Source organism: Muntiacus reevesi, chromosome 1, assembly GCF_963930625.1.
Source record: "Muntiacus reevesi chromosome 1, mMunRee1.1, whole genome shotgun sequence".
NCBI classification, from domain to species: domain Eukaryota; kingdom Metazoa; phylum Chordata; class Mammalia; order Artiodactyla; family Cervidae; genus Muntiacus; species Muntiacus reevesi.
Genome location: NC_089249.1, coordinates 224816065 through 224960243, shown reverse-complemented (window position 1 = coordinate 224960243; position 144179 = coordinate 224816065). Strand labels below are relative to the sequence as shown.

The 144179-nt window shown below is 46.3% G+C and overlaps 1 protein-coding gene and 1 non-coding gene across 5 annotated transcripts; both read left to right on the top strand.

Moving 5' to 3' along the window:
- Positions 1 to 24118: 24118 nt before the first annotated feature.
- On the top strand, positions 24119 to 24225 carry LOC136156616 (U6 spliceosomal RNA). The gene has a single exon (XR_010661109.1). It is a non-coding gene; the product is annotated as a U6 spliceosomal RNA (small nuclear RNA).
- A 12810-nt stretch (positions 24226 to 37035) lies between these two features.
- MACROH2A1 (macroH2A.1 histone) lies at positions 37036 to 119755 on the top strand. Of its 4 annotated transcripts, none has more exons than XM_065918586.1 (9): positions 37036 to 37196; positions 47056 to 47260; positions 68392 to 68498; positions 68943 to 69140; positions 93949 to 94059; positions 103157 to 103247; positions 108024 to 108113; positions 110522 to 110696; positions 118968 to 119755. In XM_065918586.1, the coding sequence occupies exons 2-9, from the start codon at positions 47089 to 47091 to the stop codon at positions 119131 to 119133; spliced, it is 1110 nt and encodes a 369-aa protein (XP_065774658.1). In that variant the 5' UTR covers positions 37036 to 37196; positions 47056 to 47088; the 3' UTR covers positions 119134 to 119755. The 4 variants fall into 4 exon arrangements, with proteins under 4 accessions (XP_065774658.1, XP_065774656.1, XP_065774659.1 ...); XM_065918584.1 differs by lacking the exon at positions 103157 to 103247 and adding an exon at positions 101315 to 101414; XM_065918587.1 differs by having other exon boundaries at positions 37038 to 37196; positions 93952 to 94059.
- Positions 119756 to 144179: the final 24424 nt, after the last annotated feature.

Below are 144179 nucleotides of genomic sequence, written 5' to 3'. Positions count from 1 at the left end.
GGAGGAGCTTCATTCTGCTCAGAGAGCCAACCTGACCTGGGTACCCACTCTTCATCCTCACATACTTGCACCAGCTTGGCACATCTCCCCCCACCAGCAGTGCCAGGGATGGGCTTATACATTTGAGCATGCTGAATGGTGTAGTCCCCTTGTTCCTACCACAGTCTCTTGGATAATGTGGTCTTTGGCCTCTTGTGAGTCTTGGATACCTCTGAAAATGCAGAGAAAGCTGTGGCTCCTCTTCAGATACAGAAACCTACATAAAGCTCCATACAGTCACAGAGGCCTATGGTCCCTGATTAAGACCCTCCATCCCCCAAGATGGTCATAGTACAAGGCATTTTATTAATATCACCAAGACCCTCAGCCCACAGGACCAAGGCCCTTCTCTAACAGAGACAGGAAGCTCTGTTCCTGAGCACCTACACGCCCAGCACCATGCAGGACCTTGGCATGCAATGGGAGAGCTGGTCAGTCTCCAACCCCCTCTGGTTTCTTGGCAACACTCACGCCTGGAGTTCAGCATTATTGGACGTGCCGCCATTCATGGCCACAAGCCAGGGCTTCTCCAGTGCTGGCTCAGGCTAAAGTGATTCCATGTGGTCCTTTGACTCACTGCACCTAAAAGGCAGTTCTCTAACTACAGCCGCTGACTACAAATGACATTTCCATGTGGTGGGGAGAGGGGCCAGAAGGCCTCTGACTCCAGCTAGTTCTGGACATTTTGGATCCTGAGACGAGGCTCTGCACACCCAAGGTTCCCCTCTAGGGATGATGTGCAAATGCCCAGAGACCCTGCTTCATGGGGAGCGGGAGGCCCTGCTGATGAGAAACAGAACCGACACTTCCTAGAATTCCACAGACAAAAGAGAAGGTTCAGTGAAGGGATTTAGAGGAAAGAAAAGCCTAGACTCTGGAGTCAGATAGCCAACCTCTGGATCTCAGCTCTACCACTTACTACCTCCCCCAGCCTCAGTTTCTTCCATCTGTAAAGCAGAAATACCTGTCTCCTAAGGTGTTTGGGAGGAGGAAATGGGTGGATGCAGCACTTAGCACTTAGCACCTACAGCAAGTGTTCAACATTTGGAAGTTACCTTTTTTTGCCTTTCTTTCCAAGATGACAAGGCTCCAATCTGATGGTGCTTGTTGGGTCTGAGGTCTGGAAGGTAGGTCAGAGCCAGGCTTACTCCCTGCAGTAACCATCCTGATAACCACAAGAGGAGCAGCAGATGCAAAGGGAGGGGTTGTGAATTACTGTTTTGTAATTCCTGTCTGTTGGGTGGGGTGGGGTGGGGAAGAAGAGGTGGGAGGGAGAGGGAGGAAAGCTGCAGAAATATTTACAAGTGGTTTTAGAAGAGGAATTGAAATTCACAAACCATTGCTGCTATTCCAACCAATATTTTGCACCCAAGGCAATTCAATAAGAATGAACTGAGGTCCATTATGAAAGCCTGGAGGGATAGGGAGGTGCAACAGAGAAAGGGTGAGGGACCCAGGACCACAGCCAGATTCTAGAAGGGCTCTGAGCTCAGACCACAAGGACCGGACTGGTCAGGTTTCTGCTAGGAGGATGAAGCTGTGACTTAAAGTATGGGAAGTCTGTTGAGGGCAAGAGACGCCCACCCTCTGTGCCTTGCAGCTCACCAGGCAGGGGCCCGAAGATAAGGCAGGGAGCTCTCAGTGTAGGCTCCCTCCACCTTCCAATCCCCTTGGTCCCACGCAGCAGCCATTCATTTATGCTTCACTCGAAACTACACGGTCCTGTCCATAGTGCTGCCCAGACTCGGAACGCTGAAAAGCAATGAAAATGCAGTTCTCCACCCTGCCGCTAGGGGCAGCCGCGCGTCGATCGGAATCTTGAGGACCAGGCCCGGGACCCTCTCCAAGCGACAGGGGCAAGGGGTGTATGTGGGGATCCCGGGCTGTGAAAGGAGACTGACTGATGAGGGCTCAGCCCCATTTCCCTCAGGACTCCCTGCCTAACCCTGGAAGCTCACGCGGGTGGCCACACACATTCTGATGAGCCTGCTTTTGTGTCCTCTATGTAGGCAAGGCCCCAGCTGCAGGCTTTTCTCCAGCCTTTGTGATCACATACTTTGTGTCCTGGATTCCTGGCCGTGGGCTCTCATACTAGAAGAAACTCGATAACGTAGACACATTCATATCCATCTCTGTTCTCATTTCATTTTCCTTTTTATTATGCATTTAAATACTGAATGACTTAAATATATTTAAATAAGCAATTACTCACATCTCCCTCCAGTCTTCTTCATACTTGTCATGCATTTTCCCACAGTCATAATTAGTGGTGTAGACTTGCTTGCTTTCTTCAGCTATTTCCTGAGCATTTGACTTGGCTTCATACTTGTCACTGATCTTATTGGCTGTTCATTAATGATATACCTCAGTGTATAACCAGTGATGGGCATTTTCATTGGTTACATTTGTGTGTGTGTGTGCTTAAAGTAATTATTGTTGTTCAGTTGCTAAAATCATGTCCAACTCTTTGCAACCCCATTAGTTACAGCAGGCCAGACTTCCCAGTCCTTCACTGTCTCCTTGAGTTTGCTCAAATTCATGTCCATTGAGTCAGTGATGCAATCCAACCATATCATCCTCTGTTGTCCTCTTCTCCTCCTGCCCTCAATCATTCCCATCATCAGGACTTTTCCAATAAGCTGCATCTTTGCATCAGGTGGCCAAAGTATTGGACCTTCAGCATCAGTCCTTCCAGTGAATAGTCAGGGTTGATTTCCTTTAGGATTGACTGGTTTGACCTCCTTGCTGTCCAAGGGATGCTCAAGAGTCTTCTCCAACACCACAATTCAAAAGCATCAGTTCTTCGGTGCTCAGTCTTCTTTATGGTCCAACTCTCACATCCATATATGACTACTGGAAAGACCACAGCTTTGACTGTATGGACCTTTGTTGGCAAAATGATATCTCTGCTTTTTAATATGCTGTCTAGGTTTGTCGTAGCTTTTCTTTCAAGGAGCAAGTGTCTTTTAATTTTGTGGCTTAAAATAATACTCTAAACTATTCATAAAATAATTTTCTTTTTGAATGATTCCCTTGGACGTGTTCCCAGGAGCTAGAGCCCAGTTGAGAGTGGTGTGAATATTCTCTGTGTGCTAGTTACCCACTGTGGGCCCAATGTTCTATGAATGGCCTCTTATTTACCTATGTGCCAACCCAACAAAAGACCCTGGGTCTAATTCTCGTTTTACAGTTGTGAAAACTGAGGTGCAGGGTGGGTGTCTCCCCGCGTCACTTCTCAGCATGTGCTTTCCTCCCTCCTGGTGCTGAGTTCAGCAGAAGCCCTGAGTGCCTTTACCCAGGGTGATGAATGAGTAATGGTGAGCGTGTCCAGATGGCAGAATGGAGATAGTTATGGGATGAGGAACCCCACTTCTTCAGCCTCTGAAAGAAGCCTGCAGATGGCTGTGTCTGACCAAACCCAAAGCCGCCCTCCTCAATCCCTCCAGGGACCCTTTAAGCAAGGGAAGGCATGTTTTCTGGATCTCTAAGCCCTTCAGAAGATGTGAAAATGGGGGCAGGTCAGCCACATGAAGTGCTGGCTACAATGTGTAAACACCACCTCAGGGCGCCGCTAATCTCCCAGGTCAGGGCCTGGTGCCACCAGCCACCCGCTGCAGGCACAGGGGCCGGGATGGCTCTCACCAAGGTGCCGATGCGATCTCATGGCAGTGGCAAACAGTCTTTGGGCTCCTAGGGCCAGTTGGGGGCCCATTTATGGATACCTCTGTCTGCCCTGTGGCCCTGACCATCCTGCCCCGCTTCTCTAGAGGCGAAGCTGCCACAGCTGCCGCACCACAGAGGCCCCCGGGCTCACACAGGCATCCCTGGCCCCCAGTCGTGCCCCTGGGTGAGGTGCATGGGGCTAACCAGAAACACCTGTGTACATGGAATTTCCTGCCCCAGTTCAGCCTTCATTTCCTCCGCCAGTAAAAACCCAAGGCGTGCAAAGGTGAAAGAAACCAGCCAGTCAATCACCCAGACGACGGCCACCAGGGCCGCAGAGACGGGACTGTCTAAATTAAATTTTAATTTCCACCCGATGGCCTGGCTGGGACAGCTATGATTCAAACTGCGTAATGGCCACCACAGTCAGGCACATCCCCACACGGGTCCTTGAGAGAATTAACCTCACCCCTGGGCCGGTGGACAAGGGGCATCTGCCATGGCCATCAGGTTGTAGAATGAGACCCTAAGAAGAGAAGCACCCCCTTTTCCCTCAACCTCATCGTGCAGCTGCAAGGCCTGTCCAGCTGATTAGCTGCTCACTGCCCCAGGCTGTTTGAATTATTAGGTGCTGGAGAGATCAGAGCCCACTGGTGACTGGGGGACATTTATTTACCAAGACAACATCAAAGCCAGGGGCGGCTGGGTCCAAAGTGTAGGGTAATGGTCAGAGCCCAAGGGTCTGTGCTCTGTCCTGGCCCAGCGGGTTTAGGTGAGGAGAGAGTCATAAAAATGCCTCCGTTTTTCCCCAGAACATTTTTCCAGAGATTCCCGCTGGTTGCAGGAGGTAGGGCTTGAAGCAAGTGGTATTGAACTACCTGTTGTATGATTAAACCCACGGAAGCATCACCAGAGATAATGGCTCACCTGACATTATGGCTGGGACCAGGCTGCCAGACTGAATCCATCACTGGAGAGACGGAGTCACGACTCCCCTCTTCCCATGTCAGCCAGTGATGAAAAAGGTAGCGGAGTGGCCTTGATGGGGCGATCCTGGGGTCCACACAGACCTGAGCTCAAAGCCCAGATTGGGCTCTTATACAAGCTAACTTCTCTCCATTTCAGGCTCATGGTGGTAGAAAGGGAACTCATGATAGCCCCACCTTTATAGGACTGGTGTGAGAAATAGAAAAGTGCCGATGGGGTGCTTGGTGCTGAGGAATGTGAAAAGCCAGGTGGCCAGATGAGGCTGCTTTTGCGGGGAAACTTCTGATTTTCTGCTGGTGGCATGTCAGCCATGGTCACTTCAGGAACAGAGATGAAGACTCTCCGTTCAGAAGGCCCTGACCCCATCCTGGACACCTACAGCCCCACTTCCTGCCATCTTCAGGCTTGTGCAAGAGACACACGCCCCCTTCCCACCCACCCTGTCTGACTGGTTTCTTCTTCAAGGAATTCAGACACCAATATGTGTCACCAGTGATGGCAAGTGAGCCAGGGCCTGCTGGGACTGGCACAGATCCATCCAAGACCTGGAGAAGCAACTGGGAGAGAGAACTTGCAGGCGAGTGGGCTGGGGGCCGGAAGACATGACCAACTTCGTAGAAGAAGCATTGTAGAACCCTCACCGGGAAGTGAAAGCTTTCAGATTTTTAACAACGTCCATCTGCCATCTTTTAACAAACAGATTTATGATTTAAAATCTCTATATGCTCATTATAACATACTATAACTACACTCCATAATGGGGGTGAATCTCACCAACAATGTTGAGCAAAAGCAGCTAGACAGGAAAACAGTTCACACTGCATGCAAAACCATCTATATATGGTTTTAAAATAGGAAATGGAATCTGTGGTATTTAAATCAGGAAGCAGGTCATCTTTGAGAACAGTGGTGACCGGAGGGGAGGACAGGGGGACTTCTGAAGGGCTGCTGACATTCTGTTTCTTGAGTTGGATGCTGGTTACATGGGTGTGTCCACTTAGTGACAATCCACCAAACCATGCACTTGTGAGTTGGGCACTTTTCTGTGTGTCTTTTGTTATATTCCATAATAAATTTCATTAAAATAAATTGCCAGGTCCATGGCAAAACTGTGTTAAAAGCTAATATAAAGTATTCGTGTTCAGGGTAGAAAATGTTTTGTTTTTTTAAAAGTGGAAACTTGGAAACAGATCTCTCATCCTACCATCCTAGGTTGCTTCCACTTATTTTTCAGTCTGTTTCCTTCCCACCTCTTGCCATGTGTGATGCATGTGTATTTTATATATTTAGTATTATTTTTGAGCTTAAAAGTACAGATGTGACTTTTGTTTTCTCAATATGATACTGTAAGGACTTGTGAACTAGTCCTTAATGACTCTTGAAAGCTATCCTTATGACTCTGTAAATGCCACCAAATTGACATACCAATTTTTTTGATTCTCAAAAAAAGCCGAGTGATTTTGCTCCCCCTTGGGGAGTATTCTGCAATGTCTATGGACATTTTTCGCTGTCACCACTTGTGGCGAGTGGTGGCTACTGGCATCTAATGGGAAAAGGCTAGGGATGCTGTTAAACATCCCACAAGGCCCAAGACAGCTCCCACAACAGAGAATTATCTAACCTCAAATGTCAATAGTGCTGAGGTTGAGAATCCATGTTAGTGATAGTAATTAATAAGTAATAATAAGTTATTAATAAGGCAACAACAAACCTCCTAGATAAATCATGTTATGCACCTCTGATTATGTCCTTTGCACCAGTTTCTGTGAGAAAAACTGCATATTATACCCACTTCGAAGAGCTGGATATGTACTGCTAGTCTGTCCTCCACAAGGCAGTTTTTATTTATCCGCACCATCCCGATCCTTCCCAGGCCTCAGCCTTTAAGAGGCTCATGGACCTCCCATCCCTAATGATATGCTTCTTTGCCAGGACTCCCTCTCTCACCGTGGCCATTTTCTGGTGCTTTCTCAGCAGTTTCCTGAAAGAGCTGTCCATATCCCTCATCCTTCTCTCCACCCAGTGCTCAGGGCACCACAAAGGGACTCCCCGCTCCCATTATTTCACTGAGACTATCCTCAGAGTTACTGCAGGCCCCTTGAACCAAATGTCAAAGTCGTCTCTTGATGCTTGGTCACCTGACCCTCAGACACCTCGGCCACAGGCACGTCTCCCCCATCTCTCTTAGAAGATTGCCTAAGAGTTCCATGCCTGTCCACTCTCAGGGCTGGTCCTTCCCAGGGCTCAGTCCCCATCCTTTCTCACCTAGGAACACAAGAGATGATCCCAGCCCAGCCTGCTCCCCTGAATTTCACATCTGTAATTTTAACCAAAACAACACAGCTTGGCCTCTCTCCCAAACCAGGACACTTGAGCCTTTCAAACTTCACCTTCTCTAGTGACCTTTCTGAAACAAAGTTACAAATGTAACATGTGGGCCTGAATGGAATCCAGAAACACACAAATCAACCTTAAAACAAAAACATTTTGGGGACCATCTTAGAAATTTGACTATGAACTTCATACTCGATATTAAGAAACTACTGTTAATTATGTGAGATGTGATAATGACAGTGTAGTTGTGTAAAAAAAGCTAAAGTTCAATTTCAGTATGGGTTCATGAGAGGTTCATTATACTCTTCTTTTCACTTCTTACAAAATTTTTCATACATTAAAAAAAACCCACTGCCAACCTGACCACATGGCTCTCTTGCTCAGAGTATTCTGTTATTCTCTACTGCTTAGAAGATACAGTCCAGACTAAGATGGCATATCAGCACCCAGAACCTTGTCTTGTAGTCTTCTCCAGCCTGTACTACTCCAGAAAGGATCTCTGCTCAGTCTGGCAAAAGCCAGGAGCAGGGGATGATTTGGGTTCCAACCACCTCCTAGAGTTGGTCATGCTGTCTTCTTTCACACCAATATTCCTAAGAATCTTTGCTGCTGGAAGTTTCACTACACAGTGAATTGGAAGATAAAATAATGAAAATAAAAGAGGACATTAAAAAAGACATAATGAAACAAGAAAATTAATAAAGATTTTTTAAAGATTTTATTGTGGAAAATGAAAATACAATAACTATTTGAATACATTTAAAATGTGTGTGTGTGTGTGTGCTAAGTCGCTTCAGTTGTGTCTGACTCTTTGCGACCCCATGTACCCATGTACTGTAGCCCTCCAGGCTTCTCTGTCCATCAGATTCTCCAGGTAGGAATACTGGAGTGGGTTGCCATGCCCTCCTCCAGGGAATCTTCCCCACCCAGGGATGGAGCACAGCATCTCTTCTCCTGCATTTCTTTACCACTAGCTCTTTACCGGAGAAGGCAATGGCATCCCACTCCAGTACTCTTGCCTGGAAAATCCCATGGATGGAGGAGCATGGTAGGCTGCGGTCCATGGGGTCACCAAGAGTCAGACACGACTGAGTGACTTTACTTTCACGTTTCACTTTCATGCATTGGAGAAGGAAATGGCAACCCACTCCAGTGTTCTCGCCAGGAGAATCCCAGGGACAGGGGAGCCTGGTGGGCTGCTGTCTATGGGGTCGCACAGAGTCGGACACAACTGAAGTAACTTAGCATCAGCAGCAGCAGCTCTTTACCACTAGCGCCACCTAGGTAGCCCAAAATGTGTGTAGCTTTATGACTACACCTGGATAGTATGTATCTGGATATATCTTAGAGATATGGATATATCTTAGAGATCTTCCTTTCTCAAACCTGATCACTAAGGGTTCAGGATCTAATGTCAGAGGTATGCAATTCTTTACAATATTAAATAATCTGTCGTAAACCTCTTCAAATTTCCCTGGAAACAAATAGATAAGGGTATCTGCAATTTCTCAATCAATATGCGTAGCCCATATAACTGGTAGTACATATTGGACTATATTTAAATGCTTCATCACATGTACAGTCTTTATGTTTCACCAAATCATCTAAGGCAAATTCTGTGCTGGTACAAAAATTCTGTCTACATCAATCATGTTGAAGTGAAAGTCCCTTAGTCGTGCCCAACTCTTTGTGACCCCATGGACTGTAGCCTGCCAGGCTCCTCTGTCCATGGAGTTCTCCAAGCAAGAATACTGGAGTGGGTAGCCCTTCCCTTCTCCAGGGGAATCGTCCCAACCCAGGTCTCCCGCATTGCAGGCAGATTCTTTACTTTCTGAGCCACCAGGGAAGTCCCTCCATCAAGTTCAGTTCAGTTCAGTCACTCAGACGTGACTGACTCTTTGCAACCCCATGAACCGCAGCACGCCAGGCCTCCCTGTCCATCACCAACTCCCGGAGTTTACTCAAACTCATGCCCATTGAGTCGGTGATGCCATCCAGCCATCTCATCCTCTGTTCTTCCCTTCTCCTCCTGCCCCCAATCCCTCCCAGCATCAGGGTCTTTTCCAATGAGTCAACTCTTCGCATGAAGTGGCCAAAGTACTGGAGTTTCAGCTTTAGCATCAATCATTCCAATGAACACCCAGGACTTATCTCCTTCAGGATGGACTGGTTGGATCTCCTTGCAGTCCAAGGGACTCTGAAGAGTCTTCTCCAATACCACAGTTCAAAAGCATCAATTTTTCGGTGCTCAGCTTTCTTTACAGTCCAACTCTCACAACCATACATGGATGTGAAAAACTGGAAAAACCATAGCCTTGACCAGACAGAACTTTGTTGGCAAAGTAATGTCTCTGCTTTTTAATATGCTATCTAGGTTGGTCATAACTTTCCTTCAAAGAGTAAGCGTCTTTTAATTTCATGGCTGCAGTCACCATCTGCAGTGATTCAAAAAAAATAAAGTCTGACACTGTTTCCACTGTCTCCCCATCTACTTCCCATGAGGTGATGGGACCAGATGCCATGATCTTATTAGTTTTCTTTCTGAATGTTAAGCTTTAAGCCAACTTTTTCACTCTCCTCTTTCACTTTCAGTTATCAAATAGCAAAATTTTCCCCACCATTTTCAAGAAACTTATACCAAATCGTGTACCCATTTATGAGGGGGCGGGGAGGTAGGAAGTGCTCCATTCTTCTTTTGGCCCCAACTTCTAATATAGCAAAAGAGGGAATGCCCTGACAGTCCAATGGTTAAGACTCGGTCCTTCCACAGCATGGGGCCTGGGGTCAATCCCTCATGGGGGTACTAAGATCCCACATGCTGGGTCCCACAACCAAAAAAAATTGCATGATAAATTTGTTAAAGATAGTATTAGGAAACAGTTAATCTAAATTAGCCAAAAGAATCAATAATCAGTGCTCTGGAAAATCATTATGAATGACTAGCGGCCTCTTATAGACTATCTTTTACGACATTGAAACCAGTCACTTACGTGACCTTACTTACTTTACGGCAGAAGTGCCAAACGGCCCACTGGTGAGGTAAAACTGCTCACGTGAAAGAATTTACCACAAAGATACCAGACGCGGGTCAGATTCTAGGAACTGAGAAGATGGTTAAAAAGACACATCTTGGGACGCAACCTGGACTTACTGACTCAAGTCCGGGAGTGGATTTCAGGAATATGCATTTCAGCAAGTTCTTCAGGTAATTCTTTAAAAAAACAAAAAACTTAGTAAAATATATGTAACATAAAATATGCATTTAAACCATTTAAAAAATAATTTTATTTATTCACTTTTGGCCATGCTCGGTCTTGTTACTGCGGGCGCGTTTCTATAGTTGTGGCGAGATGAGAGCTACTCATGGCGGTGGCTTTTCTTGTTGCAGAGCGTGGGCTCTAGGGCGCACAGAGCCTTCAGTAATTGTGGCGCGTGGACTCAGGAGTTGCAGCTCCCTTGGCTGTAGGGCATAGGCTCAATAGTTGGGGTGCACGCGCTTAGTTGCTCCTAGGCATGTGGGATCTTCCCAGGCCAGGAATGGAACCTGTGTCTCCCACATTGGCAGGTGGATTCTTCACAACTGAGCCACTAGGGAAGCCCAACATTTATACCATTTTTAAACGAATAATCCTGTGCAGGCATTAATCACATCAACACTGTTGTGTGGTCATGACATCTGTTTCCAAAACTTCTCTATCACCCCAAATGGAAGTTCTGTAGTCATTAAGCAATAACTGCAAACTTCTGGTAATCTTCTCTAATCCACTCTCTGTCTCTATGAGTTAGCCTTTTTTCTAGATAGTTCATGTAAGTGAGATCATACAATATGTGTCCTCTTGTGTCTGACTTGTTTCACTTAATGTAAGTATTTTCAGTTTCATCCACAGTGTAGCATGTTATCATAACTTCATTCCTTTGATGACTGAATAATATTCCATCTCATGGATGTGTCACATGCTATTTTCCCGTTCATTTTTCTATTGATTGACAAACACTCCACCTTTTGGATGTTGTGAATAATGCTTCTATGAACTTTAGTCTTTGAATACCTGTTCAAGTCTCTGTTTTCATTTTGTGTGTGTGTGTATATATATATACCTAGTAGTGGAACTGCTGGGTCGTAGATGATTTTATGTTTAACTTTTTGAGGAATGCCACATGTTCCATTTTACATTCCCATGCACAACAGTTCCATCCCCAGCCTCACCAACACTTGTTATTTTCCATGGTTTTTTTTTTTTAATTGTAAGCATCCTGGTAGATGTGAAGTAGTACCTCATTGTGGTTTTCTTCTGATAATTCTCATGCATACTAAAGTTGGAGAACTCTACTGTTTAAAAAGGAGACAGAACTTTCAACAGAGAGAGATAAGGGCTCAGGTAAAGGGAAGGGGATCTTTGTCAGTTTTTCAAAGAGTGAGCTTTCTTCTTTGTTGTTTTAAACAAACACTGGTTCCTAGTGCTGAGTTCAGTGTCCCATCAACTGCACCTCATAGTCCTGAAGCAGGTTTGAAGAGTTTGGGAGTTGGGAGGGAGGGCGTGAGATCTTCTAAGAAGACTGGGCAGATAGTGACTGAGCTGGGAGCAGAGGTGCAGGATTAGTGACGATGGAGCCCTGCAGTCGGGGACCCACTCTCATGAAGCTCTTACCAGTGGAAGGGACAGAATCTGATCCTCTCTCCAGAGTCTAATGATTTTGTGTGTTGTCTTTGAAGGATAACTTTACCTTTTTAGGAAGAGCTACAATAAGAATTGTCTTTGCTCATAGCTCAGTTGGTTAAGAATCTACCTGCAGTGCAGGAGATCCAAGTTCGATTCCTGGGTCAGGAAGATCCCCCGGAGAAAGAAATGGCAACCTACTCCAGTATTCTTGCCTGGAGAATCCCATGGACAGAGGAACCTGGCAGGTAACAGTACATGGGTCACAAGAGTTGGACATGACTTAGCAACTAAACCACCACCACAATGAGAATTAACAGTGGGAAGAGTGCCATCCAGCTTTTTAATAAAAAGCAAACAAACATGTGAGACAGAGATGGAGAGAATAACTCCTCTGCCTTCCCACCAGCAGTGTCTGTGGAACAGTGCTTAGTGGGCAAGATATCAGGCTCTGGATCCATTTTGAGAGATGTCCAATCAGAGAAGTTTTCTTGTATTCCAGGACTTTAGTCCAGGCTGCATGAAAATCTATCTGGAGGTAGGGGATCCTCCCCCATGACCCCTCATCACCCTCATTGAGAAGCTCCTGCCCATTAGCTATGGGGGTTCTGAGTGTCTGGGAAGCATTGGATGGGCGGCAGAGCTAACCCCTGAGTCCCCATAGAGGCTGCCTTCTCCCAAATGCCAAATCCTGCCAGAGAAAACACTCATTTTAGATGGAATTCTGCTTCTTGGGCTACACTGGGCCAATTAGCATAGCAGGACTTTGTGGGTAAGCACACTCTCAATGGGACTTGTAAGAGCCACAGTCAGGAGATCAAATAACCCCCTTGCTCTCTGTGCAGCAGGCCTGGACTCCATCAGAAGGACACGCCCAGCCAGCCAAGACGTAACTTTGGTGCAGACAGCAGGGCAATGAGGCAAGCAATAAAAAGGCCTAATCTCTTAAGGCAACATGAATTGTTGGCGAGAACATAAGGGGAAAGCAACATTGGCCAAGGATCATTTTCCTCTTGTTATAGATGCCTGCTGACTGCTTGGAAAAAAAGAGGGGGGTGCGGGGGTGGGGGGCGGGGGGTGTGTGTTAAATCCTGCTAACATCAGTGGGTGGCAAGATGCAATTTACAGAACTGGTTTCCCCCAAATTTTAACACCTACACAGTCTTATTGTAAGTATCAGTGACTACTGTTGACTGAGTACTCCTTCTGTGACAGGTATTTTATATTTAATAGCTTACCTAATCCTTGTGATCCTAAAAAATTAGCAGTATCATCATCTTATGTCAGGTTCAGTGCAAGAAACAAGTTCTAGGTATTTTGAGCAAAAGGGGATTTTTGTATTAGAAATCAAATGCCAATAAGATTATGGTAAGAGCTGCTTGTGCAAAGGGGTGATAAAAGCTGTATCTATAAGGACCCACTACATGGCTGAGACATGAGGAAGCTGCTATAGCCACCAACATGGCTACTGTCACATGACTTCTCCCAGCCTGAAGCTGATGACCCTCTTTCTTGACTGCCTCTAAACTCACAACAGCCAAGCATGCCTTGGCAGGAGGAATTGGTTCCTTCCCTGAGCCCCAAACCTCCCATGAGAACCACCAACTAGCGGGACTTACTTCCCATCCATAACTTTAGCTGCAAGGGAACCTGGGGAACTTTCCAGGCCCTCCAAGGAAGGAGGGTTGAGTTGACAATAAGTGTGCCTCACCTCCTCATTTTTCAGTTGTATTCGGAAAGGTTAAGTCACTTGTACAAGGTCACACAGCTAATGGGTAGTGGAGCCATTACTTAAGCCCAAGATTGCAAGACCTGGAAGCCTGTTTTTTCTCACTGCTTTCTGGGGAACATAGGAGAAAAAACGCTCTACATGTTCTAAGCATTCTTATTAACTATAATTACATCAGTGGCTATTATCAGATCTCAAATTAAATTGCAAGGAGATTATTATGGATAAAATGACTCTGGCAATCATGAGAAATGAATTGTTCCAGTACCAGGGGAGAGAGGGTTCAGAGGGAGTGGTAAGAGAAAATAAAGGTGACTATTCTGGACTTGGCTGCAGAACAAACCTATATCCTCCTAGGTCTCTGTTCCAGGTTATAGGTTTCTGACCCTTTGTCATGGGGGAAGAGTTACAGCACCCTTGTTGGAGGATTAGCATGGAAGGGCAGTTCTCCTAACTAACAGTTACTAGCATATAGATTCCCGGAGAAGGCAATGACACCCCACTCCAGTGTTCTTGCCTGGAGAATCCCAGGGACGGTGGAGCCTGGTGGGCTGCCGTCTGTGGGGTCGCACAGAGTCGGACACGACTGAAGCAACTTAGCAGCAGCAGCAGCATATAGATTCCAGGCATGATTCCAAGCATATTTACAGAGATTAACTCATGTCACCTGCATAAGAACTTTTTAAGATAGGTGACTATATCCTTTGAATTTCGTAGATAAGGACATTGAGTCTCAAGGAGATTAAATGCCTCATCTGAGGTCACATACCACATCTGTGGTAAAGTCAGAGTTGCACCCAAGTCTATCTAAGTCCACATTCTGAAATCCTTAGCCCCAGGCTATTCCTTGGAAAATGGCAACCCACTCCAAAATTCTTGCCTGGAAAATTTCCTGGACAGAGGAGCCTGGTGGGCCCCAGTCCTTGGGGTCACAAAGAGTTGGACACAGCTGAGCAACTGAGCACACACAGGCTATGTGTACACCTCCCTGACTCTCCAAGGTCACCCCTGACAGTACACACAGAACTGAATTAAGGCAAAAAAACCTTGAATACCAGGTGGGTGGATACCGTTTGTAACAGAGCAGTGGTGACCTGCTCCCAGGATGTCAATCTGAAGGACTCAGTGGAGGTGGCTTCCATCAGGTCTGGGGACAGCTTGGGACTTGAGCACCTCTCTACCCCAAGGATTCCTTCGTGATCTGTCATGTATTGCCCCCACCACTCCCCATCCTGTGGGGTTTGTGGCAAGTCTTAAAACCTCATTGTTTCAGCTTGAGAGACCTTCATGGCTTGTTAGTCAAGCCTTACATTGTACACATGGAGAAAGAGACAGAGAGAGGGGAAGTGACCTGCCAAAGGTAATTCTCATGGCTAGAATCAAGGGGAGGGCAGAACCCAGACTGCTTCATCTTCTTCTCAACTCTGGAGCTAATATTTAATGGAGGAGGCATCATAGCCCAAACTCAGTGCCGCTAGAATTCCCTCATCACTAAGAAGTCCTCCCCAGTCCTTACTTGTTAGCTTTTGAGATCATGGTCATGTTCATTTTTTATTTCTTGGTCTGGGTAATTGTCACATGGCTGTATTGTGACGGCTGTGAAAATTCACCGAGCTGGTTACTTATGGGTTCTTCTCTTTTTTTTAATATTATATAAATTTCAGTGAAAAAGTTTAGTTAAAAAATAATGTGGGCTGATTTGCAACAACATGGATGAACCTAGAGAGTATTATGCTTAGTAAAATAAGCCAGATGGAGAAAAAAGAATACTGTATGGTCACTTACATGTGGAATCTAAAAAACAAAACAAAACCCCAAATAAGTGAACTAACTAAACCAAATGAAAACAACACATAGATAGAGAGAATAGAGTAGTGTTTACCAGAGGAACAGGGGTGAGGGGAGGGAGAGAAATAGGCAAAGGGAATCAGCTTTATAGTGATGGATGGAAACTAAATTTTTCGAGGTAAGTACACTGCAGGGTATACAGAAGTGAAAATACGGTGCTGTACACATGAAACTTACATAATATTATAAACCATTATTATCTTAATAGAAAATAAAATAATGTTGGCTGATTAGACTTCACTCAGGAAAATATTCCATGTTTTAATTTAGAAGTATTTTCCTTCCAGTCTTAAAAGCCTGAACAAACCATTTCCAGTGCTGCTGTTAATTCAGGGCCTGAGAAAACTGAGGAGTGAAAAAGCCAAGAAGGTTTAGGGGCTCTTTGGCAAAAGCAAAGACATTGCTCTTACTTTTTCTTCAGGAGGCAGAAAAACAAACACATACACATACAAATGAGGCCTGTGGCAAGCACCTAGCCTCCCTTGCAGGCGGGGGTAGTCACGTGAATGGATTCTGGCCAGTGGAATACCCGGAGTGGGTTGAAGTGATGGATACAAATTCCTTGTTTGACCCATAAACCCTCCCATGTACAACCGTTGATTACTTTCCGTGTCTACTGGCTAATTGAAGAGTTCTCTGAAGAGGACTTACTTTTCTGTAAGACAGAAGGAGTTCAGGTCCCTGTGACATAATGTGGGGGAAAGCCGTGTAGAAAAGTCACCTGATCAGGTAAACTGATGATGGGCATTGCACAAGCAAGAAATAAACTTTATTGTGTAAAGTATTGAAATGTATAGCTTACTTGTTACAGCAGTTAGTCTACTTTAAATAATACAAGAATCATTCTGAAATTAGACAAATCCTGGGCTCTAGATCACCCCTATCTTCTCAATATAGAGCCATCCCTGGAGAATTTTCAAAAATCTGAGAAGCCAAAGTGGCCTCTTGCCTGTTACCAATTGACTTTTAATTCAGAAACAGCTGTAATAGGTACTATTTACCAGATCCCCAGATGAGTTAGGGCAAGAGAGTGGGGAGATAAGATTCGTTGTAAGATATGAGACTTGGCAGTCCTCTCTCTTTTTTTCTTTTTTTTTCATTGTTCTGCCATCTCCTTTGTTGACAAAGTTCTTAGAACAGTAGCATTCTGGATACATTTACTACAGGGCTGACAGTTCTGTACCACCAGAGGGCAATACTATATAATAGCTGATGCACGTATAGTAACCGAGTCCTTATGAAATGGAGAAATGAAGTCAGTATTTATTTAAAAAGTCAAGCTGACACGAGGATTGTGGGAGGTCCCTGGGTGATAGGGTGGGGGACAGTCAGGAAAGCTTCTGAGATACATGCCTCCACCTCCATCTCCCTTGGAGTTGTTCCAAGGACTAGCTCTGCTTCTATTTTTCCTGCATGTCTAAAAATTCTCCAACTGAAAGATCCAGCTGCATGATGTAAGGAAAAATTGTGCTAAAGCTACCTTCCACCAAATATACAAACATTCAGAGCTGTTAGAAAACAGGCACTGAGGAGAAAAAAACAGAAATAAAAGGAGAAGCACATGAGAGGCCAGAGTCCTATTTTGTTTTCTCTTGGGCCGGGGGCCTGCAAGAGTTTATAAGCAAACAGCAGTTTCTCTAGCAATACCCTGTGGTTTCCTATTAAAACCCAAGGCTGAAAAAAAAAAAAAAAAAAAAAAAAACCCAAGGCTGTGAGTTCTGCTTCCTGGAATGGGTGGTTGGGTGGGGGGGCTAGCTTTTTTCCAGACCAAGCTTCTAGCTGAAAATAACTAAAAAAGGAGACAGAAATATATATATATAATATTTTAAACTGCTTGATGGCATTAAAGAGCAACAAAAGATTTCTAGAAGCAAGATCTCAAAGAGAAGGGGAAGCCAGGAATCTGAGCCCAGTGTTTGGCATCCCTTTTCTCCTTGAGATGTTTGCCAGTTGGGACTTTTTGACTGAAGCACTGATGAGAAAGTGTAGAACTGTTGATAACCTCTCACCCGTGTGCAGGAACAAAAGTTGAACTCAGACCTGCCAGTCAGGAGAAGATACAATGTACAGCCCAGGTTTTCAGTGGGGATTTCAAAGATCTGCTACCTAGAACAAGAGGGTCTTAGCCCAGATTTTCTAGAAGACAGAGCCAGAGGCAAAAACTTGCATGCTGTCACTTTGCTAGGAAACACACTTGCAGGGGAAGCTGGAATGAGGAAGAAAGGGAGTGAGTCAGAGAAAGGAGAACATGTGTAAAGGGGGGTATACTGAACTCTACAGAACACCAGTTCTCAAAACTCTCAAAGTGGTCCAAAAAAAAGGAAAATTTGATACTGTCACAGAGTAGATAAGATGTGATGGCTAAATGTAGTATTCTGGAACAGAAAAGGAACATTAGGAAGAAACTAATGGGAACCAAATAAAGTATGAAGTGTAGTTAATAGTTACTTACCAGTGTTGGTTCTTTAGTTGTTACAGATAAACCTCAGCAATATAAATTGTTATCAATAGGGCATAGTGGGTGCAAGGTATACAGAACTGTCTGTACTATCATTGCCACGTTTCTATAAATTTAAAACTATTCTAAAATACAAATTTATTTTTAAAAAAGTAAACAGGTAGGTTAAACCAAATGAATTTTCTCTGTTGAAAACGTGAATAATAATAATGACTTGTGGGATTATAAACATACATTTAACATCACTTATAATTAAACTATATACATATTAAATACTCATAAACATATATAATTATATTACATACATAATTAAAGCACAGCAGTAGCTCAAAGGCAAAAGGATGGGGATACACAGAGTTAAGATATTTTAAAATTCTTGTATTGCCTGGAAATTTGTTAAAATATTTATGTTAGATTTTAATAAATCATTAGACATGTTGAATCTCTAGGTTTGTCACCAACAGAATAGAAACTGACTGTGTCACAACCAATAGAGAGGAAAAAATAGAATAATAAAAACAGTTAATATGAAAGAGTATGGAAAGAAATGGAATGTAAAAGAGGTAGGACAAATAGAAAATAAATAGTAAGTTGTAATGCTGAAACCTAAATATCAGTTATAAAATTAAGTATGAATGAAGAAAATGCTACAAGTAAAAGTCTAAGAGTAGATTTAGAAACAACATTAACTAAATGTTTCTTTAAATAGTATACTTTAAGGATACAGAATTATTTTTAAAATGCAGATGGAAAAAGACACTCAATTCAAACAATAACTAAAAGAAAACTGGTGTAGCTAAGTAGATTTCAAAGCAAAGCATTATAGGAAATAAAGAAGGATTATAAATTTTTAAAAAAAGGGTCAATCCACCAGAAATATATAATGATTCCAAATTTGTCTGCACTTTACAATAGAGGCTCTAAACATAGAAAGCAAAATTGGACAGAACTGAAAGGGAAAAAGACAAACCTACAACTACAATGGGAGACTTAAATACTAATAGGAGACTTCTCTCAGCCACTGTTAGAAAAAGTAGACAAAAATCAGGATTTAAAAGAATTGAGCCATATAATAAAAAATAAATTGACCTAAATAATGTATATACTATCACTTCTCAACAGTGAAAGATTGAGAACACAGTTGACCCTTAAACAACATGGTTTGAACTGTGTGGGTTCACTTATATGTAGAATTTTTTCTCACTATATACTTGTAGTATATATATATATACACATACATATATATATACTACAGTACTGTATATATACTACAGTATGAATTTAACACACACATACACACATATATATATATATATTCCCTGACAGTTCAGTTGGTAAAGAATCCTCTTGCAATTCAGGAGACCCCAGTTTGATTCCTGGGTTGGGAAGATCCCCTGGAGAAGGGGTAGGCTACCCATTCCAGTATTCTTGGGCGTCCCTTGTGGCTCAGCTAGTAAAGAATCTGCCTGCAATGCGGGAGACCTGGGTTCAATCCCTGGGTTGGGAAGATCCCCTGGAGAAGGGAAAGGCTACCTACTCCAGTATTCTGGCCTAGAGAATTCCATGGACTGTATAGCCCATGGGGTTGCAAAGAGTCTGACATGACTGAGTGACTTTCACTTCACTTCATGCTACAGTACTATACAATTTGTTGTTGGTTGAATCCAAGGATGTATGACTAGATATGGAGGACTGACTGTAAAATTATACTAGGATTTCTGCTTCTGTGCAGAGTCAGTGTTCTTAACCCTCTGGTTGTTCAGGGGTTGACTGTACATTCTTTTCAAGTATATATGAACATTTGCCAAAATTGAACATATGTTGAGCCATAAAGCAAATTTCAAAGTACTGAAATCATACAGAAGATATTTTCTAACCACAGTAGAATTAAGCTAAAAATCAATAGCAGTAAACTTACTAGAAAATACTCAAATGTTTGGAAATTAAACAATATACTTCTAAATAAATCTTGGGTCAAAAGAATGTCACAAGGGAGAGGAGAATCATAATGAAAATACAGCATACTAAAATTATGGGCTGCGGACTGAATGTGTCTCCTTAAAGTTCATGGGTTGAAGCCCTAATCCCCAGTCTGATGGTATTGGAGGCAGGGCCTTTGGGAGGTAATTAAGATTTAGATGAGGTGGCATGGAGTTCCCATGGTGAGAGTGGTACCCTTAGAAGAAGAGGAAGAGACAAGAACCCTCTCTGATTTATAGACCAAGAAAAGGGCCCTCACCAGACTTTAAATCTCTTCACACCTTGATCTTGAAATCTCAATCTCCAGAATTTGAGAAAATACAGTTTGTTGCTTAAGCCATCCAGGCTATAGGATTTTGTTATGGAATGGCTAAGATATTATGGGATATGGTAAACCTGGACCTAGAAGGAAATTTTTAACTCAGAATTCATAGAAGAGAAAAGAGGAAAAAGCATCTGTCACCAGGGAAGTTAGAATATCAACAGCATATTCAACACTAAGAGGTCCAGTTCCAGATGCATGAAGTAGTTTGTGGCAAGGCAGTGCTCCCAGTTAAAAAAAAAACAAAATAGAAACACAGACAACTTATAAAAATCATATTCAAAAGCATTAGAGAACTATAGAGGCAATAGAGGTAAAAGGATATAAGATTTAATTGAGGGGAGAAATATTTACCAAATGAGTTCAGAATCCACATTATTTTCAAGAGACATGTATGTGGTCAATTCATTTTCAGTAAAGATGCCAAATCAAACCAGTGGGGAAAGAGAAGTCTTTTCATCAAACGGTGCTAGAACAACTAAATATCCATATGAGATCAAATGAAACTTGACCTCCCTACCTCACACTATATATAAGATTTAATTTGCCATGGATCATAAACCTAAATGGAACAGCTATAACTATAAAATAGTAAGGAAAATATCTTCATGATCTGAGGCTAGGCAAAGACTTCTCAGAACTAGAAAGATATAACTATAAAAGGAATCATTGATTGAGTGTAGTTTATCAAAAGCAAAAACGTCTGTTCATTAAAAGACACCAGGAAGAAAATAAACAGGCAAGTCACAGACTGGAAGAAAATATTTACAAGATAGGTAACTTGGAAAGAACTTATATTCAGAAAACATAAAAACTCCTACAAGTTAATAATTTAAAGGAAAAATAACCCCATAAAAATAAGCGAGAGACTCAACAGGTATTTCACAAAGAAAGATATTTGAATGGCCAATAAATTTGTGAAAAAGTGCTCAACATTACAAGGCATTAAGAAAGTGGCAAGAATGTAGAGCTACCCAAGCTCTCATGTCACTAGTAGGAACATGAAGGAATACAGCCATTTTGTGAAAAACTCTTTGGCAATTTCTTAGCAAGTTAAATATGCACTTACACTTTGACCTAGTAGTTCCAATCCTAGTTATTTATCCAAGATATAAAAAAACATACGTTCATAAACCAACTTGTACAAGAATGTGCCACACGTCTTTATTCACAATAACAAAAAGTTGGGAAAAAAAAAGAAAAAAACAACCCTCAAAACCAAGTATTCATCAACAGGAGAGTGGATAAACAAACCATGATATATTTATACAATGTGGTGATAGTCAACAATAAAAACAATCAATGCACACAGCCACATGGATTGATATCCTAAGCAAAAACAATAAGACAAAAGAGACATACTCTCTAATTTCACTTTTATGAAGTTCTAAAACAGTCAAAACCAATATGAAGAAAAACATCAAAACAATGGTTGCCTCCAGAGGTAGAGATTAACTGGAAAGGGACTCAAGGGAATTTTCTAAGGTGATGAAAATGTTCTGTATCATGGTAAAGGAAGCAATTAAGTGATGTATGTACTTGTCAGAATTGCACAGTAAAATGTGCGCCTTTTATGCATGTATATTTTACCTTAAAAGAACTGTTAAAAATCACCATCAGGTTGGGGAGTTTGGGAGTATAGACAATGACAGAATTTAATTGTTGTAGATAAGTGATGAATATACTGGAGTTAATTGTATTTTCCTGCTTACTTTGTAAATGTATGGATTTTTACATAATACAATTTATTAATGAAAATGAAATAGACATTTTAAGATTTTTAAGGAGGAAAATACGAGAGAACTAGTTGCCAGCAAGTCTTTATTAAAAGAAAAAAAAACTAATGTTAGTTTTTTAAAGAAATAAAATGAAAAGGAATCTAAAAAAAAAGTATATGCATGCTGCTGCTGCTGCTAAGTCGCTTCAGTCATGACTGACTCTTTGCAACCCCATAGACCGCAGCCCACCAGGCTCCGCCATCCCTGGGATCCTCCAGGCAAGAACACTGGAGTGGGTTGCCATTGCCTTCTCCAATGCATGAAAGTGAAAAGTGAAAGTGAAGCTGCTCAGTCGTGTTCGACTCTTTGCGACCCCATGGACTGCAGCCTACCAGGCTCCTCTGCCCATGGGATTTTCCAGGCAAGAGTACTGGAGTGGGTTGCCATTGCCTTCTCCGAAATATATGTATAACTGTAGGAAAGTAGGAAGTCAAGAGATACCTGGAGTAACAGGCAAATTTGGACTTGGAGTACAAAATGAAGCAGGTCAAAGGCTAACAGAGTTTTACCAAGAGAACGCACTGGCTATAGCAAACACCCTCTTCCAACAACACAGAAGAAGACTCTACACATGGGCTTCACCAAATGTCAATACAGAAATCAGATTGATTATATTCTTTGCAGCCAAAATGGAGAAGCTCTATACCGTCAGCAAAAACAAAACCAGGAGCTGACTGTGGCTCAGATCATGAACTCCTTATTGCCAGATTCATACTTAAATTGAGGAAAGTAGGGAAAACCACTAGATCATTCAGGTATGACCTGAATCAAATCACTTATGATTATATAGTGGAAATGCAAATAGATTGAAAGGATTAGATCTGATAGACAGAGTGCCTGAAGAACTATGGACAGAGGTTCGTGATATTGTACAAGAGGCAGGGATCAAGACCATATCTAAGAAAAAGAAATGCAAAAAGGCAAAATGGTTGTCTGAGGAGGCCTTACAAATAGCTGAGAAAAGAAGAGAAGCTAAAGGCAAATGAGAAAAGGAAAGATACCCATTTGAATGAAGAGTTCCAAAGAAAAGCAACGAGAGATAAGAAAGCCTTCCTCAGTGATCAGTGCAAAGAAATGGAGGAAAACAATAGAATGGGAAAGACTTCAAGAAAATTAGACATACCAAAGGAACATTTCATGCAAAGATGGGCACAATAAAGGACAGAAATGGTATGGACCTAACAGAAGCAGAAGATATTAAGAAGAGGTGGCAAGAATACATAGAAGAGCTATACAGAAAAGATCTTCATGACCCAGATAATCACGATGGTGTGATCACTCACCTAGAGCCAGACATCCTGGAATACGAAGTCAAGTGGGCCTTAGAAAGCATCACTACAAACAAAGCTAGTGAAGGTGATAGAATTCCAGTTGAGCTCTTTCAAATCCTGAAAGAAGATGCTCTGAAAGTGCTGCACTCAATATGCCAGCAAATTTGGAAATCAGCAGTGGCCACAGGGCTGGAAAAGGTCAGTTTTCATTCCAATTCCAAAGAAAGGCAATGCCAAAGAATGCTCAAACTGCCACACAATTGCACCCATCTCACACGCTAGCAAAGTATTGCTCAAATTCTCCAAGCCAGACTTCAACAATACGTGAGCCTTGAACTTCCAGATGTTCAAGCTGGATTAGAAAAGGCAGAGGAACCAGAGGTCAAATTGCCAACATCCGTTGGATCATCGAAAAAGCAAGAGGGTTCTAAAAAAGCACCTACTGTTGTTTTATTGACTATGCCAAAGCCTTTGACTGTGTGGATCACAACAAACTGTGGAAAATTCTTCAAGAGATGGGAATACAAGACCACCTGACCTGCCTCCTGAGAAATCTGTATGGGAGTCAAGAAGCAACAGTTAGAACTGGACATGGAACAACAGACTGGTTCCAAATTGCGAAAGGAGTACGTCAAGGTTGTATATTATCACCCTGTTTATTTAACTTATATGCAGAGTACATCATGAGAAACACTGGGCCGGATGAAGCAGAAGCTGGAATCAAGATTGCCGGGAGAAATATCAATAACCTCAGATATGCAGATGATACCACCCTTATGGTAGAAAGTGAAGAAGAACTGAAGAGCCTCTTGATGAAAGTGAAAGAGGACAATGAAAAAGTAAAGCTTAAAGCTCAACATTCAGAAAACTAAGATCATGGCATCTGGTCCCATCACTTCATGGGAAATAGATGGGGAAACAGTGACAGACTTTATTTTTTTGGGCTCCAAAATCACTGCAGATGGTGACTGCAGCCATGAAATTAAAAGATGCTTGCTCCTTGGAAGAAAAGTTATGACCAACCTAGACAGCATATTAAAAAGCAGAGACAGTGCTCGCTTCGGCAGCACATATACTAAAATTGGAACGATACAGAGAAGATTAGCATGGCCCCTGCGCAAGGATGACACGCAAATTCGTGAAGCGTTCCATATTTTAAAAAAAAAAAAAAAAAGCAGAGACAATACTTTGCCAAGAAAGGTCCATCTAGTCAAAGCTATGGTTTTTCCAGTAGTCATGTATGGATGTAAGAGTTGGACTGTAAAGAAAATTAAGCACCAAAGAATTGATACTTTTGAACTGTGGTGTTGGGGAAGACTCTTGAGAGTCCCTTGGATTGCAAGGAGATCCAGCCAGTCCCTCCTAAAAGAAATCAGTCCTGAATGTTCATTGGAAGGACTGATGCTGAAGCTGAAATTCCAATACTTTGGCCACCTGATGCAAGGAATTGACCCATTTGAAAAGACCCCTATGCTGGGAAGGATTGAAGGTGGGAGGAGAAGGGGATGACAGAGGATAAGATGGTTGGATGGCATCACCAACCCAATGTACATGAGTTTGAGTAAACTCCAGGAGTTGGTGATGGATAGGGTGGCCTGGTATGCTGCAGTCCATGGGGTTGCAAAGAGTTGGACATGACTGAGTGACTGAACTGAACTGATATAAGTATATATTATTAATATATATGTTATAGGGAAAAAAGTAGAACCATTGACAAGTGTTATTTTCTTGGACTCCCAAATCATTGTGAAGGGTAACTGCAACCATGAAATGAAAAGACTCTTGTTCCTTGGAAGGAGAGCTATCACAAACCTAGACAGCATGTTAAAAAGCAAAGACATCACTTTGCTGACAAAGTTCTGACCAGTCAGAGGTATGGTTTTTCCAGTAGTCATGTACACATGTGAGAATTGGAGCATAAAGCAGCCTGAGTGCTGAAAAATTGACGCTTTGGAATTGTGGTGTTGGAGAAGACTCTTGAGCATCCCTTGGACAGCAAGGAGATCAAACCAGTCAATCCTAAAGGAAATCATCCCTGAATACTCATTGGAAGGACTGAGGCTGAAACTGAATCTCCATACTTTGGCCACCTGATGCAAAGAGCCAACTCATTAGAAAAGACCCTAATGCTGGGAAAGACTGAGGGCAGAAGAGGGTGACAGAGGATGAGATGGTTGGATGGCACCACCGACTCAATGGACACGAGTTTGAGCAAACTCAGGGAGACAGGGAGGGACAGGAAAGCATGGCATGCTGCAGTCCATGGCGTTGCAAAGAGTTGGACACTACTTAGTGACTGAACAACAATATACGCATATATGTATAAATACATATTACATATTTGTACATGCATTATCTTTTTATGATCAGTATGGGTTCACAAATCCCTCAAATTGTCCCACATTTGCCCCATGGGAGCCTCTTTCTTAAACTGGCTCTCATCGTTTTGTGAGTGTGTGTACCTGTGCATGTGTATTTCCCTACATTAAGGATAACAAGATATTCCAGTCTCATTTTATGTACTTCCTGCCCCAGCTCTTGAGTGAACCATTTCTCCAAGGAGACCTGGCTCCTTTTAGTAGGCAATGGTATTAGAATCAAGATCTGTATGATAGATATGCTAATTGTCCCAGGGGTTTCTTTTCAGCATACAGAGCTAGGTAATATATGCATGTGTAAGACACATGTATATATCTATATACAGATGTAGATATATGTGTGTGCACATATATAGGTATATACACATGAACATTTATTTATACCTATTTTAGAAATGAGCTCACCTGATACTTCCAGTTCCTGTTCATCCCTGTAGGGTTGTTTCTTGGCTTCCTGCATTCTATATTTTTATATCCCTTTTCCCTACTGCTGAGAACCCACATTTACTTTTTTTCCTAAAACCTATAAAAGATACAAAATTGTTTTAGAATTTATTTTCCTACTGCACTGCAAAATACCAAACTCAATAAAAATGGTTCAGGTTTTGTTTGTAAATCTTCCATGACTCCTTTTCTCACCACAGACACAGTGTCAAATTTGTTCTTGTTCAGTTGCTAACTTGTGTCTGACTCTTTTGCAATCCCATTGACTGTAGCCCATCAGGCTCCTCTGTCCATGGAATTTTCCGGGCAAGAATATTGGAGGGGGTTGCCATTTTCTTCTCCAGGGGATCTTCCTGACCCAGGGATCGAAGCTGCATCTCCTGCATTGGCCAGCAGATTCTTTACCACTGAGCCACCATGGAAAGTCAATTGTTTCTTTGCCATCTGCTTTCAGTACGATTACGGTATTCATTTGGAGCACAATTGAGTTCATTGGTATTAGTTTGATTTCAGTTTTAGGAATGTTCTCCTTGTTCATTCTAATAAATAATAATTTTAGCTTTTGAATATATAGAATTCTAACATACTTCCAAAAGCCAAAAGTGTGCAAAATATACTCAGAGAAATTTTATCCATCTCCCTTGCTTTCTATCCATTATCCCTTATAGGTAAATATGTTCTTTGTTTCTGGTTTATCCCTTCTGTGTTTTCTATTGTGGGCTTCCCAGGTGGCTCCATGGTAAAGAATCTTCATGCCAATGCAAGAGACATGGGTTTGATCCCTGGGTGGGGAAGATCCCCTGGAGAAGGAAAGGGCAACCCACTCCAATATTTTTGCCTGGAAAATCCCAAGGACAGAGGAGCCTGACGGGCTACAGTCAATGGGATTGCAAAAGAGTTGGACACAACTAAGTAGGCATGCATGCTCATTTCTATTTGTAGAGATATATGTATGCTTTTTTTCCCCTTTAACTATTTTACTTTACTTATGTTGGCTGTGCTGGGTCTTCATTGCTGTGTGGATTTTCTCTAGTTGCAGTGAGCAGAGTCTGAACTCCAGTTGTGGTGTGTGCGTCTCACTGCAGTGGCTTCTCGTTGCAGAGCAGGGGCTCAGCAGTTGTGATGCGGGCTTAGTTACTCTGCAGCATGTGGGATCTTCCTGGACCAGGGACTGAATCCATGTTTCCTGCATTGGCAGGTGGGTTCTTTACCACCGAGCCATGAGGGAAGCCCCTATGTATGTTTTCTTCGTTTTCCTTCTTTCTTATACAAAATGTAGCACACTATATATGCTCCTTTGCACTTTGTTTTTTCCATTTAACAATATCTCCTGGAAATCACCCCATAATCAGTTCATAGAGATCTTCATCCTTAATTTTTACAGTGTGTAGTATATACTATGTATATGTATCAGAGTTGATTCAACCAATCTTATATGCTTGGATACTTAGGTATTGGTCAATATTTTGCAATTACAAATAATGAAGCAGTGAAAAATCTCATGAGCAGGCATTTTTGTATCACTGGGGTGCATTTTCAGGGTAAATTCTAAAAGCAGAATTGCTTGGTTAAGGGTAAATGCAGAGATACTTTTATTAAATATTGTGAAATTCCCCTCCATAGATCTGTAATAGCTTGCATATCTACCAGGAATGTGTGAAAGCCTGTTTCCTACAGCTGTGCCAAAAGAGTGCAGTTTTAAGCTTTTGAACTTTTGTTAGTCTGATAAGTGAGAAATATCTAGGTGTATATTTATAGTTTTCTTATGAGTGAAGTTGAACATCTTTTCATATTTTAAGCACCATTTAAAAATTATTTATTTATTTTTGGTTGGCCTGGATCTTCATTGCTGCACACGAGCTTTCTCTAGTTGCAGTGAGCAGGGACTGCTCTAGTGGTGCGCGAGCTTCTCATTGCAGTGTCTTCTCGTCTTGCAGAGCACACGCTCTAGGGCACGTGGTCTTCAGTAGTTGTGACACATGGGCTTAGTTGCCCCACAGCGTGTGGAATCTTCCCAGACCAGGGATTGAACCCAAGACCCCTGCCTTGGCAGGTGGATTCTTAACCACTGGACTACCAGAGAAGTCTAACCACCATTTTTATTTCCGTTTGTTAATTGATTGTATCATTTGAGCATTTTTCAATAGAATTTTAAATCTTCTCCCCCAGTTTCCCGAAGATATATTTATATGACTGCTATGGACTGAATTGTGTCTTCCACCCCCACCTCCAAATTCATATTGAGGCTCTAACCCCCCATGTGACTATATTTTGAGATAAAGCCTTTAGGAGGTAATTAAGTTTAAATGAGATCATAAGGCTGGGGCTTTAATCCAACAGGATTAGTGTCCTTATAACAGGAGACACCAGAGAATAACTTCTCTCTCTCTCTCTCTCTCTCTCTCCCCCTCTCCCCCTCTCCCTGTATACGTGCACAGAGGAAAAGTCATGTGAAGACAAGTGGCCATGTGACCTGGAAGAGAGCTTTTATCAGAAACTGACCTGTACCAAAACCTTGATCTTGGACTTCCCAGTTTCCAGAACTGTGAGAAAATTATATTATTTAAGTCACCCAGTTTATGGTATTTTGCTATGGCAGCCTAAGCAGATTAAGATTAGGATAATAACTTTCACCTGTGTTATATTTTACCAGTATTTTCTTCTAGTTTGTCATTTGTCTTCTGACTTTATTATGGTGGTTTTCTTTTCCCATGCAAAGTTTTGTTTTTTTTTAATGTAGTTGAGTGATGAGTATTATATTGGGTTGGCCAAAAAGTTCATTTGGGTTTTTCCATCAGATGTTACAGAAAAACCTGAAAGACCTCTTTGGCCAACCCAGTAATAACCTTTTCAGATAATTATGGATATTGTTCTCTGATTCTACATCCAAACTCAACAAGTGGTAGTTTTTTAAAGGTAGTGATATTAAAACATATCACTGGACTTGCATACTCTGTGACATTAAACCCATTGGTTTTTCTTTCACTTTGGATGGATTTTTTTAAACCAATGCATAATGTTGTAACATCATACATTAGTCATTTGGAAAATATTAGTTCACCAAGTTGTACTATATTATATATGTCTAAGATAGTTAAGATTTTTCCCAATGTTAACAGATTTTTATTATACAATATAAGAAAATTAAATTACTTAATACCATCACCAATATTATCAGAAAGGTTCTGAAGTTTTGGGAAGCTGTCAGCTATCAAGCTCATGGTGGCAGATACAAGCTTTCAGAATTTTAAAATCAGCTCATTTAAAGACACTTTTAATTCTTAAGTGAAACTGGGTGTGTGTGTTAAGAGAATTCTATGACTGCTAACAGTTTGGGACACTGCCTTGATTTATGCTAAGACATGGTCCTACCCACCAGTGCTTTTTGTACTATCAGTGCAAATGTCAACACAGTGAAAAAGACAAATAAGGCCTTAGTATTATTATAAATGTAGTCTTGACACACAGGCCCCATTAAAGAGTCTCAGGGACCCCCTAAAGGTCTCTTTGAGCATCACTGCTCTTCGGGTAGCCTGAATTTTTCAAACCATATTTTCAATCCAGCTGTAACCTGGGGGTGGGTGGGTGGGTAAATATTTAAATCTAGAGATGCCTGTAGGTCTGGGAAAAGGTAATACAGCCCTTCCTACACCACAGGATGGTTTTCCTTGGTCGCTTTGTTAGTCACAATCAAGGGTAAATATTCACCTGTACTTCTCTTAGAGAAAGGCATTAACTGCTTAACAAAGACAGGAGAGGGTGGAGATTGTTGAGAATAGGGGTAAGAGTCAGATGTTGCTGCTAATTACAGATCAAAGCAAGACAACTTATCTCTGAAGTAATCAAGTAAGGAGGAAAGGTTCCAATGGAAGAGTTGGTGGTGCATCTGTTCCTCGGAAAAGGGTACATCTGTTTGCTTGTGGAGACAGAGGGTGGTGGAGAGCAGTTTCTTTCTTTCCTGGGATTCCTACGAGCGTGTGCACATCCACACCCACACACCCGCACCCACCCCTTGGCTTGATCAAAAGCTTGGGAACTAACTAGAGACCTCTCCCTGCCCACAAATAAGGTCAAGCTAAACCAAGGAAATGGTGATAACCCCACCATTTGACTCTCAGATCATCAAAGGTCTTGGAGAATAGTCAAGGTGGGGCTAAGAGGTGCTGGGAAAATGCAGGAATGCTCAGTCCTGCCCCTTGCCAGCCCAGTCCCAGGATCTCTGGAGGGCCACTTGGCTACCTGTGTGAAAGCTTTTAAACTGTGGATCTTTGATCCAGCAGTTCCACTTCTAAGAATTAACCTTCAGCCGTCAGATGTGCACTAAGATGTATTGCTAAGGACATGCATCAGGTTTTTCTAATAGAATGCAAAACTGTCTGAATAACAACAACAATAACCAACAATAATTGGTTAACTAAATGATGGTACAGCCCAGGATGTTTGGAATAGTAGTTCCCAAGATGAGGTCTGCTGATCGCTGAAGGTCACTGTGACTCTTTGCAGGGGTTCACAAAATCCAAACTTTTTGTGATAATGTTAAGACAATATTTAGCTTTTTCACTGTCTCAGTCTTTGCACCAGTGGTGCAAAAACAATTGTGTGTAAAACTGCTGATGACTTAGCACATATCAGCAATGACGCCAAACTGTACTAATAATCGTTTTATCCTTTATTGCCAAGCACTGCCAGAAAAAAATCCCAGTAGTTTCATTTAAGAGTGTCCTTGATAAAGCAATAGTTGCTTAGTCACTCAGTCATGTACGACTCTTTGAGATCCCATGGACTGCAGCCCTCCAGACTCCTCTGTCCCTGGGGATTCTCCAGGCAAGAATACTGGAGTGTGTTGCTGTTTCCTTTTCCACAATAAAGCAGTAAAAATTACTAATTTTATTGATCTTGACCCTTCAGGACATACTTTACATTTTAAAATGTTCTCTGTGACCACATGAGAAGTATATGTGAATTACTTCCTGGGTTGGGAAGATCCACTGGAGAAGGGATAGGCTACCCACTCCAGTATTCTTGGGCTTCCCTTGTGGCTTAGCGGGTAAAGAATCCACCTGCAATGCGGGAGACCTGGGGTTTGATCCCTGGGTTGCGAAGATCCCCTGGAGAAGGGAAAGGCTACCCACTACAATACTCTGGCCTGGAGAATTCCATGGACTGTATAGTCCATGGGGTCGCAAAGAGTCAGACAGGACTGAACCACTTTCACTTTTCATGTTCTGCTATTTAACAAACCAGGATGGTTGCCTTAAGGAAAAGCATTTGTGTGATTGAGTTGTGGGCTAAACTAGCTGCTTTTTTCACGAAACACCATTTTACTTGAAATGACGATGGACAGCAGGGCTATGTTAATACTTTCATGGGCTCCAGGCACTTTTGTCTTTGCAGGCCCCTTCCTTTATAAAAAGATATAAAGATTATATTTTACAACTGTATTGGCATAGGGACAAATATATGAATGTTATATATTAAAATATTTTATTTGATCTAAAAGAAGTGAATTTCATTTTCTTCTGATTTTAAAGAAATAGGAACACTTTCATGGTCCCATAAAGTCATGTGGGCCTTGGCTGTATTCCTTATGGAGAAGGTGAGCCTGCCTGACAGATGAACTGTGATGGTTCAGACTCTGGTGTGTACCAGACTGAATTCCCCACTAGGCATAGTTGTATATATCATGCTAATATACTTGTCTTTACACCAGTGCTGGAGGTTTTTTGTTTTTAAATGAGCCCAAGAAGCTAAGAATGCCTGAGGCCCAGAAAGTCACAACGCAGCCCTGAGAATATGGTGGACGTTTTCTTGAAAAGGAATGAAATGAACTTGTCACTTCAAGAAATGTAACTGTGATGTTATGCTGCCAATGATAAATTTGAACTTTCAACCAAAAATTACAGTATCGGAAATTTCTATCTGCCACCATGAGCTTGGAAACTTCTCAGTACTTAAAAACCTCTGCTGATATCAAGGATATCAGAAATGTGATTTTCTGATTATACCATGAAAGGAATTCACATTTGAAAGATTAGGAGATCTGTATAACTCAGTGAACCACTATTTTCCAAACAACAAATGAGTGATTATATCAAATCATGCATTGCTAAAAGGTCCATCAAAATAATGGATAAAAATTAAGATAGATTAATAAATCCATTAAAAATAATAAAAATATAGATTAATGGATATTACCAAATCAGTTGGTCTCAGATTCTATATTGCTATTAACCTTTAAGAAACTACTACCTTTGGGGTTTTGAAGTAGTATCAAAGAAGAATATCCAAAATGATCTGAAAAGGTTATTAAAATCCTCTATTTTTCCCAAATACATATCTGTATTTTTTATATAGACTGTATTTTTTCATATACTTAAAACAATAAATAGCAATGACTAAACACAGAAGACATGAGAATCTAGCTATCTTCTGTTAAAACAGACATTAAAGAAATGTGCAAAGTTGGAAGACAGTGATACTCTTCTCACTAAAATTTGGTTGTTTGGAAAATATAGTTATTTTTCATACAAATACATTGTTTTAACATGAAACTTGTTTACAGATTAACATTTTAAAAATGAGTAAGTTAATATTTAAGATTTTTGTTTTAATTTCTAGTAGACCAAATATTGACAGATACAACCCATGTAAAACAACAGCTCTTTGCAGTCCTCAATAATTTAAGAGAGTAAAGGTGTTTTCAATTAAAATAGTTTCAGAACTGCTGTTGTAGAAAACCTACAACAGGTTAAATGTTTATAAAGGACAATTAAGTTTAAAAAGCAGGTGACAAGTCCTAAATGCAATAGAAACACAAATACATTTAATATTAAGTAGATATGGATACAACGGACTGAGGAGCCTGGTAGGCTACATACAGTCTATGGGGTCGCTGAGAGTCGGACATGACTGAGCGACTTCACTTTCACTTTTCACTTTCATGCATTGGAGAAGGAAATGGCAACCCACTCCAGTATTCTTGCCTGGAGAATCCCAGGAACAGAGGATCCTGTTGGGCTGCCGTCTATGGGGTTGCACAGAGTTGGACACAACTGACGTGACTTAGCAGCAGCTTAGCAGATATGGATGCAAAGACTGAAAAGGAAGCAGTGGTTTTCTCCTAGGTATACTTAGGGTGATTTTTATGCTTTTGTGCATTTTTATTTTCCAAGTTTTACATAGTGAGCATGCATTTATTTTGCAATCTTTTTTTTTTTTTTTTTTTTTTTGCCTTTTATAAAAGCTTATTTTAAGGAAATTATGTACATCATGGCCTAAGGAAACTTAACTACATTCCTTTTTTTTTTTTTTTAATTAGTTGGAGGCTAATTACTTCACAACATTTCAGTGGGTTTTGTCATACATTGACATGAATTAGCCATGGAGTTACACGTATTATTTTGCAATCTTAAAGAAGAAAATCTGATGGAACCCTCTGAGCCTGACTGGGTGAGAGGGCATGCACCCACATGGAAGAACAGGACAGACAAATTAGAGGGGAAGAGAAAGGGAGTGTGGAGCCTTTGGGAGAGAGGAGGAGAGGGCATCTTGAACTTCTCCCAGGGACAATATTCCCAGTGAGTTCTATGTGAATGGCACACTGTGGAGGGATGAGGGGTGGGGGGATAGCACCAAGGTCAACTCTGGAGGGGTGAGGACTCTAACCCAAGGACAGTGGTGCATGACTCTGGGGACAAAAAGACTCACTGTAAACTGGGGGGTGGCGGCATGGGGAGGATGGATATTGGGTGCGGAGGAAGGGCACCTCTAGAAGGGCTTTATTCAGGACTGAGTCATGAAAACTCAGGCCCTGGATGAACCTGGACTTGAACCCCAGTGCCAGCCTACCCACTTTCTGATCCCCAGCATGTTTCTTAGCTTTCTGAATCTGTAGTGCAAATGGGGATAGAAATATCCCAGAAATAGTGTGCCTGCTGGGGCTGTTGTGAAACAGAAATGATGGGATATATCTGATTTGACATATGGTGAGTGTGCAATAGGATGGAAAGAAAAACCAGTCTTGTAGGCTTGACCCACTTCCAGGTCACCAGGGAAACCAACTTAGAGACCAAAGCTGGGGTCAAGGTGAGCGAATTACTTCTTGGTCGGCTAGGGTTGCAGATCTCTAAGACAATCTTGCTCTGTTTGGCCTTCACCGTCACTTAAAGACCTGGGAAAGAGGAAGCCTCAGGTCTGTACACGACCAGGGCACCAGCAGGCTGCAGGTATCTCCGCCTCTCCACACTGCCTGGGCTTTCCTCCAGCAGTTGTTCTCTCCTGTTAAGGTTTCCAGGAGTACTGTACTGCTTATATTTCAGACCAGAACCTAGGCAGCGTGGCAATGCACCTAGAGGGTTTTTCTCCTGGAAGGAGACTGGTCCACAGCAGGCGGTCAGCAAGTGTTTGTTGAATGACTTACTGAAGTCTGGCATCCTCCTGACTCACTGTGGCCTACAGAAGCCTCACCTGGTAGCTGGCCCTTGCAGAACTGAGGGACCTCCCCAAGGAGAAGGGAAGCACAGAGCAAGGGTGGGTGGTGGTGGTCTCTGTCCCTCTTCTGAGACCTCTCTGCAGCTTCCGTGGGGGAATCCTCACACATCCTTAATGCTTTGTTTTTAGACCCGAAGAATCATCATTTCTGCAGTTTCATCTCCTGTAATTCTCCTTCCACTCATTCCATGACAACCTCACACTTTAAAAGTTGAGATATTATTGACATTATAACATTGTGTGAGTTTAAGGTGTACAACCTATTGATTTGTTACACTTATATACTGCCATATGATTACATAGAGTTAACACCTCTATCATGTTACACATTTTCTTGTGAACACACTCATTGTACTTTGATTTCAGAGATGCTTCTGTCTGCCTCATATGCTGTTCCTGTGCTTAGAATATCACCCCCTCCATCCCCCAGATATCCTCTTGGCTTGCTCCCCCAATTCCTTGGGCTTTCCTCATAGTTCAGTTGGTAAAAATCCACTTGCAATGCAGGAGACTCCAGTTTGATTCCTGGGTTGGGAAGATCCCCTGGAGAAGGGATAGGCTACCCACTCCAGTATTCCTGGGCTTCCCTTGTGGCTCAGCTGGTAAAAGAATCTGCCCTCAATGCAGAAGACTTGGGTTCTATCCCTGGGTTGGGCAGATCCCTTTGGAGAAGGGAAAGCCTACCCACTCCAGTATTCCAGCCTGGAGAATTCCATGGACTGTATAGTCTATGGGGTCGCAAAGAGTCAGATACCACTGAGCGAATTTCACTTTCACTCAATTCCTTAAATGTCTCCTTATCAATGAGGCCTTTTCTAAAATTTGAAGCTCCATCCCAGCTTATACCCCTATCCCTCTTCCTTGCTTTGTCATTGAGCCCAAGCTCATATTGCTTGCTACATGACAGGTCAGTAAATCGAGTGATGCGTTGTTGGGAGAAAGAATGGCGACTTATTTGGAAAGCCAGAAAACCAAGAAGATGGGGAACTCTTGCCTCCAAAGAACCATCTTGCCTGAGTTAGAATTCAGGCTTCTTTTATACTAAAAGGGGAGAAAATAAAGTCAAACGTTTCCTGGTTCTGGTCAGCCTGGAAAGGGGATGTGTTAATTTCTTCTTCCAAGAAGCCATTCACAGGTGGGCCTGGTCAGGATATTTCCCGTGAGTTAAATCTTAGACAGAGTTACCATAAATGGGCCATTTTGTATAATTTAAGCTTATAGGCAATACTCCTTTAATGATTAACTTGTAATAGAATACAAAAGTTTCTCCCCCATTACAGCTTTATTTTTCCATATTGCATTTACACCATCTGATACATCATCTCTTTTGCCTAAAATCGTTTTTTCCCAGCTAGACTGCAAACTTCTGGAGTTGAGGGATTTATGCCTGTTCTAGTCACTGCTTCACCTTCATTAACCAAATTGGTGCATGGCACAAAGTCTGACCACACTGAATTAATGAATGGCATGTATTAGACACTGCTTTGCAGACTTTTGAAGTACAGCGTAAAGCATCGTGGTGAAGGGAGGAGGTTACCACCGCTGCTACCGGGGCAACCTGAGGGCAGGGAGTGGTCATTAATGACTCGTAATCTTCCACCACCAACTCAGCAGCCTCAGAACAACTCTGCAGGGTCTGTATTATCTAAATTTGGTTCAGCTGGGTGCTAATGCCTCCTCCCCCCGCTTTGATGGATGGAGGGGAGAGGAGGAGGAGCCGGAGGGCTCTTATGTTAGTACTAGGGATGGGTCACTAAGGTCTTAAGGCCAAAAACCAATTGAGAAATACAAGTTGGGTTTTGCAGCGGGCCCCTCTTTCTGCTTGTCTCAATCAAAACTAAATTAATTTTAAAAATAAAGGGAAAGGGAAAATAATTTTAAAACAAACAAACAAAAATGTGTGTAATGATAGAGAATCACTGTGTAGTAAATCTCAACTTGGGTCCAAGAGTGAACATTTGCTGAATCTAAGTAAGTAAACGGCTTCCAGGCAACAAAGCAGATCCAGACTTCTAGGGGTCACTGCGAAGAACTCCAGAGGAGCCGGATGCGCAGCAGTTGGTCGTGGAGAAGACCAGGTTTGATAAGGGCTTGGGTCCAAAGACAGCGGGAGGTTCTGAGGTGCGAGGGAGGTTTGCATTGGTTGGGGAGGGAAAAATGCTTGCTGATAACAGCAATTTTGCCTCCCTCCCTGCGTCAATGAGAAGGCTTCTAGAGATCGGCAGGGAAAGCCGCCCTCCCCCCACCCCACGCCACCCCACCCCCTCCCAGTAGGTGCTCTATAAGCGTTCCTCGAGACGCACAGGCTGGGACGCGCGCTGGAGAAGCGCCTTTGCCCAGGGTCCCGACCCTTTCCCAGCACTTAGCTCAGGGCGAGTCCCCCGCTCGGGCGGGACCCTGCGTGCGGCGTCCGGGCCGAGTGACAGAGGATCAGAGCTGGGGCCGCCGTGCGGTTGGGGAACTAACCCACCGACGTCCAGGAGGTAGAGCACGGAGGGCCCCCGCGCGCGCGGCTACAGGCTTGGGGTCAAGGCTGGGGCGCCCAGGTGGCGCGGGAGGGGTGGCCGGACGCGCGGGGACGGGATGGGATGTGACGAGCGGCGCGCTGTGCATTGTGGGAATCCCGGGGCCGCGGCGACTGGTTCCAGTTCACTCGGCAGTGGAGCCGGGCGGAGGGGGCGAGCGCGGGGCGAGCGGGCGGGAAGCGAGGAGGCGGGCGGGCGGGCCAGCGAGGAGCGCGGAGAGAAAAGGCGCGAGCGGCCGAGAGAGCACAGGCCGGACACCTTGCTGCTGCTGCTGCCGCCGCCGAGCCGCCCCGTAAGTGCCGCGCGGGCCCCCTCGCCGCGCGCCGCGTCCCCGCCGCCCGGGTCCGGCTGCCGAGCTCTTCCGGCCGAGGGTGCATGGGAGCGGTCGGGCCTGGCGGGCACCTGGCGGCGCACGGCCGACTCGGACTGCTGGGCTCAACGCGGCCCACGCCGGGGCCTCGCGCGCGCACGGCGCCCTCCCAGGCCCTGCCCGGGCCGCGCGGGATCCTCTTTGGTTTTGTTCAAAAAGCAAACCCGGAAGCCAACTTGTCTTAGAACCGCGTCCTCCTGCTGGCGCCTGGGCGCTTTTGTGGGCAGGAGACAGCCCCGGCCCGTGCCCCGGCGACCCTTCCTGCAGCGGGCGGGCTGGACTCGAGGCCGGGGAAGGCGTCGCGGCGGGAGCCGGTCGGCCTGGGCCTGGGCGCCCGGGAGCTGTTGTGCGCGGAGTTGTACTTAGTGAGGCGCCCGCCCGCTCGCGAGTTGCCGTCCCCGGGCACAATAAGTGGGGCTTGAGCCCCAGGTGGCGGTGGTGTAGGCGTCTGGCTGGTGTGCGGGGAGAGTGGGATAGGGGTTTGGGGAGTTGCAAGACTGGAACCAAGGCGGGGCGGGCAGGGGTTTGTCCAGGGACTGGTTGGAGAGGGGCCGCGGGAACCCCCGCTGCCCTCTCGTTTTCTGATCGGCCTTTTGTTTGCTTTGTGTTTGGGAGGTGTTTTGTTTTTTTTTTTTCCTTCCCTAAGGTAACTCCGGGAGGCTGTAGGCTCTTCGAGTGGAGAAGGCCAGGAGGGAAGTCTCTCGCTGGGGGGTGGGGTGGAAAGAGGAGGTGAGTGCGCAGGGTGCTGCTGGTCATGTCACCTGACAACAGGTGTGCGGGATGGTGCGTCCCACCTGCACTGCTGCAGGGACCACAGATCACTCACGAAGGATCTTGTCAGTAGATTGCTTGAAACGTTGTTTTAGACAAGAACGTTAGGGAAACATACTTTCCCGAGTGTGGAAATGAAAAACACACAACTGAGACAAGCCTTAAATTCAACAATTACAGTTACCACGAGGTCCTTGTAAGACTTTAATGATCCAATAAACAGCGTATGAGAATAGACAATTAGAGGGGCGCTCCTGTGAGCTTCTCTCTTTCTTCTACCTTTGTGGTTTGAGGTTTTATCATTAAAGAGGGGGAAAGTGCTTTGTTCCAAGATTTCCTGCTCCAAGGACTCAGGAAATTTTGAACAGTTTTAAATTTGAATGAGTGGGAGACTCTATTTGTGAATTAGATGGGATCCACCTACTCCAGGCCATCTTTAGATTACTAGTCTGCTTTCAAAGGAGTTATTAGCTCTGAAATGGACACTTCTTTGCTGCACCTGGAATTAATACCCATGTACACTGCTAACCAAAGCTGGGCAACGGGCATCTCAGTCTTGCACAAGAGGCTCCCCAGTGAGGAGAGATGTATTTTTCAACCTATTTTTCTTTCTTCCTCTTTCTAAGTCGTCAAGACTTTAAAATCTTATTTACTTTATTTTTAGGAGGAGAGTAGGAAATCTCTCCACTTTGTTACTGTTTTGATCTCTTACCATTGTTAATACTGATTCTTAAAGGTATTTAGAAGGAGGAAGGGAGTTAAATAAGTGAAAATTGTTTGAGGCAGGGCCTTTAGAATGAGGATGGGATGGCGTACGTTTTATTAAACTTTGAATCGTCTAGACCATCACACACAACATTCTATACTTTATATAAGTATAAGTCACTGGCTTGGTCTGTACCCAGTGGGCCAGGGTCAGAGAGTGGTACATCTCAGTCTGCCATTTTTTCTGGTCCTCCAGATAGCAGATCTCTGGAAGACCCTCTCATCTCTTATTTCCAAGAGAGGCTTGGACTACATACATGAATTTTGGGACCTACCTCTAATATCTTCAAAGTTACTGCTACCCCAAGCCATTTAAAGGAGGTTTACTTAAATAAAAGCCCAAACTGACAAAAGCCCAACTTGACAAAACCCAACAAGAATCTATATGTGGTATTCATCAGAATGGCAGCAGCTTCTAGTTCTCTTGGGATTGTGCCCTTGGATTTGTGTCAGCTTTTTCAGAGCCCTGTTCTTGGCACATGGGCTGGGAAAGGGCAGAGGTCAGTGGGGCCCATATCTGTCTTATGGGTTTAGAAATACGTTGGGCCCCACCTCAGCTCTTATGAGTGAGTCCAAGTGGTTAGCTCTTCATTCCATAGAATTGTATAGCTTGTTAGCTTGGATCAAGCCTGCCAGATCAGTGTCTTGCAGTCTTCAGGAAATATCTCTTGGGAATCACGTTTCTTGGGGGTCAGGCACTAGGGACAGAACCGGATCAAGAAAATGTCCAGTTTTGCCATGTCCCCCTACTTCCCAGGAGGGGAGGGGGCTGGAGCTTGAATTAGTCACCAGTGGCCAGTAATTTGGTCAGTCATGACTCCTATGTAATGGAATGTCTGTAAAACCCCCAAAGGACAAGGTTCAGAGAGCATCCAGGTTGATGAACAAGTGGAGATTTAGAGAGAATGGCACACTTGGAGAGGGCGTGGAAGCTCTATGCCCTTCCCTGGACCGCCCTATGCTTATATCTCTTCCATCTGACTGTTCCCAAGTTATATCCTTTTGTTAATAAACTGGTATGTAGTAAAAGAAAAAAGAAATGTCGAGTTCTTACCCTTGGGAAGCTGACACGAGGAGCAGAAGGCAGGCAAGTGGCCATTGCAAGGTCAGTGCAGGAAGCCACACACAGTAGTTCTCATAGCAGCTCCCAGGACAGTAACCTAGCCAGGAGCAAGCCCTCATTAGGCATGGAAAGACCAAGTAAGAGTTGGCCGGGCAAAGGAGGGCAGGTGGGGACAAGTGTTTGAGACCTGCCCCACATGTGCAAAGTCTGAGAACAATGAGAATAGAGGTCATATGGGGGAACTGCCAGAGGCTCAGAATGTCTTCATTCTAGAGGGAAACTAGTGAAGCCAGAGGGTCAAACAGACCAAATCACAGAGGGGGATCCTGATCAGAAACACACTGAGGGATTTAAACTTCTTTCTAAGAGCAGTAATAAGCCTGTGAAGGCTCTGGATAGGAGGAAGATGTCTCATTGGGAATGCTTCATCGGTTCAACAAACATTGAATAGCTTCTAGATGACAAGCCTGACCAGGGTCTTGCCCTACTGAAGCTTACGTTTTCCTCTGATGGCCTTCCACTGGGGTGACTGTCTCCTAGTTGGCACAGCCTTTAACAGGGAGAGGAGGTTTGAAGGAAAATTTCCTTGCGAGGGAGGCAGACAGTGCCATACTAACTATTGAAATGTAGTGCTGGTTCCTTTAGTGTTGCTCAGGATGCATACCACAGAGTGAATTTGCAGAGGTGAACATTTTAATCCCACACTGTCTTCCTGCTAACTGTTCCTGCTTGCAGTAAATAACACTCTTCATTTTGGCTTTTGTTTTTTCCCACCACTAAAATCCTGACACATGAGAAGGGTAAAATCTGCTGGAACAAAGTGTTTGCTTTAAGGTTTATTTATTATCTCTATTTGTCCTTTTCTTCTTGTTTCCAATCCCTTGGTTCACTGAGGATGGACCGTAAGTTCTTTAATCATCCCTTTCATTTTATGGTGTAGTGTTTTATGAATGGAGAGAGATGTTTTTCCTGATTGGCCAAAGTACCAGAGAGGTCTCTGTTCTGAGCCAATCAGAGTGCATCTTGTGAACTCCAGCTCTGCAATGATAGTTGTGTAGTATATCCACATGCCTCTGGGGACATGACAGCAGTGTCACCATTAATCATTTGGTATGATGGGAGTAAACGGAAGAGAATGCTGTAAATAGGATTAGTGTCCCGCGCTCCAGAATTAAGTGTCTCAGGCTTGCCTTCGTGATTGGAGTTGATGGGAAGGTGACAAATGCATGTGGACATGTGGGCACTTATCCAGTGGCAGGGAATGGATGGGGCAGTCCTCACTCTGTGACAGTGACCTGAGCGCTGATAGCTCAGATTCTTCTGTCCTTGGGGGCCAGAGATAGGGCTGTCTGACCAGCAGCCCCCCAGCAGTTCTAATCAATATTTTGCTCAAGATCAATATGCACACATTCATTGCTTAGATAATAAAAGACTTTACCATTGACCGTTCCAATGGTTTTGTGAGTGCCCTGATTATTTGAGAGTTTTCTAGGCGGCAGCTTTAACAGAGGTAAGCGTCTTACAGATATGAGGAGAGTAAGTCTTTTCCTCTGGTCTGTGTTACTGTGCCTGTCTTAATGGCAAGAAGGGAGATTGCTGGAGTCACAAGATGGTCACAGAAGGCCTCTGCATGCTCATACCTCAGCCATCAGGGAAATGGTGGTGGTCCCTTCTTGGGAATCCCCAAGTTAGCCCCATAAGCTTCCTGAATTTTGTGGATCTGGGCTCCCACATGAATGGTCCCAGAGAAGCTCCCGGAGTGGTGTCTCACTTGCCACATCTGAATCCTGTGGTCCTTGCAAATGCTGCCCTTGTCTTTGTCAAGAGAACCCCCAGCCACTGTAACTTATCAGTTACCACCCAGCCAGCACTTGAGGGCCTCTCAGGAGCCAGGCAGGGTGGTAGGTTCTAAGAGATACAGTCAGTGAGCAGAGTGTCCTGGACCATCCCATCAAGACAGACAAGAACATAGGCAGTGGTGATACAGTGTGACAAGTGCTAGGAGTGGGGTAGGTGGCTTTAGAATATTTATGTAAGTTGGATCTGGAGTGACAGTCAGGGATGGGCTAGACACTGCTTGTAGAGAGCCTTTTATGTGAGACAGAAAAACAACTGCACATATTTCAGTGGTGGCTGAGGGTCATTAAAAGGGATTTCTCACTGGACTTGGGGGCCACTGCAGGAATGTCTACTGAGGAAACAGTGATTTGGCCTGGTGGAGCCCTCATTTGCTGATAATAGGAAAGATGGGCCAGAGGTCATTGGATTCTGTGTACAGAGCCAGAGTCTGGGCATGGGGCTGCTCCACACTAGACTAAAACTGGGATCCACATGGCTCAGCCACTGCAGAGAGGCAGAGGAGGGAGCTCCTTGATAAATCTCCATCATCAAAGAAATGTTGGATCCACTAGGCAGAATCACATCAGACTGAGGGCAGGAGAGAATGTTCCATACCAAGTGAGCGGCATGTCCCAAAGGGTGGAAGTGGGGATGAAGGTGGTTTGTGGCCCATGGAGGAGCCAGTTATGTGCCCTGTTGGCGAGGAGAACAGCAATGTAGTAGGATGACCCTTTGCCCTGCTTGCCTCTGTTGCCCCTTCCCTGTGTTTTCATGTCTATCTTATTCACAGGATCCTCACAGCCGGGCATCTCATTTGTCCTGTGCTTTGAGGACAGATCACGTTGTCACAGTCACATCTTGATCATTGAGGGGCTTGTTGTCAAAGACCTGCTTCTCACTGAGCCTGGTTCTTCTCTGTAGAGCCCCCTCCGCCCCTGTGTCTGCGTGAACTTTGGGTTTCTGCAAACAAGGTTCATGTCTATTGTGATTGATTTATAGTTGGAGGAGTTACAGAGATAAAGACCACAGAGATCCCTTCAGGATCAACCACAAAATCTTCATTTCCTGACCTGATAACAGTCAAGCTAATGTTCAGTAATGAACAGATGCCAGGGTTGCCTGAAGACCTATCACTGTCTTCAAAGCTGCAGGGCTGAGGGCTTCTGGTTTGCTGAATGGGGTGCCCTCCTGGCTGATGAATCCAGGAAGGAAGAACACAGTTTTGTCAGTTTGGCAGGGTACTGTTGCTGTTTCTCCTGTGAACAAGGCCAGTGCCCCGGCGAGAAGCTGAATGCGTGGGAAGCCACATTCTGCGTGACAAAGGACTGTCTACCTCTGAGAAAAGGCTCGATGCAGGACATGGGTCAAAGTAGGCTTTGACTGGTCACTCAGACCCTGGCTTCAGGGTCAGTTCTCAAGTTGGTTTGTCAGGTTACAGAGGTTGGCTGTTTCCTCTTTTCTTTGTAGGAAATAGCTGGAGGACATTTTCCAACCTCTCTTGCAGTAGGTGTGGCAACGTGACCAAGTTCTACTTGGTGGGTCATGATCAGGAGTGGTGTGCTCCACTTCCAGACCTGGCCTCTCAAAGCCCCCAGGTATTTTCCTCCATGGCCCTTTACCTCCAGTGGTAACCGCAAATTGTGCACTGAAGGGTGGGAGGACTCTGGACCCATGAATCATCCTGCAGAGAAACACCAGTCATGGACTTTCCCCAGGTGAGATATAAGAAGAAGGGGCTTATTTGTTACAGCAGCTGACCAAGGATACATAGGCTGTCAGTGGTGGAGCTATGACTTAAATCGGGTTAGTCTGACTTTGGAACTTGCGTTTTTAATCACAGCGCTCATCAGCTACTTCTGTCACGGCTACTCTTCCCACCCTGCCTCCCCATGCTGGTGCTGACTGTAACCGACCTTGTACCCTAGACTTCTGAAGAGCAGGATGGACCTGCCACACTCATGGGATTATCTGGAGTTTGCACCGCCACAAGGCAATTTTCCAAATGATGTTTTAAAAATCACCACACATTATTGGATGTCATGAAGCTGCGTGGCTCTGTTAGAATTCTTTCATAGCTGTGGCTACAGCTTAGGGATTTACTGTTAGAAGTGCAGCAAGAACATGAGGAGGGGCAAAGAACAGAACTTTCTCAGGGCAGTCTTGAGGAGGGAATGAAGACTCAGGGCTGTTTTATCAGAGAAGGAGTCTGATTCCAAACGAGACCTGAAGATGGCTCTGACGTTTAAGCACTGATGTTTAAGGTCTTTTTTGGAACCTGGGGACCTGCAGATGACTGCAGCACCTGGCGTGGAGTAGCTCCCAGTTGAGTCGAGCTAGGGAGGCAGGCACACGTAAAGGTGCCAGGGTAGGTAATGTGGGAATACGGAGCAGTGAACAGTCCAGTCCGTGGTCGGGACCAAGAAGAGAGGTTGTGTGAGCATCAGTTCAGGTTTGGCAAGAGGACAAGGGGTGTTTCAGGCAGGAGAAGCAGCATGTGTAAAAGCATTCTGGATACAACTTCACAGGTCAGGAAGTCAAGGGCAACTTGGGCATCTGAGCCCAGGCAGGGGTGATGGGAAACAGTGCTGAAGAAGTAAAGGATGCTGTTTGTGGCTAGCTTGGGGAGCTGGAGAACCAGCAAAGTGGCAGAGATCCTTTGGCATCCATGGAGAGAGACTAGTGCTATGGAGAACAGGCGAGGAGTGGGAGCTGAACCAAGGCAGGGAAGGCAAAGAGAAGGGAAGAAGCTTGTGAAGTTATGCAAGTGGGTTCAGCAGAGCCTGGCTAATGACTGGGAGCTGTGGAGGTGGGCAGAGAAGCAGGGACAGACTGGCTCCTGATTGGGAGCTTGATGCATGATGTTGCCACCACTGGGGCTGAGAAACCCACAGGAGTTCACATGGGACTTAAAAGCAGGCCCTGCCGAGGGCAGTCAGAATAGAGCCCTGGGGCTCGGCAGCCAGGTGTGCGCTGGGATAGGGACCCGGGAGTCACCAACTTGTTGACTAAAGACTCTTGGCTTGAGTCAGAGGGGATCCCCAGGAACGTTACTTTTGAAGAATAGGTGTGTCAGGTCCCTGGGTGCTAATGGCTCCTGTCTGGGACAGGACATTGTCCGATTCCCACAAAGTCAGCCCCAAACATACGCAGGCAGGTCCACCCAGAGACAGAGCTGGAGTCTGCACCGGGAAGAACAGGACTGAGCTGCGTAAACCATCCCTGGTCACTGGCCTCTGCTGCTGGAAGAGGGAAGCCATTCAAATCTAAAAACTCGCAGTCCAAAGGTCTGGGGTTAGTCTGTGAAACACATTTGTATTAAAGCCAAAGACTGCTGGGAGCCCAGATACAACTTTTCCCTACCAACACATGCACACACAAGTACAAATACCATTTCCTGCTCAGAGTGAGCGTGGGCACCTGTTTGCCAGGAATGTTTTAAAACAGAGCTCATTACAGAAGAAATGGAGCCAACTATTTGTTTCAGAAAAAACAGACCCTTCTGGGACTCTCTTTAGCAATCAATGATCAATTAAGATTTGGTACCTCCCTTGACAGGGTGAAATACAGAGTTCTCATTACACAGGCCTTGAGCCCCCTTAATTCTGATGGGCCTGTCAGAGTACCCAGAAATTCTGCCTTCTGCTGTTTTGGCCACCTCTGTCAGACAGACCATCCAAGATGGTCTTGGGGGTCATACTGATGTTAGGTATGGACCATGTATATCTTGAATGTAGGATCGGGTGGCAGGAACAAGGACTCCTAACTCTGTGACTTCCATGGTCACAGAGACAGGAACTGTTAGAGCTGGAGGAGGCCACACACTGTGGAGCTTGACCTCAGTTTACCAGTAAATGGGAGACCTGACCGTTTGGTTCAGTGGTCTGAGCATCTGTGGGGAGTCTTGTCTGGTGCCCTGGAACAGGCTGAGGCCTCTCTCAGCCCCTTCCGCAGCACCCTGCTCTGGCCTTTCACAGTTCCCATTGGAATGGCTGCAGGATTATTCAGTATTTCTCCTGCCCTCCAGCTCTGGGAGAACACGGCCCCCATCTGCCTTGTGCATTGCCATCTCCATCCCAAGTGTGATTCCTGAAGTGAATGCATGAATGACTCGATGCTCTTTGTAAACATCTGCGACCTTGCTGTGTGGTACTGCTCCAGGAATACAGTCAGGGGTAGCCCTTTGAGACCTAGCAGTGTGACGAGAGAGACAGGACAGGGGAGCATGTGTGTGTGTGTATGAAACACATAGGAACCAGAGGATGGAGCACTCGGGAAGGTTGGCAGAAGGCAGAAAAGCGTGAAGGATAAAGGAGGTCCTGGCTAAAGGGCACGACTGCTGTGGAGAAGGGCATTTGGGGGTACTCCCTGTGTTTGTGTTTAGACCTCAGGAAGCACGGGTAAAGCTCGATGGGTGTGGCAGGCCTAGATTTCTGGGGCGTTCCATGACAGACCAAAGGTTCTGATTGCGTCTTGGGAATTGTGGCAGCAGGGAAAACTTAAGAACAGTACCATGGCATATTCAGATTTGTGTGCATGGAGACTGCTCAGCCAGTGGAGAGCAGGTGGGTTAGAGTGTGGCCTGTGGTGGGAAGTCCTTTTCAGGACCAAATGTGTGATCATTTGGTTAAGATAGTGCTGACCTGGATCCAGTTAGAGTCGAGTGGAGAAGAGAGGACTCCACAAGAGGTATGGGGCATTTTGGATGGTGAGTGGGTCAGGGAAGGAAGGAAGGAAGGACTCTCCTCTCTGTTCTCTGAGGACAGGCCTGACTAGCAGTCAGGAAGTGCTCAGAGGGCCTCATATTCCAACCTGGCTTCCCACTTAACTCCTGTAAGCAGTTCTTGCCTCTCACAGATAAAGGACTGCAAGGGAGAGAGGCTGCTCTCATCAAAGAACCTAAGTGTCTGACTTAACGTCTTCATTGTAGAGGCAGGTGACATAGTTTTCTTTTATCAAGTGTTCAGCAAATTTATCAGCCCTGGTCTCCAGTGTATGAAAATACAATTATTAAACAAGCGTATAGATCTCAGCCAAGAAACCTCATTTTCTTTTACATCATGTGGCATAAAGGCAAGGCACTTAAGAGCAGTCATTGTCAGAGTAACGTTTAAATGGAAGTGGCTGATAAAATTGATGTCATGGTATAAAATGTGAAAAGCTAAGCCATTCTTTTTTCCAGGGCTGAAGCACATGGGTGGAATGCAGAAACTGGGCTTGCAGGGCTCCGCAGCTGCAGGCAGTGGCATCTGCCGGCACAGCCCATTTCTTCCAGGGCCCAGAGGGTGTGGGGAAAGGGGAGATGTCACCAGTAATCCTGACCTGAACATTCTCTTGCCTCCACAGTGTACTTGCTGATCCATCTCCAGGGCCACCGCCATGTCCAGCCGGGGCGGGAAGAAGAAGTCCACCAAAACCTCCCGGTCCGCCAAGGCGGGAGTCATCTTCCCTGTGGGCCGGATGCTGCGGTACATCAAGAAAGGCCACCCCAAGTACAGGATCGGAGTGGGGGCGCCCGTGTACATGGCTGCCGTCCTGGAGTACCTGACAGGTGAGTGTGCGTGAGTCACTCTGGACACCACAACTTCCAAGGATTGGTAGGACCTTGTTCATTTATTTTGAAAATGTCAAACCTATGGAAAAGTTACAAGAACAATAAGTGAACATTTTTACCTAGATTCACCCTCTGTTAACATGTTGCCCCACTTGCTTTCTCTCTCTCCGTTCTGTGTGTGTGTGCGCGCACATGTGCATGCACATGTGTACATTTATTTTTGGCTGTTACCTATTATAATATGTTTTGAAATTTCCTCAATTGTCCCAATAACGTGCTTTATGATTTTGTTCTATTTTCTTTCCTGATCCAGGATCCATTTTAAGATCATACATTGCATTTGTCTGTCAGGTTTCTTTAGGTTTATTTTTAAAAAATTCCCTAGCTTTTCAAAAAAATCTCTGATGACATGGATGTTTTTGGAGGGCACAGGCTAGATATTTTGCAGAATGCCTTTTAGGCTTGGATTCAGGTTAAATGTTTTGGCAGGAGAATTCCATAAGCGATGTTGAGTCCTTCTCTGGTGTCATGTCAGGAGGCACCTGCTGTGGGTTTGTGCGATCACTAGTGATCTTCACTGTGGTCATTGGGTTAAGGTGGTGTCTGTGCATTTCTGCACATCCTGGATCACAGCCTTTCACCCATGGCTTTAGCATTCCTTGATGATCTTATTACCAGGATCTGTTATCACTAGGGTGGTTATAAAATAGTGGTTTTTCTATTTCTGTCCTTTCTCCTACATTTATTAGTTGGCATTCTTCTGCTAAGAAGAGCTTTCCTTCTGCCCCTCCCTTCTTTTTTTTTTTTTTTTTTTTAATATCAATGTTGGTTTCTGGATTTTTAGAATTTGACATGTTTTGTACTGTCATGCCGTTACTCATTATTTTGGTCGCATTGTCTCAAATTTGACCTTCAAGCTGGTTTTTATGCCCTTCTTCCTCCTCTCCATCACTCTGAAGGAAATGCTTTCCAACAAAATGAGAGATTCTCGTCTCCCCCTGACCTTCTTCTGTCCCAGTCTTGGAATCAGCTGTCCCTCCGGGGCGAGGTGGTTGGTCCTTTTCCCGGATAAAATGTTGTTGGTCTTATTGGTGACTCCATAGCAACTGTGTGAGGTCAGCTGGGCAGGGATTCATGCGCCTGCCCCCACCCCCGCCCCCCTGGCCGCCATTTTTAGTAATGAGGAAACCAACCTCAGGGCATGAAAAGATTTGCCACATACAACCAGGAAGTACTTGCAAAGGGACACATCCTGCTGTCCTTTTGTAATGCTTTTACCAGTTTTTTCTTCATACATCATCAGGGCAAGTGGCAGCTGGGGGCCGCCCCCTCTCTAGAGAGATAGGAGAGAAAGGAGAGACTGACTCAGCCAGACAAGGCTGGGTTGCTTCCTGCTCTCCCAGCCCTCTCGGTGAGACCAAGGCTTGCCCTAACAACCATGAGGGTTCTAGAGTTTTTGTGTTCTGTTAAAAGTGTCTAGGCATAAAAAGTGATTGGGGCCTTTGCACATATTTGGAACTTGGACCCAGTTCAAGTGGCACGCCTGGTAGCATGACACAGGCATGGTTCTTCTCACTGTGCAGATGAGGAAACAGAAGCCCAGCACATTGGTGTCACACCCAGGAAAACGACATGGAATGCTGGCAGTCAGCTCGGGAGACCAGGGGAGAGGTCACTAGGTAGGACTCAGAGGAGACATCTAAGGTCTGGCTTGTGTGCTGTGTGACCCAGAGAGAGTCACTTAACCTCTCCGCATCCCGGTCTCCTTTCAGCTCATTTGGAGACAACAGTCCTTGCTTCACCAACTCCAGGCTGCTGTGAGATCCAAAGGGACTTTGTTTGAGCACAATGGGGAAAGCTGACATGATGTGTAAATCCAGCCAACCTGTGTTTCCTGGTTCCCGAATGCTGTGATGTCCCTGGCACAGGCATGACACTGGGATGTTCACAAACACATTCATTAGGTCAAGTACCACAGCAGTTTCATTTCTTCCATCCAGCTTCCTCTTGTTAATTAGCGGGGCATTGGTGGGGGGTACCACTGCTCCATCATGTTTGAGGCAACTACTGACTGTGCCGCACAGAAAATCTGTATGTTTTCCTTGTCTGTGTCTGGTTGGCTCTGAAACTGAACACAGCGCACGTGAGGGCCAGGTCAGCAGGTTTGTTCTCACAGGGGCCAGGCACCTTGACCCTGAACCACCCCACCCGTGCCCATCTCTGACTGTCATGGGAGCAGTAGTGGTCCCAGAGTGGGGTGGGAACGATCAGGGCAGTCCAGTGCTAGAGCTGGCCATGTCACTCAAGGCAAATCCTTACTCTGGCGTTAGCCACGTTAACCCCTGTGTGTTAAAAAGTAATACATATTTTGAAATTTTGCCAAGTCCTTCCAGAAGGGCTATAGTTAGCTGAATCTGAGCCATCTTCTCTGCCTACACACAGTGTTGAGTCCTTGGAGTGACCACTGCCCAGGGCCCTGAATTGTCATCTGGTCTGTGTGATGGGGCCTTGGGGGATGTCCTGGGCCCTCAGCGCTATATTCGATCACTGCTAGTCATGTGTCTGGTTGTCTGATGGACAGGAGCTGAGTTCCAGGGCCGCATCAGTGAAGCGTTGCTGCACTCCCCCGTCCGAGCTCAACTGTGCCCTGCCCCCCATGACTGCTCTCAGGAGGTGATCCACCCTGAGCCCCTCAGGCTGGGCTGTGGGAGCCCATCTGCCTGCTCGGAACTTGGGCTTTGGTGCCTGAGAGAGGAGCAGAGGTGGGCCAGCTCTCTTTCTGCTCTGCTGTCTGCTCCTGTTTCACAGAAGACCCTTTCCCAGTCAGTTCACATGCTTCCTGAGCACCTGCTCGGTACCATGCTAGCCTCCAGAGCACAGGAGTGGCTGGGGCAGAAATAGTCTCTGCTCCGTGGAGCTCACGGTCTAGTCTGGAAGGAAGAACCAGCCAATCCAGATGGTTCCTGACTGTGCCAAGAGCTGTGGAGGCTGTAAACAGGCCAAGGAGCCCTGGAGGTGAACCGACCCAGGAGGGTTTTATTTGAGGAGGAGACATAATCAGCTGAGACCTGGAGAGGGAGATGGTGCCAACCAGCCCTGGGAAGGATAGGAAAAAGCTCTGCCACCTTCACAATGCACCCCCTGGGTGCTGGCCTCTTCCCAGAGCTGGGAAACGCTAATGTAGCTTTGGGCTCAGACACTGTGCTCTGAGCAAAGTGCCACCCATTCCACAGGCCCTCAGGAGAGCTTCACTGTGTCCAGTGCTGAGAATCAAGCCAGAACAAGACCTCTCCCCCCACCAGAAGCTTTGTCCAGAGGCAGGCACAAACCAGGAAAAGGCAGGGATGATGCAGGACCACACGTGTTGAGATTAGGCTTCAGAAAACTTTTCCTGGAGAATGTGTGTTAACCTGACCAGAGCCTCCCGGCTCGTCTAGTTGTCACCTGAAGGGTCCCCTGGAGGATTTGTTTCCTTCTCTGACAGGTGCACACAATTGCAAGCATGGTGATAGGGTGCCACCCAGTGCTCTTTAGACCAGGCCTCCTGGGAGAACACCTGGTGGAGAGTTGAGAAGGGGTCTGGATGCTCGGGGTGGCTGAGCTGCAGGGCCCACCTAGGACCAGGTAGCTCTGGAGCAGGGAGCTGCCATCTCCAGCCAGCCTGCGTCACCACTTGTGCTGTGCTGTCCAGTAGAATCTGGTAGGGGCAGCAGAACCAGGTGGCTAAGAGTATGGACCTTGGTGTCAGAGCTGCCATTTCCTCATTATGGCCTAGGCAGCTCACTCACATCCCCAAGCTGTAGTTTTATCATCTGTGAAATGGGGGTTATAGTAACTGTCATAGATTTACTATGAGGTAGGAATGAGAGGATGCCCGCAAAGTGCTTTTTTGTGTCTGCACAGTGTAGGTGCCCAGCTGTTAACCTGGTGACGTTAGGGTGACAGCAGAGAGGAAGTAATCCTGCTCCAGCTGCTGAGGTGACTGAGGGTGCCTACTTGCTTGGGGGGCAGGGACAGTGGGGCTGTCCCTGCCCACTCAGGTGTGGTGTCCATTCACCAGGCACCTGCAGAACGTCCTGGCTGTTACAAGCCTACTCCCTCTGGTTTATTTCAAGATGCCATCTGACTCCTCTTCCTAAAGCTGGCTTAGACAGTAAACAGTCTGCCTGCCAGTACAGGAGACTCAAGTTCAATCCCTGGGTCAGAAAGATCCCCCAGAGAAGGGAATGGCAACCTACTCCAGTATTCTTGCCTGGAGAATCCCATGGACAGAGGAGCCTGATGGGCTACAGTCCATGGGGTGGCAAAGAGTTGGACATAACTAACACACACACAGCTAACACACACAGCTAAAGCCGGACTCACCCTCAACACCAAGGTGCCCTATTACCAAACTCTTACTCTGTTTGGTGTCAAAAGCTACTTCTGTCTTGAGCTCTTGGCATACTCATGAAAACCTTGAGGGGTTTTCTGGTTAACTGGGAGCTGAGCATGCCCAGCCCTGGGTCTGGGTTAGGTCAGAGCTGAGGCCAGACCAGCACAAGAGCATCAGGACAGACAGCAGCCCTGCAGACCAAGGGCCGTCAGAGTCCAGATAGATGATCCCCTGTGAAGGGCATGTCTTCAGGGCTGAGGGACCACGCAGTACTCCTCCTTATGGTCTGCTCCAGGCTGGGGTGGTTGTGGGAGGAGGATGGGGCCTGCGTCTTCTCTGAAACTTGAAGCTGGCATCTGTTTCTCCTCTTGGGTGCAGAGCACAATCATCTGCCAAAGTTAAAAGGAAGAGGCAACATCTGGAACAGGCTTGAGTCTGGCGACCAGACAGCTCCTTCCCCACCTCTCTGTGTGCCTGACTCTGCAGCCCTGCTGACTCTTCCCAGAGCTCCTCCCGAGGAATGTTATGCTGTCTGCTGGGCTTCCCAGTGCCCCCGCACAGTCCATTCTCCACCCCATGGCCCTTGACCTTCCAGCCAAGTGGTGATAGTAGCCCCACCTCTCAGGTCACTATGAAGATTAGTATTGCATCTTATGAATTTAGCCAGCATTCTTAGTAAACACTCAATAAGTTATAGATAAAAAGAAGTATTATCATGGGGAAACTGAGGTAGTTTCTTTGAGTCATTGTCTTTGCTTCTGTATTACTGTGGTTCTTTTTTTCTTAAGTGATATTTAGAAGAACTTGAACTCAGTTCAGCTCAGAAGGCCTCTTTGGAGTCTCTTCCCTGTGCCCAGCTCAGCCCTGCTCAGTGCTGGGAGGTTTAGGAGATGTGAAGTAGGAACATGTGACATGGTTTTTGCCCTAGGGAAAGTTGATGCTGGGAACACACAAGTCCATAAACCAATAAGGGAATAGGGCAGGTCTAAGGGACAAGTTAAAAGCCCTGGAGTCCTACAGTGGGGGTGGTAGGGGGAATGAAAAGTATGTGAAAGAGCAGAAAGCACGCATGCTATGACTAGATGGATGCAAAGCACCCTGGGTCAACATTGCTCAAACTGTGTCCAGCAGAACCCAGGTATTTGGTGAAATGTAAGAGGTAGTCCACCAAAACATAAGGCTCTGTGGGTGAAACTGGGAGATGGCTGTATTCACATTCCCTGTTTTGAGATGGATATATGAATACCTTTTATTGAGTTCCTCAGTAAAGCAACAGGTTTTTGTTTGGGAACCACTGGAAAACAGTTTTCTATACTGCAGGACTTTTTGGAGCCTTTAACATTCGGGGGTCCTCATAAATCCCCAAGGGGAGAAACTTAGATATATAGTGGTTCCCAAACTTTTATCAGAGAGTCTTTCAAGGAACAGCTATACTTTAAACACCTTGCATGATGCAGTGTGGGGACACTTCTGGTTTAGGACGTGAAAATGGCACCACGAGGAATTCCAGCCAAAGAAGCAAAGCTTAAGGCCACCATGGAGGATGCACTGTGGTCTGGCTTGTGGCATTGAGGTGCAGAGCTTGTCTAATAGATAAGGAGATCTAGGTCTGCCGCCTCCATACAGGGCTCAACACCAGTGCTTCAGCATTTGTGCCACGAGGCTGTGGCCTGGGGAAGCTGTGCACTTATTCTGCTAAGCTGAGCCACTCATTTGCTGACTTGGGGAGGGCCCACCACTGTTCAGAGCTGTACTAGTCACTGAGGTGGCAGATGAGAGGCCTTGCCCACTGGGCTTACCCTGGAGGGACGTGCCTTTGGAGTCACTCGCCCAGCTCCTGAGAGGACAGGCCTGGTTCCTGATCACCAAATCCAAAAGGATGTGTGATGACATATTTTTTGGGCGGGGGAGTCTAGAAACTGCTACATAACCTGATCACACAGCTACCAACCTGCCTCCTAGGATGTAAACCTGTTTGCAAAAATCAAATCTATTCTCAGTTGATTTCTCGACAGTAAGGAGGATGGGAATTCCCATCTCAAGACTGAATGTCGGCAGTTTGTAATAAGTATAGACCCTCTCAAGGTGATCACCATGAGAGATCTGCTGATTTGGATACCCTGCTCTGGTCTGTTTAAAAACCTACGGTTATAGTATTATATTTCCACCTCTTATTGGGTAAGGCCATGCCTACAAATTTTTTTTTTGTCATCTTTGGCTCTGTTCTACAAAATAATGAAGACATCCAGGTTTGCATAGTCCTAACCTACCAGTCCTTTTGCTTTTCCCCACTCCCTGCCCCTCCCCACACCCTGTGTTTCAGACCTCAGTCTTCTCTCTGCTGTCTCCTGTTAGTGACCAGGAAGGACCTCCGCACACTTCTAGCAGGCGCCTGGCATCTCTCACAGCAGGTGCACCATTCTGAAGCTGGCTGTAGGTACTAGGCTAGCCACGGTGAAGTTTTCAGGGCCAGGTCCTGACCTGGGGAACAAGCGGGGTTCACCCAGGGGAGCCTTATGGCCACTCTGCAGACTGGGTATGCCCTGGCCCTTGTGCCTGACTGCATCCTGTGGTAAAACCCCAGGGAAAAGGGGTGGTGGTTAAAGACACACCGCTCCCTGGTGTTAGCCAGTAAAGTGACCATCCTCATCCCGGGTTTTCAGTTTGTGTGCTTTCCGATCTATAACTCAGGTCGGCTGTTGCATATCCCTTTGGTGTGACTCATTATCTGCACTCCATCCCTGCCCCCCTCTCACAGGTGTGACAGGGAGAGGCCTCCTCTGTCAGAAGTGTGTCCTGTTACACAGATAGTCATTTCGACAACCATCCATCACACTTGGCATTTCTGGCCTGGGAAAGAAAGGATCCGACAAGCCTGGAAGATTAGGGCAGGCAGAGCCTGCAGTTGGCTCTGTCACTTACCTGGCCTCTTTTACCACTTTCCTATCCAGAACAGCCAAGTGTGTCCTGTACTCACCAGCTAAAAATAGGGCAGGGAGAACAGGACAGGCTGGCTCTGTGATGCTCGAGGCCCTCTGAATGGCTGTGTCTCTCGCTTGTTTGCGTGGCCACCCTACCTTAGACTTACACTTCCGGCCCAGACCCAGCTAACTCTTCTTGCTAGAGACTTCATGTTTTTTCTGAGGCTCCCAGAACCCCACAGGGCTCACCGTTCTGCAAAGCCTGTCAGCAGATGAAAGCGGCGTCTTGGGGGGACTACATTTGAATAAGCCAGAGGGCTGCAACTAGAAAAAAGTCAGAAACACAGAAGTTGAAACCCCAGTGTGCTGGGTACCCGGTGTGTGCAGCCTATATTTAAATGTATGTTCCCTTTTCCGGTTATGTGAGTAATTTATGTTCAAAAATTTAAGAAGCTAAAACTCATAATCTCACTGCCCAGAGATAGCAGCTGGTACTGAATGCCTTTTGTGTGTATGTGTACATGCATGAAAGAGAGTTAGATTTTAGTCTGTTTTTATTAACATCTACTCTTGATGATCACTGTACATGATCATGTGAAGCAAATCATGCAGTCATTAAGGTGGGAGCTACGTTGGCAGTCCTCCTTAGTCCCGGGGAAATAGATGATTCCGTGGTGGATGAACCTTTAAGAAGTGCTTGGAAAAGCAGCAGTTTAGCATTTACCATTTCCCTGGTGACTTGTTGTCAGATGACCAGGCTGTTAGCAGACCCAGGTGAGTCAGACCTCAGGGCTGAGGCCAGACGTGGAAAGCAGTGAGGAGTGGGGTGCCCCAGTGCTTTGCTTCTCTGTCCGTGGTGTGGAGGTGGCGGCACAGCCTGAGGACACGCTTCTCCCAGGGCCTCTTGAATCTGGTGCAGAGGTCAAAAACTGAATTTTTATCTGGTCCTTCACCCAGTCCTCCTAAGGAGGCCATGAGGTAGTCCAGGAGACTGTAAGTGTGATCTGGGCCCCATGTCCCCTGATCTCCCAGCCCTGTGGGTTAGACCAGAGAAAGGAAAGGTCTCATTGCTTTCTTTCGCAAATATTTTCTCCTGCTCTGCGACTTATCTTATTCTCTCAACGCTGTCTTTCACAGAGCAGAAGGTTTTTTTTGTTTGTTTGTTTGGTTGTTTAATTTAAAAATAAAAACTTTCAGTTCTTTCTTTCATGCATTGTGCCTTTGGTGTTGTATCTAAAAAGTCATCACTGAACCCAAGATTATCTAGATTTTTCTCCTATGTTATCTTCTAGGAGTTATATTTATAGTTTTGCATTTTACGTTTAGGTCTCTGACCCCTTTTGTGTTAATTTTTGCAGAGGGTGTTAGGTCTGTGTCTGGATTCAGTTTTTTTGCACATGGATGTGCAATTGTTCCACCACCATTTGTTGAAAACCTCTGCTTTCTTGAAGATAAGCTGCGTGGCCTAGTAAACCTCAGTGATCAAGGAGTCTCGCTGTTACTCCATGATTTCTCTTTGAAGGGTGGTATGCAGCTTTTCATTTCTGTCATTGGGGTCTGCATGTACTTAGATGAGTTCTCAAGAGGGGTTCTGTTTTTGCCCAGGCTAGTGGGAAGGCTCAAAGCACTACAAAACTGATTCTGGATGTGAGCGAGGAAAAGTGTGTGACCCAAAATGTGCAGGCCTCTTTCACTTCAGGCCTTCTGTCTGGGTTCACTTTACATACATCCTTTAGAACTTCATTGACAAAAGTCTTCTGGTGGTAAAGTTTCTCTGATTTTGAACATGTCTTTATATCTTATCCTTAAAGTTTTTAGCTGTTACTTCTTCAGTGTCTCTAGTCTCTTCTTATGGAATGCAAATTAACGATTTGTTAGTGTTTTTTCTAAGCTCCATATCTGTTTATCTTATTCATATTTTTCATTTGTCTTTTCAGATTACTTTCTGGATAATTACTTCATGTCTGTCTTGTAAAACTGTCTCCCACGTTACTAATTCTCTCTTCAGCTGTGTCTTATCTGCTATTTAATTCAGTCACTGAATTTTTAATTTGTTTTGTTATTTTTTAGTCTAGAAGTTCTGTTTGGTTCCTTTGTGAGTATATTTGGTCATTCCTCGTGATATCTTGTTTTCTCTTCATTTTCAAATTTTTCTTTATATTTTATACATGGGTCTTATGTATTTATCTGAATAATTCTTTTTTCCCAAGCTTTATTAAGGAATAATTGGCAAATATAATTGTATATATTTAAAACATACAAAGTGATGACTTAATATGAGTGAAATGATTAGCCATTTTATCTGAATAATTTTAGTATCAGAAATTTTTATGAGCCTGTTTTTGCTGGATTTTGAGTTATTGTTCAGAGTGTCTACCTCTCTCCAAGGCTGCAAAGGAATTCCCTCATGCTCTTGCTTAGTACTTTTTATGGTTTAATTTTTTACATTTTTACTTTGACCCATTTTGAATTTGTCCTGATATAGTGTGGAAGAGGAGTCAACTTAATTTTACTTCATATGGTTACCCATTTATCTCAACACAATTGAGTATTCCAGCTTTTCCCCGATGATCTAAGAGGCTACTTTTATCATACATGAAATTTCTATATATAAATAGGGCTATTTCTGGACTTTCTTTTCTGTTTCAATGGTATATTTATCTTGTTATGTATTTTATAAGATGTTTCTCATATCTGGCAGGTTTTTCACTGTTTTTATTTTTATAGAAAGTAAATAATTTCTTTGGGCTTCCCTGGTAACTCAGTTGGTAAAGAATCCACCTGCAATGCAGGAGACCCGGTTCTATTCCTGGGTGGGGAAGATCCCTGGAGAAGGAATAGGCTACCCACTCCAGTATTCTTAGGCTTCCCTGGTGCCTCAGATGGTAAAGAACCCGCCTGCAATGCAGGAGACCTGAGTTTGATCCCTGGGTTGGGAAGATCCCCTAGGGAAAGGAACGGCTACCCACTCCAGAATTCTGGCCTAGAGAATTCCATGGACAGAGGAGGCTGGTGGGCTACGGTCCATGGGGTCACAGAGAGTCAGACATGACTGAGCAACTAAGCACGCAGCACATTATTTTCTTTAATAAGTAATATATACCAGTGGTAAAAATCGTGTTCCCAAAAGACATACAGTGAGACATGCATTTCTTCCTCACTCTTTTGCAAACCCAGTTCTCCTCCCAGGGGACAATCACTGTTACCAGTTTCTTATATATGCTATATATGTTTCTAAATATATTCCTCCCCCTTTTCATTTTAAAATAAATCTAGAAAATGTAATGCCAAAAAATAATAGGTGCATGTGAGATGCAGAGACTGACGTGTATATGTGTATCTGAGCCAAAATCTGAGGGTGTTTCATCTGCCTCTAACCTGCCTCAGCATCCCTGTTCCATCCCAACCTCGCGTCCTGACTTGAGACTGTGAAGGGCGGCCTGCCTGGACACTGGGCCATCCCGGGGCTGCTGTCCCCTGGGATGACAGCTTTGTAGCTCACACTGCAAGCCATGGATCCTAAGTGTTTGTCCTAATCCATGAAACCAGGCCAGTGCCTCGGAGAGTGTCCCTGCACTTCCATCCTGCATCACCGTCTGAATGCTGCAGTACTTGTTCAGTGGTTTAGTAATTCATCTGTAATGACCTATTTGTGAAAGAGTTACCAAGCTCTGACCAGGTACAAGATTCTAAGCTGGTTGCTGGGGGGGTCCGAAGAATCACTGTTGATTTCAACAGATGTGTATTGACTGTGTGACGGGCCAGACATTGCAGACGACATATTAGTGACCCCAGGACTGGGACTGTGCCTTTCTCACCCCTCTCTCATCATTGTGTGCTCTGCTTCTCAGCACTTGGATTGTTGTTGAAGGGGAAGAAGACCAGTTAGGGGAAGGATGCGGTTCTGGAGGGGAGGGGATGGTACTAATGGCAGATGCTACCAGGAAATTGGTAAGAATGAGAGCTGAACTAGACCCCTGGAGTTTTTAATGGTGGGTAATTAGGATTAACTTCAGGGCATCATGGCCCAGCTCAGCCTGAGGATAGGCCAGTGGCAGAGCAGCCGTTGGTGACAAACAGGAAGGCACTGGGGGTATTTCAAGAGTTGATCTCTCACTTCTGCCAGAAAAGGATGTCTCAGCTGTACCTTGCATCACAGAGGGAGCCAGGAGCTCTGGTTAAAGTAGCAGTATCCCAGGAGGGGTGCTCAAGGTATACATACCCCCGGGTCCCCCTGTGGATAAACATCAAGAATGGCTTTAAAGGAACTAACTTACTGAGAGGAGGAAGTGGGTAAGAATTCCACAAATATCTCTTCTCTCAGTATCTTCTCATTAAAATTATCAGCAACTAATAAAATGTATTTATAGCCCTCTTACTTTCTTTCCCTGTCTCAAGGCTTCTGTGTCTAGTCAATCCAGAATAAAATACCAGAGAGCAAAAAACCACTCCTCAGAGCTATAAATAAGTTCTAGCAAGAAGACAGATGCAAAGGGGTACTAACCACAGGCAGCCTCCCTCCACCTCCTGGCCTGTCTCTCCCCACACCCCTCCAGTTCTGGTTTCCAGGATGATGACACACATTCTCCTCGGGTTCGCCAGGCTCAGCCAGCCTACAGCTCTGACCGGCCTCCACCTTCCCTCCTACCCTCTCTCCCTTCATCTTCCACCCTACCTTCTTCCTTTTCAGACAAGTGCCCTCCATCTAGTGGCCAGAAAGCGTTATGTTGCCTGGCACTTGGAGAGGCCTGTGGGGTCTGCCGGGGGACCTGTAGCGATGGCCTTGGTAGAAGACATTTATGTATGTCCTCCTCAGAGAAGGAGGCTCCATCTCTGCCAGAGCCCCCATTTCTTGCCTGCAGAACTGTGAGAACCACGTGGAAATCCAGGGTCTCTGGAAAAGGTTAGCTTTTGGTTTCCCTTGCCGCCCGTGTCCTGACTGATGCTCCCTATGGTAATTGGTAACTGAGGTAGTCTTTGGCTAACAACGCTCTGTTGGCTCTGTAAATCCGGATGTTGACCGCCAAGTCAGTGTCTGCTGTTCACTCAGAAAATGCCAGTCCTTAGCTCCAGTAGCATTGTTTTCTTTGCCCTTCCACCTCTGCTCCAGGCCCTGGCAGTCTCCCTCTCAGATTAAAATTGTGGCTGTCAAGATGTGAGTTTGGGGGCACAGAGGGCAGTGCTTTGAGTGCAGGCAAAGGCAGGGCCGTGTAGGTCATAAAACACCTGCCGTACATGGAGCCTTTTCTGTGTGTCAGGCGTTGGCTAAGTGCTTTATGTCGAGTAACTCACTGAATCCTCAAACCACCTATTTTGCTTAGGAGGAAATTGAAGCTCCAGGAGTTTGAAGTACTTCTCGAAGGTCACTGAGCACAGTAACTCATCTCTAACAGAGCATTTCTGTATGCTCTCAATGGAGCTGAAATCTTAGCTGTTAAAAGGAGAGTGCTGGACTCGGGACTACTTGGTCCACTTTACTTCTCCTCTGACTTCAGCAGATGTCTCCGGAAGATGGGATATGCCCAGTCCTCTACGCTGGCTCCTGTCCTCATAGCCCAGCTGGGGAGGCAGGCATGGATCCCCAAGAGGGGCAGGCCCTTTGCAATCTCACGAGTGCCAGAGGGCACGTGGTGTGGATGTGCTGGGCGGGAGACAACCCTGTGGCCTGGCCTCGGCAGAGAGGACAGGGGTCCCACATGATGAACCTGGAAGGACAGGAGGAAAGCTGAGGGCTTGTGGGAAAGAAGTGCATGAACACAAGAGAGGTGATGGTCGTTGGAGTGACAGGTGCTGGGCTCTAGGGAAGGGGCAGTCGGATCAGTGTGGGAGGGGCTGCCTATAGCAGCAACAGGACACAGAGGTCCTCGGGGAGAAGCTTGCAGATGGCCAGAGGTGGTCTGATGGCTGCAGTGAGGAGAGCAGAGGGCAGTGCCCAGTCAGTATGGGGTGGCTACAGTGCTTAGTGTAGTGCTTATACTCTCAGCTTAGTACTTCTGAGAGCCAGAAGGTTTATTCCTGATGTCCCTTCATTGTCCTCTTAGTGAATGAGAGGTGGAATCCTGGGTGACAAAGCTTAGACAAGTCCTTAGACCAGTGGCCCTCGGCATTGGGAATACATTTGGACAGATAGAGCTGGGGCAGGTCTATAAAAGATGACCCCAGGCCCCTTCTAGGGGGCCTCCCCTACTATGACATCCTTATATGGCTCTAAAAAGTCATTTATGAAAGAACCTAAAAAGTCTTCATGTGCTCAGATTTTTTTTTTTTTAAATCCCAGAAGCATGATTAAGCAGGCTGGAACAGATGTCAAGGCAGGCACGCAGTTGCCAAGGCCAGTGGGGGTGGCATCTAGCATAGTCACTTCTTCTCATTTATGCTATGTTTTCAGTTTACTTTTTACATTTTGAAAAAATAAATTGCACACAAGATAAGCTCAGTCAGCGCCCAAGCGGGCAGAGCAAAATGTCTCCCTCAGACCTGGTCGCCAACTCCATCCCAGACAGCAAAGCCGTGCAATAGCTCCTAAATGGCGTGTGTAAGCATGGGCGACAGGCATCGCCAGTGACGGGCATGCACCTCCCCACAGGATGGCAGCCCAACGAAGCCCCGCTCTGCTCCTTGTTTCCACTTCAGAAGTCTGTCTCAGAAATGGCACCACGTCAGGGTTCTTTAAATTCGTTTCCTCTTTACATTACACTCCTCAAATCTTTTCATTTCAGCAGAGATCTCTGATTGTTCACCCCTTTCTGAGATAAATTAGGAACAAATGGCTATGATTTTTCATATCAAAACAAGTGTATATATTAACCATCTCCTTGTAAATGAATTTCAAGTCCTTGAAAGCAATGAGCCGTGCGGAGAGGGCCCTGCCCGGCTGTTGGCCAGGCCCCCAGTTAGAGCAGGTTTCTCTGGCCTTCCCCAGCCACCTTGGCCTCCCGCCTTCCTCCTGGGGCCTCAACTTGTGCTGCCTCAGCAGCTGGCTCTGCTCCTGCCCCACCACGCCACCCCCTGCAGGGTCAAACAAAAGCCCCAGACCCCATCCCTAGGCAGAGGCTGCCTGTGGGGCCGCCCTGGGTGCTGCATAATATCAAGGCAAGTCTGGCAGCACCGAGGTTAAGCAGGTTCAAGTGCATTTTTCAAACATATGTAAACTGTTAAGTGTAACAGCAAAGGGTAAACTATCAGGGGAGGAAACACCAGGTTTTCCATATTGCATCTCTCCTTCTCCTCTCGGCTCTCACGTATATCCCATCTATCCACCTAGCCAGACAGCCAGTTATATTGATAGAGGAAATCGAGAAAAAGAAAGAGTTTTCTTCGCCTAGAAATCAAGCCTGCTATACTCTATTAAGAGATAAAAGTGTGTGGTTGTGGTGTCAGTATTTGGAGTTTACTTTTACCAAGTGTTCTAGGCATGTGATTTGGTAACTCATTAATCTTCACAAGCCTAGAGGTAACCTCACCCCCCGTTTATAGAATGGGAAAGTGAGGCATGGGTGTTTCTTGGCAAACCTCACAGCTCAGGGCAGGAGCTGGGATTTGCACCCAGGTTGTCTTGACAGCATGCCCCCGCTTAACCACGGTGCTCTGTGGGGCTGCAGCCACCATTGAAGATGGACCCAGGTGGTGAACTCACACAGACCTGCCAGTGATCTGGGGAAAGAAGAGGAAGGCTTTCCTGAAAGGCAAGATATCAAGCACCAGACTGGGTTGGTGGGTTAGATGATGGTAATGGTAATGTTTGCCAAGAATCATAATCTTTTTTCTTGTTAATGCATATAATGCAAAATTACTAATTATTTATTTTAAAATGAGCAAAAGAATTAGCTTAGTTTAGAAACTTGATACTAAGCTGCATTTCTTTCTTACTGGGAGACTTTGTGGGGAAGGTGGGATACTGGACCACATGCTGCTACCTGGACTCTGAGGAGGGGGGTCTGTCATGTGGGCGTAACAGCAATGGCTGAGTTTGTGTGAGATTCAGAATATCTGCAGAAAAGTGATAGAATGGCTCATTGCTGCAAAATACCCTGTCTTCTGCCCAGAACACAACACCCCCAGTTACTGCTGTTGTTTTTATTTTCCCTGTGGAATCATTGGTTCCTTGGCAGCCCCCGGGACAAGCAGAGTGGAGAGCTCTGCTGAGGCCCACAGGCGAGGCCCTGGTACTCCAGGCTGATGGCTCAGTGGGCTTCAGCTCCTGCCACTCATAACCCTAAAAGGTGGATTCTGGGCTGCCGAGGGAATTGGAGGAAACTGGTGCAGTCAGGATGCAGGAAACACTTAGCAGTCAGTCTCCGATTGGGGTTGATTGGGTTAAGGCCTTCCAGAATAGTGTAAAACAGCTCTGAACTCAATGAACTGCTGATGGCAGCCTGATGAATGGAAGGAAATACAATAAACAGATTCCTTGTCATGTTGTTGGCTTCATAGCAAATATCTGTGTTCTCCCCGGGATTACGTGAACATTTGCTTTTCTTTGATTTCTGGTTGTTCTTTTCAATATTTCTTTTGTGAGAGGAGATGCTTCAAACAGTTCTGTAGGAGCCCCCGACTCTTTCCTTTGCGAGGGTTGTGTTTAGAGTTTGGCGCAGCCTCTATGCATCACCTGTTAGTTGTTAGGGGTCTAATTCTGCAAACCATGACTTCATCTCCCTGAAGGAAGATAGACACAATGCTTCAGTACAACAGATAGGGCTATATGCAAGATGATTGGAGAAGAAAAAAAAAGACACTAAGCCTTTGGTCTCTGGGTGAACTTGGAAAGTAGACCTGTCAGAGGCATTCACGTTCAGACAGCTGGGCTGTAGCCGAGAAGGCTGCCAAATAATGCTGTTACTCAAGGCTGTGCGGCTCTCATCAAGTGGCCCTAAAACGATCACGTTCCTCATGGCCAGGGAATGGTGGGCCCAGGGGTGCCTCTGCCTGCCTGCTGCTCGGAGGAGAGAATAAGGTCGCATCACTGGGCCAGGCTGCTGCATGTGATGGAGCCAGTGGCTCACCACTGGCCAGGAGTTGGGGCCAGAGATGCTCTGGTGTTTTACCAATTAGATCTTAAAAAAGATCTTAGGACAGAAGACTGGCACACAAGTTGGACCTGACCCCCTTGCAGTGTCTGTCATTGGGGAGCTTCGCCACACTGAGAGTCTTCTCAGAGGTGGTGCCCCGGGCTCTGAGCCCCAAACCTGTCCCAGTGTTGGTTACTGATGACAAAGTTGGACTGTCATTGGTCAGGAAGTCTTGGCTTGAAGGGGTGCAGACCCCAGTCAGGGGTCTGTTTCTTTTCCTGCTAACCACTCTTTGCTGATTTCTTACAGATTCCATTTGTTTCGGTTACAGTCTCTGCGCTGTGGCTCCTGAAACTCCCTCCGAGGCAGGATCCAAGCACGGAGCACTGCAAACTGTGGAGAAAAGAATTTTCATCTGTAAATGTGGTGCTTGTTTAGTTCTCTTTCTCAGAATCCCTTTCTCTCAAAATAGCCAGAGGCAAAAAAAAATTTTAGAGACACAAAACCATCTGAAATACAAGATTAATCAAGTGCAGGACACCCTCCCTGGTAGGAAGGCACAGGTTCCATTCAAGTCCAGGTAGAGCCGAAGCTGACTCCAGCCTGGCCCAGGAGGGGCCGTCCCCGTGGGCAGTGGGTACAGTGGTGGGAACCAGACATAGCCCTGAGTCTAGGGCTTTCACAAATGTGTCCTTGCTATCATTCGCAAAGCCGAGGATCACTTAACTAGGAAGGAAACTTAATCAGGAAATCTCCTTTAGTGGCGTGTGCCCTGCCCCAATTCCTGAGCACTCAGGGCCCTCTCTCCCGCCCTCCTGCAAACATGCCCTGGAGAGCAGATGGGAGCTGATCCATCTTGTTGAGTTGCTGGCATTTTGCACCTCTCCTCCCCCCCTGCAGCAGGCAGCCCTCTCTTAGCCAGGAAAGCCCTTTACGATTGCCGTTTCTAAAACTGGATTGAGGATGAAAGAGGGGAACGTATTACTGAATCCTTGGCAAGGGGCGAGTTTGTGCTCTGGGTTCCTGCTTCTTTCTGGTCTCTTGTCAACTGCCCCAGCCCTCTGCCTGCCGCAGTGCAGGGGTAGGGTGGAGCCGGGAACACACTTCTCATAAAAGGTGTGTCTCTGAGGTGCTCCATCTTGTGTGTCCCTTGAGGAAGGAGTTGCTATGGTAACTATCCATCTGGAAAACATGCAGGAGTAAACAGAAGATAAAGCTCTGGCTCAACCAGCCAAAATGTGAACCTCTGCCCTTCTTTGTTACCCCATTTGATGCTGCTCCCTTCCTTCTGACAGGGCTGAGGGTCCACTCTTTGAAGATAGGGAGTGGAAGGGCCAACTGTCTTGGTCTTCACAGATCAAAAGTGAGCTAGAGTTTTGCAAAAAGAAAGGGGTTTTCTGGCTCCTTGCTGAAAAGGCAGAGGAATGCACAGGAAGGACACTCCACCCCAGCTGTTTCCAAGGTGCTTGATGCTCCTCGTCCCACTCCACAACCCACCCAACCCCTCCGCCCCAGCCCCTCCATGTCCATCTCGTCACTCCCAGATGGATCCTGTCTGGCATCCCTGAGTCCAGGCTCAATTAGCAGTTGTTGTCACTGTTTAGTTGCTCAGTCGTGTCCAACTCTTTGCAACACTGTGGACTGTAACCTGCCAGGCTCCTCTGTTCATGGATTTCCCAGGCAAGAACACTGGAGTGGGTTGCCATTTCCTTCTCCAGGGGATCGTCCCAACCCAGGGATTGAACCCACATCTCCGGCATTGCAGGTGGATTCTTTACCACCGAGCTACCAGGGAAGCCTTGAATTAGCAGTCAGTGAGCACAATCCTTGAAATTTTGCAAGTGGAGAGACTTGGGCCATTGAAGATTTCCGCCATAATGTGAGAGTGTAGGGGTGTATGGGTTGTGAAATTAGTGGACGTTCAGGGGATTTCTTGGAGAATTGATCTTATATCTCAACTTAATGGTAAGTACACTGCTTCTCTTGCTTGTGTTCCGTACTGCCTGTCCCTCACCCAGATACCAGAACACATTGGGAGTTCTGGTGACCCTTCCCCACCCTCCAGGTCTTTGCACTTCATCGTTACCACCTTCCCCACAGGAAAAAAGCTTAAGTAGTGATGCCAAAAATAAAATGACCACATCCCTCTTCCCCCTACCCCCACCAACGGCCACTGTGCCTTCTCTTGGGGAGAGCCTACACCAGTACTCTGGGCAGGAAGAGGAAACAGGCCACCTCCACTTTCCCGAGAAGCCGTAATTTCAAACGATCTTCTTACCACAGGGATGGGCTTAGGGCACTACCGTGGGTTTCTGTCTCTTTCTCTGTCTCTTTTTTAATGAGGACCTTAGCACATTATGGGGACGAAGTTGTAATCCCCTAGCCTCCTTTTGTATATTCCTGCTGTAGATAGTGATGGCCCCATGTTTCCTGTGGCCTCAAAGTGGAGAAAGACTGGGGAGGTGAGGGGATGGTAGAGATCAGGAAGCCAGCCAAGTGGTCTACAGCCTAGTGGTGCCAGCAACCCCTCTCCAGCCTTCCTGCCACATGGGCTGGCTGTGGCTGGCTCTCCTTCCTGTGCCCTGACTCTGAGGGTCTGGGCTCCTGCTTGGCTTCCTCCAGGCGGTGAGTTGGACAATAGTGTTGCAGGTATACTGCCTCCTCCATGAACGGGGCAGAGTGGAGGCCAAGCTGGGCTCATTTCTGCAGCTGGACATCAGGTCACTTAGGCATCCCAAGCACTCTTTCTTGCTTGGCCATGATAGGGTCATCTCCTCTGGGCTTCAGCACACGCAGCCAACCATCAGTTACAGAGAAGCTTCAGTAAAATTGACAGGGGATCCTGGTACTCAGACTGTTTGGGGAACAGCCCTGTTGAAGCTAACGGATAAGGGTGGGAGATGTATTGATTATATCCCCTTCCTCCCTGGGCCTCACTCTAGTGACTTGCATGTGTGCCTTTCGAGCACATGCACCTAAGGATCCCTGTGACCTGGGAACATCAAGCAGGCAGAGCCTTAGGTGCCTCTGGTGTCCACTTATCATCAGTGCAGCAGTTATTGAATTCCTGCCTTGGATTGAGGGGAACCCTCCTGATCCAGCTATGGGTAGCCAAGCAGCTGTTCAGTTTGACACACAGACTCATTTTTGCATTGGGCTCAGCTGTAACAGTAGTTTAACATTGTAAACCATGTAGATTTAGTCACTAAGTTGTGTCCTACTCTTATGACCCCATGGACTGTAGCCCATTAGGCTCCTCTGTCCGTGGGATTCTCCAGGGAAGAATACCAGAGTGGGTTGCCATTTCCTTCTCCAGGGTAAACCATGTAATATTGTAAATTTTAAATATGTGATTTTAATGTAGCTAAATTTTTTCCTCGCAGTTATTTTATAATGATGCCAAGTTTTAACTTTGCTGGATAAGTCTAGTGTTTACAACATAACTTTGAATATTATAAATCCTTTACTACTAGGAAGAGGCCAGACTTGAGTTGAGCCCAGAAGGGTGGGCTAGATGGATGTTGCAGGCAGGGCTGTGGTGTGGACAGAATTGCAGAAGTGGGGATGTAAGATACATTTGGGGATAGTCTGCATTTCTCATTAAGAAAATGAGACAAAGGTAATGAGGTTGACAGTTAACAAAGAGAACTAGGCCACCAAGGAGGGAAAAAAATCTCTTACTGAAGGGCATTTCCTCATTTCTCCCATCTTTGGTGCTTTTGGAGACCTGTCGTCTTGCCTGCTGAGACCTTGTCCCAAAAGACTGGTCAGCAATCTCTAACTTAGCACCAACTATAGGTCAGGCTCATCTCCTGGGTTCTTAATTATTTTGTGGAAAATGTCAAATATACAGAATGTTGAGAGAGGAACTCTGACGTCTTACTCTCTCACGTCACAGTTGGATTTAACAACTGTTCACATTTCACCACATTTGTTTTCCTCTGTAGACTTTTTTCCAGAATTATTTGAGTAACTTGCAGACACCAGGGCCCTTCACCCCTAAATACTTCAGCATGTATCTCCTAAGGACAAGATGCTCCCTTCAGAGTGGTAATACTGTTACCACACCCAAGAAAATCAGTAATTCCTTTGTGTCTGCTATCCAGCCTACATTCAAATCTCCTCAGTTGTCTCCAGAATGACTTTGTAACTTTTTTTGCAATCAGGATCCCATTGAGTATTGACACTTTGTATCTGGCTGTTGTGTCTGTGTAGCCTCTTTTAATCTACTACATCCCACCTCTTTTCTTTAATGTTTTTATGATGTTGACTTTGTAAAGGGTGCAGTCATACCCTTCTAGTTTTGAATCTGAATGTGCAGGTGTTCCACATTGATTCTGTTAACAGAAATGTACTGAGTAACATGCCACCTCCCCCTGACTTCCCAGAAACCCCTGCATGACTCCTAGCTCAGGGGCCCCACTGCTGGCCCCGTGGGGTTGATGCTGATGATACCCGGCATGCTGACTGTGAGCAGGCTTGTTCTGGGAAGAGAATTCAAATCTGAGCTCTACCACTTACTCCTCACAGAGGGCCGTTAGCTGGTTGTCCTTTCTCCTCTCTAAACCTCAGTTTTGCATATCCACAGCAAAGGGATTGGACCAGGGGTCTCCCTTATCCCCCTCAGCTTTGCCTCTCAACACCTTTGTGACTTGCCACCAAGTGTTTCCAGGCAGACCGCCTGCAGCTTCGTGGCTCAGGGTAGGGTCAGGACACTGCTGCCTGCTCCCCTTCCCGACACCAAGAACAGGGGATTCGGGAGGGTGCACACAGCTCTCTGATGCTATAATGTGACCACATGCCCTTCCTCTCCTCTCCCCAAAGCGGAGATTCTGGAGCTGGCTGGCAACGCGGCAAGAGACAACAAGAAGGGCAGGGTCACGCCCCGGCACATCCTGCTGGCTGTGGCCAACGATGAAGAGCTGAATCAGGTATGGGGCTCTCCTCTGCCTCCCCCACCCAGACACCCCAGCAGGCAGTCTTGCGGCCGAGGAGCTGTATATCCGGAGGGAGGGTGGTGTTTGGCTGGCTGTCGAGGGTGTGGACTGCTTGTGACTATTAGCCACTCCCCTGCCCTCCCCCCACCGCCCGTGGCAGTTTGTCCCCAAGACTTTATTGGTTGGGGGTGGGGAGAATAAAGAAAGATATTTGACTCTCCTGGAAGAAAGATGGTTTGGAAACTCCACCGAAGTGAAGGAGTCTGAAGGCCTGCTCCCTGTGTAGTGAGCCAGGGTCCTGTTAGCATCCTTGTAGATGCCATAGAGGAGAGAGTTCTGCCAGCCAAGAGCAGGAGCATGGGTGGGGAGGATTGACTTCTTGAAGGTCATGGAAGGGGTGGTCTGGCTCACCATCTGCTCTTTTGGTTTTCCTGCAAGCTGCTAAAAGGAGTCACCATAGCCAGTGGGGGTGTGTTACCAAACATCCATCCAGAGTTGCTAGCGAAGAAACGAGGATCCAAAGGGAAGTTGGAAGCCATCATCACGCCACCCCCAGCCAAAAAGGCCAAGTCTCCGTCCCAGAAGAAGCCTGTGTCTAAGAAAACAGGGGGGAAGAAAGGGGCCCGGAAGTCCAAGGTGAGTTTGTGATTTGGTAGGAATGTGTGAGGTGTGGGTCCAGGCAGGTGCAGGTGGGTGGGGTCACAAGGGTGCCCCCTCCTGGTGAGGGCTCATGCCCCTCTTGGGGTGGGGGCCTATGGAAGCAAATGGAGCTGACAACAGCTAGTCCAGCTCAAGTGGACAGAGTCTGGATGCAGGTGGGAAACTAGATTTCCCTAGGCAGAGGTGATGTGGGGAGGTACTGGGGCAGATAGCCCCAGGCTGGCAGGGGCGGTGCCTGCCCTTCGAGGAGATGCCTCTGTGAGTGCAGGAGCTTCCCTGTGCGAGCAGCTGTCAAGTCCTGCCCAGAGGTGCCGGCTGCAATGCTTGCTGTTGATATGCTCAGAACTGTCATCGTGTTGCCATGGCTTCATGTCCTCTTCCAAGCCTGTTGTAGCAGGAATGGTTCAGTTAGCTCTTTGAAATGATTGCCTTGTTAAGGAGGAAAATGGATGCGTTGTCTGGGCGCCTCCTGCCAGACCCGGTTTGAACTGAGACTAGGCCATCGGTGCTGATCTTGTGGGGAGTGAAACCTTCTCGTGAGTGTGACCTAATGTTTTATGGAGTAGGGCGGGCCAACTGATCCCAAGCCAGGATCTGGCTCGTCCTCCCTCGGGAGGTCCACACATATAACTGGTTGTACTCACCTGTCTGAGACTCCAGGGTAACCGGGACACATGTTCTCTGTTCCTCCTTGCTGGGCCCTGCCTCTCAGCTGTTGTCACAGACTCCAGTACCAGCAAGCTAGGACCAGTGCCGCTCTGTGTTTAGTAAAATGGAATCTGAAGGCTGCCCTGCCCTGTGCTGTCCTCTCCGGAGTCATCCTTCCGGCCCCCAGCCAGACTAAGAGGAGATTCTTTGTGGCAGAAGGTGGCTTTCCTATTTTGTAAGTCATATCCCCTTGGAAATGCCGTGAGGGGTCTAATGCAGTGTCAGTGTCAGGACATTTTTACCAGAGCCCTCACTGGAGTGAGATGGTGAGACACCTTCCCTGGACAGGTCCAGGAGCCCTGACCCAGAGCCACACACCAGCCCACCCTCCCAGCATGTCCCCTCCTCCAAGCCCGTCCAAAGATCAGGCAGGCCTTCACCAAATGTAGGGGGCACCTTCTGAGACCTCTAACCTCCCACTCACACTGTTCATGGACTCTAGTTAAGGTATTAAGAGGCTATATTTTTTGTTCACCCTTCTGTATGTAGACAATCACTTCCCTCATTCCCTCAGTTCAGTCACTCATTCGTGTCTGACTCTTTGCAACCCTATGGACTGCAGAATGCCAGGCTTCCCTGTCCATCACCAACTCCTGGAGCTTGCTCAAACTCATGTCCGTTGAGTCAGTGATGCCATCTCATCATCTGCCATCCCCTTCTGCCTCCAGTCTTCAAACACTTCCCTGAAAACTACAAAATCTAAATTCTTCTTGCCCACAGAGCCTCCCAACCCCACCCCACCCCACCCCACCCACCAGACTCAGAATCACTCCCACCTCTTTGAGAGAGAAACCTAATACTGGAGAGTGTCCTGTAAGTTATTTCCAGACACTGCACTCCACCTAGCTCACAAGTCCTGGAGGAGGCTTGGGGCAGGTTCGGGGCAGGCAGGGGATTTCACAGAATGCTGTTACTCATTCCTGCTAACTATAAAATTAGCAGATTGAACTGTTTCTTTTTTCCCTTACAACACTTGGATTTGTGGGGAGGGGCAGGACAGGGCAAGCGAGGAAAGTGCCTGTGCATCCCTCTTTAAATGTTAAAAAGGAAAACGGAGATGCCAAGTCCATCATCTCTTGATTGTGGGCCTCAGGAAGCTGGCTGCCCACAGAGCAGGGGCCAGTAGGGGCAGAACTGCATCCCTCCACATAGCCTTCCTGCACCGTGGCCAGAGTGTGGACTTGCTCACGCCGGCCACTGCTTCTTGATGTTTGAGCACCTCTTCAACCCTAGTGTGTCTGGCAATCCTGGGTTGAACCTCACTCCCTATCACCCCCAGTCTTCTGCCATAGTTTTTGCCCCATGACTTTATGAACTTCACAACTTACCAAACATTAGGAATGCTTTTTCTTTCTTTTTGGACTCGAAATACAGAGGGCATGTGTGTGTGTATGTCTTTAGCTTCTAGTAGCTATATTTGGAACTCGGTGTTTCTAATAACCATATGCCAATAATCACTTGAACACTCAACTTCTCCCTTGATTACAAAAGCAGGAAGTCTGTTATGGTGGTCTGTTTTTCTTCTACACAATAAAACACATTGTCTGCTTACTGTACCAGTATTTGGCTAACATTAAACCCTAGGGGAAGCTGAAATTGGAACCGTGAACAGCTAATTTTCAAAACATTTGTTTAATGTAAATTGTGGTGTCAGCTCCCAGAAACAGCAGAGAACCCTGCATCTCCAGGTTTAAGTGGAATGTTCTGAAAATAACCTTTCCAGAGACATGCAGAAAAAGCCTTAGTAACATGCTAAAGCAGTTGTAGTGAAAGGGAGTTGGTATTTTTCAAGTGTCAACACTTGAATTCCAAATCATAATTTTTCCCCCAATTCTATGTAATTGGAAGGTTTTGAAAGTCTCCAGTTGTGACAGCTGAGTCAGCTATAGTGGAAACTGTTAGAGAAGGCGACACAACCCACCGGGCGCTGGGCGTCCGGGGCTCTTGCAAGTGCCTGGGGTTTCTCCTTCTAATTGCGTGGCCTCAGGCGACTCTGTGCCTCAGTTTACCCCCACCTCTGTGAAACAATGGGTTCCATTACAGCCCTACAGTTTAGTGACTTTAATGAATATTTGTGTGGGTAGTGTGTGTGAGTTTGGACGGTATGAAAGAGTATGTGGTAATAAAATCTCACTCACACCGCAGTCCTCCCACTTCTTCCCGGAGCAGAGTTTTCATGCACCCTTTGAGAAAGTCTAAGCGCATGAAAGCATACGGATGTATAAAGCCTTCCCCATCCTACTAGCTTTAGATATATATATATACATACACACAAATATATATATATACACACATACATCTATATATACATATATATATATTTATATGAATCTTATTCCCCAATGATTTGGCAGTGTGGCTTCAGTGGTTACTAGTGCCAGCTTTGTATTCCAGTTCTGATAGTTCCTGAGGCTGTGTGACTTTGGAAAGTTTATTTCTCTAGCATCTCAGTTTCCTTATCTGTAAACTGGAGGTATGTCGCAGGGTGATTGGGAAGCTTCAAAGAGAATCCATGTGGAATGCGTGCAGCAGTGTCTGGCACACGTCAGCTGTTGCTCTTACTCCCCTGGCAGTTCTTGTTCGTCTTGGCGTGTGAGCCGCTTTAGTATCTCATGGTGTGACCCCAGTTACTGATACTGTAGACAGAAGCAGTGTACCCAGTTCTCTGGTTTGTTCCTTGTGCCCATTCTGAGAAACGGTGCCATGGTGACCGTCACTGTGCCTGGGTCTCTGTGTGCGAGTGCATCTGTAGGAGAAAGTCCCCCAAGTGGACTTGCTGGAGGAGACCGTGTATTTTTAACCTTGATGGCTGTTACTCACATATACAGCATATTATCCCATTAAGAAAGTGTGAAAGTGGCCTTACTGTTCTCACGTTTGACACTTGAGTTGTTGAAGGAAGACGCATAACGTGCGACCGTGTTTTCTCGTCGGCGCGTGCTTGTTCCTCCTCTCGGTGGTGAGGGTACGGCGCCTCGGCGCTCGGTGAGGGAGGCAGAGTCACTCCAGAAGCGGGGTGGGGGCGCGAGTGGTTCTCTGACCATGGTAAGGTGGAGTGAGGGTAGGGCAGCGTCGCCTCACTTAGGTGGTCAGGGGAGGCTTCTCTGGTTAGGCAGCACTTGCAGGAGGAGGTGTCTAGGCATTCCCGTGATAGAGAAGAGAGCTCCTGGCACAGGATGGGAGCACACCGGACTCCTCCCAGAGAGAAGGGGACAGGCCTTCATGTGGGGTCCCCAGCACATCATAGAAACCTGGGGACCTTTCTCAAAATAAAAGACCGAAGATTCAAAGGAAACTGTTTATGCCTAAATCTTCTAGGTTGAGCCCCCTTGTCAGAAGACTCACCAAGATTCACAGGATAATCTTTAGGGCACCACCAAGAAGATAATTTTTGCCAAAAATTCTGATAAAAAGTTATCTCACCTCAGATTTTTCAAATATATATCCATGCTACCGCCTCAACTGAACTCCACCCTCATGTGTGAATCACTCTCCTTGATCAAGAAAATACACTTGCTCCTTTTTGCCTGGCGAAAAGCCCAAGATGATTTTGGGAGAGTGCCTCTTTCTTTTTTGGGAAATATTTTAAACTGCAAATGAGGGATGAATGTACTGGTAAGGGATGCCAAAGAAAGGGATGGGTTCTTTTGAGAAGCTGCCATCCTTGCAAAATTTTGCTGACTTTTTAATGAAATTTCCAGAGATTCAAACATCAGAGCATATGAGACTTGGCCGAGGTAATCTTGGGTTGATAATTTCACACAAGTCTTTTGGGACTACTCACATCTACAGATTCTTAAGTACACCTCCTGCTGACTCTGACCTTACAGATTTTTCTGCTGCTGAAAACAAAATTGGGTGTGTGCACAATACATGGAGCATTTGGATTTGTAAAACAATATGAATTTCCAAACTGTCAATCATTGTGGAGATTGACAAAGTATTGCTTGCTCTCTTTTGTCCCCCTTGGGCCAGGATATGAAAAGAACTTGCCACATACTATCACCATTTCTTGTAAGAAAGGGCATCTTAATACCAAAAAGTGAGAAAGAGATATAATCTCAGACTGCAGACCTTAGGAAAACTTACGGCACACTTACCATGATTGGAATGTAGTGATGTCTCCTGAGGCAGCTGTGCAGACCTGAAGCACCCTTGAAGCATGGGCTGCAAACCTTGCAAGGAAGAGGCAGGTGTTGGTTTCCAGGTGGATAGACTGTGAGAACTGGGAAGGAGTGGCCTATCTTGCACACTGTTTGCCTCTTTTTTGGCCTTGGCCACTCCTTTAGTCAGTTCTTCTGCTTTTACTGATGAGGAAGGCAAGTGTTAGGGAAGGTGAACTGTTTACTTAAGGCTTCTCAGCCAGTAGACCAGGACTCAAAAGCAGGACTTGAAGGTTCAAACATAGTGTCACTTGTGTGTCCTGTGACTGTGGACCTCTTCTCCAGGCAGAATCCCCCAGGCCTGATGGTGGAGGGCTGCAAAGCTGCGCACTGCAGGGTGAGTGGGGCAACAGCTTAAAAAAATTGTTTAATACCACATTCTGGCCTCTCGTTAAATTTGTGTGTACATTCATGATCTATATTCTTTTTATAATTTCTACCTCTTCTACAGCATTCTTTTTCTTGTATTGAATTACCATTGACATAAAGCACTGATACATGTAAGGTATACAGCATGCTTTGACTTACATATATCGTAAAATGCTTACCATAATTTTGTTGCTCAGTTGTGTCTGACTCTCTGTGACCCTGTGGACTGCAGCATGCCAGGCTTCCCTGTCCTGCACCATCTCCTGGAGTTTATTTAAACTCATGTCCCTTGCATCGGTAATGCCATCCAACCCCCTCATCTTCTGTCATCCCCTCTCCTCCTGCCTTTAATCTTTCCCAGCATCAGGGTCTTTTCCAATGAGTTGGCGCTTCTCATCAGGTGGCCAAAGTATTGGAGCTTCAGTTTTCAGCATCAGTCCTTCCCGTGAATATTCAGCATTGATTTCCTATAAGATTGACTGGTTTGATCTCCTTGCATTCAGTCCAAGGGACTCTCAAGGGTCTTCTCCAACACCGCAGTTGAAAAGCATCAATTCATCAGTGCTCAGCCTTCTTTTTGTTCCAACTCTCACATCCGTACATGACTATTGGAACAATCATAGCTTTGTCTGTACAGACCTTTGTCAGCAAAGTAATGTCTCTGCTTTTAATACGCTGTCTAGGTTTGTCATAACTTTTCTTCCAAGGAGCAAATATCTTTTAAATTCATGGCTGCAGTCACCATCTGCAGTGATTTTGGAGCCCCCCAAAATAAAGTCTGTCACTGTTTCCATTGTTTCCCCATCTCTTTGCCATGAAATGATGGGACTGGATGCCATGATCTTAGTTTTTTGAATGTTGAGTTTTAAGCCAGCTTTTTTACTCTCCTCTTTCACTTTCATCAAGAGGCTCTTTAGTTCTCTTCGCTTTCTGCCATAATGGTGGTGTCATCTGCATATCTGAGGTTATTGATATCTTTCCCGGCAATCTTGATCCCAGCTTGTGCTTCATCCAGCCTGGCATTTTGCATGATGTACTCTGTATGTAAGTTAAATAAGCAGGGTGACAATATACAGCCTTGACATACTCCTTTCCCAATTTGGAACCAATCTGTTGTTCCATGTCCAGTTCTGTTGCTTCTGGACCTGCATACAGGTTTCACAGGAAGCACATAAGGTGGTCTTGTATTTCTGTCTCTCTAAGAATTTTCCACAGTTAGTTGTGATCCACACATCAAAGGGTTCAGCATAGTCAACAAAACAGTAGATGTTTTCCTGGAATTCTTTGCTTTTTCTGTGATCCATCGGATGTTGGCAACTTGGTCTCTGGTTCCTCTGCCTTTTTCTACATCCAGCTTGTATATCTGGAAGTTCTCGGTTCACGTATTGTTGAAGCCTAGCTTGAAGGATTTTGAGCATCACCTTGCTGGCATGTGAGATGAATGCAATTGTGTGCTCTTGAAAATTCCTTGGCATTGCCCTTCTTTGGGATTGAAATGAAAACTGACCTTTTCCAGTCCTGTGGACACTGCTGAGTTTTCCAAATTTTCTGGCATATTGAGTGCAGCACTTTCACAGCATCATCTTTTAGGATTTGAAATAACTCAACTGGAATTCCATCACCTCCACTAGCTTTGTTCAAAGTGATGCTTCCTAAGGCCCACTTGACTTCATGCTCCAAGATGTCTGACTCTAGGTGAGTGATCACACCATTGTGGTTGTGCAGATCATGAAGATCTTTTCTGTACAGTTCTTCTGTGTATTCCTGCCACCTCTTCTGAATATCTTATGCTTCGGTTGGGTTCCTACCATTTCTGTCCTTTATTGTGCCCATCTTTGCATGAAATGTTCCCTTGGTATCTCTAATTTTCTTGAAGCGATCGCTAGTCTTTCCCATTCTATTGTTTTCTTCTATTTCTTTGCACTGTTCACTTAAGAATGCTTTCTCATCTCCCCTTGCTATTCTTTGGGACTCTGCATTCAGATGGGTATCTCTTTGCTTTTCTCCTTTGCCTTTCACTTTTCTCAGCTATTTGTATAGTTAGTATTCATCGTCTCATATACAAAAAAAATGTTTTTCTCCTTGTGATAACAACTCTTAGAACCTGCTCTCAACAAATTTCCTGTGTCTCATACAGCAGTGTTGACCATAGTCCTCATGTTGGATATTACATTCCTAGTACTTATCTGATAACTGGAAGTTTGTACCTTTTGACCACTTTCCTCTAATCCCTCCTCCCCTAATCCTCTGCCCCTAGTAACAGATCTTATCTTTTTTTCCTGTGAGGTTGGTTTTCCTGTTACTGTTTTTTAAGATTCCACATATAAGAGAGATTATACGGTATATATGGCATTTTAATTTCTCTGACTTATTTTACTTAGCAGTGCTGTCAAGGTCCATCCATTTTGTCACGAATGGCAGAATTTCCTTCATTTATATGACTGATTAATACTCCTTTTTGTTTATATGGGGGATGTGTGTGTATGTGTGTGTGTCATACTTTTTATCCATTTTTCCATGGATGGCCATTCTGGTTGTTTCCATAATTGTATATCTTGGCTATTACACATAATGCTGCAATGAACATGGAGTGCATATATCCTATTGCAGGCAGATTCTTTACCAGCTGAGCCACCAGAGAAGCCCAAGAATACTGGAGTGGATAGCCTATCTTCTCTAGTGGATCTTCCTGACCCAGCAATCGAACCCAGTTCTCCTGCATTGCAGGCGGATTCTTTACCAGCTGAGCTACCAAGGAAGCCCTTATATCCCTTTGAGTTAGTGTTTTTGTTTCCTTTGGATGAATACTCAGAAGTGGAATTGCTGAATCATGTGGTAGTTCTATTTTTCATTTTTTGAGGAACCTCCACAATGTATTCCATAGTGGCCGCTCCAATTTATGTTCCCATCAACAGTGTACCAGGGTTCCCGTTTCTCTACATCCTCACCAGCACTTATTTCCTGTCATTATGATAATAGCCACTCTTAACAGGTGTGAGGTGCTATATCATTATGGTTTTGATTTGCATTTTCCCTCATGATTAGTGATGTTGAGCACCTTTTCATGTACTAGTTGGCCATTTGTGTGTCTTCTTTGGAAAAGTGCTCTTGTGTTTTTAGCTCTTGAGTTGTTGGAGTTTTTATATAGGTCCATAGATTGCCTTTTCATTTTGTCGATTGTTTCTTCTGCTGTGTAGAAACTTTGTAGTTTAATATAGACCTACTTATTTATTTTTGCTTTTGTTGCCTCTTCTGGCATCAACTCCAAAATCATTGCCAATACAAATACCAAAGTGCTTACTGTCTATTTTCCTCATGGAGTTTTATGGTTTCAACTCTTACGTTCAAGTTTTTAGTCTATAGTGAGTTAATTTTGTGTATAGTATAAGATAGTGGTGCAGTTTTATTCTTTTCCATTGCTTGTTGAATTTTCCCAATAGTATTTATTGAAGACACTGTCCTTTCTTCATTGTATATTGTTGGCTCCTTTGTTGTGAATTAGTTGACCGTATATGCCTGTGTTTGTTTCTGGGCTTGTTATTCTGTTCCATTGTCTGATTTTTTGCCAGTACCATACTGTTTTCATTACTACGGCTTTCCTATGTAGTTTGAAATGAGAGGACATGATGCCTCCAGATTTGTTGTTCTTTTTCAAGACTGCTTTGGATACTTGAGGGTCTTTCACAGTTCCATACAGATTTTAAGATTGTTCTATTTCTTTTTAAAATGCCATTGAAATCTTTCTCACATGTTACTGTTTTCTTTTTTTTTAATTGAAGTATTGATTTATAATGTTAATTTCTGCTGTAAAGCACAGTGATTTGGTTACACACACACACATGTGTATATATACATTCTTTTAAAATTATTTAATAGCACGTTTTTATCTTTTAAATTTTATATTGAAGCATATTTGATTTACATTGTTGTATCAGTTTCAGGTGTACAGTGAAGTGATTTTTGTTATACACATACCTATTCTTTTATTTTTTTAAATTGGGGTATAGTTGCTCTACAATTTTGTGTTCGTTTTTCTGTACAACAAAGTGAACAAGCTGTGTATACATATATCCCTTTCCTCTTGGACCTCCATCTCTCCCCCACACCCCATCTGTCTAGGTCACCACAGAGCACTGAGCAGAGTTCCCTGCTTGGTCATTCTGACTGATGTGAAGTGATAGCTCATTGTAGTTTTGATCTGCATTTCTGTAATAATTGGTTATGTTGAGCATCTTTTCATGTGCCTTTTGACCATCTGTATGGGCTTCCTAGTGGCTCAGTGGTTAAAAAAAAAGCTTTGCCTACAATGCAGGAGTTTGCCTGCCAAGCAGGAAACATGGGTTCAGTCTCTGGGTCAGGAAGATCACATGGAAAAGGAAATGGCAACCTACTTCAGTATTCTTGCCTGGGAAATCCTATGGACAGAGGAGCCTGGCAGACTACAGTCCGTGGGGTCACAAAAGAGTTGGATATGACTCAGTGACTAAACGACAATAGTTGGCTTCTTTGGAGAAATGTCTGTTTAGGTCTTCTGCCCATTTTTTGATTGGGTTGTTTTTTTGTTATTGAGCTTCTTGAGCTGTTTGTATATTTTGGAGATTAATCTTTTGTCAATTACTTATTTCCAAATATTTTCTTCCATTTTGAAGTTGTCTTTTTGTCTCATTTATGGTTATCTTTGTGCAAAAAGCTTTTATATTTAATTAGGTCCCATTTGTTTAGTTTTGTTTTTATTTTCATTAGGAGGTGGGTAAAAAAAATATCTGCTGTGATTTATGTGAAAGAGTGTTCTGCAAATGTTTTCCTCTAATAGTTTTATAGTGCCAGGTCTCATATTTAGGTCTTTAATTCATTTGGAGTTTATTTTTGTGTATGGTGTTTCTGTTATTGTTCAGTCGCTCAGTCATGTCCGACTCTTTGTGACCCCATGGACTTCCTGCCGCACACCAGGCTTCCTTTTGCTTCATCATATCCCAGAGTTTGTTGAAACTCATGTCTGTTGAGTTGATGATGCAATCCAACTGTCTCGTCTTCCATTGTCCCCTTCTCATGCCCTCAGTCTTTCCCAGCATGAGGGTCTTTTCCAATGAGTCGACTCTTTGCATCAGGTAGCCAAAGTACTGGAGCTTCAGCATCAGTCTTTCCAGTGAATAGTTGGGGCTGATTTCCTTTAGGGTTGACTGGTTTGTTTTACTTGCTGTCCAAGGGACTCTCAAGATTCTTCTCCAGCACCACAATTTGAAAGCATCAATTCTTTGACATTCAGTGTGGTGTTAGAGAATGTTCTCATTTCATTCTTTTACATATAGCTGTCCAGTTTTCCCAGCACTGCTTATTGAAGAGACTGTCTTTTCTCCATTGTATATTCTTGCCTCCTTTGTCATAGATTAAGTGTGTGGCTTTATCTTTGAGCTTTCTAGTCTGTTCCATTGGTCTATATTTCTGTTTTTGTGCCAGCACCACACTGTCTTGATGACTTAGCTTTGTACTATCGTCAGAAGTGAAGGAGCCTGATTTCCTCCAGCTCCATTTTTCTTTCTTAAGCTTGCTTTGGCTATTTGAGATCTTTTCTGTTTCCATACAAATTATAAAATTTTTTGCTCTAATTCTGTGAAAAATGCCATTGGTAATTTGATAGGGATTGTGTTGAACATGTAGATTGCTTTGGGTAGTATAGTCATTTTTGCAGTATTGATTCTTCCAATCCAAGAACATGGACTATCTCACTATCCATTTGGGTCATTAATTTCTCTCATCAGTGTCTTATAGTTTTCTGAGTACAAGTTTTTACCTCCTTTGGTATGTTTATTCCTAGGTATTTTATTCTTTTTGTTGCAGTGATAAATGGGATTGTTTCCTTAATTTCTCTTTATGATGTTATATTGTTAGTGTATAAGAACATAACATTTCTGTGCATTGATTTTGTATTCTGCAACTTTACCAAATTCATTGATTAGCTGTAGTAGTTTCCTGGTGGCATCTTTAGGATTTTCTATGTATACTGTCAAGTCATTGGCAAACAATGACAGTTTTACTTCTTTTTCAATTTGAATTCCTCTTATTTCTTTTTCTTCTCTGATTGCTGTGGCTAGGGCTTCCAAAACTGTGTTGAAGGTTTAATTTAAAAAAAAGGTGTCCACCTTTGCCTTGTTCCTGGTCTTAAAGGAAATGGTTTCAGTTTTTCACAATTGAAATGATGTTTGCTATGAACTTGTTGTGTATGGCCTATATTATGTTGAAGTAGGTTTCCTCTATGCCCATTTTCTGGAGTTTTTTTTTTTGTTTTTGTTTTTTTAAGTCATAAATGGGTGTTGAATTTTGTCAAAAGCTTTTTCAGCACCTGTTGAGACCATATGGTTTTTATTATTCAGTTTGTTAACGTAGTATGTCACAGTGATTGATTTGCAGATATTGACAAATCCTTGCATCTCTGGGATAAATTCCACCTAATCATGGCATATGATCCTTTTGATGTATTGTTGGGTTGGTTTGCTAGTATTTTGTTGAGGGTTTTTACATCTATATTCATCAGTGATATTGGCCTGTAATTTTCTTTTCCTGTGGTATCTTTGTCTGGTTTTGATATCGGGGTGATGGTAGCCTTGTAAAGTGAGTTTGGGAGTGTTGCTTCCTCTGCAGTTTTTTGGAAGAATTTGAGAAGGATGGGTGTTACTTTTCCTCTAAATTTTTAATAAAATTCACCTGTGAAGCCATGTGGTCCTGGATTTGTGTCCGGAGTTTTTAAATCACAGTTTCAATTTCAGTACTTGTGATTGGTCTATTCATATTTTCTATTTCTTCCTGGTTCAGTCTTGGGAGATTGTACCTTTCTAAGAATTGTCCATTTCTTCTAGATTGTTTATTTTCACTGGCATATAGTTGCTTGCAATAGTCTCTTATGATTTTTTATATTTCCGTAGTGTTTATTGTAACTTCTTTTTCATTTCTAATTTTATTGATTTGAGTCTTCTCCCTTTTTTTCTTGACGAGTCTGGCTAAAGTTTGGGATTTGATAATATCACAAAAGCACCTCTCCTACCATCTTGTTGTGGCTTCTTCTTTTCTTTGAAAATATCTTTTTTCTTTGGTAGGTTCTAGTATTTTTTGTCAATGTTTGCTCAGCAGTTAGTTGTGATTTTTTTTTAATTAAAAAATTTTAACAGCAATCCGTTAAAAAGAATTCATTTGAATCAGTTCTAATGAGATGGATGAAACTGGAGCCCATTATACAGAGTGAAGTAAGCCAGAAAGATAAAGAACATTACAGCATACTAACACATATATATGGAATTTAGAAAGATGGTAATGATAACCCTATATGCAAAACAGAAAAAGAGACACAGAAGTACAGAACAGACTTTTGAACTCTGTGGGAGAAGGTGAGGGTGGGATGTTTCGAAAGAACAGCATGTATATTATCTATGGTGAAACAGATCACTAGCCCAGGTGAGATGCATGAGACAAGTGCTCGGGCCTGGTGCACTGGGAGGACCCAGAGGAGTCGGGTGGAGAGGGAGGTAGGAGGGGGGATCGGGATGGGGAATACGTGTAACTCTATGGCTGATTCATGTCAATGTATGACAAAACCCACTGAAATGTTGTGAAGTAATTAGCCTCCAACTAATAAAATAAATTAAAAAAAAATTTTAACAGCAATAACATTTTGTATTGGGGTTTAGCTGATTAACAATATTCTGGCAGTTTCAGGTGAACAGTGAAGGGACTCAGCCATACATATACATGTATCCATTCTCCCCCAAACTCCCTTCCCATTCAGGCTGACACATAACATTGAGCAGAGTTCCGTGTGCTATATAGTAGGTGTTTGTTGGTTATCCATTTTAAATATAGCAGCATGTACATGACCTTCCCAAAGTCCCTGTCGTTTCCACCTGGCAACCATAAGTTCATTTTCGAAGTCTGTGAGTCTCTTTTCTGTTTTGCAAGTAAGTTCATTTGTATCATTTCTTTTTAGATTCCACAAATAAGGGATGTCATATGATATTTCTCCTCTGTCTGACTTACTTCACTCCATATGACATTCTGGGTCCATCCATATTGCTGCAGATGGCATTATTTAATTGTTTTTAATAGCTGAGTAATATTCCACTGTATGTGTGTACCACATCTTCTTTATCCATTTCTCTGTCAGTGGACATTTAGGTTGCTTCCATGTCTTGGCTATTGTAAACCATGCTGCAGTGAACATTGGGATGCATTTATCTTTTCAGGCCATGTTTTTCTCTGGATATATGCCCTGGAGTGGGATTATGGTCATATGGTAGCTCTATTTTTCGTTTTTTAAGGAACCTCCATACTGTTCTCCATAGCGGCTATACCAATTTACATTGCCACCAACAATGCAGAGAAGGGTTCCCTCCTCTCCACACTCTATGCAACATTTGTTGTTTGTGGATTTTATGATGATAGCCATTCTGACAGGTGTGAGGTGATATCTCCTTGTAGCTTTGATTTGCATTTCTCTAATAACACAGTATTGAACCTCTTTTCATGTGCTTATTGGCCATTTGTATGTATTCTTTGAAGAAATGTCTATTCAGGTCTTCTGCCCATTTTTTGGTGCCATTAAGCTTCATAAGGTGTTTGTAAATTTTGGAGATTAATCCCTTATCAGTCACATCCTTTGCAAATATTTTTCCCTAATCTATGGGTTGTCTGTTTATTTTCTTTGCTATGCAAAAGATTTTGAGTTTAGTAGGTCCTGTTTGTTTATTTTTGTTTTTATTTCCATTATTCTGGGAGATGGATCAAGAAAGATGTTGCTGTGATTTATGTCAGAGGGTGTTTTGCCTATGTGTTCCTCTAGGTATTTTATACTGTCTGGTTGGACATTTAGGTCTTTAATTCATTTTGAGCTTATTTTTCTGTATGGAGTTAAGGAATGATCTAATTTCTTTGCATGTGGCTCTCCAGTTTTCCTAGCACCGTTTGTTGAGGAGACTTTCTTTCCAGCATTGTGTAGTCTTGCCTCCATTGTCATAGGTTAATTGACCACAGGTGCATGGGCTTATTTCTGAGTTTTCTGTCCTGTTCCATTGATCTATATTTCTATTTTTGTGTCAGTTCCATACTGTTTTGATGGCTGTGAGTTTGTAGTATAATCTGAAGTTAGGGAGCCTGATTCCTATGGCCCCATTTTTCTTTTTCAAGATTGTTCTGGCTATTCAGGGTCTTTTGTATCCCCATACAAATTTTGAGGGTTTTTTGGTTCTAGTTCTGTGGAAAATGCCATTGGTAATTTGATAGGGATTGCATTGAATCTGTAGATTGCCTTGGATAGTATAATCATTTTGATAGTATGCATTCTTCCAGTGCACAGACATGGTATATCTTTGCATCTGTTTATGTTTTCTCCAGGTTCTTTCATCAGCATCTTAGTTTTTGAAATAAAGGTCTTTTGTCTCCTTAGGTATGTTTATTCCTAGGTATTTTGTTCTTTTTGATGCAATGTTAAATGGAATTGCTTCTTGAATTTCTCTTTATGATCTTTCATTGTTAGTGTATAGGAATGCAACAGATTTCTGTGTATTAATTTTGTAACTTCCAACTTTACCACATTGATTGGTGAGTTCTAGTCATGTTCTGGTAGCATCTCTAGGGTCTTCTTTGTATAGTATTGTGTCATCTGCAAACAGTGACAGTTTAACTTCTTTCCCAATTTGGACTCCCTTTACTTCTCTTTCTTCTCTGATCGCTGTAGCGTGGACTTCCAAAACTGTGTTGGAAACAGTGGCGGCAGTGAAGATCCTTGTCTTGTTGCTGGTGTTAGAGGACATGCTTCCAGCTTGCAGCACTGACTGTGACGCTTGCTGTGGGTTTGTCGTTTGTCATGTGTGCTGTGCTTGCTTGCTTAGTTGTGTCCTGACTCTCTACAGCCCCACGGACGATAGCCTGCCAGGCTCCTCTGTCCGTGGGGATTCTCCAGGTAGCTGGCCTTTGTTATGTTGAGGTATGTACGCTCCATGCCCACTTTTCTGGAGAGTTTTTTTTTATAATAAACAGGTGATGATTTTTGTCAAAATTTTTTTTCTGTGTCTTTGAAATGATCATATGGGTTTGTTCCAATTTGTTGATATGGTGTATCCCATTGATTGATTTGTGGATGTTGAAAAATCCTTGCATCCTTGGATTGAATCCCACTTGATCATAGTGTATGATCTTTGTAATGTATTGTTGGATACAGATTGCTGGTATTTTGTTGAGGATTTTTACATCTATGTTCATCAGTGATATTGGCCTGTAATTTTCTTTTTTTGTGGTATCTTTGTATGGTTTTAGGATCAGGGTGATGGTGGCCTTATAAAATGAGTTGGGAAGTTTTCTTCCTCTGTGACTTTTTGGAATAGTTTCTGAAGGATAGGTATTACCTCTTCTCGAAATATTTGATTCACCTGTGAAGTAGTCCGGTCATGGGCTTTGATTTGTTGGGAGATTTTTAATTATGGTTTCAATTTTAGTGCTTGTGATTGGTCTGTTCATATTTACTATTTCTTCCTGGTTCAGTCTTGGGAGATTGTACCTTTCTAAGAATTGTCCATTTCTTCTAGATTGTTTATTTTCACTGGCACATAGTTGCTTGCAATAGTCTCTTACGAGTTTTTATATTTCCGTAGTGTTTGTTGTAACTTCTTTTTCATTTCTAATTTTATTGATTTGAGTCTTCTCCCCTTTTTTTCTTGATGAGTCTGGCTAAAGGTTGGGATTTGATGATATCACAAAAGCACCTCTCCTACCATCTTGTTGTGGCTTCTTCTTTTCTTTGAAAATACCTTATTGCCACTGGTTGCTCAACAGTTGGTTTTTATTCTGATGTTTTCATGAGAGTAGGTGAGCTCAGGCCCTTCTATTCTGCCATATTGCAGAGATCTCTCATCATTGGAATTTTGATAGGGATTGTAATGGATCTGTCAATTACTTTGGGTAGTATGAACATTTTAATGGCATTTTTCTAATCCTTGAGCATAGAATATCTTTCCATTTATTTGTGTGTTTAATTTCTTTCATCCATGTCTTATGGTTTTCACTGTGCAGAACTTTCACCTCCTTGTTTAAGTATAATCCTTGGTATTTTATTCCTTTTAATGTGGTCATAAATTGTTTTCTTAATTTCTGTTTATGATAACTCATTATCAGTGTATGTTTTGAAACACCACAGAAAACTGTGTATTTACTTTTTTGTCCTGCAACTTTACTGAATTCATTTATTCTAACTTCTTTTTGGCGGAGACTTTAGAGTTTTTTTGTATATAATATCATGTCATGTTCAAATAGTGACAGTTTTACTTCTTTCTTTCTGAGTTGGATTCCTTTTCTTTTTCTTGCCAGATTGCTGTGGCTAGAACTTCCAATACTACATTGAGTAAAAGTGTCAAGAGTGTGCATCCTTGCCTTGTTCCTAATCTTAGAGGAAAAGCTGTCAGCTTTTCACCATTGAATCTGATAATAGCTATGGGCTCGGCATATATGGCCTTTATTATGTTGTGGTATGCTTCTTCTATACTTACTTTGCTGAGGAATTTTCATCACAAATAGATATTGAAATTTTTCAATTGCTTTTTCTGTATCTATTGTTATGGTCATGAGTTTTATCCTTTATTTGTTGATATGGTGTATCACACTGATGGATTTGCAGATGTTGGACCATCTTTCCATCCCTGAAGTAAGCTCCACTTGATCATGATGCATTATCTTTTTAATGTATTGTTGAATTTTGTGTATCACATTGATGGATTTGCAGATGTTGGGCCATCTTTCCGTCCCTGAAGTAAGCTCCACTTGATCATGGTGCATTATTTTTTTAATGTATTGTTGAATTTTGTGTATCACATTGATGGATTTGCAGATGTTGGACCATCTTTCCATCCCTGAAATAAGTTCCACTTGATCATGATGTATTATCTTTTTAATATATTGTTGAATTCAATTTGCTAATATTTTGGTGAGCATTTCTGATCTGTGTACATTAGGGGTATTGACCTTTAATTTTATTTTGGTGTCCTTGTCTTGTTTTGGTAGGATAATGCTGGCCTCGTAAAATAAGTTTGGGAGTGTTTCCGACTCTTCTATATTTTGTAAGAGTTTGAGAAAGATATGTATTAATCCTTCTTTAAATCTTTGGTAGAATTCACCAGTGAAGCTGTCTGATCCTGGATTTTTTTATTGGGAGGTTTTTAATTACTGATTTGACTTCTTTAGTAGTAATTGGTCTGTTCAGACTATCTGTTTCTTCACAACACACTCTTGGTAGGTTGTATGTTTCTAGGAATTTATCCATTTCTAGGTTTTGGTTGTTTTTTTTTTTTTAATTTCTCTTGGTTTCCTTCTATTGGTTGTTCAGGAACATGTTGCTTAACCTTCACATATTTGTGATTTTTTTCAGTTTCCTTCCTATAATTGATTTCTGATTTTATACCATTGTGGTCAAAAAAGATATTTTATGATTTCTTACATTTATTAACACATTTATTTGTGGCCATTCATGTAGTCTATCCTGGAGAATGTTGTATGTGTACTTGAGAGGGACTGTGTATTTTGTTGCTTCGGGTGGAATATTCTATATGTATCTTTTAAATCCACCTAGTTTAATATGTTTTTTAAGGCCAGTGTTTTCTTACTGACTTTCTGTAAGGAAGATCTGTCCATTGATGAAAGTGGGGTATAAAGTCTATTGTAATTGTGTTGCTGTCTATTTCTTCCTTTAGGTCTGTTAATATTTGTTTTATATACTTAATTTGCTCCTATGTTTGGTGCATAAATATTTACATTATATCTTCCTGTTGGATTGACCTGTTTATCATTATGCAGTGTCATTCATTGTCATTGCAGTCATTTTCTTCCTGCCTTTTAAAAAAACTTATTTATTTTAACTGGAGGCTAATTACTTTACAATATTGTGGTGGTTTTTGCCATATATCAACATGAATCAGCCATGGGTGTAAATGTGCCCCACCATCCTAAATCCTCTTCCCACTCCCTTTCTACCTCATCCCTCTGGGTTGTCCCAGAGCACCAGCTTTGGGTGCCCTACTTCATGCATCGAATTTGCACTGGTCATCTTTACATATGGTAATGTACATGTTTTAGTGCTATTCTCTCTTATTATCCCACCCTCGCCTTTTCCCACATAGTCTGAAAGTCTGTCCTTCACATCTGTGTCTGTTTTGCTATCTTGAATATAAGGTCGTCGTTATCATCTTTCTAAATTCCATATATATGTGTTAATGTACTGTATTGGCGTTTCTCTTTCTGACTTACTTCACACTGTATATAAGCTCCAGTTTCATCCACCTCATTATAACTGACTAAAATCTGTTCTTTTTTTTATAGCTGAGTAATATTCCACTGTGTGTATGTACCACTGCTTCCTTATCCATTCATCTGCTGATGGATATCTAGGTTGCTTCCATGTCCTAGATATTGTAAACAGTGCTGCAATGAATATTGGAGTACATGTGTCTCTTTCAATTCTGGTTTCCTCAGTGTGTATGCCCAGCAGTGGGATTGCTGGGTCATATGGCAGTTCTGTTTACAGTTTTGTAAGAAATCGCCACACTGTTCTCCATAGTGGCCATACTAGTTTGCAATCCCACCAACAGTGTAAGATGGTTCCATTTTCTCCACACCCTCTCCAGCATTTATTGTTTGTAGACTTTTTGATGGCAGCCATTCTGACTGGCATGAGATGGTACCTTATTGTGGTTTTGAGTAGCATTTCTCTGATAGTGAGTGATGTTGAGCATCTTTTCATGTGTTTGTTAGCCATCTGTATGTCTTCTTTGGAGAAATGTCTGTTTAGTTCTTTGGCCCGTTTTTTGATTGGGTTGCTTATTTTTCTGGTATTGAACTGCATGAATTGCTTGTATATTTTGGAGATTAATTCTTTGTCAGTTGCTTCATTTGCTATTATTTTCTCCCATTCTGAAGGCTGCCTTTTCACCTTGCTTATAGTTTTCTTTGTTGTACAAAAGCTTTTAAGTTTAATTAGGTCCCATTTCTTTATTTTTGTTTTTATTTCCATTACTCTGGGAGGTGGATCATAGATGATCTTGCTGTGATTTATGTCAGAGAGTGTTCTGCCTATGTTTTCCTCTAAGAGTCTTATAGTTTCAAATCTTACATTTAGATCTTTAATCCATTTTGAGTTTATTTTTGTGTATGGTGTTAGAAAGTGTTCTAGTTTCATTCTTTTATAGATTGTTGACCAGTTTTGCCAGCACCACTTGATAAAGAGATTGTCTTTTCTTCATTGTTTATTTTTGCCTCCTTTGTCAAAGATAAGGTGTCCATAGGTATGTGGATTTATCTCTGGGCTTTCTATTTTGCTCCATTGTCTGTCTTTGTGCCAGTACCATACTGTCTTGATGACTGTAGCTTTGTAGTAGAGCCTGAAGTCAGGCAGGTTGATTCCTCCAGTTCCATTCTTCTTTCTCAAGATTGCCTGGCTATTTGAGGTTTTTTGTGTTTCCATACAAATTTTGAAATTATTTGTTTTAGTTCTGTGAAAAATAACCATTGGTAGCTTGATAGGGATTGTGTTGAATCTATAGGTTGCTTTGGGTATTATACTCATTTTCACTATATTGATTCTTCCAACCCACAAACATGGTATATTTCTCCATCTATTTGTGTCACCTTTGATTTCTTTCATCAGTGTTTTATAGTTCTCAATATTTTTGTTTCTTTGAGTAAATTTATTCCTAAGTTTTTTATTCTTTTCATTGCAGTGGTGAATGGGATTGTTTCTTTTGATTTTCTGTAAGAAAGATCTGTCCATTGATGAAAGTGGGGTATAAAATCTCCTATTATAATTCTGTTGCTGTCTGTATCTTCCTTTAGGTCTGTTAATATTTGTTTTATAAACTTATTTGCTCCTATGTTGGGTGCATAAGTATTTACAAATATTATATCCTCTTGTTGGGTTGACCTGTTTATCATTATGCAATGTCATTCATTGTCTGTTGTTGTTTTAAAGTCTATTTTGTCCGATAGAAGTATAGCTACCTCAGCTTTCTATTGGTTTTTATTTGGATGGAAAATGTTTTTCCACCCCTTTACTTTCAGTCTGTATTATTCCTACATCTGAAATGGGTCTCTTGTAGGCAGCACATCGATGGGTGTTATATATTCATCCACTCAGCTACTCCTTGTCTTTTGATTGTAGAATTGAGTACATTTACATTTAAAGTAACTATTGATAAGTATGTACTTATTCCCATTTTAATTGTTTTTGTCTGTTTTGTAGTCCCTCTGTTCCTTTATTTTCATGCTTTCTTCCTTTGTGATTGGATGATTTTCTTTAGTAGTATGCTAACATTTCTTTCTTTTTGCATATCTACTATAGGCTTATTCTTTACCTTGAGGCTTATGTATAACAACATAACAGTCTATTTAAAATTGATAACAAGTTTGATCCCATTCAGAAGCTCTACATTTTTACTCTTCCCTCCATTTTACATTTCTTCGCTCATGTGTGCTTGCATGCGTGCTAAGTGGCTCCAGTCGTGTCTGACTCTTTGCGACCCTGTGGACTTCTCTCTCCGTGGGATTCTTCAGTCAAGAATACTGGAGTGGGCTGCCATGCCCTCTTCCAGGGGATCTTCCCAACCCAGGGATCGAACCTACGTCTCTTGTGTCTCCTGTATTGGCAGGCAGGTTCTTTACCACTAGCACCATCTGGGAAGCCTCTTCTTGTGTATGTCCTTAACTGATTACTGTAGTTAGTTATTTTTAGTACTTTTATCTTTTAACTTTTATCCTAGCTTTATAAGTTATTAATCTACCTCCTTTGCTATGTATTTGTAAATCTTTACCAGTGACACATACTTTCGTAGATTTTCCTGTTGGTAAATTAGTGCCCTTTCCATTGAGCTTCAAGAAATCTTTATTATTTCTTGTAAGGGGACTTCAGTGGTGATGAAGTTCTTTAGCTTTTGCTTGTCTGGAGAACTGTTATCTGTATTCTTCACTTCTCAAGTAGAACTTTGCTGGGTAGAGTATTCTTGGTGGGAAGTTTTTTTTTTTTTTTTTTTTTTTTTAAACTTTTAGCACTTAGAAAAATCAAGGCATTTCCTTCTGGCCTGCAAAGTTTTTGCTGAAAAATCTGCTGGTAATTTTATGGGATTTTTTGGGTAACATGTTGTTTTTTCTTGCTGTTTTAAAGATTCTCTCCTTATCTTTAACTATAATGTGTCTTGGCATGGATTTCTTTGCTTCATCTTATTTGGAACTCTTTCAGGTTCCCGGCAGGATTTTCTTTTTTATGACTAAATAATATTCCATTGTATGTATGTGTTTGTGCATGTATGTGTATCACATTTTCCTTATTCATTTATTTGTTGATGGGCACTTATGTTGTTCCCATGTCTTGGCTATTGTAAATAATGCTCCAGTGAACATGGAGTGCAGATAACTCCTCATAGAATGTTTTCATTTCCTTTGAATACATTCCCAGAAGTAGAATTGCTATAGCACATGGTAGTTCTATTTTTTATTTCTTGAAGAATCTTTATATATATATATATTTTTTTTTTTTTCCATAGTGGCTGGACCAATTTACAGTATGGTGCAACAGCTTTAGTGCAAATAACTGTATGCAAATGAATGCTTGCTGAAAATTACCAGTTTTAATTATCACAGACTAACCTTTGTAACCTGGCTGCATAGGCAGCTGCTGGCTTGTATGAGGGGCACAGGGAGCCCTTCAGGCCCCTCCTCCCAGTAAAACCAGCCCCAAATCCCAGATGCCTGAAATTCTATCATTTAGGGCTTTCTGACCTCTTAAAATTCATGTATCCTTGGACAGAAGCAGTAAATCTTTGTCTGCTTATCAACTGCACTCCATTCCCAAGCATTGACTGAATCTCTCCTGTATGAATGGAGGTCACTGGGCAGAGCACTGGCTTTAGCAGTTTTTTGCTTGCATACTTCCTAAAGCAGTTTTGAAAATCTGCATATCTCATACATCTAAAATTTGACAACTAAACTTCTCATACTAATAAATTTATCTATAAAGGGCATAATTTTGATATATAATAAATATTGAAATTTAAAAAGAAAGTTCTTTCATCACTCATTTAAATGTATCCAACTAAATCTAATTACTGCGATGGTTTGATATACCATAAAATATACAAGCAGGCTCTTTTTTAACAGTTGGAAAATCTACATCATTTTTCTCCTTTGAGCCCTTGTTTCCCTTCCCTTTCCCCAGAAAATTTTATCCTAACATGATACATTTTTCTTTGCTTGTACTGTGTTAGTGATTTGCACAACAAAAATAATGAACATAAATTTAAATTCACTTTGAAAAAATTTCCTGTGATCGTAAAAGCACTAAACGTTATGGTTTACACAGGATTGGATAGTTATCATCTTTATTTATAATACACAATTGACCAAGCTGATAAATACTTGACACATTTTAACTGTTGAGAAAGTAAAAGTTTTTTGGAGCTGTATCATGTCATAGGATTCAAGGAGATAGTTTTTTCAATTAACTCAAGTACCCTGAGATGAATGTTGCTTATTGTAAAAATGAATCATCATCCTATATTTTTATACTTATAGGTACAAGTGCCTGGAAAGTCTTGCTCACAAAAATAATTAAATGGGGATGGAAAGGATTTTGTTATAGCAACATCACTCAATCCTCTGAACTCTTTCTGAGTTGCATGCCAACAATCACATAGTAATCTGTCATCAATTTATTTTAATAAATGTTTTATTTTAGAATTGTTTTAGATTTATAGAAGTTACAAAGCGTGTATAGAGAATTTTTGAATATCCCTCACCTAGTTTCACTGTTGTTAACATCTTCCATAACCCTGGTACATTCATCACAACTAAGAAACCTGCACTGGTACACCACTATTAACTAAACTCCATCAATCCTTTCTTTAATGATGAATCAGCTGCTAACTCAGTTTGGTATTTCTTCAGTTTTGTTGAAAGCACAGAATTAGAAACATCTGACTTGTGAAAGGATTTGTCATTCAGCCTTTGCCTTTCTTGTTTCCTGGAAAGTATATCAAAAAAGGCTTTACTAAGACTTACCATGTAATTGTTGATTATACCTGTTTCTCTTTTACTTGTCACATTTGATACACTCAAATTGTTAGGAGAAACAAAATAGCGATAATTTTAATAGATCTTTGCTAATACCATACTTCTTAATAAAATGCTTTCTGTCTTATCATTTATATAAACACTCGAAGCATCAAATTTAGCTCATTTTATTTATAGAAAATGTTCCAGATTAGCCATGTAACCTAAATGCCAAACCAGTCCTTATTTTTAAAAGACTTAGTAAAACTAGACCTTTTCAATGTCAGTAAAAATGTTAATATGTTAATGAATTTGAGTATTAAAAGGCAAATGGATAGGGCATGGGTCTTGCCCTGAATTTACTGTCCAGATCCTTCCTTCAGGAAGGCATAGCCACTTATATTTCTCACCCCCTACTTTCTTGATTTGCTCCCATTAGACCATCCTTCAGGAGTGATGTCCTTTTTGATAATAATTGGGGGAAGAAAAAAAGTGAAGTATCTAAACAAAAATTGTCATTGTGCTCACCTTCCTTACTCGACAATATATCTGAATGTAAAATAAATCCCCAGAGGAGCCAAAAAATCCATTTCTAATACATCCTTAACAGAAATGAAAGACTGAGAAAGGCATGTATCCCTTCTGGAAGGGTGGTGCGCCATGCAGCGTCCACTCTTGGGAACTGAGAAATGGTTGTCCAGCAAGGTCCAGCATGAAGCCTTGATTGCTGGCGTAGATCACTCTTAGGGCTGATCCATTTCAGGAAGAAGTAAATACTTTAGGAAGCTGAGGATCTGGAGAGTAATTAAACCTCTCTACACAACGTACCCTTGCATGGCTCTTGGAAACCCCAGGGTGTACATCCTTCAATGTGAATGATGCCAGAAAGAGGCCCAGGAGCCTGCCAAGATTCATGCCCACTGCTGGTGTTGGGGCATTTCAAGGGGGCAGATCGGCTCACCAACAGCCCCCATATAGAGGCTTCTCCGAGGTGGGTCTTAGTGAAAGAAAGTGGGAGAATCTTGCCTCCTGAGCTGGGGAGGCTTGGAGGGTGATGGTCCTTGGTCTGCTTTTTTGGCTTTTTGAGAACTAAGTACCCAGAGCAGTTTGTTTTTTCCTCTCAGATGTGAATACTGTACAGGCCTCTAGAAAGTGAAGACCCTGAATTAAGAGACATTTACTTGGTCTACAGTTATACAAGTGTTTCTGTTGTAAATTATCACTGTGAAGTTTTGCCTTTAAGTAGTTTTTTTTTTTTTTAAGATTCTAAAGTGATGAAAATACAATTTAGCACTCTGTATGGAATTCTTGGACTTGAAAATAAGCCTGCAGCCCCCAAATGCTGAGAACTGGTAGTGGTTTAGTTTCCTGTTTTCTCTTGAGTATTATGGGCAAGGCTTTCTTTTCGCCTGTCAGAAAAGCCCAGATTCACGTGGTCTCCACCTGTGCGGGCCTCATACTGACTCTTGTATTTGTGTAAGAAGAAGCAGGGAGAAGTCAGCAAGGCCGCCAGCGCCGACAGCACGACTGAGGGCACGCCCGCCGACGGCTTCACTGTGCTCTCCACCAAGAGCCTCTTCCTCGGCCAGAAGGTAGGCCAACGCTCGCCCCAGTCTGCTCGCGGGCCCTGGGATGGATGGGTGCCTCCACCAGCAGAAAGGCTGCCTGGGAACCACTCCTGGCCTTGTGGGCTGGCGGAGAGAGTAGGGGTGGGCGGTTTAGGAAAGAAGTCGGGGAGGGCTGGGCCAGTTGCTGAGGGGAGATTGGCAGGTGGGGAGAGGAGATATGGTGGTGAAGAAGAGGGACAGTAGCTCCTGTGGGGTTGGAGACACCCTGGGCTCGGTCTGTGGAAGGAGCTGCATACATGGGAGGACCTGGTCATCCTATAATCCTGGCCAGAAAGTTAAAACCAGGCCCTGGAAAGAGAAAGATCTAGCTGGCAGCCCAGGCATTCTGGTGGACACTGGAGGCGGAGCCTTGATCCAGGGGCCGGGATTGTTGCTAGACACACCGTGCCACCTGAGGAGTCCTCAAGCCAGGTGTTTGTTTGTTTTAACCGTGGGCAGTATGTTTTCAGCTGCCCCAGTGGTGCAGATTTGCCAGGACACTATATGGTTTTGTAACAGATGATTCACTTTTGTTGAAAATAAAAATGATGCAAAGGCTTTTAAGACCTCAGAAGGAGGGTTAATATTTCTCTGTTAACACCAAAAAAGGGGGTGGAGAGACAGTGGGAATTACTTGGCTGATTTTTTTTTTTAATCCTACATTAAAAAGTATTAAAGGCATGGATTTGAACTTCCACGTAAATTGCATTTAGTTCGAATGTGGTGAACAACTTGGTCCTGAAGCTGCATCATTTTTAAAAGCTCACCATCAGTTTTCTTTTGCATCTCAGTGACACAGTCCTCCTGCTCACTTCATTGCAAACCTTCTCCTCCCCCTCCCGCTTCCTGTCACTAATTGCACTCAGGCTCTCATGATGCAATTCCTGTGGTGGACTCTTGTGTTCCAGCAAATAACCATTACAGTGTACATTTTATAACCATTGTCTGTATTTTGTATGCATTTTTCAAAGGGAAAATATAAGCAGCACTAGTTGTCATCTTAAGGTCTGGGGCTTTGAAAGTTTTTGTGTAAAATATTTTTTATTGATAAAATTTCAGCACAGCAGTGAAGGCAACCACCTGGGTTTACTTTCACCCTTTAACCTGTCCTTTGGGTACTGTATTGAAAGTTAATGTGACCTGTCACCCAAGTTGCTTTCATTTGAACTAAAGTGTGAAAAAGCTCTGCGATTTAAGGACTAGCTCCAGTGTGCTTTAGATCCCGAATGCTGACTATTAGCTGGCACTTGGAAGCCTGTTAAACAGGTAGAACAGTTCAGCCCAGGGGCCACCCTCTCCCTCACTCCTTCCCCTGCCCCACCCTTGGGCGCCTCTCCCTTCCCTGTGTTCTTGCTCTCTCCTGCTGTTTACTCCAAAACCAGCCTCAGATCGGAACTCCTCACACCCCCTTGCAAGATCCCTACAGTGGCAGCACTTGGCCACACGGTGCCCGTGTACACACAGAGACACTCTTCTTGGCTATGGGGTCAGGGCCTCATGTGCTGCATATGAGGCCTGGGAGGGAGCCAGCAAAGGCCGCAGATTCATGGCTAGCACTGCTGCAACCAGGCAGCGCCACCTGCTCTATGATGGGTATGGGTCTGGCCTCTGACCTCAGGGTCCACACCACAGGCAGGAAAGTACCAGAAAGTACAAATTTAGTGAACACTGACTACACCTGACTTAGGTTGGAAGGGGAAGTCCAAAATGCCGCAGAGAGGCACTGATACTGTAGAGTAATTTACAGGTGTGTTATCTAATACTATATAGGAAATACAGGAAAATGGAAGCAGTGGGCTCAACAGTGACACTAACGTGGCTGTTCAGTATCTTGACTTTTGGAGGGAGAGCCTGAGAGGAGGGACTGAGCGGAGCCAGTGTTACATGTTAAGCTGTGAGAGAAGGGGCTGAGTGCAGAGCCGGAAGAAACACCCACCTTCTTTCCGTGCAGCTTTACAACCCTAGATACACACATCCAGGATGAGCTACCCCAGACCCAGTCCTGCAGGCACCATTTAGCAGAGTAAACTGTGTCTCCCCAAAATTGCTATCACAGAATAAATCCACATCTCAAGTCGGCCGGGGCACCCTCTTAGAAGATAGTGTCCTTGGATCCCCGTGGCCCTGCAGCGTGAGGAAGGCAGTAGGTGTTCATAGTTAACAGCATTACTGTGAAGCAATACTTTCTGGCCCTCTGTTAGTTTTTACTGTCAGGGGAAAGTCATGGCATTTAGTGCAAAAGGGGCCTGAGTTGTTAGACTGACACACAGGGATTTTCATACAAAGCACATTTTAAAATGTCATTAGTACAGGCATTAATTTTAAGTTGGATTTTTGGAAATGTTTCAGAAAGGATACTTCACAGTGATGACTGTATGGTACCCTATAATTCTACGAGTCTTGTTTTCCACCTGTGACAATGACACCAATGCTAGAGTAGTGCAGGCAAGCTGAGGTCAGAAAGGTGATACTGTGCTCACTACAGCCCTGAAAGGCATGGTTGCTAAGCTACTCGCAGGAGAAGCTGGCCCAGGGCTTAGGAGCCTGGGATCTAATTGTTGATGATGATGATGTATTTCACATACAGCTGTCTCAGGAGTAATCACTCTCATTATTCTTTGATTTTACCCAGTGTTCACACACATTGTTGAATTGTTTTCAAAAGGGAAATGGTGCTGCGAATCCAAGTTGATGAGATGTGTTTGCTTTGTGATTTAGTGGAGATTCTCAGCGTCTTTTCAGAGATTTAAAAAGCTTTATGTTCAAAAGGAGTACTTCCAAGGTGTATTATAAGTCTTTTGTCAGTGGTAGTAAGTGATGTAGACTTCCCTGGAAGAGTCAGTGTTACTAGAAGCGGCTGGGAAGGCGGTGTCAGGAGGGCATGCGTATGTGCCCTCCCCGCCCCCACCACACACTATCAGGATTGCAACCAGACCCCTGTAGGCCGCTCGAGGCAGGGGTAGGCACCAGGTGTTTTCTTCCTCAGACCCAGACACCCTAGTCTCGGGGCTAGGGAACAGTGAAGAGAGAGAAGGCTCTTGAAGCAGTAACGTGGAGGAGAGGCCCACCACCCCCTTCCACCCTACGGCAGACAGTTCGCTTCTGAGACAGTTTAGGACACGGGCCATCCCATGCTTTTCCTCCAGCCGTATCCTGAGTCCTTATCCTCGGGTGGCACATTCTAGCTTGAAACGCACCAGATGCCACCACCAGACCTGAGCCTCTGGGGAATTCAGACCAGGCATACGTGTGGGCTGGGCAGCATAGCATAGAGGAGGAAGCCCCTTCACCTGAGGGGCCAGGGTGGGAGTGGGTCCCGAAGCAGGCCACAGGGACACATGCTCTGTGAGGAGGTGGAGACAGTTCTGTAGAGGACCTCGCCTCTCCATTCGCCTTAGTTGAAGTGAACCCTGGGGATAGGAGAAGAGTTCCATTTTATGTGGTGGATACAGGGAAAGAAGTCTTCTTCCTTGTCCATTGTGAGGGAATGAGAGAGAGAAAGCTTGGACTATGACAGTCTATACTCAGTGAGTCACTCAGATAATCTTTAATACTGACTTTTATTCCCTAAAATTGAATTTCAGATCACATATGTTTAAAAAAAGGATTGTACTGCTTCCTTTAGCCAAGGAGGTCATGTCAAGATAGCCCAGATGTCCTTCCAGTAACCCCAAGCCACCAGCTCCTTCCTTACCACAGGCAGGCTGCCTCCCAGCCAGCTCCAGGATGGCCAGGTCATCTCTGAGCCAACCCAGGTCCCAGCCAGGACAAGGGCAGTTCCTGGACTCTGACCTCTCCATATCCCTGGTTTCAGGGAAGCGGTTTGTTCATCTCATCGCAGAGTTGTGTCTGGATGTTTGATGTTCAATCCCAGCTCTGTTTGTGGGCCTACAGAGACCTGAGCACTGTCATAGGCATTGGATGGCCTTCTCTCTGCCTTCAAGGAGCTTACACCCTAACGAGTTCACATCAGCAGTAGACAACAAGGATTCACTAGGCATAACTCCTTGAGGGAAGACTGGGGACCGTAGACATCAGAGGCTGGCTCCAGCAGAGCCCAGTGACCTGGGCATCATCAGGTCCCCATGATGGAGGAGATCCTGAAGGACCCTTGGCTCAGTCCCCTTCCCCCAGCCCCACAGCCAGGTGGGGCCCTTTTCTGCTGTATGCCTGGCGATGCACTTTGATCACTTTCTCCAGTGGCCAGTAGTCTTCACAGATACTTTAAATTCACCATTCTGGGGTTTAAAACTTAGTTTTCCATCTTTCCCAATATTAAGACAAGGAAGTAGTCACCTTACTCACATTCCGAAATCATTAACAAGCCTCCCTGCTCCCAGAAAATCAGGCTCAATTTGGGAATGTTCACAGTGCCCCAGACATCTGATTTCCCAGCCCACAAACACTGCTGCTCTGCCATGTGCTTCAGACAGCTGTGTACCCCTTTGGGTGAGAGGCCCAAGTGGATTTGATCCTGGGTGGGTCTTGGCAGGGGGCGCTGTCCTGGGACCTCCTACTACTGGACATCTTTCTGGGCCTGCCAGGCCTGTTGGCATATGTCCTCTGCACATCCAGATCCTTTCCAGGTATGTGCATGCACAGCCTCTACTTATCCTCCTGTCTAGGGGAGCATCTGTCCTTGTTTGTGATCAGATCACTGTCAGCTTCTGCACTTGGTCCAGCCTGCCCAAGCCAAGATGATTGCCCATGTACCTGTCCAGAGTACTTGAAGCAATCTGTCCTCTCCCCTCCCCCTCCCTCCAACACAAACACAGACTGGGCCTCCCCCAAGCACAAGCATTTTAAATAGCAATACTGTTTTGTGGCTCAGCCCCTCACCCTGAGGACTTCTTCTGAGCCTAGCACCTGGCAGAACAGAGTTGGGAAATCAAGGCTCGGATGTGGGTGAGAGTGAAGGTGCACTTGGTTAGCTAGGGCTTCTCCATGTTAGGGGCAGTGGCTCCCTGACAGGCAGGATTCTGAGATTCCAAGAGGGGGACTGCTTCCACTCAGAGGGAAGGTGAGCCCAGAGAGAACTGGGAATTCTGTTTGCAACCTCTCCCTCACTTCAGCAAGGCCCTGAAGCCCTATGGTTTCCCCAGAACACCCCTCCCGCTAAAGAGCAGGGGGCGGTTCTTCCGAGACAGAGACAGAATCTACCAGGGTCTCCCCGGCTAGTTGAATCAGAGCCTATGGAAATAGCTGATTTTCCGTTGAGGCTTTTCTGAATACAAATCCAGAAGCATCTATACAATTGAGGAAAAAAACAGCATGAGTTTTAAAGATTTAAACATGTATGACTTTAAAACAAACAACAAAAAAATTTTTTTAAATAAACCGAAAAAATAAAATCTCCTAGATGTCTTTAAAGCGTATTCACCCATAACACCAAGTGGAGTGTCCCCCGCCCCCTTCTCCTTTCCATTCCTCCCACTAGAACCTCCTGCTGCTTCACACAGTGTGTTTTTATTTTTGGTGGAAGGAACAGGGAATATTGGCTTAATTTGAGCTTTTATAAACAGCATTTGCTTGAAGTCATATGCAATACGTACATGATACATAATCAAACCCTTTGCCTTGTCCTGAAGCTTCACTTGCCTTACTCTGAGATCACACCCCATCCACACCCCTTCCCCTTGAGCACAACCATGAGTCCCCTCGCCCCGACGCCATCCCTTCTGTGCCTCTGTCCTGGCACCAGGGCCCACATGTGCTTCTGAGCACGTCACTGTGTGAGGTCACCTGGGTGGGCATCCTTCAGCTGCCAGAATGTCAGGGCCCCTGGTCACCCTGCAGTGCTGGGACTCGCACCCCGGAAAGTGTAAGTGCAGAGAGCTTGTGCCTCTACTCCCTTTGAGCCCTAACTGAAGATGAGGCCTCCCTTCGCTGTGGTGGGGCCTAGCCAGGGTCCTTCCCTGGCCATAAGACCAATTCATTTCCACAACTTTTAGTTTAAGCAGGTTCCTGTTTTGAGAATCTGCTTATTGCTTCTGGGAATCAGAAATGGGGGGTAATATTTCTATTGCTTATAAAATGTCAGGGTTTGGATTGTTTTAGTTTTGTCTGCAACAAAATGTCTGGCCCCAGAAATTCAGTCACTTGGAGCTCAGTGGCCAGGAGCATCCCGGCCGAGTGTCCACACATGGCCCCCTCCTGGGGGATGAACTCCTGCCCCGCTGGGCCCAGTGGGTGTGGTCAGCTCCCCTAGCCAGACTTGCAGTTTGTCTTGGTCAGCAGCTCCTCTGGGGGCCGCTTGGGCACGGCTGTCTGTGCAGCTGGTCGGAATTTCTGTCACCTAAGAACAGCCATCTTCCCTGGGAGAGAGTGAGCGCTCCACTGCAGGTGCTTGGGCCTGAGAGCAGGAAGGGGAGTCCTGGGCCAGCCCAACCCTCCTGCACCTCTGACAGCCTCTCAGAGTGAGGGTTGCTGTGGCACCAGAATAGCAGCGGGGAGGCAGGACTTGCAGTGGCGCTTTATAAGGACTCGGCTGGTGGGGTACTCATAACAGTCACTCAAGGAAAGCACTCTACCCATTGCGCCTTGGAGTAGCCTCACCAACAAGGTGAACACAGTTTAAAAGACACACTGTCTTATTGGAGAACTGCTGTGTCTGCTCCTGGGTTTGGCCAGATCTTCAGCATCATATAACTAACAGGCATGTAAAATTAGATGTTATTAAATAACAGACCATTCTCGCTCACCACCCCTGACCAGGGCATGGGAGCCACTTAGCCAGTGTTCACAGTGACAAGAAGAGCCTAAGAGACCCATGGCCACTTGGAAGAGAATGGCAGGGCTGCTAGGGGTTTGCCCAAACCAGCTAGGATTTCTGTAGCATCCCAGTGCTCAAGAAGAGGACAGTCCCATATACCCCCCCGACCCTACCCCAGCCATGATTACTTGACTCTGGGTCCTGAGAGCTGCTGTACCTTGGCACCCAGATCACAAATTCTTTTAACTGAAGGTGGATCCCCCAGTCTGACTTGGCTTAGGCTTCCCTTTGGCCCCAGGCATCACCAAACAGGTTCTGGACCCTCAGCCTAGCTTGCTTCTTCTTAGCATCCTGAGTGGCATTTGAGTCTTTTGTTTGAAATGGATTCACTTGAGCCAGTGAGTCCCTCTTCCCCTTTGTGCCCAGTGCACCTGGAGTATCCCCTGCCCTTCATCTGTATCCCAAGGCTCCCATTTCTGTGACTTCCCAGCTGTCCTGTTATTTCCCACCTCATGCTTTTCTTTTCAGCTGAACCTTATTCACAGTGAAATCAGTAATTTAGCCGGCTTTGAGGTGGAGGCCATAATCAATCCTACCAATGCTGACATTGACCTTAAAGATGACCTAGGTAATTGGGGATGGGGTTTGGCACCATCAGCTGTCAGTTGAAAAGTTATGGAACCCAGAATTTAGGCTCTTCACCTTCTCAAATTTCAGATGGTCAAACTAAATTTCCAAAACTGAGATTAATATTTGAGGGTAGACACTGAATGTCTACTTACTATAAGCCCTTCCAACTGGGAATGATGTGATTAAGTTTTGTTAAGCCCTATTGGCTGCTTTCCCCTTGATTATAAATATATTGCCATCTAAATTCTCTTCCATAATCATCACACTGACTGCTGGTTACTTTGGGGGGGATTTTTTAAAACTGTGGTTTTTTTTGTTTTTTTGTTTTTTTAAAGAATTGAAACATCTCAGGTAACTACAAAATGAGTTTCTCCATTTAAGCCTTAATTAGAAATGACAGTTAAACAAAGCATGAAAACACTTGAGAAGGAAGACAGTTAACCTGCACATCGGGATATTATTAAGTTGTCTTTCACCCACCAGCAAATTGGATTCCCCTAAATTTACCATGTACTGCCACTTCAACTTTTTCTACAACTGAAAACAGTATATGACTGGGTGCCACCTTCATGAATTCTTTGGCTTGAGTATGATATCAGAGAGAAGGCACTCACTCTCTTTCTGAGTGAGTTCCTCCAGAGGAAAGCTATGCCAGAGCTGTGGAGTCCCTGTCCAGGAGGGTGGGCGGTTCAGGACAAGCTGAGAGGTAGCTCTCAGGAGCCCCACTCTGTGGTCTTACCTTTGTAGAGAGGGCCCGTCGGCTCAGGGCACAGTGAAGGCTCCTGTCTCCTTAGCTGTGAGCCTTGTGGGGGCAGCAGGCTATCACGTGCCCACCAAGGCAGCCGTATGTCTGGTACTGACTTAGGTGTGTTTTATGTGCCTTTAGCGCTCATCTTTGGCCGCCTTTGTAAGATGGCAGAGTTCCTTATCGGGAGAGATGCCCATGCCAGAGCCCAGGCCTGACCCACACACACTGGGTGCAGTAGTGGGCTGAAGACATGAAAACTGGGACTCAAAAAGGCCCTGCTTGAACTTGTTTTCCAACTGCCTTAAACAGATCCTTTCTTTTTTTAGAAAAAAAAAAAAAAAAGCCCACAAGCTAGAAAAGGCGAGGATTCATCTATTCACAGTATACATAAAAACAATATTAGAATAAGAGGTAGGCCTAGAAAAATATTTTTACACATCTAAGGGGAAGAATAAAGGCACTCCTCTGTGCACACCTATACTGTTTTCTCCGTTTTCAAGAAATGTCCCTTGAAGGTAGACAAAATGAACTTAACAGGAATAAAAATCAAACCCTAAACGGTGACTGCTGCCGAGAAAATGGAGAAACTTGTTGTTTTGGTTGGCCTGATAGTCCACATTAAAAAAAAAAAAAAACAGATGCCATGTTTTAATAGCCTTCTCAGTGGGGTGCCAGTCTTACAGGCTTTTGCGAAGTGAAAAGGGGCATTCGTTGTTCTTTCTTTTAACCTTTGGAAATGATCTCGTGTGTGTTTCTCTTTTTTTTGGACCTATCATTCAAATGTTTAATTTAAACATGTCACATTTGATATCCCTCCCCCTCCTCCGCTCACCCCCACCCACACGTGCGCACACCTCGTGGACTGACTGCCCTTTGGCTCGTATGTTGGAATCGACCAGGTAGGCCAGCCCTGCCACTGGGGCCTTAGTAAATGTGCCTGTGCGTGGGTCTCGGTCCAACACAGTTGATATACATTTGTTTACCTGTTATAGTTGCAAGTTGTACAGGCTGACATTGCCTCGATCGACAGTGATGCTGTCGTTCACCCGACAAACACTGACTTCTACACCGGTGGTGAAGTAGGTAATGCCTAGCCGGGTGCTGCCGAGTGTGTGTGTGCATGGTCAGTCGGCCGCCGCAGACAGCTTGATCCTCTGACAGCTATGCAGGGCTGCATTCATTTCACACTTCCAGCTGTCCTGACCTTCCCCAGGTCTCCTGTCTCCGGGTCGTGAATGCGAGAAGTACAGCTAACTGTCAGTCAGGTTGCATCACGCTGCTCCCAGCTGGGCCCACTTCTGGTTTGGAAACTGGTTCAGCAACATCGTGTCCTCACTTGCTTCCTGAGGCACAGCTTTGTTGGAGACTGAGTTCACGTGTGATCTGAAGCTGCCAGGGGGATGCAGCCTGATGGGCTGCGTGGCATCCATGACCGCTTCTGTGCCCTTCTGTGGACCAGACACGCAGGAACGCCTGTGCACAGAAGCACAGGTCTGTGTCAGAAGCACGCTCGTTCCTGACAGTGGCCTTCAACCTTAAGTGCACACTGGAGGAACTTGACAACCCTCTCCCACACTCGTGTTCTCAGACCTTAAGTGCACGAAGGTCCCTTCATTCTGATGTGTTTCCAGACACTCTTGAGAAACACTCTCCTGGGTCCAGAGAGCCCCTTCCTCTCCCCAGCAGACCCACATGGTGGCATCTGGCCCTAAGTAGCTGCGGCTGGGTCAAGGCAAAATGAGCACGCAGGGTGCCAAGACTCTGTGGCTGCAGACTGGCATAGACGGTGCCCTGCTGGACGAATGTGTTGAGGGGCTTCTGTAATGTGGGTGTGATGGCAAAACAGCGCAGGTTTGGAGCTAGGTAGAAGGATCCTGAATCCTAACCTTACCATCTAGCAGATTTGGGGCCTTGGCAAGTCACCTAACTCCTCAGTGCCTTGGTTTCCCTATCCGTAAAATAGTGTTAACAATGAGAATTGTGTTGAATTTGTTAAATCATGTAAGCAAAGCACCCTGCTTCACGTCTGGCTCGTGATAGGGGCTTACTGTTGTGGTCTTGTTCTCAGGGGCATGTATGATTTTTACAGTAGGCATGCTGATCCTGAGAGCAGCATTTCTGAGTGTAGATTCCAACACTTGCTTCCAGAGAGAATGGATACATTTCTATTAAGGGCAAAAGTGAAGTCATCTTAAAGGATGAGGCTGTAGGGATCTGCCTCAGTATCCCAGACACTAGAAGCACAACAGCTTAGCGATCTGTAGCTGTCCAGCTCTGCTCAGTGTCCATCACAAAGCCCGCTACTCACAGTCTGCCCCAGCCACTGGGATTTGGGCTGATTGCTCTCCTGGGCATTTTGGATTTTGGATAAGGATGGAAAGACAAACTGGATGGAAAGTCGAGATTTGCCAAACCTGCTAGGCCCAGATGAAATCAGGCTGTAGGCAATTAAAATAAACTCCCCTTTCTCAAGATTTTGGAGGAGTTTAAGAGCTTCTAAGTCAAGCAGCTTAAGAGAAAGATACTTCCTTTCTTAACCAAGTGAAAACTTGATGGGAGGGAAGTGCTGATTTGGAGGAAAATAAATGAACAGCCAAGGGCTTATCTTTTCAGCCAGGATTGGCTAAAGCCTGGGTTCATCCTGCCATCCCGGACTTTGGGTGAAATGGAAATTATGAAACTTGCTGGGCAAAATAATCTTGCCCAGGGGAGAGAAAGGAAGGGCCAGCCTGCTGCCACTGGAGAAGTCTTTCCTTAGGATTAGCCACACCAGGAGGTGGAGCTGGAGGCTTTGAGGCTGGAAGGGGCCAGCTAGGGTAACAGGCAGAGCCAACTGTCCCCACGTCACAAGAGCCCAGTCCTTCCTAAACCATGAATGGAACTGGTCTCCTTGGAATAATGACAGTGCTAGTGCTTTTCTCTCTGACACGCGTGCCCTTAACCCACTCATGTGCACAGGGCGGGGAAGAGTAGCCTCAGTGACATGTAATTAACTCAGGTCCGAGACCTCTGCCAAGGCTGCCTGGCATGTCACTCAGAGACACTGTCAAAACAGGTCCAGACAACCTGACTGGCCAGGGAGCAAGATTGTGCCAGGACTAGAACTCAGGGCTTCCAAAGCCCACCTCTGTGCTTTTTCTCTGAACCAGTCCAAACTAGAACTGAACCCAGATCTCTTACAATACCAAAATAATGATCAACCAGATTCACACATGGTATCAATTGGTTCCAGCTCCCACTTTGATGTGTGAGAGGGGAAAAGAGGAAGCGAGGATATAATCACTCCACTTCTCATATTTGGTGTGAATTCCCGAGTCCCGAGACTGCTGGAAGAAGGAATGCGAGTGCAGGAATGCTTAGCCCCAGTGATTAACTTTTACCCATCAAAAAGTTCTTTCTAACAGTGAAATAGACCACAGGCTGAGCCTGACATTTGTCCAAGCCTAAATTTTTGCTTAGGCTGTTTTGAACACTGATACTTATGCCTGCTTTCTAAGCATGAAATAATGTTTTTGTTCTCATGGGAGTAACACATGTTTATGCTTGGGGGCAAATAAGCCAATTGCTTTATGATTAACCCTGAAGTTAAGCCTAAAAGCAAGAGTCTTACATTAAGAGTGTTGACAATACAGTTGAAATGGGCCTGTTTCTTGTTAAAAAGTACACGTGTGTCTACATGAACATGTGCATACATATGTGTGTGTAGGAGTCAAGTCCTGACCGGGTTGAATGCCTGCAATCTAGGGTTCAATTTTTAAGTTTGGGAAATGCATTAAGTGTAATTTAACGTGCAAATTTCACTTCTAATTAAAGCAAGATTTAATTATAAGTAAAAATTTTAAAGTAAACACTCTTCCTAAGATAAAACACCTTTAATTATAAATCAGCCCATTTTCCTAATGTTTTCTATTTCAGAAAGGTATCAGTAGTATTAATACAGCACTGATTTTATTTTATCTTCCAAATTTCCCATTCCTCCTAAAGAGTAGGTAGAATAGAGAATGCGTCCTGAAATAGTCCTGCCTAGAGCATGTTCGTATCCATCTCTCAGGCTGGAGGATGGATATGGAGGGAAGGCCAGACCAGGTGTAATTGGGCAGCAGTGTTTGGGATCCAGCGGATTTAGACTTCAGATTCACTTCTCTCGGTTGCATGGATATTTCGGGTGAACCTGTAACTGGGCCTCACTCACCTGGTTTGTAGCCTGAAACTCTCCACTTCCCGCTGGTTGGAGCCGAGCCATGTGGCCCAGGCCTGCTCCCCTAAGCCCACTGGCCACTGTCCCTGATGCTGAACTTTGTCACAAACATCAGAGGCCGCTACCGCTCTATCAGTGAAAGTCTCTGAAGCGGGTGGGTATGTTTTACCTCTGCACGCCTCTGCCATTTAAAGCCCACTTCACCGCTTTCCAAGACAGGTGGAGGTTTGTGGGCAGTCCAGGCTAACGAGGAGGGGCACTGGATCCCACCTCAGGGATCCCACATTAGTCTCTGTCTGAAAGCCAGGGCTTCCCCTAGCTGAGAGCTCCTCATGGGTGACGGCTTGCTGTTCACACTCATTCAGGCCCCCAGACTTCGTAGAGTGGGCGGCTTATAGGTGGTGCTTGCCAGTAGCCCTTGTGCTGACTTATTTGTGACAGTGCCCAGGCCATCTGCTTTTCCTTCTAGACACTTCCTGGAGTTACTTCACACCCCTCCACAACAACATGCTAATGAGGCAGGTTTCTCTAAGATAATCAGACCTGGTCATTCCAGGGTGAATCCAAAGAGAATCTGGGCTGGTGCATCCCAGTGCACACTGACTGACCCATACCAGAATGTGCCAGGGGCACCTGGAATTTTCCATGACAAATGGTGAATCTTAAGGGGAGTACTTTATCCTCTTGTGAGGAATATGCTTTAAAATGTGCACAGCTGAGGAGGCAGAGCTTAGGGAAGACTGGGACCCCATGCTGGCCAGGCTTCAAAGGACGACTCTGATTGGTGCTCCCTGGCGAGACGTTCAACCCACAGACCTATTACAGGCGCTGATGACTGTCTTTGGGAACTTGGCTTTCATAGCAGGCACTGATTACTTAGTAAGTACCCTAACTTAAGAAGAAGTGCTCCCAAAATCCCATTTAATTTTTAAAACCTGGTCCAGAACAGACACCCTTCTTTCCAAGCTTTGATATAAGGTCATCTTTAAGCTCTGTTTCTGATGTTGCCCTCCTCTACCTAAAACAATTCTGAATCATGAGTGTGATTAAGGAAATATTGTCTGAGGCCATTTTTTTTTTTTTTTTTAATTCACATATGACACCAAAGCTGCAAAATAGAAACTAAGCATTGGTAGTAGTGCTAGTCCAAAGGTGGCCAAATCTGAATGCTTTCTTCTGGGCCTGCTGCCAAGAGGAGAGCTAGCTGCCTGATGGAAGCCTGGTATGCTTCTTCTAAAACCTCCTTATTTGGGGGTTCTCCCCAGAGACAGAGAAGAAAATCCAGGGGGAGGCATCAGCCTTGGAAGCCAGCACCATCTGGTTTCTCACGCTGATGGAAAGCATGCGAGACAGGCGTGCTTGCAGAGAACAGGCGTCTCCTCCACATCTCTGGCACGTCCAGGATCACCCCAAGTCACCCCCACATAGAGGGGCAGCAAAGGTGGCCCGGCGACCAGCTGTGCAGAGTGGTGACGGCCGATAGTGAATCTCTTCTAAATTTCACTTTTCTGACTCAGCCACAGCTTTGTTTCTATTTTGCAGCAGCCTGGAAATTTAGCTGGTCAGATCATTTTTAGTATGTAATCATCTGACATGCTAAGTGTCTGTGTGTGCCCTGGGACCCAGGGATGGCGATCTGACCTCGCCCTGTTCTTGTCTAGGAAACACACTAGAGAAGAAAGGTGGCAAGGAGTTTGTGGAAGCTGTCCTGGAACTCCGGAAAAAGAATGGGCCCTTGGAAGTAGCTGGAGGTAAGGAGGGGCAGCACCCTGATGATCTGTAAATGGTACATGCTATATCATGGAAACCATTTTACAGTACAGATTAGAATTCAGAGGTGTATGGGTGTCTCTGAGATGAAGGCAGAAGAAAGCCTGGTAGACTTTTTATCACATGCTAATTGTCAGGGGAGTTAAAGGTTGTGAAAATTGCCTTTCTAAACTTTTTCCTTATTACTTAAAATAGCTTCTAAATGGTTGATGTCTAGCCCTCAAATTTTAAGCAGTTACAGAAGCCAAACTTGGCAAATCTGAGAGCCGAGAATTATAGTGATACTGAGCCATCTGCAAAATTGCTGATGAGAGATGCAAATGAATCATTTCCATTCAGCCATCTGTATTTTTAATGGGAGAAATATAAATACACATCCGTCATTTGCCAATTACACCTTTCCTGATAAGAGGGGTAAGAAAATGAAGTGTGAGATGAGGAGAGTTACTGCTGAGAACTCAAGGCAGGCCACTACTCACGGCTGCCAGCCTGGACCGGGGGATTTTAGGTGGATACAGGGTTTCCCGAGCACCTGAGAGTCAGGACGGGGGCAAGGCTGGCTCACCCACCAGCTGTGTGAGAACACACCATTCCCTTCCTTTCTCTCTGGGCTCGTTTCCTCTTCCTACTGATGGTTCCCCAATGCCCATTCCACATCCTATTTATGATTTTTAAAATGAATATTAATTAAATATGGGCATCAGTGGTTCCTAGGTCACACCCACACAGCCTTCTCTGAGGGTCCCCCAGGCCTCACGCTTCCTTCCCCAGTGCCTGCGCGTGACCTCTCATCCTGGGCTAGTCATGGGTCCCAGCGGGGATAAAAGGGTGGCTTTGTATTTGACCTCTGCTCAGCCAGTTCAGTTCTGTTTTGCCTACAAAGGGCAAGGCACTGCGGAGAGTTTGTGGGGGCACAGTTACCGAGCTCTTGGAGGCAGTTGCCCTTGAAACTGCCCACACTGAACAGGGAAGACACACACAGCATAAAGCACCCAGCCAGGGGCTCCTGGCCTTTCCTCAGCCCCCTCCTGGTACACCTCGGTGCCAGCCCAGCGTCCTTCCCATTGGTACTTCAGTTCAAGCCGGTTTGGTGGCCCTCAGCGGGAGGTGTGATGAGAGGGGCTAAGATGCCACATACCATCTTAGCTGGCGACAGAGGAGCCACAGCTGGTGCCAGCCCATTAGACTTAGCACAACTAAAGGTACGTTTGCTTGTTTCAAAAACAAGAACACATTTTGTTCTTTATTCTAATATTTTAGAAAATGTTTTAAAATATTTTTAAGTATGAAGGAAATAGATAATCACTGCTAGCACAGGTTTTGTCATTTCCAAGCATGGTTTAGCAGTTACTTCTCATGTGGGCAGACATGTGAATTAGGTCCCGCAGTGTCAGTCAAGCCCGCCGTTCTTGAACCAGTCAGCAGAGCCAGGACTCAAAGTCAGAGCTGTGACTTTGGGTTCAGACTGTTGCCGCTGCACCATGAGACACTTCTCACAAACCCTCTTCGGATTCTGCTAGTCACATAGCAGACCCAGTAACAACCAAGACCCCTGGATGGCACTTGGGTGTTCTTCACAAACTGGGTTTAGGGAACATTTGATCAAAAAGGTTTGGGCGTCTTAGTGGAACAGTGGGTGGAGACGTGAGTGTGCTCCAGTACAGAAATCTGGAAGGCAGCATTCATCAGACGCCTTGGTTCTAGAACCACCTTCTTTGCGCTGCAGCTTTTGGGATGGGAATCCTGGAAACGTGCTCTGGGAGCCATGGGCTGACCTGTCACATTTCCTGGTGGGAGCAGACCCAAGACCGTTGTCTTCAGATCTGACCCAGGGCAGAGTGTGAGAACACGCCTGGAAAGGCAGGTCTGCTCTAGAGATCTTTAGCTGGAAAGAGGCTTCTTCTAAGAGAGGAAAAGGGTAAGATGGAAAATAGTTCCATCCTAGAAACACCGTCCAATTAATTCTGTCAAAACTAGCAGGATGGGTTAGTCAGGGAGAAGACTAGAGCAGCAGACATGCTATTTAGATTACTTTCCCAATAGGTTTATTCTGAACTGTGTCTGAGAGATTTATAGATACATCATAATTAAATGCACATGAATCCACTTGAGGAAAAGGCAGTTGGAGACCCCAGAAGGCAGTTAATTGGAGGCTACAAACATTCTGACACATTTAGTCAAGTTAGATGGTTAAGGCTCTGCCTTGTGACCTTGGCTAAAGTTCCTGGTGGTGATGCATCCTAACGCCAACTTCCCGGGGGTGGGGGTGGGCGTCCCCCTTACCGAGGGAGGAGACTCTGGGACAGGCAGTCTGGAGGGATGTGCTGGAGCGTGGTCGTTGTGCTTTGTGTGGGAACCCCACTCACTGCTCCTCTCTCGTCCCCTGCAGCTGCTGTCAGCGCAGGCCATGGCCTGCCCGCCAAGTTTGTGATCCACTGTAACAGTCCCGTCTGGGGTGCAGACAAGTGTGAGGAACTTCTGGAAAAGACGGTGAAGAACTGCTTGGCGCTGGCAGATGACAAGAAGCTGAAGTCCATTGCCTTTCCATCCATCGGTAGCGGCAGGTAAGGGCATGTGGCTCTCTCCCAGGTGTGTGTGGGCCACGCTTGCAGAGAGCTCTGTGCACATGGTCAGCTGAGGCTGCATCCAGCGCGCTCTGGGCAAAGTCCTCTGCCCCTTGCCTGTGGATTCCCAAGCGTTCTCCACTCCCCGCCCCCCACCTGTGTCTCACTGCCCTACACATGAGGTGGATCTGAGTGGCTAGGTACGTGAAACAGGGCTGCCCCCTCTTCCCAGCCCTGACATCTCCCCAGGGAGACTCACAGAGATTGTGGGGAGCAGTACAACTGCCCCTAAGACAGACACACAACCCAGAGGGGCAGCCCTGGAAGGGTGTAGTTGTTGAACCTTTAACGGGGCAGGTAGGACTCAGCCACAAGCCCCAACCACAAACCCCCCACGTCCCGCAGTGGTACACCCCAGATGTCAGCACACAGCCCACAAGGTCCCTGCCTGTCAGCAGCACCGTGCTCAGGCTTGGGCCTGGCTAACCAGGCGAGTGATAGCAGGCAAACGAACCCCCCACTCTGGCTCTAACCCCCTACCCTGTAAAAGAAACGTGGATCGTCCCCCCTCTCCCCCCACGCAGCATCTCAGGACTGCTCAGACGTTAAGGTGCTCTCTGAAAAGAGCATGCTTTGAGAACTCTGCCATGAAGAAGGTGGGATGGCTGCCTCTGAGGCTGTGTCTCACTGCCCGTCACATCTCTAGGCTCCTTCCTCCCCAGGGTCTGAGCCTCAGGCCTCTAGAAGCCTCACCCTCTGGACAGGGCACAGTAGCACGTGGAAAGTGGCCTTCAGAGCTGCTGCAGCCCAGGGCACTGTGTCGGCAGGTAGCTGTCCCTGGGGCATCCTGCGCACATGGAGAGCCTTGCAGGGTCTCTGCCATCAATGCTTGCCAGTACCTGAGGAAGGCGGGCTGTGCAGTACCGCATGGGTCCAGCACACTGACGTCCCGTGACACGGCCAGCTACATTGTCCTCCTGGGCCAGAACCATTCCTTGTGCATACAGAAAGCTGCTCTTGTGGGTTTGAAAGGGGAGTGCTTTGAAGAGGAGGACAGAGAGTGGACTTGCTGTTTTTAACCTTGTGCAGACCTTGTAATGCTGCTTCCCTGAACAGTGCCATCACTGAGGGTCCCACAGCCCAAGTGCTGCAGCCGGTCCTGGGACTTCTGCTCGAGCAGAGCTTAGCTGCTATACCCAGAAGGCCTTGCCTATAGGCAGACAGGCACCGTGCACCAGGGGTCACGGTGGTCACACCAGAGGACCTGATACGGGAAAACTCTTCCTCTGGAGCCTCTGCCTCTCCCCGTCCCCCTCCAGCAAGGACAGAAGGAGCATCCCCCTGGTGCCCTTCCTGGAGATGAGCTATGGGTGCCAAGCCTCCTCTCTCAGGTCCTGCAGTTCTGGGCAGTGGGAGGGGGCACAAGGGCCCCACTGTGGAAGTGGGCTCTCTTCTGGGGCTTACTAGCGGAGCTGGTGCATGGTGGGGAGGGACCCTGAACAAAGGACAAGTGAAAGTGCACACCGCCCCAGCCTTGAGTTCCCATGCTCACCCTGCCCTGTGTTCTAGCTCCTTCACCTCCAAGTGCAGGTAAGTCCAGAACCAACACCATTGTTGTTTTGAATTGCCGTCTGTCTTTCTAGTTGCCATGCATCTTCTGTTTTCTGCCAGAAGCAAAACTTGACCATCATTTTAAAAGTCAATACCATGTAAATGCATATTGAGAAGAAAGCAAAGCTGATAGAGCTAGAGCATCTAAGAGCGCTTTCATTTGGTTCTAAGAGCACCTGGCAAAGACACGCACCCTTCAAAAGATAGTCAGCAAGCACCCAGCAGACCGAATTTCCCCAGGAACTGTGGAGATGTGAGTAGGGAGTGACCCTACTCGGTCCCAGAGTCAAGGTGTTTTTTTTTTTTTAATAATGTGCTCTTGGATCTGAGCATAATTAGTTTCCTGCTTCTCCCACTTTCCCATCCTCCCACAGAAATTCTATTCTTTGGCATGGCTCTGCTGTGTGACCTTTGGGAAGTGAATCACCCTCTCCGTCCCTGGCCGGCCTTATCAGCTAGTGAGGCTAAGGGACTGCCCTTCCTCACAGACGGTTCTAAGGCACAGTTAATTAGCATTTCGGATGCACTTTGATCTACTCTGATGAAAGGTGCTTCCGAGGAGAGAAGCAATAGAGGAGTCTTTATTGGAGGTAATAATTTCACGCTCTTTCATATGACTATTGGGAAATTTTTAATTGAAGCATAAAAGTCATGCCCATAAAAAGAGCATCTGTTATTACAAACTTATTTACATTTTTCACGGAGTAAAATGTTTTAAAAAATAATCAGTTGAAAGCTTTTAAGAGGGCGGAATGCCAAAGACAAGCACATGTGCATTGCCGCCCGGCCCCACATCTGTAGGGCAGACCTCGCCCCACAGAGCCGTGTAAACAGCTGCCCTCCCTTTCATGAGCAGAGAATGGGATTACACAAGAGCCGGCCATAAATCACAGTGGGGTTTAGGAGGGGAAATAAAACAGCTTGTTTGTGGCATCCAGTGTCTCCAGCATAAAAGTCATGCTGGAATTAAAACAATATAAATGCAAACATGTTGGTTAAGGGCTGTGGGATCACTTTCTCTCGGCCAAGGCCCGGTGTCACAGGCGTGTGGAGGATGACCACAGCCCTGCACTGCCTTCCTAGAGCCCACTGAAGGCAAATGAGACCCCCACAGTGTAACCCCGGACTCGGGAAACCGCCTCTGGCCCTCCTGTCCTTGGGCATCCTGCTCACAGTATTTATGGATCCCCCCACTCCCTCCCACATTAGGGGACGACCCCTCTCCGGAGGGGCAGTACTTGGGGAATAGCTAGTGTGGGGCTTTGATTAAACTCTCCTTAGATTTATGAGCCTAAAAAGGAAAGCCAGTTTGTTTTCTTCAAACTACCATTTATGGCTGTTCATTGAGTTTCAGGAGTGGTGCTAAACCTATCTGCAGTGTCCTCACAGCAATCCCACAAGGTGAGCAGCACTGTTAATTCCACTCAAAGGCAAAGAAGGGGAAGCTTAGAGAGGTTAAGTCACCCACCAGAGGTCACACAGCATAGACTTGTAGAGCCAGCATTTCATCCGAGGCCCTTAGCTCCAGTGCTCTTGATATTAGGCACATGGGACCCCTGCCTGCTGTCCCCTCTGGTCAGCCTTGCCAGAGGATCACACCACTCCTTATGCACTCTCAGTGGGAGTAGATTTTAGAGAACCTTGGAAACACTGCTCGGAATTCCCTGACCTGCCCAGGCACAGCATCAGCCTCCCTGCTCCCTGAGAAGACAAATACAAAGAACAGAGACAAACTCTATTGGGGAGAATTACTTACATGAGCCCTGGAGAGAAGGTAGGAGGCCTCTGGGGGGGTTGTGTTGCCCTGGCCTCTCTTTGACTTTGGAGGCACTGCATTGGATGCCGATGCCTTCTGAATTTTAGCTTCACCCTCTCGTAAGCCACCGCTGTCAGCTCGGACCCTGAGAGCCAGTCTTTACCTCTGGATGGAGTCGTCTCTGGTTGGAGTTATTCAAAGCCAGACAGAGCACAGGAAGGCCCAGGAGCATAGTGTGAGGGAGACCTACTCCCAGCAGACGGGGTCCACATGGGGCGACAGACACTCTGCCCGCATCACCCAAGCTACCCTGCCCTATCCATCTTCCAAACAGCTGAGACAGTTAATCTGGTGGCCTGGTCCAATATGAAAACCACAGTCCATCTAGAAGCCACTTTTGTTCTTAGGCTTGGGCCTCTAGTCTTTCTCCTTCAGAAAATCCATCTGGGTTCTCCGGGTCCCTGGTCAGCCTCCTCAGCACTGCCCCTGGCCTGCAGTCATGCAGGCCTGCCTTACCCAGCGCTGGAGGCCAAGCTCACTGGAAGCAGGGACGCCTGGCAAAGTCCTAAATGAAGAGGGGCTCAGCCCAGCTGGAGGCAGGAAACCCTCTTCTGTGCCACGTGAACCCAAATCTCTGCCGTCCAGATGGGACAGTGGACAAGAAACTGGTGTGTACAGACAGCCCCCAGCCATCACCGAGCAGGTGACCCGGGAGGGCGAGCACCACATGGAGGTAGCCCATGGGGTCCACTTGCAACAGTCAGGGAGACTGAGGCCTCAGACACAACTGGAGTGACTTCAGGGAAGCTCAGACACCTTCTTAGTCCGGTCAAGACAAGGCAATGAAAAAAGGTCAAAGTGTAAGATAAACTCTCTGAGGGGTGGGAAGCCCTTTCTCACAAAGCAACTTAAGACACAGCATAAGAACACCTGGCTGAGTCAGGGCCACAGGGGAACGTGGGGGCGCCCAGCTCTCGGGGAAGCCGCACCTGCATCCCCGTGGAGGAAGCTTGTGCTGAGAGAGGTTGGCATGATTCAGGCTGGAATCTGACAGGAGTGGGAGCCCGTGTCTGCCCTTGCTCTTGGAGGCGGCGGCGACTGGTCTCAGCCAGGAGGCAGACACAGCGCGGCGGCGTAGAACAGAGTGACTGGAGAGGAAGACCCAGCCGAGCAGAGGCAGCGGTTATTCCACCCACGAGGGAGCCCAGCCAGCCAGCCCATAAGCCAAGAGATGAGTGAGACACAGGGGTGAGCACCTCTCTCCAGACCAGGAGGGCCGACGGAGCCCCAGTCCACACCACAGCCGCAGCAGTCATCCAAGAGAACTGGACGCCACAGGCCTGGACAGCAGCCCTCTGGGGGCCTCGACAACAACAGCAGCAGTCACCCAGTCCCAGCCGTCACAGGGCCTGGGAGGCCACTTTCCACCAGGTGTACCTTTAGAAAGACCTTGTGTTCCCACTTTATAGATGACACTATTGATTGAGGGCTCTGTGTAGTATCTTGTTCAATGTGCACAGCCTCTCCAGGTAATAAATACTTGATTACCTGCCTTATTTCACCAGGTGGGGAAACAAGGCACAGAGCCAGGGCCCAGACTCAAGTCCTGTGGGGCTCCAGGCTGCTGCATGCACACAGCTGCCCCTGTCTTAAGGGTGCAGGGCTCTGCCTGTGAAAGCATCCACTTACACATTCCATTCTGTTACAAATACTTCTAAGTGTGCCTACTAGAAATCGTTTTGAGGCCCTACCTGAAGACACGAGGAAAGCTGCTGCCACCTCCATTCCTTCCTGGTGGCCTGTGTGGTCCAGAGTGGCCACAGTCCCATGGCTGGGTCTCCTCTTCAAGCTGTGACTGCCTCAGACATGGGGCTGGGTTTGTCAGCTGGAGGTTCCCTGGAAGCAGATCACATTGATAGTCACCCAACAGCAACCTTGCAGGACAAGCCAGATTAGCCTGTGCTCCCTTAACCGTGGGGCATACAGGCCTGGGCACTGCAGCTCTATGACCTTTGACCCCTCCCTTTCTCCCCACTTGTAGGTTCTTAACCTCTGGGCCTACCCTACAAGCTCAGATTAAGTCCACCCTGACTGCGTGTAGAACAGTGGCTCTCAGACTATGGTCCCTGGGCTCACCTCATCAGACTTCCTGGCTGGAGCCCAGCAGACTGCATGTTGGCCACCCCTCCGTAATCCTGATAGAAGCTAAAGTGGAGAACTGTTGACCGAGAGGAACAGGGACTAATGTCCCTTCAGTCAGAGTCGCACATCCTCTAGGGCAGAGGAGTGGGAAGCTGGGGGAGAAGGTCTGTGTCAGGAAGTGCTGGGCACAGGTGCAGTGGCTGGCCTGCTGGGGGCGCCCCGCCACGTCTCTATACCACACTATCTCCCCTGGCTCGGGCAGAGCAGCCTCAGAGTGGCACAAGGGCAGCTCACAAAGCCGTGCCCAGAGCCAGCTCCAGTGGGGCACACGCCAGAGGAGGTGAGCTGTGACCATGAGGCCCCCACCTCGGCCCAGCTCACCTGTGCTGGTGCAGGCAGGGACTCCCAGGAGGGCATCATTAGTGTGGTGTCTGGGGCTTCCAGTGCAGAGGCAACACCTCCAAGTGCTGCCCGGGCCCTATCTAGCCAGGTGGTGTGTACAGGCCGAGTTCTGCCTGGTCAGAAGCCCCTGGAGTTCCTGGCCTGAGTGCAGGCTGCCCCCAACGGTGGGTGGAGCTCTGTGGTCCTGCCACCACCCCCCTGCGACCCCACTCCTGCCTATTTGCCCAGCAACAGCTGCCTCATGCTTTTCTCATCAGGATCAGAGCAAGTGGGATCGTTTTAATTGATGAGTTCTCCGGACAGCATCTGTATTTACGGCAGGAAAATAAACATTTACTTTTTGTGAGATGCTTCAAGTGGGCCCTTATTCGGGTGACCCTAGGACCCTGTGCCTGCACACTCGCCCCCAAAGTGGGCCTGGTCCCCCTTTCAAGAGTGGGGGGTGAAGAAGGAAGGATAGCCCCTCCAGGGTGTGAGCTGGGTGCCCCACAGCACACTCACCAGAGAGAAGTACCAAAACAGAAGGTCGGCTTTATTTCAGGCAGTCTTTCCAGCCAGCGTCTTGTCCTAGACAGTATGGCCTCTCTGCTTCTTGACTCCTGTGAGGAGAGTCAGGGCAGCTGAGCCAGGCTTGTGAGAACAGCTTCATCCCAGGCTGAGCCTGCGGGTCCAGGAGTGGGGATGAGAAACTCTTCCTGCACCGTTCCCACCACCCTCCACCCCAGGCCACCTGTTAGTCAGCCCAACTCTGCGGGTGCACACAGCCGCAGGGGCCCTCAGGTGGAAGCTGCCTGTCCGGAGCACCGTCCTGGCCAGAACACCTCTGCAGCTCTCCCTCAGCTTCTGACCCTGGTCTGGTCACAGGCTGGTGTATGCTGGCTGCCTGGCAGGAATACCCTGTGCCCGGTGTGGGGGACCTGTGAGGGAGCCCCAACTCTGGGGTGTACCTACTACAGCCTGCAGGCTCCTCTGCACAGACTGGGAACAGGCCTGGGGTGATGCCCGTGTCATCTAAGAGTGAACTTCACTTCTGAAGCGTTCAGGAGTTAGTAGGGGTCCATTATCAAGCTGAGTGAAGCCCTGTTTGATCGAAAGCAAGTTGCAAGAATGGTTTTCTCCTCGGCTCTGAAAGGCCCTGAGTGCTGACAATAGAGTAAGTGTGACCCTCCAAAAGAAGCTACGGTGGTGCACATCTCACAGCGCTTAGCGAGTGATCCAGGGAGAAATCCTGTACCTGACATCTGAAAGCCTCTCGCCTGGCAGCAGGTGCACCATTCGAAGGAAAGTCCCAACTGAAACTGGCAAGTTGGCCCCACACTTCAGACTCCAAGGTCAGGTCGAATGGGAGACGGGAGACCTGCAGATGAACAAAGAAATCCCCGTGGATTCCAGCCCCTCACTCTTGCCCTCAGGATCCTGAACTGTAAACTAGGGTCAGTAAGAGCTTGAATCCAGGGCCACTGGCTCCAAAGGCCACGTTATCTCCCCTAGACTGAGCCTAGTGCCACAGTCCTGGATCCTGTGGGTCCCGCACCTGCAGTGTTGCCCAGGAACGGCCCGGGCACACACGGAGCAAACAGTGCTTATCCTGTTAGTCCTGCTTTCAGATTCTTGCCTAGTTCTGAGCCACGTGACGTTTACTTTAAATGGAATTGTATGTGAATTCACATCAGTTTGGCCTGGAGACTTGGACGCTGTCCCTTGGGATGAAGAGCCTACTTGTCCCAGAGTTGTTCCCTCACACAGCTCCCTGACACTTAGGCCTACGGGGTGTCCAAGCTGGTTGTGCTGGGAGGACGATACTCGGCACCCATGAAATCTGAAGGCCCATGGGGAGGGTGCAACCCTCTACCGTGGACAAGACGGAGGCTGGAGCTTCCTGGAGAAGCTCCAGCCTCCATTACCCCTGAGACTGAGCCCCCCGGGGAGCCTTTGGGAGCTTGGGCTGTATCTCAAGCCCCATGCTAGTCCCAGTGATGTTGGGAAGAGAACCATGAGTGTTCACACTGCCCACAAGAGACGGCACACACCCCACACGCCGCAAAACACAGACCCTGTCGCCTTGCTAACTGCCTCTCAGATAGCTTCATGGCACGCCCCCTTGTTGGAGCACACAGCGTATTCTCCTGCAGGTCACAGTTTGCCTCCTCATCCTCCCCCTGCCTGCTGGCACTGGGCTCACACCTGTGTCCGAGCAGCCAGAGGCTGAGGGCCACTCGTGAACCCTGACACAGCACTGTTCCAGCCACCTCAGCACAGGGAGCTCGAGGGGCCCCTGGAGGGAGGAGGTGGCTGGGGAGGGTGGGCCCGTGGCCGCCATGGCCCCTGTGGTTGCTGAGCCCTCGTTCTCTCTCTCACAGGAACGGTTTTCCGAAGCAGACGGCAGCTCAGCTGATCCTGAAGGCCATCTCCAGTTACTTCGTGTCCACAATGTCCTCCTCCATCAAAACGGTGTATTTTGTGCTTTTCGACAGCGAGAGTATAGGCATCTACGTGCAGGAAATGGCCAAGCTGGACGCCAACTAGGCTGAGGAACTGCAGGCCAACCCGCACCATGCCCCCGCCTCCAGTTTGAAAGAAAGAAAAGAAAAAAAAAAAAAAAATCCCCTCCACTCCTAGTGGGAGGCGGGAACCCTTTCATTTTTTTTCCCCCCCAGTTTTGCTCATCTAGGGAAAATAAGGTTTTGGTTTCCAGTTTAATTGTTTTTGACCTTCTAAAATGTCTTTACGTTAGCACTGATAGTTGACATTATTGTTGTTAAGCACTGTTCCAGACCGTGTCTGACTTTAGTGTAACCTAGGAGATTTTATAGTTTTATTTTAATGGAATCCTGCCTGACGCAGAGCAGTGGGGAGAGCAGTGTCTTCTGCGTGGGGCAGCGTGCAGGAAGCCCGTTTCGTAACCGTGTGTCGTGGTGCTTTATTGTACACCCAGTGGCGTTCTTTTTACTATAATGTTCCTTTTTCCCTCCCCTCAAGAAGAAAAATCATGAATTTGCCGCAGACTTAATTTTTGTTTACTTTTTGTCTTAATGTTGGATTTGAAAAAGGAAAGATTTAAAAGGCAGAACAGAATCTGTTGTCCTTAATTATATTTGCAATTTGGGATTTGTGTGAATTGATTTAGTAAAATGTTAAACTGTTCTGACCGGTGTGTCCCAAGTCACTGTGCCCTTGAGTCCTAAGCTGGTTCCTCTCATCACAGGAATGGGGGACCCCGGGTGGGGCAGCCCACCCCCAAGAAATACTGCAGTGGTCACTGCACCCCGGGGGTAGGGAGAGCAGCCTCAGACCCTGATGGTTTCTAGCGGGGAGTTTGTATAAAGTGTCCTTTCATCCCGTGCCACTGGGCAAGGGTGAGATCCCATTTCATGGATGAGAAAGCAGATGTTCCAGCAACCATGTGGGTGGCAGGCGGCAGGCTGGTCCTGCAGCCTGGATCTCTAGCTCAGCTTTCTCCTGCCACCTCCTCCCTCCTGACCATCTCTCTGAGTCATGGCTGAACCCAGAGCCCCTGGGCCACTTACTTGCCAGATGGAGTGACAGAAGCCTTGAGCCCTCAACTCAGGCCATGCTGGTTCCTATAGGATGGGGTCCCTGTTACTGGGAGCTTTCCAAAGGCAAGGAACGTGCTGTCACCCAGGCCCCCATCATGCTGCCAGCTTTTACACTCCTGCCTGCAACTGTGGGTGTTTAGGGATGATCCCTACCACACTGCTGCTGCTGCTAAGTCGCTTCAGTCGTGACCGACTCTGTGCGACCCCATAGATGGCAGCCCACCAGGCTCCCCCGTCGCTGGGATTCTCCAGGCAAGAACACTGGAGTGGGTTGCCATTTCCTTCTCCAATGCATGAAAGTGAAAAGTGGAAGTGAAGTCGCTTAGTCGTGTCCGACTCTTAGTGACCCCATGGACTGCAGCCTACCAGGCTCCTCCATCCATGGGATTTTCCAGGCAAGAGTACTGGAGTGGGATGCAATTGCCTTCTCCGCCCTACCACACTAGAGTAGCAAAACTCAGGCTATCTCAACTCGTTAGCAAAATGCAGACACTCTGTGCTTCAGAAGGTACATTCACCTTAATCTAAATTTGCCTAAAAGGTACAGAAGACTGCTTTCGTCACTTTAAAAAAAGAAACGTGCCTGCTTCTAAAGCAGACTTTACCCAGGAGGAAATACATAGCACACTGCATATCTTGGATGGATGTAAAGGATTGTTTTTCCTTTCCAAACTGTGCCTAAGGAAATAAAAATAGAATTCCTAAGCCATCACACAACCAGCCTTTTCAATGAAAAAGCAACTACAACATTTCTCACTCAAACCTGATTTTTTGAAATTTTCCTAAACATAAGGTGTTATTAAGACTTGTATTTTTTCCCCAAGATCTTTACTGTGTCTAGATTACATATTCCTACTTATTCATTATATTTTGGCAAAAAGAAAGTTTTTTTTTTTAAAGATGCATCTTGGGATTAACATATACACACTACCATATATAAAATAGACAATCAAGAAAGACCTACTATATAGCACAGGGAACTGTTCAGTAAGCTCTAATAACCTAAATGGGAAAATAATCTGAAAAAGAATAAATACAGGTATAACTGAATCAGTTTGCTATACGCCTGAAACTTAACATTGTTAGTTGACTATTGTCCAATATAAAAGAAAAATTTAAAAATAATAAGAAAAAAAGAAGATGCATCTTAAAATGAGCTCATTCCATCAGTAATATCTGCACACGTCTGCCTGGACAAACCATACTGAGTAGCCTTTCACCCAAGAGTAGCGCCTGTGCAGATGAAGTCTGTGATGGGGACGCTGTGGCCCCTAGGAGCTGGTTATTTACTGTGTGTCAGGCACTGTGTTGAGTCTCTTACAGGTATCATTCATTCTGTCCTTGTGACAGTCCGGTAGGGCAGGTCCTTTTGTTAGAGCCATTTTATAGCTGAGAACACAGACTGGGAGAGATTGAGTACCTTGTGATCACACTGCTAATAAGTGATAACCAGATTTAAACACAGAAATGCTGACCACCATGTCAGGGCCCAAGATGGCATGCTTATCAGCAGCAAAGAGAGGCCATTTGGCCTCGACGCAGTTTTCAGCTCAGAGACTGAAACAGATGGAACAGAGGTTTAAGTGGTTTCTAGGTAAATGGCATTTCCTTCGCCCTGGAAAAGGAACACCTTAAAAACCAGTCCTGTGTTGATCAGAGATCGTCCACTAGATGTCACTCAAAGGATGGGAAGCCAAGAGAGGAAAGCGCTGCAGGTTTCTGCTCTTCGAGTTTGCACAAAAGAATAGACTGCATTCGTCAGGATTTGTGTGAATTATTTACCATAATCACCTAAGTGTTTCTAAACTTTCGATAATCCAGAGTGTGTCTTGCCCCTGAAATGTGGGCTCACTGAAGAAATTCTTTTCAGTGACACTGAGGGAAAGCACACCAGCCCCTCGCCTGGGATCCCCATCATCTCTAAACCACCCTGTCTGTTTTCAGAACGGAGATCAAAAACTGTTCTCTGATGTTGGCCTCGTGTTTACAGGGAAAAAAGAAAACAGCTCATTACTTTAAAAAAAAAAAAATGGTATGAGTGCAAGGAACCACTTGAAACGTACACAGACCTCAAATGCAAAGACAAGTCTGCAGTTAGTAAAATTTACCAGAAGTGAGATTATTCTGGGACGGGAGAAACCTGCAGCCTCCGCAGAGGTAAGGGCTGTCCCGGCCTCCCTGGTGCTGTGAGCTGTGTTGGAGGGCTTGCAGTGAGCAGGGAGGGAGCCACTCACCCCACAGTCACACGGCCACATGGCCACCATGCCTGAGCCCCAGCCCGACCTCAGGATTGCAGCTGGCAACGCAGCCTGTGCTGGTGGCTGGGCAAATGACACCCCCTTCTGCTTATTTCTGAGGAGCAACCTTTGCCCTCGGCAGCTGGGCTCTGCCCCGAATAACCCAGGCGATTTCGTCAGAAAGCCTATGAGCTTCTTTAAATGACATCGGAGATCTAAACACAGCACCGTGGCTCCAACTGGGACCACACTGACAATAACTGTGTGTGTGTATGCATGTGCATGTGCACACATGTGTGTGCTGGTCCTCTATATCCATCATTTCATCTGCTTCTCATGGCAAGCCTAGGAGGTTGATCATACTCTCCCTATTTTACAGATGAAAAAATTACAACACAGAGAGGTGAAGTGTATCCCCCAAGCTATCAGTGGTGGAATGGGGTCTGAACTCAGCTGTCTGCGTCTATAGATAGAGTTCTTCCCATCCCCTCTGCCCTGGGGACTGGCCCCTCCTATGGTATGTGCTCCCAAATTTTGCTCCAGTGAGACATGGCTTCTTGCTTATTCAACTGCTAGGTCCTACACAGCTGGCTTGGGGGTATACCCAGGACCTGGATGATAGGCAAACAGAAACATGTATTTAAAACAATCCAGTGGCTTCCCAGTTGGCACAGTGGTAAAGAATCTGCCTGCCAATGGAGGAAGATGCGAGAGACTCAGGTTCATTCCCTGGGTCAGGAAGATCCCCTTGAGTAGGAAATGGCAACCCACTCCAGGATTCTTGCCTGGAGAGTCCCATAGAGGGACAGAGCTGGCGGGCTCCAGCCCACAGGGTCTCAGAGAGTCAGACAACTGAGCACACAGCACACATGCACAGTGGGCTTCAAGGACTCACTGGGCGCTTACTCTGACCGAGGCTCAGACCAGGGCCTCCCGCAGGGACGGGTGAGACGCTGCCTCTGCCCAGCAGCGTGGGTGACCCACAGACTTAGCCACTGTGTGGGCAGGGGCTTGGCAGGGGGAGCTGCACCCATGGGCTCACAGTGCTCAGGGAGACTTTCTTGGAGCAGATAACCTACAGCCAGGCCGTGTGGGGAAGGCTGGAATCTTCTAGGCCAAGGAGCCAGGTGATAGGGATGAGCGGCAGGACGGCACACAGGCATCTCTGTCCCAGCCGGGGAAGCTCACTGTGTCCCTGAGCTGGGAAGCCTGTGTCTGCGGCCTGCTCACAGCCAGGGAACCATGCCAGCCCTAGCTCTGCCCCCATCCCTGCCCCCTGCATGTGGAGCTGTCCATCCGTGGGTGTGTTTACCTGGGTCAGATGACTGTGTTTGGTCCTAGATACAGTTAGCCCTGGCAGAGAAAAGAAGGCAAGAGAAGAGAAAAAGGAAAGGGAAGGGATGGGAACAAGAGATGCGCAGTAATTGCCCTCTCTCATTCCATCACATCCCTCAAAACCCTGAGGCCCCACGGCTGGTCTGTTCTTGAGTCTGGCCTTCCTGGAGAGGGTGGCAGCCTGGACCAGTCAATTCAGGGGGCTGGTAGCCCCCTTGTTTGCTTCTGTGTCATGCAGGCTGTATCCTCAGTCACCCTGAGTGGTCCAGCTCTCTTCAGAGGCCACGGTGGCTGGGGGATGGCATGGCCCATTTATTCTTTAGCAACCATGGTGTTTAATTTTCACGGCCAGGCGCCACTGACCGGTGTTATCTTGGGAGCTGGCCTCGGTGCCGCCTCGGGGCGATCCACCTGAAGGCACTGGGGGCGGGAGGAGGGTCCCGGGCCAACCCTGGCCGAGAAGAAAGGGAAACGCTCAATGGCAAAGGGTGAGGCCACCTTTTCTTTGGCTTTTCTCCCATTTATAACCTGGCCCGTTGTGTTTGCTTCTGGGGGCCCCGATATCAAAATAATATCGCATGACCCTCCTGACAGGCAAGGCAATAAAACTGCTCATTAATCCCGGCCCCCATCACAGCCCTTCCATGCTCCTCAGCAAAGGTGTGTAAATAGACTGGCCTTTCCCTGACCCCTGAAAACCAACCCAGCCGGGCGCCTTTGTCAAACTCAGAGAAAGAATCTCAGAAACTCTCTCTCCATAGACGGCACTTTCCCCTCACTCCCCTACTCCCACCCAAGTGACCCACCATCACGCACATGTTCATTCACACCCACGCTCACACGTGTACGCACATACCCTCCCACACACGTGCATGTGCTCACTCTCATTCACCTAAGGCGGGAGACTCCAGGCCCTGTGTGTCAGAGGGGACAAAATCAAGGGACAAGCAGAGAAACATCCACCTTGAACAGAATCAGCCAGGACTCTCTGCTCTATAATAAGACAGCTTGCCTTCCTGCTCAGTAAAGCCCTCCCTGGCCTGTTTTACCCTTTGAATGTGCATCTTCTGCTAACACTCCCTTGAGTGTGCTTAGAAGGGGCACCCACTGCTCGCTAGAGCCCGCTGGGGCCCAGTGCCCACAGCAGAGGGGGCGCCATCACATGCCCTGGAGCACATGCTGCAGGTAATGTCATCACCGGTGAGAGGCCACCCCGAGTCCTGAGCACAGTCCTGGTATTACAAGGTAACGGTCACTGTTTGCACTGTGGGTTTATGATGACACTTTAGGGAGGCTTTCCTGGTGGCGTAAATGGTAAAGAATCTGCTGGAGACCTGGGTTTGATCCCTGGGTCCGGAAGAGTCCCTGGAGAAGGGAATTGCCACCCAGTCCAGTATTCTAGCCTGGAGAATCCCATGGACAGAGGAGCCTGGTGGGGTCGCAAAGAGTTGGACACGACTGAGTGACTAACATTTTCACTTTTCACTAGGGAGGGCAGAAAACTCAGAGTCCCAGCATGACACACTTCAAATCTTCTTGTGTCTAAATCTAGGAAACCAGAGCCATGACCCCAACACAGAAGAACATGACCCCAGGATGCAGGTGACCCAGGTGAGCCAGTCACATGTGCCTTGCTGGCAGGAGTCCCTTCCAGGCCGAGTTCTTGGGCAGCGATCTTGATCCCAATGACCTGGGATGTCACATGGCCCCCAATTTCCATATACAACCTTCCCACAGATGAGCCTGGCCTCCCAGGCAAGAACCCTGGTATCCTCCTAGCCAGGCTGATGGCACAGTCCCCACCGACCAACACAGCTGGCCCAGGTTGGGCTCCAGGCCTGATCTTCTCGACACGTTCACCTATGCACACCATGCCCAGGCTGGCTGGGAAACCTGATATTTCTGTACCTTGAAACGACAAAGCTTCCTAAGCTTAGGAGAATAAATTAGAGTTGAGTTCAAGGAGGCTCAGCTGCGGCCGATGGGCAAATTGATTTGCTTCCCATCTGGGAGATTAAATTCCACTGCCCCAAAATGGCAGCAGGGTAATGAGCTGTCAGTCAAACACTGCAGAGCCAGGGCCAGGCGCCTAATTGAACCCTGGCAGCTCCTCATTAGGGCCCCTCAGGTCCGAGCTATGGATTCCCACCTTGAGACAGCCTCCAAGCCCCCAAAGAGAAGGCACTTACTTACTTGGTCCTGCCACACAGCTTCTGTAAAGAGATGCCACCTTGGGCAAAGGCTGGACCAACTTCAGAGAACTTAGACTCAGCCAAGTGCTTATGACATGCTTGTCAACAGCCACTGATGGCCCCTCCAGGATTTAATTATGAGCAGATCCTAACACCTGGAGGATGCTGACAGCATCCATTGAGGTGCTATGCAGGGAGCCTTACTTCCCAGGGGCCCCTTAGCTGAACCTACCTCTGCCTCAAGTGTCCCCAGTAACCCCAGGGCTTCTCAGAGGGCAGCACCCCGAAACCATCACTTGGGCCTTTCCAGCATGCAAAACTTGCATATACACAGAAGGTTCAATCCTAACACACCCGGGGTAATGGTCGATGTCTCCATTTATAAAGCAGTTAAAGATATGAGACCACCCATGGAAGTTTTAAAAGCTGTCTTCGAAGTCAAAGTCCACCTCCACCCCTCTTTATACCTGACCTGACTCTGTTACAGGCCACTCATATCTTGCTTGCAAGACGTGGTCATGTGTCAGTTCCTTGGCCCAGAACACATTACTGCTGGCTTTGTGTAACCCTGCTCGACCTTTCAGGTCTCTTCTCTTGCCCTTCCACCTCCTCCAGGAAGGCCTCCCTGACCCCACCATCCAGTGGGGTGTCCTCCCTCGTGTAGCCTGCACACCCACCAGTGACAGCATGGTACCTACTGGACAGCTACAGGTGCTTACATGGCCATCTCCCCATCAGACAGCAAGTTCATTCACACACATCCCCGGAGCCCTCTGGGCCAAGCACCGCACTCAGCTCTGATGTACAGCAGTGAGCAAGCCAAGAAGACCCCACCCTCCCTGAGCACCCCGCGGCACCCTCAGTGCACCCCAGGGAAGAAGGGAAGAGGGACTCTCAGGGTTGCACAAATCACGGTCAAGCCGAGCCTGCTGGAACCTCAAAGGCCAACCAGCGGGCAGAGCACCTGACTCAGAGGGGAAGCAGGAGGAAGACCCAGGTGCATATGCCCACTCCTGGAGCTCCGGTTCTGGAGCAACACCCTACTGGGTCTCCGGCTCCGTGTATGCAGAGAGAGGCTTCAGAGTGAAGTCCGATGTTGCCACTAGACTTTGACTTGCACCAGCCAGCCACACAGCTAATGGCAGCCTGGGTCTCGTGGTATCTGCTGTTTCCACTTCCCTGGATCTTGATTTGAAAAGGGTGTGGACATGGAAACTTTCCAGCTAGATGCTAAATACACAATATCAATAGACAGGGACAGCAGCAGAAAATGCGTGCAGGAGAAACCTCTGTGTGATGGTGGCCGAGAGCCCTGGCCTGTGTGCCAGTGAGGCTGCGGTCACACCTTTCACAGGCAAGAGTGCAAGGCTATTAACCCCAGGGAAGGTGTCCTGGATGGGCCACGGGCAGCATTTCCTGATGACCCCGACATACAAGCCTGAGTCAGGAAGTATCTCACAGCCCCAGCCCTGGGATAGGACAACAGGTCCTGTGGCAGCTCAGTCCAAGGCCTGGATCCTGGTCCTGTCAGGCTCCACACCAGCAGAGAGAGGCTGTGATCACAAGCTCATGGCACTCGTTGGCCCTGGTGAGCCTTCAAATGCCCTGGACAGGACGTGGGTCCGACCCTGCACTGCTCAGACCACCCCGGCGCAGGGCAGGGTCACCTGATGCCGACCGCTCAAGACCCTATCTGCCACCTCCACGCTCGGGTGGAAACCACACCAACAACACAAGCAGGGATGCGATCATGCACGGAGAAGCTGCAGCAGTGTGGATGCTAGGAACACCAAGGAGCCTGCATGCGTCCTCTCGTCAGACCTTCCTAATGACTCTGACAATGAACAAGACTATCCCCATGCTCTAAGTGAGGAAAGTTGCATCAGAGAGGTGAAGTGACTTGGCCAGACCACACAGCAGGAACCTGGCTGAACAGGATTCAAAACCAGGAAGGAGGCCCTCTCAAGTCAACTCTTGCTCATTCTAGAATGCCTAACAATGGCCTCATAAAGTACATTACCCCATTTTACAGATGAAGAAAACTGAGGGGGATGGAGATCAGCGCTTTCCACGAGGCCATAGAGCCAGGGAGAGGCTGGCCTTGGGCGTCCTCCTGGGCAGAGAACGGGGGCTCCAGCAAGGCCTTCACTGACACAGGAAGCAGCACTGACTGCTCCTCTGCAGGCCGGGGACCTGGCCGGGGCCTTCCAGTAATTAGTGGGCTCTTGTTAAGACCCAGTCGCGCCGTGCCTGGGCCAGGACTTGTTTTTGTTCCCAGGCGAGGCCCTCGCAGGAAGGCCAGGCGCACGTGCGCAGCCCCATAAATCCAGCCGGCGTCGCTCATTACAACGTTCCGCTTCACGACTCTGCCGCCCCAGCCGCTCGGGCTTCGCGGCCGCCGGGCCTCCCTGCAGCCCAGCTCGGCCGCCCCGCGCCGCCCGCGGCCTCAGACATGAGCTCATCCAGCGCGCAGCGTGTGAGGAAGTGGCCGGGCGGCGCTCTCGGCAGTGAGGGGACAATGTGCCCATTAAGGCTGTCAGCTGTCAGCCCCCCACCGCCCCCGCAAACACCGCCCCCCTGGAGGCACGACCACCCCACTCCGGGCCCAGCCCACCCTCCAGTGCACGAGGATGCACCCCGGGGTGGGGCCTGTCCGCTCAGGGGCCGAGGGTGGCCGCAGGAAGTGGAAGCAGGGCGTGGGAGAAGTGGGCTCAGACCCCTAGCCCCTGATCTCCATCCTGCCGCCAGTGACTGTCCACCTCCCTGTGGGGTCTTGGGCAGGTCCCCTGACCCTCTGAGTCTCCATCCCCACAGCTGCTGATGGGAAATCGTGCCTTGCCTGGCCAGGAAAGCTCCACTCTGCAGCCTGCGACCTTGAGCCTCTGTACTTTGGTGTCTGTTCAGTCAGTGCCAAACCTGGCTCATTCTTTATCTCTGTGGTCTGAGGAAGTGCGAGGGGATGAAGCCCCGACAAGTCACCCTGCCTCTTCCGGGGGTGGTCTCATCTGTTAAAATGGAGTTGGCAGCCCAGTGTCAGGGACAGATGCTCCATCAAAGTGAGCTACTTCTTCCTACTGCTCTGGTTCCCATAAAGGTCAGAAGCCACGTGGCTGTCATGGGTAGAATCCAAACTCTGGCTAGGGCCAGTGTTTGACAGCAGCCAGCTCATCTCCATGCGACCAGCTTCGAGGGAACGTGGCCACGTGGTTAACAATACCATGGTCAATTCTAACCCAGCATTGTGCGTGGCTGAGGGGCTGCAGTCATTGGCAAGCCCTTCCCCATCTCCTGTTACCACAGCACAGAGAGGAGCTGGGCAATGCCCAGTCTGGAGGGAACCTTCTAGAACTGTGCCATCCAGTGTAGCTGTGCCGTTAGCTACATGTGGCTATTTAAATTTAAAATCATTAAATTTAAATTCATTAAAACACAATAAAATTAAGAATTCAGCTCCTTGTTTTCACTGGTCACCTTGTAAGTACTCAGTAGCCAGGCAGCCCTGTTCTAGAACACCAGTCCACGGAGCCCTTCCAAGCAACACCCCAAGGTTTTCATACCATTTAGTGTATGGAGCGACAATCGTGGCTGAGGCATTTCCACCAGCAAATGTTTCTATGCTGCCAATAATGACAGGGACAGGGACTGATAATCGTGTTGGTGGAAGCAGTAAAATCCATGCACTGATGCGTTCTATGTTCCAGATGCTGCTGCATGCCTCATACTTGTGTTACATTTAACCCCCACCTTCCAAATACGCTCCAGTTAGTGACATACCTCCATTTTACTCAAGACAAAATGGACTTAGAGCTCAAGCAAGGCAGAGGGACACAACCAGCTCCAACTGCACAGCTGGCCTCCCCTCAGGTGCGGATTTCCGTCTGACCCTCTGTGCTTTGACTAGATTTGCACCCAGAGGAATGCCTGCTCTTTCCCATAAGTGCCAGTTCCTTTCTGGGCTTTCACATAGATTTGAATGTTTCTTCCTCTCAGGAAAGCTCAGCCTTATCTGTAAAGACCCCTCCTGGCCAGGGGGGCTGCCCCAGCCCATCAGGCCCCCGAGTTCCTAGAGGGACCAGCTCACTGGGCCTGCCCATGGCCAGGGACCGTGGGGGCAGACGATGGATGAAGCCCCCAGCTGTGCTGCCAGCCCCCTTCAGGGAGTGCGGCCCTCTGCAGGGTCAGGTCAGCGGGGTGCAAAGGGGCAGCAGGTGTCAGGTGGACACGCCACTGTATGTACTTGTGAGCAGGAGGCACTTCTGCCCCAAGCCCTAGCTGTGGCCCATGCCAAGGCGCAGGGTGCAGGACAGGGCAAAGGTGGCCGGGCCCTTGGCATGAGCCCCAGAACTTTCATTCATTTGTGTATCAGTCACTGAACAAGGGATTGCCAGGCGTTGGGCTCAGATAGCCCACAGGCCTCAGGCAGCCCCTGAGTCGGGACCCCTCTGCCCGCTGTTATGCGTCCACTACAGCCATGCTGGCTAAACCAGGGCTTCCGGGCTTCGAGCTGAGGGGATCACACCCCCATGCTGGAGGCAGAGGGATGGACCGTGCCGTCCCCAGGGCCCGAGTCTATGTGTGTCTCGCTGAAGCCCTAGGACTCCAGTTTAAGAGCCTTTTTATAGACTTCTATAAAGGAGAAAGTGAACTTTTAACATGTTTGCACTCCACTAAGTCAATACGCATAAAAGGGACAACAGCTGAGCTTCCTCTGCCCAGATGCGGTCCAGCAGGGCTGGAGGGCAGCATGGGTACCACCCGGCTGCCGCGGGCATCTGTGGCTGCTTCTCCTCACCTCTGGGCCTGCGGCAGGGTGCCCACTCAGCAGGCCACTGCCCACCAGACCATGGGCAGGCACTAATGAAGCCGGAAAGCCCTCCCTGGCTGGGCTAATGGGTGGCTCCTGCCCTCACTCAGCCGAGACGGCCCCCCAGACGCACAGTTTTCATGGGAAGATTTAGAGGAGGGGAAATGCGGAAGCTGTAAAGTTTTACTAGGAATTCTCAACCATCCTCCCTTGGCCCCGACACTCATGCTGCCCTTCATTTTTAAGAGAGCTTCCTTTCTACTTTGAACTTGCCCCTTAAATCTAAGCACCTCCGTGCCCGCCTCCAGGATCCAGGATCTGGACTCAAACTCCAGTGATGCTCGCCCAGGAGGAGGAGGAGGATGAGACAGCTCGGGCATCCCAGAGGGCCTTCTCCTGCCCAGCCTCGCCCTGGAAGAATCCCCGAGGGCGCTGTCTGCTTGCCATCATGCCAAGGTCACAGAAGTCACGGTTTCACGCCTGTGATAGGATGTGTCTCGGGTCAGGTTTGCAGACATGCACCCAGCTTTTCTCTATTCACTCATTTGCATGAGCACCTACTAAGTACAAGGCCTCCTGGGCACTTGGTGAGCATGAACTTAGTGGTCAAGAACGCAGACGTTTGAGTTGACTTCTGGGATCAAGTTCCAGCTTTGCCACTTATAAGCTGTAACCTTGGATAAGTCACTTAGCTTCTTTGAGTCTATCATTTGTCTCTAAAATAGGAACATCCCCAACACATACACACACCCGCCATGAGTTTGCTGTGACTATTATGCCACAGTGTAAGCTTCCCCACTGGGTTTCCCAGGTGGTGCTACTGGTAAAGAACCCGCCTGCCAAGGTAGGAGATGTAAGAGTCATGGGTTCAATCCCTGCGTCGAGAAGATTCCCTGGAGTAGGAAATGGCAACCGGCTCCAGTATTCTTGCCTGGAAAATCCCATGGACAGAGAAGCCTGGCGGGCTACAGTCTATGGGGTCACAAAGAGTTGGACAGCACTTAGCATACACACACAGTGCACGCCATAAATGGTAGCTTCAAGCCTAACAGCTCCACGAGGAAGACACCAGTCTCCCCTTCTGGAGAAAAAGGGAAGTGAGACGCTCACATGGGGGAAGGAGACAGAACTGAGTTTAAATCTCAGTTCTTTCACACTCCAAAGGCCACGACTATGAACTATTTAGTACAGAACACTCCAGGCTGGAAAGCCAAGCAGGCCCTTCAATCAGTAAGAAACACTTAGCATCAAGAAGCTTAGCTGGAATTTTGTAATCAGCCACTCTACAAAGGAATCATTTTCATTTGAGTTGGTGATGGCTGGGGGCGGGGGGGTGGTAGTGGTTTTATTATAATGCTTTCAGGGCTCAGGGAGTTGGTCTAGTGTGTGGGGACAGTTTACTATCTGCTGCGGAAAATCAAACTCTTCCTCCGTGGGCTCAAACTCCAGAGTTAACTAACTGTGGCTCCAAGAGCCCAGGCCCTGCAGCCAGCAGTGGAGGCCAGGCCAACAGAAGTCCTCTGGCTGTGCCCTCAGGAAGGGGTGGGGTGGGGAGGGATTACAGGTAGGAATCCGGCTGCCTGGCATTCCTCTCAAAGATCTGACATCTCTCTGCCACATCCTAGTCTGGAAACACCTGGAAAATTGATTATCTCTTTGCAAATTCTGAGACCTATCTGCTAACCACCTTTAGGGAATTCTTAGTTTCTAGGAGAATTTCTTGAAATCATTCATGAAATATTTTCTCTTTGTTTATGAATGAAGCAAGACCTCCTCACTGTAAAGTCATGTAAAACACAGGCCTGTGGCAATACTCAGGCTTAGAATCAACCAGTAGTATGAGGTAGAAGTCAGCGGCTGGATGCATGGGGAACCACCTGGGTAGCAGGTGGGGAAACTGAGGCCTCAGTGCAGAGAAACCACTCAAGACCCAGTTACCAGCTTCGTGTCAGTGCTGGGGAGGTAAGCGCCACTGTCTTGGTCCATCTGCCTTTCTGTCTTTGCCTCACTCTCATAACAGCCTTGAAATGCCCAAATCCCAAGGTTACTTGTCTGTGCTAAATTTTTCTTTAGATCAAGAGCTGATTTGTTTTTTCAAGTTTCTAAAATGTCAAGGAATGTGTGGATCAATCAGGTTCTGGGAGGAGGCTCCCCAGAAGAAAAGGCTAGCCTAGTCATGGAAGATTCCTAAGGCCTTAGAAAAAAGCAAAACACCAAAGCTGACGCACCCACCTCCCACCCCCTGTCCATCACCACAGTCTGCCATTTCCTCTAACAAAGCCAGCTGCCAATCGCATGCTATCTTCCTTAAGCCATGATGAAGGTGTTGTTCAGGGCTTCTTCTCGGGTACACCAAAGCCAAAAGTGTTTCTGATAAAAACTCACAGATTCCACTCCTGTGCTGGCTTTCTCTAAAGGCCAGAAAGTGGAGTGAGTTGTTCTGTCTTCCCTGAGAGCACATGGAACCCATTTTTGGCTGGCACTCAGCCTTCTGGGAGCTCTGCCCTGTGGAACACTGATATAAAGCCAGAAATTGTTGACGGAGTGCAGCCAAATGGAGGGAAACTGTTGTCACAAAGCTCACAGTTATGACTTGGGAGGAAAAGGGGTCTCGATTCCCCGTCAGTGAGGCCGGATCTTCCCCCAGGGGCCTGCTATCTTTTCTGTTGACTCCTAATCAGCTGTTGGACGCAACTCTGAAGGAAACGAACACCAAGAAGATAGACGATACTCACAAAGACACAGCAGCAGAGTGTCGGGTAGTGGCAAGGGAGGAAGTGGAAACTCATACAGACAGCGGCGGCCAGGGCCACTTCAGGGAGAGGCTCTGGGGCGGGTCCAGGACAGGCCCCCTCAGCGTCTCATTCAGCCCCATGCAGGTCTGTGTCTGTAGTTGTCTCCCATTGCTACTGTAACAAATTATCTCCAACTTAGTGGCTTAAACAACACATGCTATCCTACCGTTCCGGAGGTCAGAAGTCCACAGTGGGTCTCGTTATACTAAAAATCAAAGTGTCACCCAGCTGTGTTTCCTCTGGGGGCAGGGGGAGGTCGAAGGGAGAACCTGCTTCCTTGCCTTTTCCATTGTCAAGAGGCCTTTGGCTCTTGCGTCTTCTGCCATCTGCAAAGTCGGCCGTATAGCACTTTCCAACTCCTCTCTGCCTCTCTCTGACCTCTGCTTCTGTCATCCCACCCCTTTCTGACTCTGACACTCCTGGCTTCCTCCCTTACTTGTAAGGGCCCTTAGGATTACATTGGACCCAGCCATATAACCTCATCTCCAAGTGAAGTGAAGTCGTTCAGTTGTGTCTAACTCTTTGTGACCCCACGGACTGTAGACTGCACCAGGCTTCTCCATCCATGGGATTTTCCAGGCAAGAGTACTGGAGTGGGTTGCCATTTCCTTCTCCAGGGGATCTTCCCAACCCAGGGATTGAACCCGGGTCTCCCGCATTGTAGGCAGATGCTTTTACATCTGAGCCACATCTCCAAATCCTGAACTTAATCACATCTGCAGTCTCTTGTGCCATGTAAAGGTGATTAGGATTGAGCACCTTTGGGTGGGAGGGGGGTGTGGTATTCCATCTACAAGAATCTGTCCTCAGAGATCTCGAGGGCTTAAGTGGCACTTACACCCCCAGGAACAGGGAAAGATGGACTTGCCATCAAGAAAGGGTTAGCAGAATCGTGTGTGTCATGCAAGGAAGGAAATCCAGTAGATGAAACATAGCTTTCCCTGCAAAGTGCTTTCTCCCAGCATCACCCGATGAACGTGACTCTGAGGGCCCAGGGGCATTAGGCCCCTCTCCTGGGCCAGGGCTGGCTCCAGGGTCAGGCATGCACTTAGCCCTAATGGGAATTAGGACCCAGGCCCTCCACTATTTAACCCAAACCTTCCCCCATCAGGCTGCTGTTCCCCGACTCAAATCTTTCATGGTGCTACCTAACAAAGCTCCAAGTGTGGGCTCCAGCCACTTGGTTTTGGGCCAGTTTTTGACCCTGTGAAGCCCTGGCAGGAGGTGATACAGGGGGGATGCAGAGCCACAGAGGGCTGGAGGAGCGGGCTCTTAGCAGCCACACACTGCAACTCCCGTGGGATACACACAGCAAGCAGGCTGAGAACGGGCTCTGGAGTTCATGAGCCCAGGATCAATGCCCACCTCTGCAGCTGGCTGAGCCTGCAGATCCTGACCCAACCCCAGTCCCAGTCCCAGTGCAGCCTAGTGGGTAAGTATCTACCCTCCTCCAAATGTCAGGCTTGGTGGCTTTCTCTTAATTCTCTCTGGGTCCTGGTATGCCTGCTCTTTCTCCAGATTCCCATCCCTGGCAGCCCGGGCTCCTCTGCAGCTTTCCTCCAGGAAAGGCCCTCTCTTGACCTCTGGAGACAGGCAGGGTAGACCAACCACCTCTGAGTGAGGAGCAGGAGAAGGCTGGCTCACCTGCCAGGCTTGCTGGAGAAGCAACCAGGAGGGCCCTCCCCCTTCAACCATTTGCTCACCCCACTTGGCCTTTCAGATGCCCTCCTCCCAGAGTGAGGGGCATCACCACACCATTACTGGTGACTGGCAACTCACTTTCTACCTTGGTGCTCTGAATTATTGGGCTCTATGGTCTGAGTTTTCACCTTGACGCTCAGACCAGAGCCGACAGAAGTCAGCACCATGGACTCCAGGATTCCTTAACACCGACCACGATGACACCAGCAACAGGCAGCATTGATTGACTGCTTAGCACGCGTCAGGCCTTGTGCAAAAGGCAGCGGCAGCAACACAGAGGAGGATGCTGCCGTTACTCTCACTCGCAAGGTGGGGGGAGAGTGAGCCTTTGAGACGTCAAGCAACTTGCCCAAGGTCACACAGGCAAGCGACGGGCCAGAACCTGAACCCAGGGTCCATTTTCTCTTCTTTTTGAAAAATTGGGGTATGGTTGCTTTACAATGTTGTACAACAGAGTGAATTAGCTATATGCGTACATACATCCCTCCCTCATGGCCCTGTCTCCCACCACCCCCATCCCACCCCTCTAGGTCACCCCAGAGCACCAAGCTGAGCTCCCTGTGCCGTGAGCAGCTTCCCACTGTCTGTCTGTTTTATTCATGGCAGCGCACATTCGTCATTCCCAGTCTCCTAATCTATCCCCCCACCCTCCCATATCCACCTGTCCATTCTCTCCATCTGCATCTCTATTTCTGCCCTGCAAATAGGCTCATCTGTATCCTGGATCCACTTTCTGAACCTTTCTGCTCCCTGCCCTGGCATTTGCCCTCCCATCACAGAACTCTGCCCAGAGGCCCAGCGTCCAGGCTGCTGTGCCCAGAAAGCTTCTGTGGACCTAAAGTCAGCTCAGGGCACTACTGTGGGGCAGCTGAGCCCGCCCCTCATCCCCCAGGCCACCCCTCCTTAGAGGGAGTACCCTGCCCCACTCCTTAAACAGAGCGCCCTGCCCCTGCTGGCCTGGGAAAGCCAAGGTGAGCGAGGCACAGGTCCCGGTATCCCCTGAGGGCAGCTTCCTTCTGCTCTGCCTCCAACATCTGCTGAAGCCTTCCCTCTCAAAGATGGGGACACCCTGATGCAGAGGAGCAGACCGCCTGGGGGCTGGGGCGGTGCCAAGGAGGAGACAGGAAATGTGGCTTGCTCAGTGGCAAAGGTGTACGCCACTTTCTCCCCCGGGCTGGGGGAGAAAGTCTGGACCAGACTTGTGTGTTAAAGCTGCTGTCATCCTTGGGAATGAATCTAGATTTCAAAAGTGATAAAACACCTGAGGATCCTGGGACCCCTGAGTCCAGGGTGGTGAATGTTTCGGGAGTAACTCAACAAGACGGCCTCCAAGACGTCTGCAGAGTAAGCACCACGCGGCCAAGCCCCATCCACGCGCACCCCCACCCCCGCCTCTCAACCTGAAGCGTCCATGCGGGAGTCACCAGAGACTCCACATGCTGACTTTAAAGGAGACAGGGTTTTGGCAGTCCTGCCAGCCCCCGCCGCACCACAGCCCTCTGCCCCCAGAGAGTACAGCGTCTCTCTACCTCTTTTAAAAAGCATACTTTTGAGTTTCTACAACCATCATGAAAAGGGACGAGGGGGAATCTCCCCTTAAGTCCCCCCTCATGGGTGCCCACTGTCAGCTTGCACACGCACACTCAGACCCAGCTGCCCAGGGCGGTACATGAAGGGTCAGGCTGCTTCGCCTAGGGCCCGTCCCAGACAGCCAGGCCCACCTGCACCTTGGTTTCTAAAGAAGTGAAAACGCGGTGAACCTGGCTTCTCAACCTGGCTGCCCACTACATGTGTGACCTTGGGTACATCCCTTGCCATTTCTGAGCCTTTCAAAAGGTTGTTGTGAGGGTTAAATAGAAGGATTAAACAAAAGATTGTTGTGAGGATTAAATAAGGCTTAAATAATAAGCCTTTCAAAAGGTTATTGTGAGGATTAAATACGATTTAAATCCATATTCAAATAGGATTAAATATGAGCAGAGAGGCACTAACATGGTACCTTGCACACAGGAGGCACTCAATAAATTCAGAGTCCTTCCTCCTCTTCCACCTCTCTGTGCCCATCCACCCTGTCCTCTGACGAGAATGCAGGGCGCTTGGGCCTTTTCCTTCCTCGGGATGGTCCCTGGGCTGCATCCAGGACTGTGTCCCCCAGGCCTCTAGAGAGACAGGGCCTGCTGTGCACCCAGGAAGCAGTAAGTATCCCACGGAGGGGAGACCTTCTGCCCTTGTGTCCGACCACTCTCCCACTATAAACATCCAGAAATGCTGGATTGGACACAATAAAGATAAATTTAAATGCAAAGGCGAAGCAGAGGAAATCAAGAAGGCAGGAAGAGAGGCAAGGAACAGATGTGGGGAATGCTAACAGATGTGGCAACAGTGCTATATGGAGGCCAAGGCCATGTGAACACTAAAGCCATGGGCTGTCCCTGGGGCCTCTGCCAAACCCAGAAGCAGACACAAGGGGGAGGTCTGTACTGAGACCTCTGCCCAGAACCCAGGACTCTGCAAGAGATCTACCTCCTCCAATTCGGTCCCTGGGACAAGAGAACTGGGAAATGTGGCCGTCTCCAGGCTTGGCTCTGAATATGAATTTACAACACCTTCTCAGTTTGGGAAACCTTTGGAAGGTATGTTGATTTAAAGTGATTTCAGGGATTTCCATGATGGTCCAGTGGTTAGGACTTCACCTTCCAATGGAGGGCGTGCAGGTTCAATACCTGTTTGGGGAGCTAAGATCCCACATGCCTTGGAGTGAGTCGAAAAATCAAAACAGAACAGAAGCAATATTGTCACAAATTCAATAAAGACTTTTAAAAAATGGTACATATTAAAAGAAAAGAAAAAAAAAGTGATTTCAGAGAGTGGTATCCTCAGGCATCAAGAGGAAGCACCCACAGAAGCTCTCTAGGGGATGTATGCTCAGCCCAGACCTCCCAGGAATCTTGCAGATTACAATCAGTCAGCTATGAACTCACCATGAAAAATTACTAAAGACCCAAGGAAGGCACCAGGAGTGAGAGTCAGCAAGAACAATGGCAGCAAAATTGGGCCCCAAGGACCAGATACTAAATTTGCAGACAGGAAATAGAAATTAAGACTGGTGAGATTAAACATAATGGAAAAAGAACATTTCAACACTGACCAGGCATACCTGAAAAAGAATCAACTTAGAATTTCCAGAAATGAAACATAAAATTAAATGCCCAATGAACAGTTAAAACACAGCTGATGTGAGAATTAACTCACTGGAAAAGATCTAAACAAGTAACAGAGGCTGACACAAAGATAGAATGGGATGGTGGGGGAGAGGGGGAGTGAAAGGACCACTGTGTAGAAATAAGCTAGTGCTCAGACTCTGTGATACACCATGACATGAGCACACCCTCCATAGCGGTCGGCACTTCAGCCCTGGAGCCCAGAATATTCAACAAGTGGCATAGACCCAGACCTGACCCACAGCCTGGCGCAGAACAAAAGGCCTGCACATCCCTGAGCTAAAAGGAAGTATTTGTTTTTGCTGTAAGCCCTGAAGTTATCAGAAAGTACTGCTGCTGCTAGAACTAATACAGAACTTGGTACCTAGGAGAGGGCTGCTCTCACAACCTAAAATATGTGGCCCCGGCTTTGGGACCGGGTAGCAGGTGGTAAGGAAAACTAAGCAGGGCTAGAGAAATGCACTTGCGTTATGTGGTGGGAAAACTGCTGCCCTGGAAACCAGAAAGCCAGAGAGTCACCTCATGTATTTATGGCTTCCAGTGAAGAAGTGTCATAAAAGATGATTCTGTGACTGAGTTGGATGTTACTCACTGCATTTCATAGGGTGACACAAGAGAGAAATGAGCGCAGGAAAGAACTGACCATGGGACCAGTTTGCAAGCAGAATGGAGAGGGCCCAGAAATCCCTGGACTTGCAAAGCTGCAACATGGAACTGCTTTCTCACCAAGTTGAGGGTATGGCCATAAAGACGCAGTCTTAGGTCAAAGAACAAATCAAGGGCACAGGCTTTAAGACACTGTCTCAGAGCACAGATGTGACCGTCACATAGCATTTGCTAAAATCTGAGGGGATTAAGATCATACCTGGTAGATAAAGAACAAAATCAGGCTTTCCTCTTGTGGAAGCCTGATTGACTCAGCATACCTATAATTAAAGTGAGAGAGAAAAAGAGAGAGGCAGAGGGAAAGGGAAGGAGAGAGGGAGAGGCAGTCCTCCAAAGGCTTGTGGCATATGGAGTTGGAACTCAAAAACATTTTTAGAGGTAAGTAGTAAAAATACAATAAAATCAAACACATTTTAAAACATGATTCTGAGAGAGTTATATTACCATTAAAAAAGCACCTGGGACTTCCCTGGTGGTCCAGTGGTTAAGAATCCTCCCGACACGGGTTCGATCCCTGGTCTGGGAAGATTCCACATGCCACGAAGCAACAAAGCCCCATGTGCCACAACTTCTAAGCCCGCACTCTAGAGCTCATGTGCTGCAGCTACTGAAGCCCATGAGCCGAAAAGCCCATGCTCTGCAACAAGAGAAACCACTGCAATGAGAAGCTTCTACACCACAACTAGAGAGCAGCCCCTGCTCACCACAACTAGAGAAAGCCTCGCCTACCACAACGAAGACCCAGCGCAGCCAAACACAAACATATTTTTTTAAAAAGCCTTTGCCTCCACCCACCCCCACTTTCCACAGAAAGTTTCTCAGTCATGGAAGGAAGGCACACATTCTAACACTCTCTTTGGAGGGACGCAAGGAGGGTAATGGAAGAGGGAGAAAATCCCAGGAGGTGAAACCAGGATCCACGGAGAACAATGGATGTGGGTACTGCTTACTGCTCCAAGAATCAAGGAATCCAGGAATATTCAAGAAAGAATCAAGGACTACTGTCTACCCTCCCAAGAAGAGGATATTTTTGTATTTTCCCAGGAAGAGAAATCTACCCTGGACCACTTCTTTGTGCTTCCCATTCTTCCTCTAGCCAACAGGAATAATAATTGTGGCCACTTTGTCCCCATTCTTCAATTACATATTGTGTAGTTTTTCCTTTTGCAGTGGAAGGGGCTGGGGCAGAGAGCAAATACTCATCTCTTTAGTTCACAAGACTCTGGACCAAGATACCTGATGGAGATTACAAGACTCTGAGCCAGATTCTATCATTGAATAAAACTTCAGACTGTCTTGGGGAGAAAGGAAGTGTGCCCTGCTTGAGGCTTAAAGTGAGTATTTGTGACTAGGTGGACAGACTGTGGTACAGTGCATTGTTGCTCAGCAAAAAAATCATCTTTCCTCAGTCCCTTCCATGAGTGAATGAGACTTCCCACCCACTGTTCTGGGCGTAGCCATGTGACTTTCTTTGGCCAATGGACTGTGAGTGGACATGAAGTACACTGAGTTTAAAACATGCTTCTGTGGTTTGCCTTGGCTTCTCACATGTCCCTGGTAACTGCTGTCCCTTCTGCCTGGACCCTGGGATGACAATACATGGATCAGATCCAAATCTAACCCTCCACGTGGAATGGAGCCACCAGAACCCAACCTATGAATCCATGAGCAAAAAGTAAATGGTTCTATCATAAGTACTTCCTTGCAAAATTTAATGGAAGATAGATTGAGAAAGTTTATTTATTGTATATCTCATCAGATCCTTTTTTAGGATTGGTAAAAGATGTTAACCCTCAGATTTAGGGAGCCAAACAAATCCCAAGTACAACAGAAAAAAAGAAACTCACACTTAGACCTACCACAGTGACAATGTATAAACTCAAAGACAAAAAAAAAAAAAAAAAAATCTTAAAAGTTGCCAGCAAGGATGCCATTGATCCCCTGCCTTGCATGAACTCCATGCCTAGGGGTCTACATATGGGGACAGACACTTACATCCTTCAATCAGGAGAGTTACCAGGCAGGTGGCTTTGCAGGTATCATGTTATCCAGAAGGAACCTTAGAGGGTCTCTAATCTAGCACCCTCAATGACAGATGGGGACACGGGGCTCCAAAGGAAAGAAAGGAAGTGACCATGTAGATTGTATCCTTCTCTTGGCGGATGTGAGAGTCCAGAGCATCACTTCCCAGCCTGTGTTTCCTATCAGAGAAGGCCGAATGTGCCCAGCCCAGTACAGAGGGGTACACAAAGAACAGGTACTTTCCAAACCCATATGACAGGGCCTAGAAGTAGAAAGGACTTTCCCTGATAGTTCAGTTGGTAAAGAATCTGCCTGCAATGCTGGAGACCCCAGTTTGATTCCTGGGTCAGGAAGATCTGCTGGAGAGGGAAAGGCTACCCACTCCAGTATTCTTGGGCTTCTCTAGTGGCTCAGCTGGTAAAGAATCTGCCTGCAATGCGGGAGACCTGGGTTTGATCCCAGGTTGGGAAAATATTCTGGAGAAGGGAAAGGCTACCCAGTCTAGTATTCTCGCCTGGAGAATTCCATGGACTCTGTAGTCTGTGGGGTTGCAAAGAGTTGGACATGACTGAGCAACTTTCACTTTCAGAAGAAGAAAGGAGGGTCACTGAGGGCTCTGATGCATGGGCCCCAAACCCAGACCCTCTTTGGCTCATGATGGCTGCTCCTTGGAAGAAACTGCCTTCCACATGGTGCCAGCTGGCTTCTGGGGCCTCTCCTGGCATGACATACCCTTCCTACCACTCCCAAGAGAGCACTCGGCCCACATTAAAACCAAGCTCAGCCAAGCAGAGGCATGTTGTACCCTATCAGAAAAGTCCCTGACCATCCCACCCATCCCTTTGGAATTACCCTCTCAGAGTGGACACGGCATTGACTTCCCTTATTCCTCAGCTGGCCAAGGTTATTCCAAGGAGAGCAGCCAACATAAACACATAAAAATGAGTACAGAAACCAAATTTCCAGTTTCAGGATGATGGATGTCTACTTGTGGGTGGTAGACCAAACATCTTGGGACAGCTTCCCATAGCCCAGGGCCATCTGTCCTGCCCACGTTCCCAATCCCAGAGGTGTCACTGGCAATGAGGGCTCTGGCCCCATGACAGCTGTCTTGAGGATATGCCTCTGCAAATATCTTCCTCCCAGGCTCTGAGAGCTAAAGACAGACACAGCTGCAGGGTTCATGATGACCCAGCCGATATGGAAGTGAAGAGGCTTTCGGAATGTGTGGACTGGCAAGTGAAGAAACAGCATTTGTCTCTGAGCAAAAGGGTCTGAGTCTGAATAGGTGACTGGGGCAATTATTCAGCTCATTAACAGCCAAGAGTTTGCTCATTTTCATTAAAAGGACCACTTGACTGGTGTTCCCCTGGAGCCATCTCCCAAGTGTCTGTCTATGGACGACTCCCTCTGCAGGTGACCTTGGCCAATTTATTAACACTGGGCAACCTACGGGCTCCACTGTTGACCAGAGACAGTGTTGACCCGTCAAGTGACTCTGCTTTAGGAAAAGAAACCGGATGTCCCCCTAAACCAAAGGTGGTCATTAGTTATATCCAACGCTCAGGCAATCTTACCTCTTCAAAGTATCATAGGAGTCAGGAAATAGGCTACAAGGTCTCTGAGCAGCCAAAATATTGTCCCAACTTCCATGTACAAAAGCCCATGCCCTCTCCTCGTGCACAAGTCCCTCAAAGCCAGTGGTGCTGCCCCTAACAAGCTTGTTCCTATGGTGTCCTAAGCCACAACAGATTGGAAATTACAGGTGGGAACTGCCAATAAGATCAAGCAGGACCACCTACAGATGGAACACAGGCCACAGCAAAAAAAAAAAAAAAAGCATAGCTACTAACGGACAGCAGACACCCAGGAAAAGAATGTAGACCCATGAAACAGATAAACTTTAAAAAGCAGCCTGTGACCATTCAAGGCAGGAACAGATGGTGCTAAATATCTGATCAGCACAGAACAAGGCCTGGCTCATCACTGCATGCAAATAGATTTTGTAATGTATTGGGTTTTTTTTTTTTTTGTCTTTATTGGATTTGTTACAATATTGTTTCTGTTTTATATTTTGTTTTTTTGGCCACAAGCCATGTGGGATCTTAGCTCCCCAACCAAGGATGGAACTGGTACCCCCTGCATTGGAAGGTGAAGTCTTAACCACTGGACTGCTAAGGAGGTCCCTGAATATTTTAACAGGAAACTACTTTCAATGAATGAGTTTTACTTGAATTCATTACCACTATAATGAATGCTGAGTGGAGATTTTTTCCTAACCCCATCACTCCTTCTACCTTGATCAGCTGGCATTCTACCATGATAAAGATCTTTCTTTTCTGCATTAATTTAAACCAGTGTGGACTCATGGAATGTTATTTATTAGGTTTTAACCCATTACTATTATTATATAATATGATGCTCAAATGTCCCAGATTGCACCAGTGGGAGTCCTTTCAAGTTGACTTCCATGTTCTTCTGACACATCCACGTCATTTTTTGATCACCTCCATACTTTCTGGTAGGAGGTATTTCCAACTCATCATGTTCTTTCCCTGCCCCACCCCTGAAATCAGCCATCTCTCCAAGTAGTCCTGGTCTTCTTTAGTGAAAAATAGCATTAGAAACCATTACCTTAGCAACCAGGTGTGCTATTTGCTATGTAGGTGTTTCTATGCCCTCCTAGTAGAAAGAACTCAGTAATATTTACATATGTGAATGCACATATACACATCACATTTACATATATGCTAATTTCTAAATATATCTATGTTTAAAACCAAGTGTTTATACCAACACCTCCAATTCTAGGCTGACAACACTGGGTTCAATCTCACTTTCCTCTTTCCTTATCTGTTACTCCTTCCTCTAATAGTGAGAAAATCAGCCTTGATTATCCTAATATATTTACTTATCTGCTCAATAATCCTGTGTATAATCAAATTCTCAGGTCTACTAGGCTGCTACCATATTCAGTCACCTTCCTCACCTGGCCTCGAACCTCTATCAGGCCACAACCCTGTTGGACCTACATAAATGCTT

Coding starts and splice junctions, on each gene's coding strand:
- MACROH2A1 (XM_065918584.1), top strand. CDS start 47,089: ATGTCCAGCCGGGGCGGGAAGAAGAAGTCCACCAAAACCTCCCGGTCC. Junction 94,060..101,314: donor GCCTCTTCCTCGGCCAGAAG/GTAGGCCAACGC, acceptor TTTTCTTTTCAG/CTGAACCTTATTCACAGTGA. Junction 110,697..118,967: donor CCATCCATCGGTAGCGGCAG/GTAAGGGCATGT, acceptor TCTCTCTCACAG/GAACGGTTTTCCGAAGCAGA.